This window comes from Oreochromis niloticus, linkage group LG4, assembly GCF_001858045.2.
Source record: "Oreochromis niloticus isolate F11D_XX linkage group LG4, O_niloticus_UMD_NMBU, whole genome shotgun sequence".
NCBI classification, from domain to species: Eukaryota; Metazoa; Chordata; class Actinopteri; order Cichliformes; family Cichlidae; genus Oreochromis; species Oreochromis niloticus.
Window position 1 is genome coordinate 21,283,838 of NC_031969.2, and position 144,179 is coordinate 21,428,016.

The 144,179-nt window shown below is 41.8% G+C and overlaps 5 protein-coding genes and 2 long non-coding RNA genes across 8 annotated transcripts in view; 3 read left to right on the plus strand and 4 right to left on the minus strand.

Moving 5' to 3' along the window:
• Positions 1-11,656: 11,656 nt before the first annotated feature.
• LOC100710065 (transmembrane protein 235) lies at positions 11,657-17,954 on the minus strand. Of its 2 annotated transcripts, XM_013274336.3 has the most exons (5): positions 17,581-17,954; positions 17,449-17,496; positions 16,469-16,546; positions 15,881-16,018; positions 11,657-12,950 (listed from the first exon to the last, which is right to left on the minus strand). In XM_013274336.3, exons 1-5 carry the CDS (start codon positions 17,630-17,632, stop codon positions 12,706-12,708), a joined length of 561 nt encoding a protein of 186 aa, XP_013129790.1. In that variant the 5' UTR covers positions 17,633-17,954; the 3' UTR covers positions 11,657-12,705. The 2 variants fall into 2 exon arrangements, with proteins under 2 accessions (XP_013129790.1, XP_013129789.1); XM_013274335.3 differs by having other exon boundaries at positions 17,449-17,949.
• Positions 17,955-18,124: 170 nt separating this feature from the next.
• On the plus strand, positions 18,125-25,230 carry LOC102082794 (uncharacterized). Its single transcript, XR_266552.4, has 3 exons — positions 18,125-18,244; positions 20,677-20,772; positions 21,778-25,230. It is a non-coding gene; the product is annotated as an uncharacterized LOC102082794 (long non-coding RNA).
• A 92-nt stretch (positions 25,231-25,322) lies between these two features.
• Positions 25,323-31,287, minus strand: fscn2a (fascin actin-bundling protein 2a, retinal). The gene is made up of 5 exons (XM_003450030.5): positions 30,229-31,287; positions 27,693-27,849; positions 25,921-26,042; positions 25,671-25,838; positions 25,323-25,554 (listed from the first exon to the last, which is right to left on the minus strand). Exons 1-5 carry the CDS (start codon positions 31,049-31,051, stop codon positions 25,349-25,351), a joined length of 1,476 nt encoding a protein of 491 aa, XP_003450078.1. The 5' UTR covers positions 31,052-31,287; the 3' UTR covers positions 25,323-25,348.
• A 21,263-nt stretch (positions 31,288-52,550) lies between these two features.
• Positions 52,551-114,213, minus strand: bahcc1a (BAH domain and coiled-coil containing 1a). Its single transcript, XM_019357428.2, has 29 exons — positions 113,958-114,213; positions 110,650-110,973; positions 84,801-84,983; positions 78,745-78,870; positions 76,260-78,590; positions 75,280-75,394; positions 74,979-75,178; positions 74,613-74,774; positions 72,836-73,116; positions 72,189-72,534; positions 70,402-71,346; positions 68,892-69,061; positions 68,598-68,734; positions 68,282-68,395; positions 65,722-65,833; positions 65,142-65,376; positions 64,825-65,034; positions 63,397-63,570; positions 62,994-63,283; positions 62,747-62,827; positions 62,281-62,404; positions 62,050-62,164; positions 61,493-61,568; positions 58,518-58,626; positions 58,316-58,432; positions 58,057-58,218; positions 55,274-56,514; positions 54,892-55,128; positions 52,551-54,740 (listed from the first exon to the last, which is right to left on the minus strand). The coding sequence occupies exons 2-29, from the start codon at positions 110,819-110,821 to the stop codon at positions 54,531-54,533; spliced, it is 8,775 nt and encodes a 2,924-aa protein (XP_019212973.1). The 5' UTR covers positions 110,822-110,973; positions 113,958-114,213; the 3' UTR covers positions 52,551-54,530.
• LOC109201924 (uncharacterized) lies at positions 79,739-81,972 on the plus strand. Its single transcript, XR_002061848.2, has 2 exons — positions 79,739-80,993; positions 81,236-81,972. It is a non-coding gene; the product is annotated as an uncharacterized LOC109201924 (long non-coding RNA).
• A 21,600-nt stretch (positions 114,214-135,813) lies between the features above and the next one.
• On the minus strand, positions 135,814-140,303 carry LOC102083140 (protein FAM104A). The gene is made up of 3 exons (XM_005454938.4): positions 139,727-140,303; positions 139,170-139,287; positions 135,814-138,094 (listed from the first exon to the last, which is right to left on the minus strand). The coding sequence occupies exons 1-3, from the start codon at positions 139,741-139,743 to the stop codon at positions 137,882-137,884; spliced, it is 348 nt and encodes a 115-aa protein (XP_005454995.1). The 5' UTR covers positions 139,744-140,303; the 3' UTR covers positions 135,814-137,881.
• Positions 140,304-141,078: 775 nt separating this feature from the next.
• hid1a (HID1 domain containing a) overlaps positions 141,079-144,179 on the plus strand; it is a 10,174-nt gene continuing 7,073 nt past the window's right edge. Inside the window, exons 1-4 of the mRNA XM_005454940.4 lie at positions 141,079-141,273; positions 142,008-142,157; positions 143,015-143,185; positions 143,509-143,625. Of these exons, the coding sequence (XP_005454997.1) occupies positions 141,208-141,273; positions 142,008-142,157; positions 143,015-143,185; positions 143,509-143,625 (504 nt within the window). The 5' untranslated portion in view covers positions 141,079-141,207. The remainder of the gene's footprint in view (positions 141,274-142,007; positions 142,158-143,014; positions 143,186-143,508; positions 143,626-144,179) is intronic.

The window sequence follows — 144,179 nt, forward strand, 5'->3', positions numbered from 1 at the left end:
GAGAGCGGAAAAAAGAAAGTAATGTCAGTAGAGTGAAATAAAGAGCACACATGTAGTAAGAGCTGGTGGGAAAATGATTGCTTTAACACCTGGCTGCTGCCCTTGAACAAAAACTGTGATCACATTCAAATTCCAGGGTGTGGTGTTACATTTAAAGATGACTGGCAGAGACAGAGGAAAGGAGGAGAGAGAAAGGTTTCCATAGAAGTCTGGTGTGTATGGAGGGCCATAGGGCTGGCACCACACCAGTGAGCTCATGATGGTCCATCCCATTTTGGCTTGCCTTTTGCTTCATCTTTGAAAACAGTACAGCAAGCTTGAGAGAGAGCTGTAATGGCTCTTTTGTGGAATTACAGTGGGACAGTCTGGTCAAAGGAACAGGCAGATTGAAAGGCATGTTTTGCAGAATGTTATTGCAGAAGCATTTCTATGGGAACAAACATGCATCTCAGCTGAGCCGCAGTGAACTCAGCAGACAGAGAAGTGGACAGATGTTATAGATGAGTGGACAGAAATAAGTTCTTGGAAACACTGCACCATTGTTTGTTTATTTATCATAAAGTAGGTGACTCAGAGCAGTTTGCAGAGGGAGACGCTGTTCTCTCTGCACACAGCAAAGAGACCATAATGTGGGCCTTTGTTCAGCCACAACACGAAGAGACAAAAAATGGGTCAAAAAGACATTCCAAGAAACACTAAACAAAGGATTATATTTTCTCTTACAAGACACAGGAATTAACATCATGCAAATGAAAACCCCCAGTACGCTTTTTTCCTTTCTCCAAGGAAGCTCGGGTAAAATAGACCAGGATTAACCCCAACCTTGAAGCCAACAATTTCCAATTCAAAACAGACCCATTTCCCTGTAATTCTCCAAAAAAAGCAGGAAGAGAAAATTTATGTAGGGTCATTTGAGTGCACTAAACATTTATTGCACTTGTTACTGCCATTACACTGCTGGATCAGGTGAACCTGAACTCATCGGTCTAGTACGGTGATGTTTTTTCTGAATGTGCATGCAAAATGCAAGGAAGTTGTTCATGCAAAGGAGTCGGGTTAAAAATGATAAGAAGTGTTTGCATAGATTTCAGCGGAGGAAGCTTTTTCCAAAGTGCTGATACCAGACTCTGCACAGAAGTTTTACTGTAATGGAGTAGAATAGCAGGAAACACTGCCAGGGCACACACCCTGCTGGGCCTTACTGGAAGCATGGTGCTATTTGAATAACATGACAAGCGTGACACCGTATGCCAGCCAGGAGTAATTGTGTCATTGGTATGCATGCAAACAATAGCTCGTAACAGATTCCCTTGCAGCTTGTACAGCCTGTGCTAGAACAGAGTAGTACATTGCAACACGTGGAAAGTTTGACTTAAGGCGTTCAGTATGAAAAGAAGGCGGTCATGTGTGAATGTGGTACATCCACCCACCAAGTATGAAGGAGCTTATTGATATGTGACAAAATTATAAACCTTGCATAAAGCATCGCAAAGAAAGAAAAGTGCAAAAAGACTTAATTTTTATAATGCAATTTCACAAAATTATAAGAAATGTAATAAAATCATTGAAGTAAAGCAATAAATAAATAAAGTCTGTATTGCTGCTGAATTTGTAAGAGTATAATGAAGGTGTGTTTGACTCTGCTTTTGTGTGTGCAGTGTCTGTACACTGTAACAAGCACAGAGAATGGGGAAATGCTGACACCTAGTGTATAATAGGATGCTCTCCAGCAGTGTGACTGCTGCAGACAGTTTATGGGACCATCTGGATGATTAACTACTCGCCTACAGGCTCGGTGCATGCATAATGAGTTTGTGATAAAGCTTGAGCAAACTTGTGCTCATCACATGGAAGCAACAAGAGCACATCTATTACTACTATTGGGCTCTTTTTTGTTTCTGTGTTTATGAGCAATCGGTCCATTTAAAGACATTTATTTTTTCATTATTGGTATTATTGTTATTGTCTAATGTGCCCCTTCCGATCTGAAGGGGACACAGCTACACATTTAAGCCTTGTTAATCATTAGTTTGTTGGCCAAGCATTGTGATACTCCTATTCCTTAGTTATGGCGCAGTAGGCTCAGGCTGCTGTTGGGCTTCCCATGATGCACTGACCACTTCTTCTCCACCCCCTCTGTGCTTATCCACCACTATGTCACGTTATTAAACTGGACCTTGTCTTGACTATATTGTATGATTTGTCCTTGTTTCCTAGTGCTAAACTTTTTCATCTCCTCTTTTCTTTTAATCCCTCAAATGGTCGTAGCAAATTGATGCCCCTCCCCGAACTTGATTCACCCGGCAGTTTCTTCCTGTTTAACAGGAGATTTTCCTTCCCACTGTTGCCGAGAGCTTGCTTGGTGTTTCTTTTAATGTTGTATTTTCTTTACTTTACAATGTAAAATGCCTCGAGGTAACTGCTCTTGGGAATTGCTGCTATATAAGTAAAATAAAAGGCGACAAACCAGGAGAAAAGTATTTTCCAAGTCATCAGTTCAGCTCAGCTCTCTGAATTTAAACCTATTTCCGCTCATTGTTTTGGTTCCGCAACCTTTGACTTTGCTGCTTTAATTCAGTTTCACCCTGGTTTAACTGTACTGCAAATACAGCAGAGGGACCTGGAACAGCACAAACAAAGAGGAGACTTGAAGCAATGATTACCTGAATACTCCAGGTGGACCTCATGGACAGGATGTGCAAGTAGTTGACTGTCTACAAGATGCTGTTTGTCAGTTTCACAGTATATTTTTACCTTGCCGTGTTTCCAGGGAGAATAGCTGTTGTGTTTATAGAAATTAGAGCTGCTAACATTTTTCAGTATTATTAATATTAATATTATTAATATGTGGTCATTAGTGCATTTGACAAAGGATAGATTTTCTTATGATTGACTTGTATTTGTGCTAAAACTCTTTTCTGCTTTTTCAGTCTGGCCAAAAGCTATAATCTTCTATTCAGATTTGCTTTTATCTCTAACCTTTTGGTTGCCTTGCACAGCTTTCTCTGTCACACAGTGGGATTTAATTACAGCATCTACTGGAGTGATTGCTGCTTATTCCAGTGTGTATGTGGGCGTGTGTGTGTCTGTTTGTGTGTTTGCTTATTTCATTTATTTATTTATTTATTTAGTTACTTGCACAGACCAGAGCATTGTACATTTATATAAGCAGTGAAAAAAAATGTGGTCAGGAATCAGGTGGTGTCTAGAATCAAATTAAAGACCGCATGTATCATAGTTTATTGGGTTACCATGTCTCTGGCAGGCATGGCGCCATTACAGTGGCTGCAGCTACCCTGCATGATTTTCTAGTCAGCCATGAACATGCTGCCTGGCTCTTGCTGACAATTTACTTTTTGCCCATTTTGCATTATATGTTGGCTTCATTTAACCTTATTAGCCTCCAATGGACTGTTGTTGTTGGCAGTGTAGAATGGCAGCTCCATTGAAGGAAGCTGCACTCCGGAGATAAGGCTGTATTCGGCTTTGACAGGAACGATTTGTCTTTGTCCACTGAAATAAATACTGTACGTTGGGAAATGCTGGGGAGATAGTGGTAAAGGCTGAAGAAAAATAAAGTCATTTGTGCCATGTTCTCCTTATTCCCTCTTAACTCTATTTTTCTCGGGTTGAAGCTAATGGTACTGAGCAGCTTTTTAAGTGGGCACACACTATCCTACAACTCCCAGCAATCATTGTATATCAGAAATCATACTTTTAGAGTCTTCATCAGACAACTGCCAGTCTTATTACATGAGATTCAGGTCTCTGATTGCGGACCGTGACTTGATGTACCGTTTAACCCTGATTCTGCTGTTCAACCATCTTTTATAAAGCATTTGATGACTTTTCAAGGCATTTGAAGAAAACAATGCTATTAAATCAATTATATACACTGTCCTCTGTTATAATGTCATTTAACATGATGTGAAATGAGGGGTACACACTATACAACAAATATGGAATAGGTTCAGAGCTGTTATTTTAATGAATCATGGCATGATGTTTGCTGAAATATTTCAGTCATCTCTTATTAACTTTGTACATTAACACTGTAATTAAGGTTAATCTTTCACTATAATATTCTGTCTTACATTCTTCTTCTTCTTCTAGATCCACTAAAAATACAATCATGTGAAAAGATTTTCATCAAGTGTGAGCACCTTTATGAAAGCAGAAGCTTACTGGTGCATTAAGATGTGTGTTAATACAATGCCACAATCTTCCCAGGAGTGGATGTCTCAGCAAATGTTTATGCTCTACAGGCCTCAGTTAGCATGTTAAATGTTAGCGTTCATGACAGTACAAACAGAAGAACAGGGATTATTTGGAAGAATTGTCAGGAGAAAGCCTCTACTTTAGAAAAACCATAGCAGCACATCGTAGATTTGGATCTACAAGTTGCATCTGAACAAACAACAAGAGGCGATGTTTCAAAATAAGGCACAGCACCGCATCTGGTGAAAGTCAAAAGTTAGGCCTACCCTAAAGCCAAGCCTGCTTTATTGCAATCAGGATCAGCGCTTACAGAAATGCAGTGGTCCAGTCAAGGTCCAGGCTTTAATCCAAATGAAATGCTGGGGTGGGGCTTTAAGAGAGCTGTGCATAAACAAATCCACATAAGCCTCTGAAGCAACATCATAAAGAAGAGTGGGCCAAATTCCTCCACCGTGATGTGAGACACTGATAAAGTTGTGCAGAAAGCAATTACTTCAATTTCCTGCTGTTAAAAGTGGGTCTACAAGTGAAGCATGGGGTACGCTTAGTTTTGTTCATGACTGTAAATGTGTATGTTGCATGTAGAAAATATACAAAGATAAAGTATATTTGTTTGATTTCACTGTTGATAGTAATTTCAGTTTTGATTATGCCACACAGTATAAGATAAATGCAAAACTTTTATGTAGAGATACACTCCCACGTTTAATAGAATGGGTGTTACATGAAATAAAATAGATTGATCTTCACATCACACAGCTTGTATTTAAGAATTTTATTTCAAGCGCAGTAAGGTAATATACCCATACTGACCATTATGATGCAGTGAACAGTTTAAATGTAGTGACAAAATACTGGAACAAGGAATCTTTGGGGCAAGGCTACAGTTTTAAAGCCTACCTCGTGTTATGTGATTTTTATTGCTGGAGTTTTTAGTGCATAAATTGAAAAAAGTCTCAGTCTTTATGACTATAGTTTGCATCAACTTGAGTCCCCAAACCAGTTTTTCAGTAGTAGCAGTTCATCTTTTCTTTCATTTTTACTCTCTTTGTGCCAATGTGCCTTTATCCTAATCCCTCAAGTTTTATCACTTACCTGAGTAGAAGACTTTTTCTTTTTCTTTGCTAGGGAACAAATGAAAATGAGATCCATGTTTTTTTCAGTTTCTAAAATTATCCTATTACTTTTGGCGCTGACTGAACAAGGGACAGGTCTAATTAACTTTTCAAGTGGTTCCCTGGTAAGAGAAAACATTCCTCCAGGGATTGAGTCCCTCCTCGGTTTATGAGTCCACTCAATCCTGAGACATCTGCTACATACACCCACCCTCAGTAGCAGCATTAGAATGAAGCAATGCAATGTGGTGAAGGTGTCCAAGCAAGTTACAGATTTAAATTGCGGCCACAGCAGATGGAGAAGAAAGATGAGGTGAATCAAAATGTGAAGAAAGAAGTGTTGGTGAATTAATCAGCCGGACCCTTTGCTGACCTGCAAACAGAATGCATAAAAAATATGAGGAAATGAGCAGAATCTGCAGCATGATTGATTTCAGCCTGGTTTCCCGGCCGCATTATCAGGTACACCTGTGCAGCTCAGTGCATTTAGGACGTAAACACCGAAAAGACGACCTGCTGAAGTTCAAACTGAGCATCACAATGGAGAAAAAAGGGGGATTTAAGTGATTTTGGATGTGGCGTGGTTGTTCATGGCAACAGAGTTTTTCATAAAAGGTTTGATTTACTCTGATTTTCCTGCAGACAGTCTCTAAGATTTACAGAGAATAGTCCGAGAAAGAGAAAACGAGCAGCAGCTTTCTTGGTGAAAATGTCTTGTTGATGTCAGAAGTCAGAAGAGAAAGGCCAGGCTTTTTTGAGCTGAGTGGAAGACAAAGAACCACTTGTTACAATCAAGGTATGCAAAGCATTTCTGAATGCACAACACATCAAACTAGTAAGCAACTATAGGCTATAGCAGCACCACCAGACCATACCAGCTGTCAACTAAGAACAGGAAACTAAGGGGAAGTCATTAAAACTAGACAATAGCAAATTGGAAAAAACGTTGCCTGCCTGGACTCAGATGAGTCTTGATTTGTGCTTCGACCAGTGCTTTGTATCAATTTCTCTACATTTCTTTCAGAATTAGAATCAGAATACTTTATTAATCCCTAAGGAAATTATATTTAAACACCACAGCCTACCTGAGTATTGTTGCTCACCATGTCCATCCCTCTTTTTTGCCACAATGCACCCATCTTCTGATGTGCTCCCAGCAGGATAACAGATCATGTCAAAAAGCTCAAATCATCTAAAAATTGTGTTTCACTACTATAAAAGCACCTCCACAGTCATCAGATCTTAAAACAATAGAGCACCTGGGATGTGGTGAAATGGGAGCTTCACATCATATATGTGCGAGCTGGTTCTAGCAGGGTGTACCAAAGTGGCTGGTGTGTGTTGTATTATATAGCATAGCATACAACTAAGAGTAACAGTGCATTCCTAAGATTTGAAGGCTGGGCAGTGCCTCTCACTTGTCTCCTCTTCAGGGGTCTGTTATTTTCCTTTAAAATGCACCAAATCAGACCTGTGCTGGGGGCCTTTCGCTTAACAGCTTGAGGCTGTATATCAAAGAAAGGTCTTTGTTTGGGCACATAAAACATTTTTCTCCCACTTGTAATTACAGGGGACCCCTGAATGTGATCGATTGTGGTGGCTCAATATCTTTACTCCATGTGAAATGAAAAATAAATAAATAAACACGGTCGTAGCTGCATAATGCCCTTCTTTTCCACCACAGCGGTAGTTTTTAATAGTATGTTATTTTATATTCTCTTTTCTTTGTTTAATGTGTTGACACTTAACAACAGCTGGCAAACCATGGAGGAACATTTACTAATAAAAACACTCTCCTCCAGTCTTGCACATGTCACAGAAATGGCTTGATACATTTTAAATCTTCCACAGCTGGTTAATTGGACCTTTTTTCACTGTGCGGTTCTTGAATTTGCTTCGTTTCAAGGGCACTCCAGCAGTACGACAATACGACTCTGTGTTATACCCAGTGAGTAAGACTGTTGCTGTCCTTGACTCGTGACGTATTAGCTTTTTTGTAACATTAGAGTGGGTGGAAGATTCATTATAATGATAGACTACAGAAAGAAAGCAATGACTAGAGGCACAACACACTAGTTTCATACAGTGTGGGAAATCGATGGATGAAACTGTTTAATTTATGTCTCACAGCTCCTGTCCCTTGTGTGCCACCTGGTCTCCTATCTTCCTTTGAATTACTCCTTTCTTTAAAATACATAACACGTTACTGTTATGGTTGGATTACGTTATGTCTGAGTTATCGTGCTATATTTGGGAAATATGTACTACATTATGGAAACTTCACTGTTCACAGCAACAGTAAAACAAAACAGAAAATAAGGTGTCTTAGTAAGGTGCTGGGCTACCACCTGTTCCCAGATCTGTCTGTGTTGTGTTGACTAACACCTCAGTCGAAAACCTTCCATAGGTGTCAATTTAGGCTGAGATTTGGTGGCTGTTTGTGAGGGCTGTAGCACATGATTCACATAATTTCATAATCCTCCAATCATTCAGTGATCCCTGGTGCCCTATGGACAGGTATTGTTAGATAAACCACTCTCATCTGTCTAGAAGAGCCTCATTGTGAGATAAAGCTGATTATTCAGTACAATTTTGTGCCGATAGGCAGTGACCCTTACTTCTAATTGGATATGTGGACTGAAACCATCCCGGTAAAATACGTCCTGCATAAATAAGCCCCTGGATCCCCTGAGTAGTGGGTTCTGTTTCCTGTAATTTCTAAATAGTTGGAACTACGTCATATTAGTCAGAAACTTTTGCCAGACTGTGCAGGCATAAACAAAAACACAAGCCTGATTAAACTTGGAAACATGGGTGGAACAGAACTTCAATGACAAGACAAATGTTTACAAAGACACGCCAAATCAATCTCACACGAGGACTTCTTTCACGAGATCAATTTACTGATTGATAGAATATTTGAAAGTTTTAGAGAACAGCTTCGCTTTTGATCAAAGAAAGCATTTCTGTTAGAAAAAATGGATTCTTAAAACTCAATGCCTAAAGGTTGTCTAAGACAAAATTATTGCACTCTGTCTAGGACAAGGCCGCAACCCGAAGAGTAATGGATTCGCACCAGCTTTGGCGTTCTTCTGCCAGTGCGGATTGAATTATTATGTTCCATAAAAGTTTAATGGAATTTCAGCAGGCCTAATATATAAAAGAGGGTTGCAAGACTGAGCCACTGTGCTTTGGTCTCCCTTTTATAGCTTTCTGCTCTCTGTATCATCTGAAACTGGTCCAGTAGCTGCTAAACAAACAGCTGAGTGGACACAATGTTTCATGGTTTGGGTTTTGATTGACTCGCCGACGCACATGACATGATGTTGCAAATCACATTTAGGCAAACGCAAGCACACCTTTTAATACTTAAGCATCTATCTTTGTCATGAGCACCCTTAGCGAAGCCTTCTGCCCTCCTTTACCCATTAGAGTGCTGAGCTGTATAATTTAGAGGTGTGTTTAATGCAGGTCCATATCCTGGGGTTGAAAATTCCACTTACAAAACTATTAGCCAAAATTGCATTTCACGTTATGGCCATCACTTTTTTTCCTTGTGTCACAGTTTATGAAAGCAACCAGTGGAAGATCCTTATTATCAGGTACCCTATAGTTATGTTGAAGGTAGGCTGCTAAAAGCTCAGGATGTGCAGTATAATGAATAGCCTTTAGAGTGTTCTTTCAGATAATTCAGGTTAGTGTATGCATTCCATTTTTTTTTACTGTAAACACATTTTCTATTTGAAAAAAATGAAGCTTTTTAACCTGTATGGTTTATATTTCTTTGCAATGTATCAATACTGGAAACGTGTCTATAAAAAAAAAAATAGCAGAGCAGCAGAAGGTCCTTAAGGTCCTCACCAGGACCAATATCTGCTTCAGGAGGAGCACCTACAGAGCACCAGAGCCCTGCAAAACAAGCTTCAGCAGGGCACTGGTGTGAATGTCTCTGACCGGTCGATCAAAAACTGACTTCACTACCAGAATTTGCAGGTCCATCACTGGCACCCTATCCTTTCACAGATGAGAGCAGGTTCGTCCTGAGGACATGTGACAGACGTGAATGGGTCCGAAGAAGCTGTGGAGAACATTGTGATCTTCTCCATGATACATAACTTCAATAAGGAAGATCTGTAGTCACACATCTGTCTGCTTCCAAGGTGTTGGCGGCTAATCTAAGCTTTATATCACTTCCACTTTCCTGTTTCGAGCTGATTGTGACATCACTGGTCTAGTCCAATCAGCTTTCTGGTGGCCTCCTTCGGGCCAATCAGCCTTCATGCTTTGTACTTTAAATCTCACTGTGCATCTGTAATTCTTCCTTGCAGATGCCTTTGTGCAACCCACCTCCTCCCCATCACCACCTCTCCCGTCACTCGGGCTCAATTCAAGTCTCCATCTTCATCTCCACCAACAGCGTCTAGACTCCGGGGGGTCTCCGGGGGGTGATGGGCTCTTGGACTCTAACTGCAAACTGAATTCTGTAAATCAATAAACCATTTCAATTCCTTCTAATGATCTCTTCTTATTGAACTGCCTGTAGCATTGTTCAGCGTGACCGGTTTGGTGGTGGATCAGTGATGGTCTGGCGAGGCACCTTGACCTCCATTAGGTACCAGAATGAAATCCTTAAACGCATTATCAGACCCTGAGTTGGTGCAGTGGGTCCTCAGTTCTTCCTGGCCTCATGTGGCAGTTCCTTAAGGATGAAGGAATTGATACCATCGACTGGCCTCCACGCTCACCTGAACTAAATCCAATATAACACCTTTGGACATTATGTTTCAGTCCATCCGACGCTGCCAGGTTTCACCTCAAACAGTCCAGGAGCTCAGTGATGCCCTGGTCCAGATTTTGGAGGAGACCACCCCTCCCCCAGGGCACCATCCGTTGTCTCATTAGGACTCATTGTCCGGCCACACAAACTACTGAGTACCATTTTGAGTTGTGGGCTTGGTGCATCTATTTTTTCCACTTTGATTTTCGGGATGTCTTTGAATTTAGCCCTGTATAGGTTGAGAATTATCATTTTACATCAAAGTCTGTGATATCCTTTTGTTGCTAACACAGTACTCATGGGTCCAGATGAGACATATCAGTATTGATAACCAGAATGATTTTTTTTGTCTAGTGAGATCTGATGTGTTTGCAAAATCTTTTCTTTCTTTTTTGAGCAGTGTATTGTTACTGCTGTTCCAGCAATTATCAAAGTAGATGTTAGTAAAGCACTAACTATCCTGAGTCTGTGTTATATAATCATAACCAATTACACAGAGATTTGACTCTGCAAGGATGCTTTGCATATGAATGAATGCATCTTTTATGGACAGCAGCGTTGCAGCATATTGTTCAGGCATCTCTGAATTCCTCTGAGGCCATCTCCATATCCAGTAGTTTTTTTTTTCTCTCCCCACACTCTTCCTTTTCTGTCTGGGGGCTTCATTTATATTCACAGACTCCACCAAAAGAAAGCACATGCCCACATTCTAGTAACTTCAAGAAGTAAAAGGAAGTAAAATGCATGAGGTTTTGAACTTTTTTGAGAGGGTGTCCTGAGCTAGGATGGACAGCACTAATTATATATACAAATATTTGGCATATATAGATTTTTATTGTGCTTTTTTGAAGGTACACTAACAGAAAAGTCAAGATTTTAAAGCTCACCTATAATCATCATCGCCTTTATGCCACCTGACATGCCGACAATAGTTTTGATTACACCGCATTTCTTTCGTTTGAAATAACCCAATGTGAAAGAGTCTGACAAAGCAAAGTCCAGCAAACAGTCTTGCTGGTTCTGGTTAAGCATGAGCACCCTTTTGAAACAGGCCATATTTCATTCAGGATGGAAGTTTGTTTTCCAAGATCATCTTCCGTTTCCTTGGCTCCACCAACTCCTGACAGATGACATACTCAGGCTGAGGGGTGCTCTTCATCCCTGCTCCAGATGAAGCCATAAGGAGCCTCTCCTGTGTTACTCAGCTTACAGACAGTTTTCTTTGGCCCTACTGGTGTTCAGTTGTGGTTTACTCCGCACAAGAAAGTGATCAAATTTCCTCACAACAACAGATGCTGCTTTAAATAATCAAACTGTCACATAAATCATCACATATTTGTGAAATTTTATTCAAATCACAGGTAATATTCTCCTTTTTAATTCTGTTTGCAGGTTATGTGAAACATCAATCTGGCTTTTCTTCCACAGCTGCTCAGTTATGAAAACATAAGGTCTGTTATGAATGCTTTTTTTTTTTTTTTTTTTTTTTTTTTTTTTTTTTTTTAAAGACAAAAAAAAGACGACAACAAAGTCTTACAGCAAATGCTTAATGTTGTGTTTTTCACAGTGTTCACTTTATTTGAATTACAGAGAAAAGTCTTTCCAGAACAGACAGAATCTCACAATATTGAGTCATTGGCGACAGTAAAGCAGGCAGCGACACATGCACATATTCTTTACTGCTGAAAAGAACTTGCAGTTGCCCCAGGAGTGCACTTATCTTTAACCTCATTTCCATGATTAATGTAAGGACTGGTGGGTTAGCTACAGAAGTGTTTAAGACAGACGCACAAACTAACATTTAGATGTTGCTTTAGTCAAACTCTCAGCACCAAATGACTTGACGTCTACATCATTTCTTTGGAGGTTTCAAAAAGCTGTGCAATGCAAATTTCCCCTGGCATTTGGAAAAACTGTGTAGCAGTAATTCTATTATGAAGTATTAGAAATGATAGAAACTACAGTCTGATACTGTCTAGTCTCCCGGGTGGCTTTTTAAAAGCCTGGTGGTTTACTTTTGCAGAATCAGCAGCGTTTCCACTTGAATGAAGTACTTGACACTACTGATGCACACATGCTTAAATACACTAAACCATATTCGAGTCCTCTCAAGTCTTATCGAGCATGCATCAAACCAATTAAACCATAAAATATAACTGGTCCTTTGCTTAAAGCTTTAGCTTACCAAATTATACAGCACCGAGCCTGAAACATGTGAACACATTTAAAAAAATAAATAAGAAAATAAAACTGCCAATCTTTACAGTAACTACTCGGAAGAGTAAGCTTAGTTTTCATGTCTGGGTTTGATTTACTCTACAACGTCACGGTCTACAAGGACGGTATGGAAAGAAAATGTTACCAAGAGGATAACAAGGCCTCACAGCTAGCCTCTGAAAACAATGATGAAGCAGATGTTCAACAGCATCTGTGTCTACAGTTGCAGTTTTGTAAAGCCAGCTTGCAGAACGGTTTACATTCCTGGCCCCTGGCCTGTGTGACCAACTGTTTTAGTCAACTAAATAAATAAATAAAAACAAGTCGATAAAAATTGAAGCTTTCTTTAGTTTCACTCAGAAACCAGAATGTGCCACTCTATAACATGGCAATGGCTACACCAGAGTCATAATGTCCCTTCATTTGTGTTATTCTGGCAGCCAGCATGAGCAGCAGGCCTGTTGCCACCTCCAGGCTGTAGGAGAGCCAGGCTGTGGCTAATGACCAGCCAAACGACACGTTCACATAGACGAGATTCTCTGGGGCCACAGTTCGCTGGAACTCCTCCATGGCCTGATTGGAGTATTTGATGTAGACGCTAACCCCAGACAAGGTGAAAAGACCTGATGAAGCACAGACAGACAGCTCATCAACTCAAAGGCCTTATTAGACTTTAACACATTCCCTTTTTAGCTGCAACAGAGAAACGGATCTATCAGTGGGAAAGAAAATTACAAAGCGCTTGAGCACTATGATCACCTTTATGCATCACACTTAATCGGCTTTTACAGTTAGGTCATTACAGTAATGACACATTGATGAGCAAATAATACTTCCCCCAACGCATCCTTTGCTCAGTAGACTGTTTAAGATAATATGGACATAAACGTGTTCACGTGTACCAATTTAAAGCGCCGGCCAATTCAAATCAGTCTCAGGAAACGTGCCCACAAAGGCGGCTCCAAATTTAATCTGGCGTTAAGTGTGCTTCTAATATTTTTTTGATTTCTTGTTTTCCCAAACGGACAGATGAAATGTCTCACATAACAATTGCCACAGAGGCGAGCCGACAGGAATAACATCATTAAATGTCAACCTCAAAACACCTCAAAATATTGAGCCATTAAATAAGCAATTCAGGTCGACCTTTAGTCAGACTCAGAGGGAGGGAAAACCAGTCTGAGCAGTCGTCAACTGCAATTAAATCTGTTAATTACTGATGATTTAAATGCAGAAACCCCCCCCCCAAAACAAATAAAAAGTCACAGCTGTGGTCTTCCTTTGCATGTACTGTGGTTAATTTGCACATCAGCAAAAAGAAAGTGTACATTTCCCAAGTACAGTACATTATCTGTGCACCACTTTATGTGAGACTCATGCTGTTACACCGCTGATCCCACACTAGGAATTTACTAAACATCTGTTGAGCTTACTTGACAAAGCAATACTAATTAAAATACCACCATGTGAATGGAGTGAATGCATTTTTTTTTTTTTAAACCTTGAGCTGAGTATCTAAAGAAGAGCATTATTTCATACTGTCTGAGATAGAAATGTCAGCTTTCCTATAGCTCATATTTATAGCAGGTTGCCCCCCTCTGAAAAATCCAAAGAGATTCATCAGTGCTGCAGTATGCAGCGCGAGTGGGATTACGAAGACCTTTACCAAAATATCAAACTTAAAATACGTTGTTACTGCTAATGCACCGAATAAGGGGAGAAAGCACAATGACACACAGACATCCATTATACCCGCTTTCTTTTCCTTTTATATGATCAGTGGTTTTGAAAGTGGCAGAGCTTAGTGCTTGCTGGTCTCCTGGAGTACACACGTGGACAGGACATTCGATAGAAAGCATTAAATTATCTCTGTTTCTATGTGACATTGGAGGTTGAGCATGTCAGCAGCGATGGCACACTGTATAATAAGTCCTATGTCTGTCACAGATTTGCGCATTTACCCTCAATTTCAACCAAATAGAGATTCAATCTCATTCCACTTGAGTTCAGACCTAATCAAATGGATTCTTTGATGGATATTTATGGCAGCTGCTCAACAGCTGAACCCTTCACTAGAGGGGGGAAAAATTACATTTGTGTTACAGTATTGATGACAAAAGCAGGCCCTTCCACCGCCATTTAAGGAAGGAGGGGGGGGGAAAGCAGATTAAGTGTGATTTGTGCATGATTATGACACATTTGCACTTAGATTTTTAGGAGAGCGTTTCTGATTTGACTCTTAATAAGAGCAACTTTCTGCGTAATAGAATTTATCGCAACCAATTTCTGCAAAAAAGGACAGATGGAAAATGACGTCAGAAAGTGCCCACTGGTAATTCCAGGAGGAAGTCTGACTGCATCTTTCAATCAATGACAAGCTCTTCGGTAAATTTGAGCCACTTCATTGTGATCAACAATCAGCCTCCATGCTGCAATCAATTACGCCAGTCTCCATGCTGAGAATGTTTGGTGGTATGGTTTCTAAAATTATGTTCATGCTCACCAGGAACCAGCTTGCAATTCTGATTAATTTAATGCAAATGTGACTGGGAAACACTGAAGCTGTTTTCACACATCACCCCCCCCCACCTTTACAAACCGTGTTAGGAGAATCAAGTCGGTACGCCGCCCAAAGTTATAATTAATGCTCTTGCAACTGGGAGTTGTAGAGATGTGCTGTCTGGATAGAGCGGACAAGAAACAGGACTCACTAGCTATCAATCCACCAAACAATTACCCGTGCTATTCTCGCGTGGGTTCAATTCGACATCCCAGACTTTACTGTCAGGGATGTCGAGTTAAAGAGCATTTAGCACCCGATTAAGTTGGGTTGGACATACAACTAGTTTTATTCCCAGCAAACACTTCAGCATGGTAGAGCTCGGTGAAAATGTTCTTTTAACACGTGGCGCCCCACATGATGCCGTCATACCACCTCTCACCATGCCATTATGTCTGCATCTGAATGGAGATAGTCACGCTGTTTATCGTTTATTCACAAAATCTAAGGAACAGACCGAAAGGAGAGACAGAAGTGCTGCTCACAGCAGTCCAAAAGTGCTCTGCGCCTCGGATCCTTATTTTCACCATTAAATCCCCATCTTCACCACTCTAATAACAGTCTGTGCGAAAAGATCATTACCTAACTCAACTCAATTAAGCTGAATGGGATTTTTAATGTCCGCACAGAGATATTTAATACGTAGCTGCCGATTCGTCTTCTTCGAGATAAAATATTTACATAACTATAATCACCGTTTTCTCATTGGCCATCGGCCAGCTCAAGCACACTGTTTATGTCTATAAAGGCTGAAATTAGATACTACTAGAGCCTCTACTCACAACTAAATCAGATGTGATAGAGAACAGCTGAAAGCACGCTTCTCAGGGTCTCTTGGATGCACGCGCAACGTACCTGTAAGACCACGATGTGTCGCCCACGTGCGTTTTCACGTTTGCTGTGCGTCTTGCACGCCGACATAAACAAGCAAGAGCACACGCTGTGAATCCGGGCTCAGAAAAAGAAAACAAAGGCGATTCTGTGGGGACTTACTGCAGAGGAGAAAGTAGGATGCTGACGCAGCCAGCAACTTTGGACTGGAGGCCAATGAGCTGACAAGTCCAAAGATCCAGCCAAACACCAGGAGGACGAGGCTGAGGGGCAACAAAATGACCACTACTTTGTGCAAGCCTGCAAACACACAAATTTGAAAAAAATAAATATATTTTTTAAAATCAGCGATTTTCAAATTGACTCCCATCATCCAAGGTCCTGCTGATTTTTTGTTCCCATTGTTAGTACTGAAATCAACTAGCAGAGACTCCATTGAGTGCTTCTCCCACAGTGGACAGTTTATTACTGCATTTTATTTGTCAACGTTGCAAGCAGGAAGTGTTCCTGAAAACCCTAACAAAACTGATCTTATCTAGTAAGATCAGTAACAAAAGCACACTTGGGGGGGAACAACCCCCAATATCGTCATGTTTATTTGCAGGATGTGATTAATTGCATAGCATATCTTGCAAATACAGATGTTTTGGGCTTCCAATCAGACCTCTAATCCTTACTGCCAAGAACATACTCCTGTGTGGCTACCATTACCATTTTAAAATGCATCACTTGATCAAGGAACCCACTCACCGACAAGGTGCCTTTCTGCCTCTGTCAGGTTGGACATATTTGCTGTGAAAGAGGGGGTGACTGAACTCCAGTTTGCTCCTGAAAATGTCAAATGAAAAGGTTACACATGACAGGACCAGTGGCAGAGCCCTGGGACTTTGCAAAATTGCTCTTAGGTGTGAAACAATGTGGTTTTAAGTGTGGGAATAGTAGACAATATTAGAAAATAAATAACAGTTTCCCTTTTTGCTAGGGAATCTCCAGGTGAGCACTGCCTGATTAGTTTCATGTTGGATCATTACTTGGCATTTATTGCATGAACTGTGGGTGCCGCCCGCAACAAATAGAACACATCCGGGACCTCAAGCTGGAAGCACATTATATTGCAGCTGTGCCAAAACCATCCTTCACAAGCTCTCCTCCGTCTCCTGTGTGTTCTCCTGCAGGTGGCTGCAGAAACTGGTATGTGTGGGGTAAAAGTTGCGACTGTTAAAAGCCATTTTCCTACCCAAACTGTATTCCACAATTAGAACATTTCTGGCTTCACTTTCACTGCATGAAAATTGAATTTCAGTGGATTCAGGGTAATGTTGCTAGAATTTGAGTAGTCCGTCATTTAGAATATCCCCATGCTTCTCATTTCCAATATAAAGGCACTGGGACATCAGCTTCTCCGTGCATCAAGTTCACCTAAGATTGGAGTGATGAGGATTAAATGAGGGACTGCTGTTGATCCATTAGCCATTAAAGGCAATGTTAAACCTCTGCAGCACTGCATGTAACCAACTAGAGTCAAATTAAGGGATTCTATTCGTGTACCTATTTGAAATCTGCACAAATTAGAATGAGTCTTTATAATCTTTTGAGGAAGCTTCTCAAAATTACCTCTGTGTGATGCAGGGCAAAAGTTATGCGAATATGATGGCTGATTTTTTAACAAGTCGCACAAGCTGTAAAGACCCCAATAACGGCTCATCAAAGATGAAGTTAAACTGACATACCTTCAATAATTCTCCACAGTCCTGAATGGGAACTCAGGTCATCTGAACCTGTGTAGTTGGGTTTGTTCACATCGATTATGTACCAATAATCAGTCCCAATCGCTACGGCGAGGAGGCAAAAACTGAGCAAACCTGTAAGCCCAGCCGATAGAACCACCGGTCCGTACTTCATCGTGCAGCCCATATAGAGCACAGTTTCTCGTCAACGGGAAGATTTTTTTCCCTTTCTTTATTGTTCTAAAATGGGATCTTCAACGATACTCCAAGATTTCAGATGCGTAAAAGCTCTCCAGCTAAATCCTTCTCCGCAAAGTGCCGGCTCCCCATCCAAAAATATAGTTCTAGAGCAAAATAAACAAATTAATAAAAGAGATCCGACTCGGCAATGTCAAACAAAAAATGCAAAGCGAGACAAATTAGACGAGAAAATATTTTTTTTGTCAGTGCCATCGCAAAACACTGTGCAGGTAGGGATCCCGGGCGTGTGCATGGTGGCTATAAGTGCTCCACGATCAATTTAAATGGTCAAAATGCGGGAATACAACAACGCACTTCCGGTGACGATCTTCAAAATAAAACTACATCCGGGGAACGTCGATCGGTAACATTTTGCAATTATATTTTAATTAATATAGATGCCTGTAATATAATAAAGACAGGACAAAATACTAATATTAATAGAAATTAACGATTTAATAAACAAATAAAGTCTAAGTTTGAATAGGTGGAGCAACTTTATAGATGTCGTGAAAAAAAACACGTGACACACACGTGAGTTTAAGTAGGAAAGCCGAAGGTAGGTAATTAAGCTTTTTTTCAGTGAGACAAAAAATGAATTAATGTAACGTCTTCACAACTTCTTGAAATTATACAAAGTAAGCACTGCTGTAAAACAAAATTATGTAAACATGCGTATTCCACACTTCAAAGTTTGAACTCACTGCAGCGAGAGGGTTTGGACAACGCATTTCACCCCATTCTTCCTTGTAAAACTGCTCTGGAGCTGTCAGCTTGCACTGGGGATAGTGAATAAAAGGCAATTTTCAAGTCCTGCCACTGTTCTTAATTGGAGTGAGGTTTGGACTCCGACTTGGCCACTGCAGGATGTTTTGAGGCAATTCCTGTGTAGCTTTATTGCTTTATGTTGGGCTATCTCACCGGGAAATTCTCTTGTTGTCTGCTGGTTTTCCCCCATTTTCCACCACAAAACAAAAGAAAATCAGACCTCTTTGCTCTTGCTTTTCGGGCTCATTGCACACCCACGGCTGCATTCTCATGTCATCCAAATAGTGGTGTAACATATACACTTTCTAATGACCCCGGTCGAATGTAATTGCACACTTCAGGGTAATAGTGTTTCATGGTTAATAAGTGATCCAAGCAAACTGCTTATTTTTTTTTAAATTAATCTACTGTCTAATTAAGAAGACTGAAATGTAAAGTCTGCTCTTATGCGCTTAAGGGAGGATGTGGAAGGCATTTTTTGAAAGGCACTTTTGTAACAAGGACTTTCATCCTATTAATCCTAAGATTATTAGTCATATTGAATACTCCATTGTCTTTAGTTAGAACAACTAAGGAAAGGTAGAAGTCTTCACATGCCATGTTTTTTCTCAATTTTGGAAATTGGTATAAAATCTTTAGTTTATGCATTTACACCCAGGAAAGATAGATTTGTGTGGGCTGGGAAATAAATCTTAATCAGTGCAGTTTTCAAAGACATCGAACCTTGTCCGGCCACTTTGTAGTTTAACTGGCTTTCAGCTGTGTCTCCCTGAATGCACCCGCTCCAACACGTAGGGGAGTCAGAAGGGTACATCTCAATAAAAAAAAAAACACCATGCAGTGAAACAGAATTAATTTTACTTATGCGTTTAGCCCAGAGCGCACAGACAAATTCCTGCATGAGCCACAAATAAATATCAATGTCAGCGTCTTTATTAAAAAACTAATACATCAAGCGTGTTGAAGGCAGCTGAGCTCTCTGCGACACGCCGCGTCTATCTTTGAAAGATTTTCCACTCATCATGATTATTATTGAGTGGGTGGTTTTTAATTAGAGAAATATTGTCAGTTCTGTTATAGGATGGGTGTTTGTTGGAGAACACTTTTCTAATGAGCTAATTTGTCTTAAATATATACGTTTTTAAAAAAAAAGTGAAATTCCATTTAATTGACATTCCAACTAGTTTGTGTTTAACCTGATTTATTGACTTTTGTTCCCTTCGTCTTTTAACTATTGTGTTTATTTGCTGCACCACTTCTTTGCACAATGTCAGAGTCTTTACTGGGTGAAAAAAAAAAAAAAAGGTCATCCATGCTTGTAGCCTAGCCTTACTCCAGAACTGATCAATAAGTCAACTCTGATCCCTGGCATCTCTTAAAACTTCCAAGTCCAGGCACGCTGCACGCACTGTACAAGCAGGGTTGCTCTGCACATGCTGTGTACTGGGTTGGAGATATTTTGCTAAAGTGCTTTACAAATGCATTTCCAAACAAACAGAACAAAGAGACCTTGTGTGCACCTGAAAACCTGAGATAACTTTTTTAGTTCTTTTCCTGAGAATAATGCAAATGCCATCCTGGGTGAAAAGCAGGAATGAAATGTCATGATGTGTCAGAGTTCCTGAGGCTCAGTAATTATGCAATCATTTGAAGGAGTCTTGAGCAGCGGTTGACACAGTCGCGCACAGGTTGGCCTCTTATTCTGGAGACTTGTCAGTTATTTGCTCAAAACCTCTGCAAGAACTTATTACAAGAAGCTATTAAGAGTTTTAATTTGAAAAAAAGAAGCTTTTCTTGTTTTAAAATGAACAAACATCCACCGACAGAATATTCTGGGTGAAACTCTTCATGCTTCATTTAAGTAGTACAACACCACTACTAAACGACTGAAGTATTTTCACCTAGAAGAACAAAAATTGCTCTCTGTCTTTCAAGCCCAAATAGAGTGCAGAGTAAGAGCAAATCATGTTTTCACTTTTATAACAACCATTTCAAATATTCTTTATGCTCTTTTCCTGATGTACTCCATTCCATTTCACAACTGTGGACAACTGTGTTTCATTTTTGACTTGTGGGAATTGTTCTTAGCTTTGATTTTGGTATGCATGCCTTGGTATATAAGCTTTGATACAGCCTAACAGAAAATCACAGATGCCCAGTCGAATGATTTTGGGCTGCTGTCGTGCATATTTTAAGCCTACTATTGCTAATCTGTCTTTACAGATTCATAAAAACAGCATTTGTGAAATTGACTAAACCGCATGTAATGGACTGTAAAGACTGCGAGGGCAGTGTAATGTAGCAACAGAGCTTCAAAAGGTAAGCAGACAAATTCACACCTCCTTGTTTTTAATAAGAGAAGCACCTCTTTCTCCCGTCCAGTTTCTTCTCTCTTCACAAAGAAACCAATATGCCCTCTGCTTCTTTCTCTGCCTCTACCTTAGATCTTCTCTCTGCGTCTCTTGTTGTTCTGAGAACTGACTCTGCCAGGCCTTTCTGTGTTTACCACTCTCAATTTAAGGTTGTTGTCACTCTTGTCCTTCTCAGTTCTTCAAGTTGTTTTCAGTTTCTGGTTAAATAGTATTGATTTTGGTTTTAATGACATTTTTATTTACTTAAATGAATATCCAATAGTTTATGTGTTTGTTTTTTGTCTTCGCCTTAAATTTGCTCGGTCTAGTTTTTGTAGGGTCTGTGCTAAAACTGTCTTTTATTTAGCTCGTCTCTGTCAGCCTTTCAGCTTAAGGTCACAGGGCTCCTTTCCACCTTTTCCTCTTTGAAGCTTTTCCATTGATTGGAGTTGGGCTTGCTCGCTTTAAGATGTTTATGTCTTTGTTTTATGGCTTTATGTCAAAAGTGAAATCGGTCCATTCATAATGAAGGATAAACTGTCTTTTGCTGCATGGTGGATTATTATTTGAAATAACAATTTTAACATAAACCAGTGACACACTCCAGGGCCTGATCAACCCTGGCAGGGCCTCCTTGGATGAGGGTGTCTAGTGACGAATGGCCGAAACACCCGATGAATCCAAGGTCCACTACTGACGATGTGTCCCAAATTTCAATACAATAATTTAGATCAGATCTCTAATTCCTAAACCTAACCAAGGAAAAATGGCAGATTAGCTTGGGTAAAAGAATGAAAGTTGAGGCACACAACGATGTGTGCTGCTGGTAAAGTTTCTGGGCTGCTTTTCCTCATAACAGCCATCCCCCAAGCTTTTCTCCATTTAAAGCAATGCATTGTCAGGGATTGTAACATCTAGTCCTTTTACTGAATCTGTGTGTCTGAATTTGTAACCCTCATATTTAAACCCTCAGCACCGGTCATCTCTGACCTCTTCCCCTCCAAGATGACATCCAATTCAAAGAAACCAAAAGACACTGAGCTGCACAGTGTGTCTACCCTAAAGCCACTGTGTGTATTTGCGTGTTGTGCGTGTTCTCCTGGAAAGCTGCTGCCAATCCAAGGAATTAGCTGAACTTCCTTTAAACTTCATTTGCATAAAGGCTTAGAGAGTCTCGACCATCTGCTTAAAACAACCACTTTGTTTTCTTGTCTAAGGTGTATACTTTTGAGATACCATCTAGCAGATCTAATTAAAAAAAGAAGAAAGCCAAGCGTGTGATAATCTAGCACAAATAAATTTACTGTAGTGTTGCCGTTTCTTTCCTCCAGAACACCGACCCGCATCTAGAACAAACAAAACTGTTGTGAAAGCCTTTCTTTTAGTTTCAGTGTTGCTTAAAATTTTGCTTGCAAATGCTTTCAGAGATCTTTGGCACTTTCACTGATATGTCAGACACAGTGCACAGTTAATATGCTTTGTAGAGATGTGGCTGTATGTGTGTTTGCCTTTGTGTGTTTCTCGGTGCCATTTCTGCCTGTGCAATTTTCTCCCTCGAGACAGACCAGGAGAGAACTGAAATTCTCAGGTAAAAATTATTTTGCTGTGGACCATAAATATTTGAAATCACTAAGGGATGACAGAAGGATGGCAACTAGTAACCTGAAAATGTGGCTGTGGCGAAAACACGCCTTTTTCTTGAGAATGATCTGCAAATGCCAGCTGAACCCACTCTAAAACTCGTGTTTCTTAAAATGGTTAATGAAGGTCATGCCAGTTGCAGAGTGCTGGTTTACTACCAGGTGTTTGTGCTTGTGCAGCAGGATATGGTATTTTCACTGATTATTGCTGCATAGAAAGAACTAAGTGAGGAACACAGTGCCATCCAGTGTGGTGAATGGGAAAATCCTCTTATTAGAAAAATGACTTATTACGGCAGGATCAAGGAGATATTGCACGTAAATTAAATATAGCAATTAGCAAACTTAATACGACTTTATTTAAACTGTAATGCTTTTCATTTGAAAGTAATGTTTGCTGATATTATTTAGCCCCAACAATCAGACACAGGCAGCTGGCATCACTGCAACATCTGGGCTCCCAGATGTAACAAAATATTGACAGTGCCAGCGGCGCTGGTTATCCCTCTACTTCATGCTATTGGAAGCAGATCTGAAATCATCACTGATGGTAAGTGTTAAACTGAAGTAATTTCATGTTTTAATCACAGCTCACCACACTTCTTTGTTGGAGTTCCCCGCACAATGAATTAGTAGTCATAAAAGTCAGATGGCATAATGTTGGCTTCTGATACATTACAATGATGTGGCAGATTTTTACGGTTAGGATTAGGACTCAGGAGCTCTACGCCAACCGATGATCAGCTCACAAAAATTTCACACACGTCCTCTAAGCCTGACCCACAGCTGTAAATCTCAAAGACAACAGTGATATTGTTAAGTTTTTATTGTCAACATTTGTCAAAAATCATCATCATAAAGCAAAGATCATAAAATGATGTCTATATATACATATATTAGATACATTCTAAAATATGGCCAGAGGTTCTCTATTGAGCTGTTACAGATTGTATAGGTAACCAAACTTTTTCTAACTAAAACTAATCCAGATTGCACACAACACAAAACCACTGGTTTAGACATTCTGCTGAAACTATGGTAGATTTTATTACCTTCTGGGAAATATCCAACAAAAATCTACAGATTTAATTGTTTACATTTTTGGGTTGTCCTCTTTAGTGCACAACAGCATCTGTTCTAATTAACTCTGGGCAGCTTGTACCCTTAGCGATTTGTTGTAATCATTTTAGTGAGTCCTGTGAGAGATTTTAGTCATAATATGAAGAGTTTCCAAAAAGAAAAGGATTTTGCTGCTAAGGGTCAACTTCAAGCCAATTATTAGTGCTTCATAAGCAGCACTGGGTAGGTAGGTCTGAGGAAGATTCTACTGATTTATGAAACTTACTAACTTGCTGTTGTATCCAAAGTTAATTAAGAAGATCAGTAAGTTTCAGTGGGAAGTTGCTGGCCTTTCTATACACAACAACTGGAAGCAAAGGTGGAACAACATGTTTTCCAACAACTATAAAGTTTTCTGAAGGAGTTTGCAGGAGCTGGGTCTAACCAGCAACCACTAGGCAAGCAAAGTGCATGCACCTTTACTCTAGATGATTAAATATTCTCTTCTAAGTTTGAGCAAACGGATGGAAAACAAGCATCCTGGAAATCAATCTTTGCAGTGTTTTTCAAAAACATCTGTTGTCAAAATCCATTATATTTTCTTATGTGACTACCCGCATCTCAACATGAAAACAGGACATAACTGGATATAGAGTGCAGTGTAGATTAAGGCCCCTAGGCAGATCACCAGAGAAGCACTTCTGAGTTTACATCAGTTACATTAGAAAGATCCATCCAATACTTTAAATCTCCTCCGACTTAGGTTTCTTACCATCCCCTGCTGTGAATAAATCATAAATCATTTTTCTGCCGACATTCTTTATTTCTAAAGATGTCTGAACTTCTTTGTGTACCACGTATTGTATATGTCTCAATGTTTGCAGTGAGCCTGGTTTTGGTGTTCTTTGCATTTACATTCTCAGCCAGCCCACTTATTTTAAGGTATTTCATGTTTTTTTTTTTTAATAAAATCAATAAATGTTTCATTAAGACAAATGAAAGCGATACTGGTACCAACTATGTGCTGTCTTTAAAGTCAGTGGTGCGTCACCTTTCCTTAGAATGACTCAATGAACGGACTATTCTTGTTGAATGTGTTAAAGTCAGAGCCTAACTCACCAAATCATTTAAAAGCTCTACGCAAATGCTGAGAGGTTTTACATGTCAGACTTTAATAAACATGGACAATGCTAGCTGTATAGCCCTGACCAAACCAAATGTGTTTCTGTACATAGGTAAATGTTTTTGACATTTACCTACATTTACCTATGTATATGACATTGTTTTTGACACTGACTTGTCATTATCTATGTTTTTTTTAAAACTCTTGTTAATTTCGTTCTTTATTCTGGACAGATCTGCCGATATTTTGATCACCAAAGTGTTCTATCTATTAACAAACTCTCTGGGTAGGCTAAGCAACCCAGTAACAGCAAACAGTGAGAGGTGCTTACATGCTTGGCAGTAACACCCTGTGTTGTGACCGGTTGGTATGGCTGCCCTCAAAAATATATGGTTGCATATTGAACAAAGCCTGACTGAAAGAACCGTGACAGCATCTCTTGTCTCCCCATTTGTGAAATTACAAAAAAATGACACATTTTTCACACAGCATGTGTCGTTTGATGTTGGCATTTTTGAAAGACAAAACATCAAAGAAACATCTCTTTCTAAAGTGTTCACTTCTTCCCAATTTCAAAAGGAAAAAATCAAGCAAAAAAAAAAAATAGGAAAACAAAAAAAGGCAGGAAAATATTTTCCAGTCAGTCTGCTTCATATGACCTGGTAAAAGCAGATCCTGCCCTTGCGTTATAGGCCATCACTGAAGACCCACATTGAAGGGAATCAGTACTCCCAGAGAGAAGATGCATCGACAGATTTGCCATCACACATAAGTGTGCCTCCCTGGTCTCCACGAAGGTACTTGTCATTGGAGCCCTTGATGGCGACACGTCCATGTTCCAGGAACTCAAGGAAAAAGTTCTCTGACTTTTCTCCATCTGAGCACACCAGGCCACTGCTAGAGACATACCAGAACTTTCCGTTCACACCTACAGAAGAATATACATCCATTATTGATTCTTTTAATAATATAATTAATAGCTGTTACATGGCAACAAAATGCAACTGTACTCATTAAAATGTAATATGTTGTGCACACACTGACTTTTTATATTGTAGGCGCCGTCGTTGAAAATCAGTGTGAAGATGTCATAGACGGATCGATTCGCATCTAGAGTGTTGGAGTTCTTGTGGTGACACACAAAGCCATTTTCTCCACGAAGGATCAGCATAGGGCGGTTGATGAGTTTCATCAGGAACAACTCATCATCAGCTGAAACGAAGGATAAATACGTGGTGGGAATTTCAAACAGACACACTGCTGACTCTCCGGCGGCTTGCTTAAAGGCACCTACCCACTGTATCGCTGACTGCTGAAAGCTGCCCGTTCTTCTTTGTACACACGTACTTTCCATTGCTTGCTTTGAGTGCTACCCTTTGTCCCCTCCATTCAATATCAAACATTGTGTTGACCTCACTGGGTAAAAGACATAGACAGGCAGAAGGAGAATCAGATGTGAGATATAGACTTGCCAGGATTTCGACATTGATTACCTATGAAATGCATTTTGAAAACCACAAGAAGTTCTGAAATGACACACTGGAGTGTTTCTGGTGTTTCTACAACTGGAGGCAAATCTTTGGGGAAGTTAAGTTTCACCGTTAACTGTGATTTTCTTGTGCTTAGATTTAAGGACAAAAACCACTTGCTCAGAATTTATAAAAGGCAACAGTTTGGATTGATGATACCGATAATAACAACTGCACTAACAACCAAACCAGTGGGAGGATAACCTATGTCTCCAACGTTACAATTGTGAACAACCCTAATCTAATTAAAATAACAACTCGTCAGGAATTGTACAAATTTTAGAGTTAAATACAATTCTTAAACACACAAAGTGCACACTTGAGAACTCTTGAATTTAGTAACTTGGAGACAACACTTTAGCTGTGACTTGCACAGCAACTGTGTTTCTATATCCTTTTTTCCTCCACTCAACCCCAGCCGGTTACAACAGATGGCTGCCCCTCCCTGAGCCTGCTGGAACCACTTTCTTGTTAAAAGGGAGTTTTTCCTTCCCACATTCCTTCGTCTTGAGGAAGTTATTGTACTGATTTGTCTCTATATAAATAAAATTGAATTGAATTGAATCAATAGCACTTTTTGGATGATACCTACATATCAACGCTTCAATTTCAGTAATTCAGGGTTTTTTTGATCGAATACCCATCTTCAGGCTTTGTCACTATTTCTCACTTGAGTTTAGTTATTTTGTTGTTGTTATCACCAAACACTTTTCTAATCTTCAGATCATGAACTTGTTATCCTGACATTCTCTTGTAAAATTCCTTGATACAGTTTTGAATTTATTGTTCACACATTGATTGCATGACACTGAAGCAGGAAAACAGCCCCAGGCTATGATGTTTTGCTGTTTGGGTGTAGTGTTGTTTTTTGTCTTCCCAATTATTGGGGATTTGTGACAAAAAATTAAACTTTTGTCTCCCCCCACAGAACATTGTCCCAAGTGTTATAGTATGTCTTTTTGGGCTGAATAATCAGTTTCTTTTTCACTCTGTCTAGAATGTTCTTTGTGTGATTTTTAGCAGAGTAGTAACAGAGTAGTGCAAGTCCTGAATTTTCTCTATTTGTGGACAGTTTGTCTTATTCTGGACTGGAAAACATTTTCAGTCCAGAATATGTTTGTAGCATTGTATGTTGTAACATTTTCTAGTTTTCTGTATCTCTGTAATGCTTCTTTTAAGGTGCTGTAAAACAGATTTTGCCATACTTCACACCATACTACCCAAAAAGAACAGATTGTCATTAATCAGACTTCGTATGTTCTAAAATTATTGAGAGGGGTATATATCAAGTCACATGTTCCATCTTATGTATAGACTAGTGTGTTAAACTTGAAGCGATAGCACCTCACAGTGGCCTCTTGCGGTACAGAATGATTTAATTAGATGAAACCGTGTAGTTAGCATGCTAACTTCAGTAGATATGTCTGCAGCACACAGTGCAAAGACGAGTCTAGCATAACATGGAAACTGTTCATTATTTCTTCACGTTAGTATACAGGTTACACATAGCTCCTGGACAGCTTTAATAGCTACTTACACCTCTGTGGCAGTGGATTGGATCTCTCCATGAGTCACTAATGTCCAGTAGGATCCGCCATTGGTTCTGAACATAGACTTTTTGCTTTCCTTATCTATCTCCATCTGAAAGGTCTCCATGTCTGTCTCCACGTCCTGATTGGCTGAAATACTCACTCCTAGTAATAAAGGGAGGAAGAGATAACATTGATAAGATAACATTATTATCATTTTTTTTATTGGTTTATATGGTTTACTGGTCGGAATGCCCTTTGCTTTTTATTGAATGATAGATACTCAAGCTATAGCATTGCCAAACAGATTGTCTGTGCATAATGGTAATCTACCATCGTTTTAGTTGCTCCGAAGGCTTGCACTGGAGTCATGCACTGAATCCAGTGCATGCTACCATGTGCTTCAAGACTCCAGCTAGCTCTAGTCTGTTATTTATCAGCTCTGCTAACCAAGGTATGTGTAATAACAGGACAAGTGGAATAATATGTGCTAAAATGAATATTACATTTGCATTTACCCTATTCTAAATGTTACACTCACAAAAAGTCTCAAGTATGAATCATTTGTGCCTGGTAGTCTTTTTGATGGCAAAATCAAGAAATTGTCTTTAGGTTGGTTTTGAGTAATAGGTACACTGCAGAATTTTTAAGATTTGCATTTGTTGAATTTCTAAGGTAAGTTGCATGCTTTTGCCTTTCTTCCCTACCAGTGAACCATATAATCCATCTATCAGTCTTTCAGACCCTAAAGTCTCAATACGGTTTGACTAAGAAATCAGTTTCCCGGCACTGCAGCTGTTCAGCCAATAACCAGCATTTGCTTTCTTAAACAAATTTCATGACCTCATCTCACGTGACATGTTTTTCTCCTGTTCTCTAACCACAGTCGCCTCACTTGCAGTGAGTCTATTGTTTCAGCCCTTAATCCGCATGTCACATAAACTCTGGTGGTAACACAGACACATATAACTGAACTGTGTCTGCTGTAGTTCAAATTAGATGCCACAGAAATATCCTTTAACCTTTCTCTTAATCCCGTTACAACCCTAATCCCCCTCAGTCACCCCTCCACCCTTCCTGTTCATTCGCTTGCTGTAATTCCCTGAGTGGCGAAATGCAAATCTGCACGGCAGGGTCCAGTAAGCAGCTTTCAGAGCCTTGTTCCTTAAAGAAACGTGGAGCTGCCACAAGGCAAAACAGTACTGGCGAAAATAAGTCTTAACCTTCTGTTATGTAGATGAACTGTCAGGTTGCTGAAATATTTCCCTCATAGTAATCTTTTTTAATGCAGAATATTATTCTTGCATAAGCATAATAATGTCTGCAGCCCAACATTAGTCTGAGAATCCCCTTCCCACTTTTGCACTATAGAGGTAATTTAACAATAACAGAGTTGTCCTACAGTAATACTTGTTTGAATTATTGTTTTAATTGACTCCTAAAGCTTGAGAAAAACTTGAAGAAGAAAAAAAACGATCTTCTCCTTGTCCTCCCTCATCTGCACAATATTACTGGGCAGAGCAGATCACATCAACCAGCCTGAAAAAAGATCATGTGCCTGAGCTGTCTGCTAAGGCCTGGCTATAGCTGCTAACACCTCACTGTCACGGTACTTAACTATAGATCCACATAATTTGGAGAACTTCACTCAGTGGTTAAAGGTAAAGAGCCTGTAGCTGTAAGGCTTAAAGTCCATTGATGGTAATTGACACCACTGGGGCAAAGATCTCTCCTGGAGTCATTTGCACACTACTTAATCTTCAATGGACACAGTGGAAATGACAAAGCCCATTACTGCAACTGCCTTCACAGTTGCCATCAACCATTCCAACATCCAGGCAAAAGTGGCAGAGCTTTATTTTCCTAACTGGTAAAAGATAACTCATTGCTTTTTTTCTGGTTACTACAATATAGCTATAAAGATGTATTTTCATAAACCTAGACCAAGTGAAGTTCGTTATCATAGACAGAGGCAATGTTCTACTCAGAAGACATGCCATGACCTCAATTGTGCTGGTTTGAACTGTTTTGCTTTGGCTGAACTCTCAAATAACCCCAGTAGCTACACCTAGAAAACAATCGACGTAGCCATCATAGCTCAGTTCTTGAATTACTTTGCAAAGTCCCTGTTGATTTAAAGAGAAGCATAATGCTGCAAAGAGACTACTTATCAGAAATCAAATGTACTTGGAAAAATTATTATTGCATATAATCAGAAATAGAAGTTGTTCTTTCCTTTGGCGTGTACTTATTCTAGCTGTTTATCTCACATGTTTATGCTCTTTTTGGTGTCTGCTTGTTACAATTAATGCATGAATGTTTACCTAAAGATTATATGTGTTTGCAAATGCTTAAATCTAATTGTTTACCCTCTCAGACTGTCGCTCATTAAAGTTATCCCCTCTTTAATGATCTTGAACCTGATACTCAGTTAAGAATATTATACTGCAAGTATAGACTTCTGTTCGTCATTTAGAAAAGCAGAGCTGTAACGACACTGCGAACATACTTTTTTGTATTAACACTGCATTGGATCCAAATTACCTTGCTTGACTGAGACAAATCTTTTATTTGCAGCTTGAAAAACTACTTGTGGATGACTCTCTTCCAGATCGAACAGCTCGTCTTTTCCAGGCTTGGAGCATCGGCCTGACCGCAACGTTCCTGTGGGTCCCACCGGGGCCAGGTATTTCCCGTCACAGTCCTTAAAGGCCAGCTTGCCAGATTTTAGCTCTAGAGTGAAGCTAGTTGCATTGGTATTCTCCTTCACAAGTTTGCCGTCGTTGCTGAGGAAACGGCTGTCACAGGTCTTCAGGCTGTACTTGCCATCGAGGTATACCAAGGTGACGAGGGAGTCCACTCCCCAGGGAATGTTGCTGTCCACAGATATCTCTCCATCTGAAGCAGAGAGATGAGCATAGCGCTTACGTGCCACACTGAGAAGGCTGGCCTGTGGATGTAAAGCCAAATGGACGGCCCACAGCTCTTGTTCCCCAATGATTTGGGCAAAGCAGGACAAATAGTCTGCCGAGCCTCCAAAGTAACGCTGGAAAGGTTCTGATTGCAGAGCCCAGCGTCCGTCAGCTTGGGGTACGATAAGAAATCGGCATTCAGGATCACGCTTCTCTGCCCCACATATGATCTTACCATCTTTATCAGAGGCCAGATAGCGTCCCAGGTGGCTGCGGAGGAAGACTACTTGCCCATCTTGCTCATCCTGCTCTAAGGTCCAGATCTGTTTCTTCTTCATGCTAGTAGCCGAGGCGTTTACCTTGAATCCAAAAGCCTCAGCCGTCAGGTAGCGGTTCTCATAGTTGATGAGGCCAAACTGCAGCTTCAAAGCTTTGTTAATTCCGTTTGTAGACATGCTTGGACAGGCCACACGTTACAGATTGCGTGTAGAGAAGGTTAGGACAGACAGAGTAATGGGAAATGAAGAAACTCAGGCATGAGACTGAGCAGTAACAAGTAAAATACTTGATTTCTCTTCTCTTCTGTCTCTCAAGCTGTGAAGTAGCTCCACTTATCTCCCTTGATGGAAGTCCTTGCTTCTCTTGTCACTTTCTCTGTTTCCCCAGAGGGCTTGCTCAGGCACTTGCTCTTGGTTCCCTAATGAGTTAGGATTAAAATCAGCAGGACACAGCACCTCAATCCAACAAGCTGCTGACGTCACAAACCAGTGCACCAACCACAAGCCACCCCTCCTCCCTATTCTCCTCCAGCATGTTGTCTGCGCAGCTTCATTCCCCCTCTCTTCTGTATCTCCTGTTCTGCCATCTCCTCCTTCTTTTCCTTCTTGTCTTGCTTCCCTGTAACTCACATTGACACACTCATTTGTCAGCCTGACTCCTATTGGTTCTTACCTCTCCTTGTTTAGGTCCATATACTAGTAGCCACGCTATCCAGTGCAAGGATTATCCTAGCGTTGATCTGCTGGCGAACCTCAGTCTAATTGCAAAATGTCCAGAGAGTAAAGGTGCTTTTGGATGTTCCCCACTGCTTTTCCTTCTCCTTTGAGTCCCCTTACAAATAGATTTTTTCAATGATTAAGCAGGTTTTAAAAGTGCAACTTTTGTATTCACCTTTTTAAAAACACTACTTATCTATGAGGAGCATTCTCCTCATGAAGCGTCTCTTTTCCATTGCAATGGACCAGCATTTATGTGTATGGCTGACTAATTTAGAAACACAATCCCAATTCCTAGAGAACTATAATGAAAGTAAAGTTGTGAATGTTATCTTTATGACAACAATTTGCTACACACAGGTCCCTAGAGACTTTCTTGGAACCTTTGTTTCCTTTACAAATTCAAATATCTGAGTCAAAGTCTGTAAGCTCACCCAAGAGGGATTTGAATAGCACACATTTGAATGCACATTTGCCTTTTTCTTCACTCTGATATTGGCTGCGTTTTAACCTTCTTCTTTCTGATCCTGCCGAACCCTTCCCTGTTATTCCGCCAGACAATTAATAATAGAGGACGCAGCTCAATACACTAGCACGCACTGTGACCTTTGTAACAGTGCGTGCTAATATCTACTTTAGTAAGAGCATTACCACCCTCTTTCACCGGTTCTTAAGGATGTTGTGGGTAATACCAAAAAGAGCTGTAATATTGCAAATCCACAAAACTATGTGATTAGGATTGTTTAGCAAAGCAAAATTCTTAGGGTATTATTTCGACTTAATAACCTTTAATGGCAATTGCTCTCATCTATTATTAAGAGTGATTAGCATGGTGATCCCAGACCACCTTAGGGAGTTACCAGTATAATGTTAATCTAGGACAAAGGTTGGCAATAACCCAAACCTAGACAGAAACTACACCTAGAGAGCAAACAAATATGCTACTGTGATTCCAGTAATAATTTTTTATTGCTGGAGCTAAATTCTCGGCAATTAAATTAGTGTCACACAGGGTTACAGTAATTGAATCACTAAGAAGATGAGTGGTAGGAATGATCCTGAGTGCAACTCTATGAAAACATTCTCAGAAACAGAGTGTAAAAAAATCTACATATTATCCATATGTAAATCATACTGTCTTCTCCCCCTCTCTGCCTTTTTACTCTCCCTTCCAGTGTAGGCATTTTGGAAAAAATATATAAATTATGTAGAATTTATGAAAGGTTCTCTTTAAAACATGTAGGTTTACAGTCATGTGAAAATGATTGATTTACAGGGCTCTATGCAGTCCTGTCAAAACTAACCTTATTTCTTTTATAAGAATTAAAAGGGAAATAGCAGTCATGTGTTGAGAATCAAACGTCTTGGTTAACTGATCATCAACAAGTGTAACCATCTATATAAAAGCAAAGGTTTTGGTAGTTCGCTCCTTTGGACCGTTCAGTGTGTGTTAACACAGTGACACAATCTTCCCAGGAGTGGATGTCTCAGCAGATACATCCCAAGGTCAGACCGTGTAACGCTTAAAGAAGAAGAATAAAAATCTCAGTTAGCGTGTTAAATGTTTAAGTTCATGACAGTACAATTAAAGAAAGACTGAACAAGTTTATTTGGCTTATTTATTAGAGCTGTCAGGAGAAATCCCTCTATAAAGAACATGGCAGCATGGCTTAGGTTTGCAAAATTGCACCTGAGCAAACCACAAAGCCTCTGAACAAAGTGCCATGGACAGATGTGACCAAAGTGAGGATATTTAGTTATAATGCACAGCACAAACAGCTCATACCAACTGTCAAGCGGTGATGATTTGGGTTTGTTTTACAGCCACATGAACGAGGCACCTTGCAGTCATCTGTACACCAAAATATTGCAGACTCTAATGTGAGACCACTTGTCCAACAGTTAAAGCTTGGCCAAAACGGGGTCATGCCACAAGACGATGACCCAAACACAGCAGGAAATTGATAACAGAATGACTGAAAAACAAAACAATCAAGGTCTTGCATTGGCCTCAAAGTCCAGGCCTCAACCTGCCTTAAATGCTGCACTGGGACCTTAAAAGACCTGTGAAAAAAACCAGTGTCCACAAATTTTAATAAACTGAAGCAGTATTGTAACAAAGAGTGGGACAGAATTTCTCCACAACGACGTGAGAGACTGGCAGAGTCATACAGAGGCTGCATTTGAGTATTTGGGGTGTACACTTGCACATTGCCAATGGTATGCTAAGACCAGACGGTCTACAGCTAACCATGTTAGAGTCATGTCAAATGCATGGATTCTGAGCCACTCCATGCTCACTGCATGCTCACATGGTCATTGTCAAAAGGTATGTACACCCAAAAACAAAGCCTTTCTTATTGTCTGTCTTTGATTGTGATCAGGATCACAATTTCCAAATAAACTAGTGATTGAGACTTCAAACTTATCAGGAACTTGCTTTTCCGTAGACAACTGGACTTATTTTTACCTCCTGGTGGCTGTTAGAAGGAAGGCTATGCTTTCACTTTTGAGACCTGATGATACGCCTATCTGTTGAAAGGACATTATTCCCTGTGGATTAACAAAGGAGTAGATATTACTGGTTGCTGATAATTAAGTATTTTAATTATCTGATGAGTTTTCTGGAAAAGTCCTATCTCTAAACACACACACACACACACACACACACACACACACCCAGAAGACTTCAGACTTGACAAAATATTGACTGCTCTGCTCTCAGTTGCCTTGAACTGTGCAGTCACACATTCACACTCAGTCTATCCCCATATTCACACACATGTATTCACTGTACATAATTTTTCATGTGTTTTCACCCTCTGGTCACTGGGTGGCAGCATAACCTCACCCAGCACATAGTTGTTTACTTTTTAATAATAGATTACATATTAATAGCATCAGAGGAGATGCAATTGCAGACTTTATTTTAAAGGAGAGACACAGACAAAGCACAAATTTCTCATGTCAAAATCCGTTTATTGGTCGTGGAGTAAAGATGCTAGAAAGTGAAAACAGCTGTTTAATGTATTCAGTGACTCTGCAGTAGCTTTACATTTAGGAAAATCCCCACAGTCACATCGCTTGAGTAAATGTCTTTTAAATTAATGGGTTTTTTTTGTTTGTTAGTTTGTTTTTAATTTACATTGTACTTGTCATTGTTTTTTTTTTCTTTTCGTTAAGTTAACAGACACCACAATGTAGCCTCTTGTGTGTCTTTCATTGATGTTTAATATTTTTGCTGTAATGTGCTTCTTGAAAACAGTTACATAACAATTTATTGTACTTTGTTGTAGTTCTACATCTTTAGAGTATTGTGTTTTTGTTTTATGAAACAAATGATTATGAAATTGAAATTGTAAGCTCAAATTTGTCAGACTTCATAAAAGGCCGGCGAGAGTCAAGAGCTGAAAATGATCAAAAACCTACAAACTCTCTGTGCAGCACACCGGTTTGTTGATATTGATTTTATTTATTAATATCAACCTGCATTGTCCCATCATTTGTATGATGATATGATATTAAATGTAAATGAATGCAGTAACAAAACAAACTCAGTCTGGCTATTAGGAAAAAATATTTTAACACTAAACCTTTGATTTTGGATAATCTGAAAAATTCTGTAAATTTTGCAATTTTTACGCTGCAAGTATGGTTGAAAAATATGCTTAAAAATTGGTTTATTATCTTCACACACTGGCTAGAGAAGTTCAATCGATCGATACCCAGTAGATGGCAGTGTTGGCTAGATTTTTCCCACGCCTTCCAAATTTGGATTCTAGTGCTCACTTGGTTATACTGTGAAATAGAAATGAGTCGCTTGGCTGGTTGAACACAAAGCAAAAGCTGAATTAATTCATGGCAAAGTGCCTCAAATTGATTTTAGGTATAAGAAGTGATGAACTGAGGTTTTTAAGCTGTCCGCTCCTGTTTCCGCTTGCACACAAGAATCCAGAAAAGCAGCGTGTTATGAAGCAATGCTGTCAGTGATGTGCCGTGAGTCTCTGATGATAGGAATAATGTTTAACTAATGAGGACAGTCTGTCTCCTGCCCTTCAGATGCCCCTACCCCCTGGCAAGTCGTGGTTGCCTGGTATTCAAGGAAACTTATGAGCCATAACTGTACATCATTTAAATTGTGGTGGTGTGGTGGACATCCCAAATAAGAGACAAAAATGTCTCTTTCAGTTGTCTTTGACTTCTTTCCCTTTACCGTAACATGTGTTCGAATTTGCAATTAAACACTAGTGAGAAAGAAATATTAATCAAACAAGGGGGTAAATGAAAGCAGCTGGCTAGTGCAAACATCCACAAATATACATATATGCAGCTCACACACATCAAATGAGGAGCTGAGGTCTGGCCCTGGGGCATGAACATGGATTAATGTGGCCGGCATGATTATTTAATTTATAACTGTCCTGGACCTTTTCAAATAAGACCATTTTTCAGGTTGCCATCCATTAGCACCTTAAGACTGCATCTATTAGCCTGCCAAGCACTCAGAGCTCCATTTAAAGGGCCAGAACCCTGCCTGTTTAGCTTGCACTGCAAAGCGCTTTGAGTCAAGCAAATTTAGACATGTCATATCCCAAAGCACTAAAGTGCAAAATGTTTCAAATTATCCGAAAAACTACACTTTGGATGTTAAGACAGGATATAACTTTAAAGGGAAATGTCACGAGGAAGGTTCTTTCACCAATTCATCTGAATCAGTTGGTGATCGTCAAATCTATCGCTGGTAATTTCCTTTATAGTGTGGTCGTTGAAGTGGCTGAGAGTTCATAAAATCATAACTGTATAACTTGTAGCCCCACTTTTTATGTCCTATTTACAAGCAGTCAAAAATGTCCTTTCTTTGTTCTCTCGCGCTCCCTTTGGACCCTCCTCCGGCCTTCTGTAAAACCAGCAGAGGAAAATGGTCCACGAGACATGCAGTAAAAGTAAAATGTAAAATGGCTGCCTTGGCTGGGATTCTCCTTTCTCAGCAGCTTGGTACTCACTGACCCCATTAATCCATTCATTCATCTACAGGAAGATCCTTCCAAAGGCCGTTACGGCTCACCCTGCTGCGTTTGCCCAGCCCAAACCAGCCCTGTCATGGTCTTCTCACTCACACTCCTGCCTGCTGGTCCTAGATCAATGTAATTGGGACTGCCTTTTAAATTTAATACGAACACTCATATAAATGAGACTTGAATTTAAAGCCTTTTACTACTTAGCTGTAATTCCGCACTTGTTTTGAAAGCTGTCATTTTCTTTTAGGGTGACACCTCCCCATCCCCCAAACACATGCACCCAATCTCCTACCCCCTTACAGCAAATCTCAAAGTAGACGCCTAAAGACAGAGAAGCGGCCTATAGCTTTAAGAATAGGTGGTAAAATGAAACCTTGAGCTTACTTTACTGTCAGCGTGTACCATCATTGGCAAAGATGGCTCATCTTTCAGCCAGAGCAGCCTGTAAATAGGTAAACAATAAATGAAGTTTCTGATTAATTAAACTGTTGGACTTTGTTCAGCTGTGCGCAGACTTGGCTCTCGCTGCGACGCAGGCTGGGTGCGCTTTAAGGGACAGGAGTGGGCTCGTGTTAATGTTATCCTTGGCTCACTGGCTTTGACATCAGGTCGAATATGAGGCCACAGCTGCTGCCATTCTGACAATTCAATGTGTCTTTCATAGAAAGTGAGCGATCGTGTGAATTAGAAAGGCAGGTATGCGTGTCTGTCTGTAAAAACATGCTTGTGTGTGTGAATCAGTCTAGGTGGATGTGAGCTTGCATGCGTAGTGAATCCTGTTCATTTTGCTTGTGTGCATTTTTTGTTTATGCCTGCATATGCATGCTCATGCATACGCTGTAATTTATGTGCAAACACATATGTTTCAGCGTCCCCACATGCTGGTCGGTTCACTCGCAGGTTTATAAACAAGCGCTGCCTTTCACAAGACCCAGACATACATTGTACTTGTCATTTTCCCTCATTTAATTTTTTTTTTTTTACTGCATTCTCGCATGCATAGACTGTAAAAGAGAGGGTTTTATACACGAGTGAATGCCATGACTTGGCGATACCGTGCGCTATACCCCTCCTGTGCTGATTTGAAAGCTTTAGTTAGTCCTACATTAAGCAGGTCAGAGGAGCCCGTTTGTTTAGATTCCCAGCAAATCTGTTGGTGGGAAGGAAAGCTATGTCTAAAACATATCAGATCAAACCTTATGTATCCTCACTGGTGTGCAAAGGAATCCATATTGTGCATACAAATTACAGGTGTAGATTTAAAAAAGCAAAATGCTGCAATGGCTAGTCATGGTGACATGTGACTTGAGTACTGGCCCTAGTAGCCAGTCAAACTGGCTAAAATATAGCAGTTTAGGTCAGCAGTGGGAATAGATGTGACAACGTGGGAGGAGAGAGGGTGATAAAGAAAGGAGAGAGAGCCTTTATTATGTAGCGTGAACTCAGCCAAGCTGTATATCCAACGTCTGTCTCCGTAAGCCCTGAGCACTTGCTATGTGTTCATCTACACACAGCGATGCCATTTGTCCCTAGCAGACACACACGCAAACACACACGTTCCCCCTCAAACAGACTTCCGTAGCTTGTCTGACAAATTGAGCACATTTGTTCACTGGAGAAATTTTCATTGAGCAACTGGGTCTTCTCTGTGTCTCCTGTTGTTTCTCATTCAGAGGTTTCCTCCCCTCTTTCTCAGTCTGCGGGTAGATTGTTTACAGCAGGAAGTGCCTGGCATCCTCTCACTTGGCATTGGGAGACAGCGACTTGGCTGCTGCTGGTAACCCAACATCATTCACAGCCCCAAAGCCTGCTTCAGTGTAATTCATGTGCTTTTGGGAGACATCCTTACCGGAATAGAGAGCATTTTTGTTGATTATTCCGTCTGTTTTTGATTACATCCTGGCCTTCCTCTGACAGCTACTGGACAATTTAGCTATCATTCCTAGAAGGGTTAATGGCTGAAGGCTTATGTTGTGGTTCAAAACAGTAGGTTGGCACAGATTTTCACTTGTTACAGCGATGCGGTTTGTGTGTGAACATGTTAGTTTGTGTGGCAGTACACATGTGTATCTAGCTAAGCTAGCAACATGGCTTAAGAATGGGAATGTCAGCTAGTCAGTCCACTGATTTCCACCAAATTTTCCAATGTTTTGTAAAGACATTAAGTCTGTTGATCCCTGGACTTAAGGTGCATTTGGCTTTAACTTTAAATTTGCTTTTTGACAATTTCACAAACAAAGAGTTCTAGCAGTGAATCTGCTGAAATCCAGCTTGGAGGGAACCAAGAAAACATTCTACTTCGTGATATGAGGTCTCTACTACAAAGAAGGCTTTGGACTTATCTAGGTTAACCCTGGGTTTTCTGTACTATGAAGGTGCTTCACTTCTTACCCAAGTGTATCAACCTGATGACTTCTGCTGGAATCCTAACTTGCTTCAGATTAGAGATCAACAGGGATGAAATGACCGCCTGCTGACCAATCAATTCTCCAGAAAATAGTGTAACCATTGCTGGAAGAGCCTTCAGGCATCTTTGCGCAGATTGTTGGAGGGTCTAAAGGATAAAAAGAATAAAAACTATAACATTCTGAGTCAGACTTAAGTATTAATGTAACAGTGTTGCTATTCGCCCAGATGTGTTAATGGAATACTCCATTCTAATTCATCTGATTTTCATGTGTCTTAATGATAGAACTGTGATATTAATGAGTCTGTTAACTTACACTGTTGGCTTTTTTGCTGGCTTTCCTTCCCACTGTTAAATAAGCAATACCTACTACATTAACTGTATAAATATAGTAGCTCTTTTCCAGTCTTACTGACACAAAATCTTTAAAGCACACACATATTCATGCTGGCTTTCAACAGCAGAACTACTGTACAGAGCTTTTCCTCTCTCAGGGCTGATTTATTTAAATGGACAAAAACGTAGTTTTTCCTTCTCTAATATGTGTGTAACCTTTTTATAATTTTCTGATATTTCGTTTTTTATCTTCCTTTGTAAAATCAAACCCTCTGCTGCCAGTAGACTTATCTAAGTGTGCGATTGGTCATTGCTGCAAATGCTGTGCAGAGGAAACCCCGAGTTAACTTGCAGAGTTGATAGCTCCATGTGATTGCTTAACCTGATTGTGGATGTTAGGATGAGTGAATCCAGGTAATGAAAAGATACCCAGGGTATGCTGAACTTGCTTTGTAGTACAAGGCCATGGTCTTTCCCTCTCGGCTACAAAACATGATGTAAAGTAGTTTGGCTCAGATTTTGAGAGCAGTGTGGCACAAAAGCAAAATTTCCCTTCATGTTTCTTCTTTTTTTAATTTTGTGAAAAAAAACAAAAACCCGCTGCATAATTGATGTGCAGAAATTCTACTTCAGTGTATTGCACAATCAATTAACCTGGCAGTACAGATCACGTGTTTCACGTGGTCTCCGAAGAGTCGCAGTGATGCTCAGTACTATATGTTAGCAGTTTTTATATTAACAAATATTTGCTCAAATATCAGTAAATTATTTGCCAATAGATATAATACAATAAAAAAAAAACTAAAAAATTTTTTTTTTATTTAAATTGACAAACTTCTTTTTGCACTTGTGATGTCATTGCTTTAAAATATGAGAAGGTGTGTGGACAGTTAAGTCTCCCCTGTGAGGCAGTTATAAGTCTTACTTGCCAACAACTTAGCCATTGACTCTAATGCTTGAAACGTCTTTGAATTTGTACTTTTAAAGGATTGCTAGTAAGAAAAGAAGTAATTAAACCACACATTGACAAGTTTTACAATCCCAACAACTCCATCAGTTCCAATATGGTGACACAATTTCTCTCTAGCAAGTCATGTCACATCTGTTTCTGCATTTTTAAAACAAAATAATCAGGGTAATGTTTTGAGCCGGACTCACCAGCAGCATTTGGTTCTATTAGAATTTGTAGCTTGTTGAGAAACACTGAGGTAAACGTACATTGTTTAGATGTTTAGATTTTGTATGAGCAGATCTAAGATCTGTCGGCTGGAGGGAGGGAAAAAAAACAAATAAGCCCCCCCCCAAAAAAAGAAAAAGCTGGAAGCTGCTTAATAATTTGTATACTAACTTAAAATTTACGATTGTGCCGCTTGTGACATTTGCATTTTAAGTTCATTCTTAGAGAGCTAAAAAGCATTACTTCAGGCTCTTGGCTATAAGTCACCAGATGTTTAGTCCATCTCATGACTGTTTGACAAGCCCAGTCCCTGTTGTTTATCCAGCTGTGATATTAAACACTATAAAAGAGAGGATATTGGTGTCTTGGAGGTGTAAACAGAATTTGTGCCGTTTGACCCTTGAGATGGATGTGCATGCTCTGAATAGCGCGAGCTTCTGCGTAAGTCCTTTAGCTGCTCTCTGTCGGAGCTGTGTGCGCTGGGTAAGCTTGAATTTCCTTGAGTGTGGACCACCTGTAAGCAAGCACCACCACCGTATCTGTTTTGTTTAGTTTTTTCTGTGCATTTATATGTTCATAAACCATCGAGCACGCCCAAACTGGTAGCACAAGTCTAACCCATGTGTTGTTTTAACTTTTCAGAAGCAATAGGCTACTAACAGTGAGAGGTTAGCAGTCTCTTATTAGGGAGCTTTTAGACGGTGTAATTATATTCCTAAAGCGTTTTCTGCTAGTGCATTCTTATGTCAGTGCAAGAGTGTACATGCAACTTTCCCAGGGGGGGCTACCTGATCCAACTACATTATCCACCGCACATCAAAGGGTTAAGAGCTGTCTGCCTCTATAGTCATTAAGCCCTCTCTTAGCCACAGTAAATCAACGCTGTGCCAGCAACAGCTGCGCTGATCACCTATTAAAACTTCCATAATGTGCGGTGTGTACAGAGTGGGGCCTGTAAGCTGACACTGGCCAACAGACTCAAGATAAAGGCCATATTGAACCTCTGATCTGCTTCGCATCTCGATGGCAAACGAAGTAAAGCTGGGTGGGGATGACAGAAAAAGCTTTGTTATTAAAGCTCCAGTTGGCAGAAAAATAAAGGGCGTAGTCTGAAAAGAGACTGACAGACCTCCACCTGGATTCAGATCCTACTTTTACAAGTTACAGTGCTCCGTTTAACCGATTGTGCCACTGCAACTTACTTCCTAGGGGGATTTTTTTGCTCATTATTCAATACACCTGATATGCTCTTAAAGGATCATGTGATTGGCCAAAGTCTCCCAACAGGGGTTTGGATTCTCTAAGGCCTGAAAGCAGAGCCCAGAGGAGGTACAGGAGTCTAGTTCCCTCTCAACTAAATTGAAATATGCTGAAAGGTTTTTGTGGCGTTTTTGTCCAGTGCTTTATGACCTCTTAGAGCCTGTAACTATACAGGAGAAGAAATGGATATGTCATATATTATAAATGGATTTATATCTTAAGGGACCAGACTATAAGATGATAAAGGACTTTGAGCCCTATATCCAAAGCTGTAGATTTCCCAGGCCAGAAAAATAGTGCTTTGTTTGTTTTTTTAATGTAGTAGCACTGGAGGAAATCTTTATATTTGATTTTTCAATTAAGAATCCTGCATTAAAATAATTTTATGAAGTAAAAATATGCAAATGTTAGGTAAGGTTTCTTTGAGTTTCCTTGGTTCAACGCAGAGGGTGATCTTCAAAGAATGCTCTCAAATGACTGCCTAGGTATGGCAGATATGACACATGCTAGCTTTAGCTGGTACAGTTTACTCAGATGCTCTGACCTCTGGTAGCTAGTGGCGCTTCTTCTATTTTGGTTGTTTATTAGTAGTTGGTAAACAGCTTGTCGGTGCATTACTGCCTCCTTCTGCTTCCTTCTTTAAGTATTTGAATTCTACCAGTGAGCGGTTTATTACACAAAAAAGAAAAATCTGTGTTTCACACCAATAAAATCATCCTCATTTTTATGACTTAATGACTACTTAAATGTTATAATCACCCGTCCACAGCATTACGCTTAACAGTTGGTCTGAGGCGTTTGTGCTGTGTTTGGTTTTCGCCAAACATGGTACTGTGCACTGTTGCCAATTATCTCCTGTTCGGTCTTTGTTCTACATCATGTAGCACTTAACATGCTAACTTAGGCCTAATTGAGGTTACGTCCACACGTACTCCGGTATTTTTGTAAATGGAGATTTTCCATTTTAATTTAAAAAAAAAAATCCCGTCCACATGTAGACGCAAAAATGAAGTCAAGCGCTGTCAAGAACATGCCAAAGTAACAGGTGGCGATATAATCCTAACCGTGTAGAAATGTTGGCCAATCAGAAGTCTAGAAGCCTGGGAGGGAAAGAGTAAACAAAGATCCCTCCATTTAGCAGTCTTTCTAAATGGAGGGAAAGTAACTGCGTGTGTATATATGTAAGTATGTAAAAACTGCAGATATCAAGATTAACAGCAACAGTATTTTGTCTATATTTGCCATTGTAGAAATTCATCTCATGTAAACAAAATGCACAGCGTGACGTCAGAAAAGGCGCACGCCTTTGATGTTTTTGAACATCTCCACCCTGGAAGGTGTTTTTAAAAATCTCAGTACTCAAAACGCAGTTTACGTGTGGACGAAAGGCCCAAACGCATAGAAAAAGCTGTACGTGTGGATGTAACCGGAGTCTGAAATCAAGCTGATGGTTTTTTGTTTGCTTGTTTGATTTTTGCAGTTTCTCTGAGCAATGCTTGGTTTGACATTCGGATGAATTTGCTGGGACGTCCATTCCTGGGAAAATTGGCAGCTGTCTTGAATGTTTTCCACTTGCAAATAATCTTCCTTACTATAGAATAATGGACTTGAAACTGTTTGGAAATGGCCTCATAACCCTTCGCAGACTGATGGGCAGTAAGAATTGCTTCTTTTACATCATTGCTCTGGCTTTCCTTCTTGACAGCGTGTTAACACACATGATTGCTCCAAGCCAGCAACTGCCAAAACTTCTACTTTTATAGAGGTGCTTATTCGCTGAGTTCATCATAAAGTTTTAATTAATAAAGCACTTAGACCTGAAAAGGTCAAATCAATATAAATAAGTAAATATTTCCCTGTTAGATGGTGTAGAACAAAAGTAGAAAGTGACGTGGAGAAAAGACTGAAAGTGCAAGTACCTCACGAGTGTACGTAGTTATATTTCACCACTGTTTATATGATCAGAGCTACCCACATCCATATAGAGTGGCTCTTACAAAACACGCACAAAGAAAAAAAAAACTAATTTTCTTTTAATGATCAATGCAAAATATATAAAGAAAATAATCTCAACATTGAAGCAAACTCACAGCTGTTCTCCGCAGTTATTAAAACCAGCCCCACTTGCAGAAGACTTGAAGATAGGCTAGCTTTTTTTTTTGTCACTGATTTTAATGAGGGAATTGTGTGGAAATCAATAGTGAGAGTAGCTTACCGAACTACTGTCAGTCTGTACAGAAGCACACACTCAGGAGGGCTGTCTCCATGGAGACACAAACAGGGCATGAGACTACCCTCAGGTGAATTCTCTGTGTGGCTCCACCAGCTGAATTGGTCCATTTAGGTTTCATTTTCTTTCTTGTCCACATCTTTCTTTTTCTCCCTTTCTTTCACTTTCACTCCCACCGTTCAGCCGCGGACCCTAACCCGACTTCACTGTCGTCTTCTTTCATTCACCCACTTTCTGTGTCTCTCCCACTGACATGCAGCGTGGCTAAAATTCAAGAAAAAAATAAAGGTAAAATTGGGTCTTTATACATAACAACTGTCTCAGGCCATTCAGGTGATAGATTCTGATTTGCCCCTGCCAAGGTTGCAGAGATGTTTGTCAGCTGATCTCATAGTGCGGCCCATGCATGCTGTGCTCTTCTCTCTTTTCTTTCGTGACAGAATTTCTTTTCACCTTTTTTTTGTTCTTACCTCTCTTGACACATTTTTTTTTTTTTCCTGATTTTCATTCCTCACTCACACATATGCATACTGATTGTTTTTGCCCTTCATTAAACAGACCATATATGGTTATGTCTCTGTTTCCTCCATCGCAAGGTACATTTAGTGCTTAGGGTTTGTTTCGAATTTAGCACATCAACCCCGCTGGATTTGTTTGAAGAAAATGAGAGATGTCTCCAAAATGTCTGATCAAAGCCTGGCTTAGTTGCCCAGGGGCTTCAACTCATGTTGAGAAGATGTCCAAGTGCCAGTCATGGAGCTTATGAGTGCGTAGTATCTAAGCAGATTGTATATTTTTAAAGTGCTAGATATAAACGAGGAGGAGAGAAGAGCAGAGCCATCCAGTGAAGGACGTGGATGTGTTTAAGGGCTCTGGCAACCGGCACTGGAGGCCTGGCAGCTGGGCAGAATTCTTTTCTATCCTGCTATGACAGGCATTTTTATACATACACACAGGCATGCATGCAAGGCTCTCTTTCTCTTTAATATGCTCACTCACCACTTGTGCTATTATACACACTGATATCCCTTTTCATCGTAGTAGAGGCTATTATCGAGCTAGACTAGGTGGGAGAAAGGGGAGTGTGTGTTCAGCAGCTTAAACTGCTGCACCCATGTGTCATCGTCACCCTGAGAAGTCTGTGGTGAATGTGGAGGAGGGTAACAGTTGCCGTGACCACCTGCATCCCAGTATAGGGGAGATTTTCCTCTCTGTTTTGCCTTCTTTCCTATTTCGTCTCCTTTTTTTTAATTTTACCCCCAGAAAACATAAACGCAACATGAGAAGGCGAGATCAACACACCCACTGCCTTACATGTGATGGCATATACTATATAGACTAGGCAAGCTCATATTCCCCTGGACCTGGGCAGATGCTATTGTATTGTGATGAATGGAGTGTCTCCTGTCGCTGTAGCCACGGGGCACTGCAGCGGTCCACTGGGAGCCTGTGGGTGCTTGGTGGCCTTTCTCCTAGGTTTCCTGTCTCCTGATTCAGCACCAGCTGTGCACATCAGCAGGAAAACGAACATGCGAAGGGTAAAAATAATTCACTTGAGATTCCTGTTATAATGACCCTAAGGCAGTCAGATAGACAATGGTCTTCCTTTTTACCTGATAGCAAGCCAGGCAAAGTGTTCAGAGGGAAGGATTATTGTCCACTATATGGGTGAATGGTCACTATAGATGTGGATCATGTATGAATATGCTATATTTAGGTTACCTGAAGAAAATGTGCCAAAATTATGAAAATGCAGAGGAGGTATCTTATCATAATGTCGCGCTATTAAAAACCCCTGTTTCACTTTGGAGGTGCCTGTGCCAGTTTATTCTAGATCATCTGGATATGATTTCTGCTTGTTTGAACCACCGCAGAACTGCATCCATACGGAGACACTTAATCAAGAGCTGAACTTGGCAAATTTGTCTTGCGGTTTGAAGACAATCTCTGACAGTTGCCCCGCCTGACTCTATGCCCAGAAGCCACTCTGGCATTGAGGGAGACTGAGCTTTATGGCAACAATGGCGGGCGTGCCAGCGGAGCCAGGCAGTCATCATGGTAGCGACCAGGGTGGGCTGTCAAAGAGAGCTGTGTGGCAGCACTGTGCGGTTGAAGCGCCTGCTCTCTCCATAATGGAACAGCTGTTTGGAGCGTGGTGCGCCAGGGCGCTGGAGCACAGAGTAAATAGAGGAGAAGAGCAAAGTAAACAGAGGAGGGATGGTGGGAGCTGCTTCTCTGCTACCGTGAAAGAGGGTAAACACCCAAGAGAACTAGATGGAGGGGTTGTCATCACAGGAATGCACAAACACCACTACACAAGAAGGTGTGGAAAAAGAGGAGGCGTGTATTGTGAAAGAAGTAAACCATAATGCTCTATTCTGGCCTCAGGTCCCATACCATTTCTGACCTGTATGTTTTCATTTTGATGGAAAGGATTAATTATAAGAGTTTAAGGCAAGACTCATACACTCACCAACCACTTATTTAGGTACACCATGACCATTTGCCTTAAAACTGCTTCATTTCTTCATGGCACAGATTCAGCGACGTGCTGGAAACATTCCTGGTTCATATTGACATGATAGCATCACACAGTTGCTGCAGATTTGTCGGCTGCACATCTGTGATATGAATCTCCTGTTCCACCGCATCCCAAAGGTGCGCTATTGGATTGAGCTCTGATGACTGTGAAGGGCATTTGAGTACAGTGAACTAATTGTCATGTTCAAGAAATCAATTTTAGATCATTTGAGCTTTGCAATATGGCACACTATCCTGCTGGAAGCAGCTGTCAAAAAGAATGGATACGGGCAGCAACAATACTCTGGTAGGCATCTGGTGTGGTCTTCTGCTGTTGTAGCCCATCTGCTTCACGGTTTGATGTATCTGTGTTCAGAGATGCTCTTCTGCATACCTTGGTTGTAACAAGTGTTTATTTGACTTACTGTTGCCTTCCTAACATCTCAAAGTAATTTGTTCATTCACTCCAAACCTCTGGCATTTTTACCCAGACGACTGCCGCTCACTGGATATTTTCTCATTTTAGGACCATTCTTTGTAAATCCAAAAGAGGGTTACGTGGGAAAATCTCAGCAGATCAGCAGTTTCGGAAATACTCGGACCGCCCCATCTGGCACCAACAACCATGTCATCTTCAAAGTCATTTAAATCACCTTTCATCCCCGTTCTGAGGGTCGGTTTGAACTTCAGCAGGTCGTCTTGATCATGTCTGCATACCTAAATGCATTGAGTTGCTGGTCTGTGATTGGATGATTAAAGAGCAGTCCACACCCATCCTCCCAAATCAGAAATCTAAACACTAACAACCTGTGGGCTGAATATGCAGCTCATTAAACGTATATCTCATTTCCCTCTTAAGGTGGTCAAAGGCCTTCCTTTGTTATTTATGGGATATAGAGCTTTTCCAGCTGTCCTGCATTTGCAAGTAGGATAGCACAAGAAGGCGCCTGGCCCCTTTTTTCATGACAGGCTGTAATTTTTCCTGCTATTGTTAGGTCAGCAGAGCACTGCGGACAGTGAGAGAACAACTGCGGCTCTTGGCACAGTATTGTTTCATAATGTGACAAAAGGGACACTCTAAGGCAATCTGTACATGTGCGAGAGCTGATTCTGGTGTGGAGGTTGACTTAGGGGTGACAAGTGACCGCTGCTGTAGTTCCTGTGACTATGCAGGGGAGCTCGGCCGAAAGCAGAATTACTGACATATTTTTGTTCTTCCTTTTTTCCATAGCTCGGTCATGTGCAAAAAAACGGAGTCAGAAAAAGATTTGGTATTTTATATTCAGACACACATTTAAAAACCGCAACAATTGCTGCCACGCTGGGTAACTGCACTATGATTGAGCAGTTTGAAACACATGATGGTGTTTCGTACCATGTAGTTAAGCATTTGCTTTTTTTCTTAACCCCGTGAGACAGCCATCATATACTTATACGAATCCCCCTTTCCTGAGCTTTGTTCTCTTTTCATTACCATCGTTCACTTAGTTATGAACACACAAATGTATGCTGCAGAAGAAAAGAAAAGGAAGAGAGAGATGAATGTGAGATAAAACACAAATCAGAAACGAAAAGAGGGGGAGACCCTGGGAATGAGTCACGCAGTTATTTTGTCTCTACCATGTAAACATGTTGGTAATATTACAGCAGAGTTTGTACACAACATATTTGGTGAGGAGCAACAGTAATCCCATGTAATACTGTGAAAAGCTCTTTTAGCATAGCTGATACAGAATCTTTACAAGCCACTAATAATGAGCAACAGAGAAATGGATTAGGGGTGGCGAGGCTGGAACGGAGCCACAGGAGGCAATACACAGCACAGTTAGTGAGTTTACTGCATGTTGGCATACAGACAGGTGACAAAATAAAGGAAAACTCTGAACTCTTGACCCTTCCAGGAGGAGCCACTGGATCTCCTCCAGGATATCTACTTGCATTTTGCATGGTTGCATGACCTGGATTGAGTCCATTTGCCCCTTTTTTAGATGAAAGGAAATCAATACAAAGGTGTTCTTTGTGATCACCTTTATCCCATGATGAAATATTTCTATGCTCGTGGGAGGGGGTCTTTTCAAGGATGACAAATTCCCCACGTGTAGGGAGAGAGAGGTCACTGAGTAGTTTGATGGATTGGGAAACTATGTGAATCACGTTCTTTGGCCTTCACATGCAATCACTGAACAACAACTGAGCGAAAAGCTTTAGACGATATGGGGTTCTTCCCTCCTGTAGACTTTTATAAAAGACTTTTATAATCAATGCTAAGGTGCTCTGAAGGTGTTGTGATAGCACTTAGTGACTTAGTCGCTTATTTGGACACTTTTTACTGCCCTTTTCTTTAGTTTGTCACTCGTCTGTATATGCTAATGCCTTTATTCCAGCATATCCCTTTGAAGAACTATGGGTATTTGCTAAAAGCATTCAGATCCCCATATTTAAACTTTATCTGTTAACATATTAACAGTTTCTTTACGATTAGACACCAAAACACTCGTTTTATTGAGCATTTACATTTTTATATATCCAGCACCCTGCAACATGTTTTTTTCCCTCATATCCATGAGTCATTTGATATCAAAGATGTTTTTCATTTCTCACGCTGTGGCTGGACTTTTGCTTCTCACCATTGACGAATGTGATTTATGGTAATTCCCCAGTACAATATGGTCGAGGTTTTTCCGCGATGGCTGTAGCTGCTCCGTAACCGATTTGCTCTAGAAGAATGATCAGGGTGTCGTTTAAAAATAAGCAGTGAGAGCCCGAGTGATCTGTTTGCCCTGCTCTCTTCTCCCGGCACCTCGTTAAGACCCGAGACCTCACCTCAACCCTTCTCTCGCATACGCGCACACAAAACCAGGCTGTCTGTCCCCTGTTCAACCTCGTCACAGTCAGAGGCCAGACAGGGTCAAGCAGAAGGCGAGACATTTATGAGGTGTAGATATTTGTGCAGGAAAGCATTCCTCCTGTTGACACTGAGCAACATGGTCTGGATGCTCACCAAGCTGAACCAGACAGGCACTGAAATGTAAGGCAGGCAGACCAGTCTGAGTGAGATCTCACACTGGGGTTGGGGTGCAGCTGAAGAGTTGAGGCAGTCTTTGAGGAATGCGGTCTGATGTACCAAAGTGTTTTAGTGATATTTATCTTCCTCATAGAAACAAGTTGTTTAGTTGGCTTAATTCAGAGAGTATAATTTGTCAAAAGTATTTTAATTAAACCCAAAATTATCCTATTAGATTTCTAATGAGTCTTATGTGTACTGAGAAGTAATGAAGCAAAACTATCTCAAAACATAATAATGACCTTAACACTCGCGCACACCCACTCTTAACCCACTGCTTGAGTTGAGTCCTGCTGACGCAGGAAAGGCAACGGCTTGGACACGGGGCAGTGGCCATAGTCAACACAAAAGGTTGTGGTGGTAAATAGAACTGTTTGTGTTCACTGGGACGCTGTTGGAGATGACTGATGTACCCATTAGTCCCTGCCCGGGCATTAGGGGGCGGGGCTGCGGCGCCCAGGCTCCATGCAGGACAAAAAGACCCCTGGGCCTGCAGAGAAAGGTCACTGACCCATATTGTGTCTCCTTCAGGCCTCGTCAGTGGTTGTTTCCCTGTTTCAGGTTACAGAAATTGGCTTTGTCAACGCCGATAAGCATATATGCAAATGGACAGATGCTGTAGGTTACGGATCGTGTGGGTGGACAGAGGAATGTACCTGCTGCTTCAGGCATTGGATGAGCATGGGTCTATATTGCTGCAGGCATTTCATGCTCTATTTAAAATTCATGATACTAGACGGTGTTTTGAGATCAAATCTTGTGAAAAAAAAAAGGTGTTTTAAACTTATTTTATATGCAACGTGCTTTGTGTTCCACTAGAGAGCACTCTACTTTACTTATATCCTTTATTTGACGTCCTATATGAAAAATGTTTGCAGAAATCTGTTTATTTTGATTGAAAACAGGCAAATATGAATATGAATTGTACATTTCTGTTATTTGTCTTATGTTGAGAATCTATATTACTGAATTATATAGAAACATCACAGGGCTTGTACAGAATTTACACATATAGACATTTTCATGTGATTAGCACTCTAGGCTTTATGGATCTTTTGGGAGGAGAGTGGAGAAAATTCTAGTTTTATTCACCTTTCGGGGTGATCGTATGTCTGTCTGCCACCCCCACCAAACAAACACCGCCAAAGAACCGTTTCATTTTTAAAAGAAAATAGACAAATATACTCTATCTTGAATCACAGAAATTCAAATTCACATCTATCTCTGAATCAGTCAACATCATATTTACAGAGCTTGGCAGCTAAACCCACTAGGCTTTATTTGATGCTGTGACAGATCTGTCTCTATTTACTAAGGAACACAAAGCTCACATAAACTTAGTTCAGCCAGAGACACTTACATCAAAGGATTTATTGGAACAAATAAAAGAATTTGGCAGAAAAGGGGGCTTTGTGCTTGATGGTGCTTTGCAAATGAATCCAAGTAGCCTCAGTATTCTAAGGGGAGCATGTTAAAGCTCCCTAAGGGGTATAAAGAAAAGAGCCAAGCACAGACATGTAAATGGTGCATGTGATATACATAATGTGCAACATGACAAGAGGTCCCTCCAACATCTAGAAGTGGTGGAGGCTGGGGAATTTGTAGTTAGAAGGTAGATAAGTAGAAATAAGTCATGTGAGTTGAGTAAAAAGTAAACAGTGTAATGTGCAACAAGCACGAGCTTGCCGTGACGATTGCGTGCTGACTTCACGAATCTATGTTTTGGTGACTGTTAAGTTCAAACGATACAGAGTGTGCAGTGCTTTGCCTGAACTAGTTACTCCATTTGCATTAACAGCCTTATTTTTTTATTATTTCTTTTTCTGACTTCAATTTTGTGTCCATTTGACACATTCAGAAGACCATAATCATTTTTGTCTTAGTAACAGTGTGAAGCAGAATTATATCACTCTGTCTTGCTGATATTCAGTGCTTGATACCACCCAGTGTAAGGTTTGTGTGACAGCTGCCCTAAATTAACAGTATTGGTAATTACCAGAGACATTTTTATGTTTCTGTAATCACTGTTAATTCACTATCTCTTTAATCAAAATGATAATTTTAATCATAAAATGTAATTGCTGTTTTCTGTGAATTTTCAAATGTAATTTTTTACAAAAAAAGCATGTTATTTTTAAAATATATTTTTTAATAAAGCTGCCAAGTCACAGTTAATGTACTTGCATTCCTGAACAGAAAAAGGTAGTTTTAGTGACTGAGTGTTATCCTTGATTAATGAATTTCTGACTTGTCAGAGAAGTCCAGTGTGCCGGCTCAAATTTGGGTATAAACACATGAATTTGGTTATTATTTGCCTAATAAAATGCCTAATAAATAACTATATAAATTTGTTTTTTAACCAGTTTTTTGACAGATTTTTTTATCCTTTCTTGTTTTTATGACTGGTGGTTTAATACATTTGTTAATGACGCTGCCAGATTTATAGTGTGCACGCATGGAGAGTGCAGTTTTATATTTCTGTTTAAATAAAATAAATAAATGTGTTTATTTTTGCTTCACAAAATTAACTCAAAACTAATATATATTAACAAAAGAACAGGGTTAAACGTACTCTATACGGACAAAAGTACTGGGCCACGGACACATTACACCTACAGGAGCCGCTCAGCCATGGGAGCTCATGCCCTGAAGCTCTGGGAGCACAGTTTTCGTGCTGATGTTAATGTAATCAGAGATTTGGAAATATCTAGGGGCAAGAAATTTCACAAACTGACTTGTTACAACAGTGGCATCCTATTACAGATAAAAGCAGACTGTGTGGCCAGTTGCTTGACTTTTATTTTTGCTTGATTGAAAACAGTGAAACTTAAAGATTAAGAGGTGTGGGCAATGCTTTTGTCCATATAATGATGTAATGTTTGGTAATAGAAAATGAACAGTAAGATGAGTGGGAAACAGTCAAAATAACAGAATTAAATCACAGAGGTTTTTGGATGAGAAGAATCCAGTGTTGCTTTATTTTTTAATCTTTTTTTTTCACTAAATGGCCTCTATAAGACCAGTTTTATTTAAGAAATGCAAATGCGACATCACACCAAGAAAAAAACAATGTCACATTCTCATAAAGCGCTCTTGGCATGAACAGCAACATTGACAATAAATAAAATGTTGGCAAACAAAATAAAACTTTGTGAGCAAAAAAATACTCAGGATTGCATATCAAACAAGACAAAAATAGAGAAAATGTACTTGGCACAAATTAAATAACATAAGTAATTTCCAGATCGAGTAAACCTGCTCTATGTCCATTGCTTTGTGAATCTGATTGTCCTTCACAGTTAGCATCAAGGATGTATGTGTACTGTACAAAATAGACACAGACGGCTAATGAAACTAAAAATGGACTCATTTCAACAAATTGTCAGTACTCATCTTCTTTCCTTATCAGTACCTTGACCTTCACAGTCACACCTCCAGGTGGCATTTTGGTACATATTTATGTACTAACCAAAACTGCAGGTACGTGTGCAAGAAACCATTGTCACAATGCAAAGCCAGTAAATTTGCACATAGTGGAGGACAATTATTTTATAAGTTACCAGTGATTTCTGTGTTCAGTACAGGTGCTTGTTTTTTAAATAAAGGAAATTAAGATATTAAAGACACTTTGGTATTTTGTAGGCCATATTATGCTAAACTATGCACTGATGAGTGCATTGCACATTTAACACATTTTCATTAGAAGATCCAGTATTGTGTAACACTGATTTGTGTGGACACGATTATATTGTCGGGACACTCATCACACACAAACGTTGTGCCGTAACAGTACGCTCGTATCACATCTTAAATCACTTTTGACCCGTGGCTGCGGTTTAGTCTGATCTGCCTTTGTGATGATGACCATCAGAGAGGTAAATAAATAAAAAATAGCCAAACGAAAATGTGAAGGAACAGACAATTACGCAAAAAGCCACTTGACCTATGTGGGGGGTTTTTTCTTTTTCTTTTTAAACAGAATGACACCTTTCTCTTAGAAAGGGAGTCTTGTCCTGTTGTAGACTAAATCCTTCTGTCTTTGTCTGTGCTCTGTTTCAGTCTCTCTCAGCAGGGCATATGCAGTGCAACACTAACATCTTCAACCTTAACTTCCCGAAGCAAACGAAAAAAGAAAAAGCACACACAATGTAATGTATTCTACACCCATATAAAAATAAATCAATTGCAAACATGGAAAGATACATTTCATATATACATAATAAACTCCTATATAAAATAGCTTTTATGTACATATAGACAACAGACAACAATACAATAATTGAACTATACAATATACACCTGAACAGTTAAGACAGGTGAGAGGTACTGAAGTGTATGGCTTCATTAGGAACATTTAAAAATATTTACAGACATCAACTTTACACCCTTTACATGTTTTCAACTTCCCTGGAATGAAGAGGCTTGGGTCGAGCCCCGTGCCTCACTTTTGTTTCCATTCCCTCAGGTAAGGCTACCTTTTAAAGAATTGGTCCACATTGACTCTTGAGCCTAATGTTATTTTTACAGTCAACTACAATTTCAGCTCTCCTTTTGATAGGAGCTGGAAGCATGAGTTTTTAAAAAGGAGTTGTGAAGCTGTCAAAGGATCTTTTTAAAAGAGATTAGTTAGATGGTTGAAATGTCACTTACTGAATTTTGCTATGCTCAGAAAGACACAGACTTTCTGCTATTCTTAATGACTGGATCAACCAGCTATGCTCACGGCCTCACAAATGTTAGACACCGACAGACTCCAGTGTGTAATGTCAGTCAGTCCAGCTTTGGTGCTGACATCTTGTCTGTGGGTCCTGGAGGCAAACCCAAATAACATTAGCCATTCTGCCAGAATGAATGGTTGAAAAGGAGAAATCATGACGTTATATTCTTCCTCCGAAGAAGTTCTTCAGTAGTGTGTCCCCTTAGTGGATCAGCACATGATGGAAACACCTTCAGCAGTGACCAACTGACCAGTGGTCGGATCGTACGTCCCAGCCAGGTAGTACAGATCTGGAGAGGTACTGTTCGGCTTCTGATTGCGAGTCAGACACTCATACTCCTCTCTGCTCACCACCTGGCACTTGTGAGAGATTGTCTGGACATCATTCTCATCCTCGTGACACGACTGATAAAGGGCATGCTGGACAGAAATAAGGGATTAGTTACAGGCTGTTCATAAAGCAAAAAGTTACAAATATAGCTACGAAAACAGTATTATGAAATGTATTTGCCTGCTTCTTCATTTTTGGCATATTTGTCTGCACTGTATCCCATATATCAACACAGCTTACCTTGCCATCTCGATGCCTTTTCCCTAGCTTTGTCTCTTCAGGGTGGTAGAACCATTTGACTTTAACTACCATTCTAGAAGTCCATGATTCCCAGAAGTTCTCAATTTGACCCACATATGGGAGGTTAGGGCGTCCAGCTGAGAGGAACACAGCGCAATCTCCCACTTTCACCGTTTCTCTGCCTCGCACAATGGCCTTATAGAAAAGCTTCTTGGCCTTGCCCTTAAGTCCTCGCCTCTGTGAAAAACCAGACACTTTGACCAATCCTCTTTGATAATGACGATTATTACTGATGTTTGTTGACCTCAAGGGGCAAGTATTGTAAACTATTTGAGCTAATATTGCAAGAGAAAACCTAAACCGATTGATTGCCTATTCTCACCTGTGTAGGGCTTCCTGACCACCTCCACATTTGTCTTCCTGAAAGGAATGCGGACATCTTGGGCCTTGGAATAAATGTAGCCTCATCTGGAAGCATCCTAGGTTTCTTGACAAAATCCTTAGTTGGTTTAGACATGGAGCCTGCACATTCTTTCCTCTTCAAGGACTTGCTGTGGGAGACCTGGTTAGGGGTGGCACCTTTGGCACTGGAAACAGCCATAGCTTTGGCCACAAAGGCATGCTGGCGAGGCCTTGAAGATGTAGAGGGTTCTGATGGTTGTAGGAGCCCCCGATGGGAAGAAAGACAACTCTGCAGCATCAGTGTTGAATTATCTTCATCCTCTGAGCTGTACGAGGAATCATTTTCAGAGGAACAGAGGCTGGAACTTGAAAGAGAGCCTGAAGAGGAGGAGCTTGAAGAACCTGAAGAAGAGGAGGAGACCGAGAGACGAGAAAGGAAGCGACCAGCAGTCCTTAGTCCTCCTGAGGCTGCAGCCAGTGCAGCCCTCCTCTCTTCCTCTTCTTCTTCCTCTTCATCATCCAGATCAGAGTAGGAGCTGTGACAGTCTCTGTGAGAGCTGAAGCCCAAGTCACCATATTCCCCGAGACGCATAGAAGGAGAGGGCTTTCTTTGAGGTGTGGTCCCTTTTAGAAGAAGTTCTACTCTGGAGGCTCCCTTCTTGTTATCCTTAACCAGCAGGACTGGATGAGAGTATGCTTCTGTCCTGGGTAAGCCACTTACACTGGAAGATGCCCCTCGCAGCAGCAGAGCCTTGCTGTTCTTTGTCTTGGGGGATGTCACTCCTTCATGATCCAACTTGATGAGGAACTCTTGTCCAGACCTTTTGCTCCTTGGCATAACCAGTTCATCTTGTTTGCGCTTTTCACCATACAGCCCACTTCTGGAACCCAAAGATAAAGCCGAACCTGGTCCTGCAGACTGAGTACAGAAGGAAGAGTAACCATTTGCAATGCTTCTAAAGGAATCCACCTCAAATGAGCTGCTGCTGAAAAGGCCTTTGGTTGGGATGGAAGCCTGTGACTGGGAATGAGTCATAGAGAACAGGTCATCCTCCTTTCCTTTCAAGGTTCTCTTGGGTGCACCGTTGAACTGAAAGAGATTATCAGACGTCCTCTTTCTGGTGTTGGTCAATGAGCTCCAGCCCAGGAAAGGTGAAGGATTTTTATTGGCATTCTCAATTTGCTGCTGCTTTTGTTTTTTCCCGGAACCCTTTGGTCTCCCTAGAATGAAAGAAACATATAATATGCTTTAGCAATAAATCACAAATGAGCAAACACGGGTGTGTATTTGTACATAGTATATATTAGATATACCTTTCATACAGTAGAAACACCTTTCAATAAAATATGTCTAGAATGATACTGAAAATAACTAAATATAAACACAACAATAAGCTGTTCTAACAGCGAACCAAAGCTGAAAAATACACACTTCACAAAGTATTTTTGTCAAGGCTGTTGTATTAGATTGCATTGCAGTCTGTTTATTGAATTATTGTCAAGAACTCCTAAATTTCTTGTTAAAATCAACAGTGTTTTGTTATGAGATAAGACATGTCTTCATCTTTAACATTAGAACTGCCAAAGGGTTCATTTCGACTCCTTTGGCATTTTAAAACTCTCTTAAAATAAAACCCCATTATCTCTTATTTCATGACTTTTCCTAAAATAGATTTAATTATCACATAGTGAATTCTGGGGTGTGATGAGAGACAAAAAGAAAAAAAAAAAGATACCTAGAACCGGCAAAGAGGTCATTTTGACCTCCATAGAATCGAGGCATGCCTGGTTGCCTAGCAGCACATATTGTTTATACACATTTTGATGTGCAGGCTGCCATCATGACCCAGAGCTAGCTAGAGGAGACTGGTGGATAAATATATGTGTGCAATGGAACACGACAAAAGCAGAGCGAAGACGCAGACTAAGATTTCCAGCTGTGCAGAAATATAGCCAAGCAATGACGCAATGAAGAACTTCCAACATCCAATATTTGTTATGTTAACTTCACTGTCTGCAAATATCTACCAAAACTATGGCGGAAAAAAATGTTGTTTATTGAACAGTTTCTGATGAATAAATTGCAAATAAACGGTGCACTGTTTTGCCCAAATCCTCGTCCAGCAAGCCTTTTGGATATGATGGAAAAACCTCAGCACGGGCCACACACTCCTAGGGGTGCGACCTGGCCGGTCAGTGGCTGAAACTTGGTGTTGCTGGCAACTTTTCGATCTTTAGCTTGCGGTGGCAAAGCTGTGTGAAATGTGATCAGTTGACTTTCTGGTCAACTTCAGTTTTAGTCAGAGGTTTCATCATTTACAAACATGGCCCTCATGAGTATGAATCTATTTGCAGTGTTACTAAACTACAGTAATTCTTTATCACATCGTCAAGTTAAAAATTCATAGAAAATACAGATAAATAAACAAAATTTGTTCTTTTTTGTTTTCTTTGTGCATATGAATCAATAAGTTTTTAACTTAAATATCAAAATGAAAATTTTGGATCTTCTTTATTTTAGTATAGCTAATACTATAGGTTATCTAAAATTTGCTTTTAGCTTTTCCACAGTGATGATCGTCTAAAATGATGATATTATATAGAACTGTTAATTATCATTTTGTTTGTTGTACCTTTTCTTAGAGGATTATAAAACTCTTTCAATCTGTAATAAAATGATCTAAATCATTTATAAAACCGCTAAAACTCATAACAGCTCATGTAACACTGGAGGTTAACATGGTTTCAGGGGTTAACTCTCACCTGGTCTTCTTTTAATAACGGTCAGACTTTGGGTGGTGTTTACAGTGTTGATAGTGCTCAGTCTGTCTGAAGGTCTCTCACTGATAGGTGCCTGCTCCAGACTGGAAGTTCTCTTGGCTGCTGAACCACTGGGAACCAATAAGGAAGGAGATGGCTCTCCACCTAAAGTAGAACATTATCAGCATTTAGTTAACACAGTATGCCGCACACCCCAACAAAAAGGGTTTAATTCCATGTTACTCCAAGAGGAGGCACCCACAGTGAATTTGGTATCCTGGAGGCAGGAGGCGGATGTTGGGGAGTGAAATCTTCCCTCGATCCCCATCATCAAACTCTACCATCACTCCGCCTTGCTTCCCCTCATCAGATGAACCACCTGCAAGTGGTAAAAATTCACCCTATCAGCCGTGATAAAAACAGACGATATGCATATTCAGTTTTCTTTGTAACTGATGCCTCACCTCGGCGAACATAGCCTGGGTATAAGCAGCGGGAGCGCTCACTCCAATAAGCGCACACTCTGGTCCCTTCAGCGAGCATAGCCTCCGACTCTGGACGTATATCCAGGACCTGGAGTCAGACCAAAACATAATTAAGATTCATTACAGGTTCCACACAATGCACACACAGACATGCTTGCATACACACACTGACACACACATACAAACAGTGTGAGAGCAATGGAGCATTGTGCTTGGGCAGCCACTGTGCCACGTTTCCAAGCGGCACTTATCTCATGCCAATGTGCCAGTCAGGGCTGAAAAGAACGGAAGCCATGATGCAGTAAATCCTGACTTGCTGAGTAATACTAAAGAGGGCCTGAATAGAGGGCTTGTGATTGCAGGTTGCCAGATCCTCCCTTCAACAATGCAGGCAGCCCCAGCATCCGCCACTCACTGGGGGCTCTTTCAGGTTGCTTTCATTTACTGTTGCTATGGCAAGGGACCCTTTGACTGATGAGGTGTGGATGTGAACGTGCATGTGTGTGTGTATGCGTGTCAGGGGTTTTGGGGGGGGTATCAGGGTATTGCTGTCAGAGTCAAATGAATGGCTTTTGGACTAATCTAAAGACACCAAAGTGGAAGTATGGCATAATTAGAACCAGCTGCTATGTGATGAGTGTTTAGATAAGAGCAGTGTTGCCAGAACTACTTGGTATAAAACTGCCAGGAAAGTTAGAAAATGACACTATGAGCGGGAAAGAAATAGAAAAGAAAGTTAAAAAAGGAAAAGAAAAAGCTAAACTGATCACATTAACAAGTTGACATTGATGAGAGGAGGTAAGTGTTAAGGTAGAGAGTAGGCTAACGTGTACTAATGGGCATGCAAGATCATCTTGAGGATAACTGAAACAACATTGTGTTCTTGTATGACTATGTCTGCATTTATACCTGAATAAAAATGCAAGGACGTTACACTATGCAAAGAATACTTAAAAAGTAAGATTTATTTTTATTATTGTCTTTGAGTCCATATGAACATGTGATATGTAATTCTGAGTGAAAGGAACAGCAGTGTGGGTTAGCTGGACACCTTGTTTGTTCGGCATGGACATAAAAAAAATCAGAGACCTGTTTGTGAGCATTTCCCTTGTAAGTATTTAGGTCATGATTTCTAGAAAAAGACATAGCTACTGTCTTTTTTTCATTTTATAATGAATGTATTTATGTATTTAGTTTTGTTTATTAAGAGCCACAAGGCAATTTATGTTGTAGTTCCATTATATTAAGGAGAAAGTGGATACATATATATGTATAAAAAAAACTGGTCACCTACACCACTCACCCTAAACAATCTAAATATCAAATCAGTGATTTTGGTGTGAAGTTTGAACTTTAAAAAATAAACAAATAAATGAATAAATAATGTAAATAAATATTTAAAATCATCTTACTATAGTTAGTAAGTACATTTTATTTATATAATACATTTAAAAGTGCTTTATCGTTAAAAAAAAACTTAACTAATAACTAAATATGAAAAAGTTTTTCTGAAAAAATTCATGAAATACACAAAATATAACACACGCACAATCTCTGTCTGCGTGCGCGTTCGTTTCTTTGTCCTCCAACTCCTTCTACACAATCAGAGTTACACCAGCCAAACTTGGCACACAAGCACATCTTATGCCCCTGAAGACTCTTATTTATACTAGATATTATGATGACATCATGTTGCCTAGCAACCAGCTAGTAGCAAGTGAAAATGACCTATAAGACCTTTTGAAAGCATCTTATCGTTTTAATTTCTCATCTCATTTATATCCGCAATAGACGAATTATGCATTATATACAATAATGTCATCATGTTGCCTAGCAACCATGTAGCAATGAGTTAAAATTACCCCCTTTTTGCATCCATTCACCTAGAACACCTTTATAAAAAGCATTATGTCATTTTAAATTTTCTAGCCAAGTGCATGAACAGGCCAGACAATACTGGGCATGGGCATCCACTAGTTTTTGTAATGTAAGGTCACATTTTCTTTCAGGAGACTTGAGGTGAAAATTTATGCATGCTGCATGTATCCTTAACCACGAGGAAGTTTTGGTTGCATACAAAGTTTAAAAAACCCCACAACTTTATCCTTTAATTTTTAAAGGATTTTAAGTGAGCTATGAGCACAACAGCATTTAGGATGAAGTCACTGCAAAGTTACAGTGGCCTCTTAACAGCTGCAAACCACAATCGTGCCAGTTAAACTCTGCTCTACTTTTCAGCTCTCCTCGTCTTTGGAATATTCGTTTTGTGAAAACATAATGTCCTGTGCCCTGTTTCGCAATAATGAAGACAGTTTGAGGAGATGTGGGTACAACAGCTCTGCTTTGAGTGACCCAGTTGTTATTAGTGCAAAGAGACCAGCATGAACAAATCTGTCCCGCTATAGTAAACAGTACGAAGCTATTGTGAATACAGAGCAGGTAAAGAACCAGCCAAGGTATTGAAGCGGTTAAATAAATTAAATGGCAATATTATGATAGCTCTGTAACCCAACGTTTGCATCACAACAGGTCTTCATACACATATAATGTCTTTGTTAATTTTAGCTCTTATTTTGGCAGTAAAGGGGACGTAATGTACGCATCATGTCCTATTTAATCTCCAAACCGTGAATGGATCCTGGTTTTGGTGGGATTATCCAGCCCACACAAAGAGCTTAGTTTAACAGACATTCACAGATACTCACACACATAAACCTAAAGATCCTGCCCATCTGTTCATATTCACTTAAGTTTAGATGCTCTCAATGACCCCTGAGAGGAAACAAGGGAAGTTGAAAGAGAGAAAGCGAAATGAGCTAAAGCTAAAAGAGGCGAAAGAAAAGCTGGAAGGCAATGTGGAAAAAAGTACAAAGAAAGAATATATTGTCATGGCCAAAGATGAGACATGGCTTTCTTTTAACAAAGAGTGTTTAGGTGCAACAAGGTGAACTTACAGCTTCCTGTAGCAGTTGCTCCAATGAATAGATTCTTGGGCGGTTTCCTCTTTCACCGTCAATAACAACACTAAAGCTAGAGGGAGGCACAGCAGAGAGAAAAAAGATGAAGCTATTTTCAGATGCTTGTATTATGCTTGCCTGGCTCCCATGTCATGTGTTACTCCCACTCTACTGTTGTTATAGCATCTCTTTGCTGCCTGCACCAGAGGAGCTGTATTGATACTCAGAGCCTAGTATGGAATAATGTGGCGTTTGTTAAGTAAGAAGCATAAAATTATTAATAACTTCTATGATGAGCATATAACAATCCTTTTAATTATCAACATGGCTCTGACAGCTATAATAACCTTCTGAATATAGACGCCCTTTTTTGCCATACCTCAGCTTCTGCATGAAAATGCCACTTTGCACAAGGTTTACTTCATGTTAACATTGACCAAACGGTCAGACAAAAGTTTTTAGGATATAATTTGAAAGATAACATTCTTGAGTTAAATTAAGACTAACATTAAAAAAAATGTGTTGTGTATATTAAAAAAACAGAGTTCACTTACATGTCTGGTAGCTCCAGAGTGTGGACCCTGGCAGCATATAGAAGCTCGTCCTCCTTGGAAATCAGCACCTTCAGGCCATCGGTTAACAGCTCTTTGGTCAGGACACAGTTTGGAACTGCATAAGAAAGAGCGAACAATGTATCCTGGTTAAAATTAAAATGGTTACTTTCACCATTACAATCTGCTACTTAAAACACTATTAAAAAAAAGATATAAAATTTTATCTCAGACCTTCAGGGTTTTTGCGCGAATGGCTGCTGTGCTCCTCTTCCTCTGAGAAGCTGCTACCATCCATCTGAAAACCCTCATCAGCAGCAAAGCTCTCCAACAAACGACTCACTGCTCGTCCCTTTGGCTATACAGAACATATCAGAAGGGATGAAAGGAAGCATAAATGACTGCAAAGATGAATAAATAATAAATGTGGAAATAGTGTGATAAGATATTGTTTATAATGCTTTTCAAACTAGCAGTTAACCACAGGGGACAAAACCTGTACCATTACCTATCTGCACTCATTTTACTTGTTTTGTCCCTCCCTTATAACACATCGTCTTCTCCGCGGAGTTTACTCAGCAGGAGGCTGAGCTATGCAAAATATGCTGAATGCTTATAGTAGTTCCACAATAATGTGTTGGAAAGTAAGATATGACCAGAATTGAAAGCTTGTGTTTGTTTGCTGTTCGCCTGCTGGTACCTGTTGGTCTTTGCTCCTTTGTCCCCTGCTTCCATCTTCGCCCTGCAAAGATGAGCCCCCAATTGGCCAGCAACTTCTCCTCTGTTAAAGTGAGAGAAGAGGAATCGCAGCTTATTGCCACGGCAAGGGCACATGAAGATATAGCGAATGCAAAGTTTGTACTTCAGTTTTGTTATGTCATATCTTCAGTATATGTGGTTCAATAAAATTGGTTGATCAAAATTTCTATTGGAATTTTTTTTTTTACCTTGTTAATTGCTCCTCTCAACATGGTGCTCTTGCGGGTTGCCCGTTTCAGCCTCTCACTTGTGGTGGGGAAGGTAGCTAGTCCCATGCTCCTTCTGTAGCGGTTGCCTCTGGTCCCAAGACTGCCCCACCGAGGTTCCTTAGACCTGGGCCCACATGTTTTTCTTGCTACTTCAGGCTGCCGATCTTGGTGGTCTTGGTGATTTTTAACTGCTGTGGTCATGCCCATCCTAGAGTTGGACTTCTTCCTGATTTTGACTTCCCCCTCTGCACCAGACAGACTCTGGGATCCTGTATGGTTTGATTACAGAAGGACATTTAGACTGAGCTAACAATACAAAGGAGGACAAATGTAAAACAGATGCTTCGTTGAATTATCAATTATTTTCAAAGGGCAGTCTTACCATAAAGCTCCTGCCTTTGTTTTTTGTTCCTGGCTTTCTGGTTGGCCTCCAGTTTTACAACAGACGATGGACTAGGACCAATCATGGAGGAGCTTAAAGTGACATCTCTAGAGGGTTGGACTTTGTAATCTTGAACTTCATCAGTATCACAACTGCCTTCCTCTTCTTCATCTTCTAACAGGTTTAGGAAACAATACAACATATATTCAGTAAAGGCATGAAAAGAAAACTTAGCTTATCCAATCCATCTCCCCAAGTCATTACCAACCAGCAAAGTTCTTTAACTCACTCCCAATCAATCCACAGGCACTTCATTAGCATTAAAGTAAATAGTTTAACGGTTCATAGGAAAGATATATGAACTGCTTTGCTTCAGTGGTATTTCCTGGTGTGAACCCACATGCTACTGCGAATGTGTGTGCTAGGGAGAGTATGAGTTTTTATGTTTGTCACTGCAGTTTTTTTTTTTCCTTTGCAGTGGCTCTTTGACCTGGTATGCTGGTCTCCAGGGGTGTGCAAAACTCTCACAGCCAGGTGTCTATAGTTGTGTGTCTGTGTCCAGCCCAGACCAGCCAACAGAGCTGACCACTGAGCTGTTGAATGTAAATGCACATCTCTGCCAAGACATACATCCCAATCTTTCTTCACTCGCTCATCAAAATGGATTGGTTTTCAATTTTTTTAGAAATTAGCAAAAGGCGATATAGATTTAAAGGAGCTTTTAGATCATAGACTCAATACGTTAGCTCTACTTGTCAGATATGCATTTTTATTTTATTTGTAGAAATTTGTAGAAATGTTTCAAAAAATCCCCGTCATATTTTCATAGCTACCCATTTAGATATCTAAAGCTAACTTTCAATTTTGATATTCAATTTTATTTATATAGCAAAAATTCACAATTGGCGGTGCCTCAAGGCATTTTATATTGTAGATAAAGACCCTGTGATATTAGACAGAAACCCCAACAATCCTTCCTACTGTTGGTGACAGTAGGAAGGAAAAGCTCCCTTTTAACAGGAAGAACCCTCCAGCAGAACCAGGCTCAGGGAGGGGAAGCCATCCACTGCAACCGGTTGGGGGGTGAGGGCAAAGAGAAGAGAGCAGAGAGAGAAAGACAGGACAAAAGACACACTATGGGAGAAAAAGCCAGAGTTGAATAATTATGAATGATTAAATGCAGCAGTGGTGTATAAACACAGAGAGAGCGAAAAGAGATGAGTGAAGAAGAAATGCTCAGTGCGCCCAGCAGCCTGGGTCTATTGCAGCATATGTTTTAGGCATGTTTCAGGGTCACCTGATTCAGCCCTAACTATCAGCTTCATCAAAACAGAAAGTTTTAATCCGAATCTTAAAAGTAGAGTGTGTGTCTCCTTAATCATTAACTTGACTTAACTAGGTCTCCAGGCTCAGTATTTACTGTCCCACCTTGATCAGAGGAGTCGCTCTCTGCAGGTGAGCTTTCTTCCTCCTCCATTGCTTCGTGCCTTTGGCCACGGTGAACCTTTGTTCTGTGCTGGCTCAGAGTGGTCGATCCCTTTTTACGTCCACAGCGCACCAGTCCGGTCCAGCTCTCTTGGTGGACACTGTCCCCCACTGGCTGCTGAGAAAGTTTAAGAAATAAATCACTGCTTAACTCTAAGGGTAACTGCTGATGGGGGGAAAAAAAAAACCAAACACTCTGCACAGTAAAACTAAAAACAGGAGGAAAAAGCACAATCAGTGCAATGATTGCCACTATCTACCTGTATCACTTTGTCCCCCAGACTCTCGCCTGGAGTCTGGTTTGCCTGTGCCCTGGCTTCTGTGTCCATGCTTAAGGTTGGAGTTGCAGAGTGAAATTTCCTTGTCCCTCGAGCCTGTCCCTGAGAGATTCTTTTTAACCTGGGCCTTTTGCTTGAGCTGAACCACATCTCCAGCCAGCTTGGAGTTGAGCATGCTGTGAAGACTGCTTTTTCTGCAGCTCTGTGCTTTTACCTGCTGCAACAGAAAGACAGATGAGAGCTGGTGAAAACCAGTTACACTCCTGCTTACAGAAGCCACAAAAGCATCACAATGACATCACAATGACATCATCATGTATTCTGACAATGTGAAGAGAGCCCTTGTTTTCTCAAGAATAGAGAATAAAAAAGAAATTGGAGAAGCTCTAAAAGACAGACATTTATATGGAGAGCAGTGGATCAGGATGAACTCCTGAGGGTAGCGCCTAATTAGAAATGGGATGCAACAAAGGGATATATCAAATGCAAAGAAACAAAGAGCGGCTTCTTTTATTTCTGGCTATGTGTGGGATAGAAGGGAGTAGGACAAGGGGACCCTGACCTGTGTGCTGCTGAGTCGCTCAAAGCCTCGACTGGACAGCCTCTTCTTCCTTCGCTGGCTTTCTCCGCCCCCTCCCAGGTCGTCAGGCAAGCCAAGCCCTGCCCCCATCGATCTGCAAGGGAAAAAAAAGAAGGGAGTTGAGTCACCTCTCTCTGGGATCTAGTAACTTTCCCTTTTCTGTCTCGTGAGCCGAATGACAAAAAGGACAAAAAGAGTCCAGTGTCTGAGACACCCACTTGAAAATTAATCTCTAACAAGAAACCTGGGATTGTTTGAGGGCAATTTGGTGTCATAAGCGTTAATGCTTCTTCTAGGGAGAATGTTTGTCCCCTGTGAAGCACTACTGCACAGCTTTGAAGGATACCGTGAATGGTTAGAAGGCACTGGAATTTGAATGTGGTCATATTGTATTCAGTGAGTATCATGGCTCTCTGGTTGCTTTTTCATATCACTGTGGCACACACTTTTCCGTACGCTGAGCAGCTTTACAGGCCAACCACTCCAAATGCCTTTGAATTTCCCTCTGGAAGACTGCCGGTAGACCACACCGAAATGAGCCAGACCATGCTCAAACAAAAGATTAACTTCCTCTCTCCTAGCATGCATACAACCTCGGAAACCATTCCATTTAGAAAGTAAGCAATGACTAAATCTGACGTAGATAAGTAAAATACTGCGCATTTGTTCTGCTTCCATATTGTTGCAGAAACAGTTTTTAAAGTAAGGAACCATGTGCTGTTTTTTTTTTGCATGTTTGTTTGGATGTCATTTATCAGCAGCATGCGAATTCACAGTGCCCATGTAGGTGCTGATTGTGTGTAAATCTCATAATCAGGATCTTTCAGCATGCACCTGCAAGACACAAGAAGAATGAAAGCAATTGTCAGGCAGTGAGACTCTCTGCCCACTGACTGACAGGAGAGTGACAGAGGTGCCAGTGGAGTGTGAGTTGTCCCCGTGAGGCAGATCCCACCACGGCTTGCTTTCCGCTGCTGACAAACACAATGTGACAGAGTCCCTCCCATTTATGGTGGAGGGGGCTGGTGGAGCTGTGTGTACAGTGACTAATTAAACAGAATTGATTATCAGGGTTTGCTGGCAAGCAGGAGTTCTCTCTAGCATACAACCCCGTCCAACCCCAAATCAAAGCGACACCACAAAGGACCCCAATGCTCTACCCACAGGAATAACATAAGCGTGCACAGAAACAAACAATGCCTGCTTAAATGCTCATAAGCACACTGCTGCATCCATCTCTAACTAAACAGATGCATAGCATTTGCAAGTTGGAAGGCTTGATCACGAGGCCTGAGTGTATCTCCCACTCAAACACTACCACACACATGCACCCCTGGTGGTTAAAGCAAAGTAGGGAAAAAGATACTGAAAGGCTGGGTGGGCTATCCACTGACCCACTGACCCACTAACCCCCATCAGCACAAAAGCATCAGCGTCTTGTAGCGGCATGACTGGCAGGTGCAGGACGGCGCTTTTATAGAACCCTGCCACATAACGCAACATGGGGCTAAACAGTCCTCAGCCTGCTTGCTTGTTTCTCATGCACACATCACAAACAAAAGGGTGTACACCCTGGGAGCCTTTAAGAAAAATAAAGTGTCTCAGCTGTGATTCAATTTAAAGTACAACAAAAAGACAGACTTCAGTTTACTCATCTGTGAGACTGTAACCCCATATCTGCTCCCACTTTCCCTCCACTGCGCTTCACTTGAGGGCCCAGGCCTTATATTTGGGTGTCATTGTCACTCAGTATTAGCATCTGATCAGCACGGGCCCTATTGGGGCGGGGGGTGCAAGAGGACATGGGTGGAAGAAGAGTGGCAAGTGACATTGCAAAGGGGCAGCTGTGGACAGTTGTCCAGAAACTCAAGTGAGAAAAGAAGGATTAAGATGGACAGAGAGGGAATGCTGCTAGGTAATATTTAGTGCCCAAAGGCATTCTGAGCCTAGATGCCGGGGATAACTGAAACCTCTCACCAACCCCTCCAACACAACTTCCAAACAGGAAAGGCATTGCTGTTTTTACAATGTTGAGAATGCTGAGAACTGGATTTAAAAAAAATGTCATCAATTCATTTAAGGAAAAAGTCAAGATCCTTGTTTCTGCACTCTCTACACCTCCTTTATTTTCATTCTCCTGTTCATCTCCGCTAACTTTTCCTCTTTCTTCATATTCCTCAAACACATACATGGACATGGTCTGAAAACTCAAAATGTCAGCTTAAGTCTTATTGCCTATAGAATCAGACGTGCGCACAATTCAGCCCAGTAAAGTTAAGTTGAATGTTTTTATTTATATATATTAAGCCTGAATGAGTATTCTGTAGGACACAGCTGACACAGACTACCCCGTTACGCAATTAACACCAGTGTTGATTAGATTAGAAGAGGTTCGAGTTGACTTCCTAGAATAGTTCAGCGGTTCTCCCGTTTCCTGCTTATGCCAATGAGAGGCAGTGCCTGTATGGCAGTGATACAGAGGGGCTTATCATGCATGACTGGACTACAGCCAGCTAGCGGAGATGGGCTGACTGATACTCACTTGACTTTTCTTTGGCCCTCGGATGAGGACACTGGACCTGTGGTGAGGGTGGGTTTCCGCTTCCTCGGCCGCCCCGGTCCTCGCCGTGCTGGGCTGCGAGGTGTTTCTTCCTTCCTGCTGGCACACGCAGATGTAAACACACATGCAGCCGGCCCAGCTTTAAGACGCTACCCATATCTAAACTCAGAAGGTTTTAAAGCACTAAAAGGAATCCATTTTGAAACTATAAGTGAATGAAATACTTTTATGTTTTTACTACTTTGGAACTGACTGATTGGGAATCGGCGCAGGTAAAGGAGGACCGTGCCATACTCACTGATGATCATGCTTCCTCTGAAGTTTGGCAAGCTCCTTCTGCTTCTCTTTATACCGACGTTGTAGCTCAGCCAATTTCACACGCATTGCAAGCTCTGGACCATCCATTGTTTCCATGCTAACTTTGGCTGGGCACACCTGAACAACACGCATAATTAGTGGTTATGTAACATGTAACAAAAGCAATCAAGGAACATTTTAAGTACAACTCCATTAGTTACTATTTGTTTGAAACGTCGTTAGAATTCTGGGAACATTTTGAAGCGTCAAGAAGGGCACACTTTTATAGCCTTACTGGTTCATTGCGAGGTGTCCAGGTGCATTTCCTTCGTAAATTGAGGATCCTGCGGGCTGGAAATTGTCGCTCAGAACTCGCACTGCTGCTTTCCTCGGAGCCCAGCTCCAGCGCACGGGCCGTGGCCAGGGTAGCAAGGCTTTGGAGGTCAAACATGAGCAGTTCCTCCTCTGTTTACAGAAGGGGGGAGAAAAAGGGTTCATATTGCATCTATACATTTTTGATTCAGATGCCACAGTGGACGGAGCTTGTTTACTTAACATTTGTGAAAGGAAACTCATGTCAAAGTGAGAGAGAAAGATGGGTCTTTTTGTTTTTGTTTTGTTTTCTGCAGAAATTTGAGCAGATTAGGACAGTATGAGAAATCAGCAGCATATCTTTTCAGAGGTCACATTATTTTGGACTCACCATATGCTGATATCTCACAGACCATCTGGACTGAGCTTTTCCTATGTAGCCTATCTGCTTATGACACTGAGTAGTCTATCTGCCATTAATGGTCTGAGCCACAAGCTGAATAGCAGAGATTGTAGCCTAGTCACAAGGAAAATGACATTTTGTTTATAAAGGTAACACAGTCTTACATCTTCACATGAATAAATAAAAATATACTGAATCGTCTTACTAACTATAGTTGTGACTCTAAATCGACATGTGCAACTTGCCTAAGCTGTCAACAGTATCGCATATCGAAGACATCACTGACTCTGGAATCAGATGATACCCTTTTTATAGAACCATCTTTTGGGAGCAGTTAAAAGCATTAGGATGCTGTGGTAAACACAAAACATCCTTTTGCGTGAATAAAAAAAACGCATGGTACTTTGAAAAACAAGGAAGCTTTTAAAGCCACTTAAAAACAATGGGGTCTAATTAGCCAGGCAATGCTCCAGGGTGCTGAAAACAATGACTGCTTTTGTGATTACACACCAACTTTTAGTATAAAGTGTTATGTTAGTGAGAGAATGAAACAAACTGGTGTGTCTCCTTTAAGTTTAAGTCTGTGTATTTGCAGTTGTGCGTGTTTGGGTGCGCGCACACGAGTGTATCAAACAGCTGCAGGATGGAGAGACACAGACGGTTCCCTGAGGAGAGCTCGAAGGGAGAGAGAGTGAGTGAGAGAGGAAGGTGTACACCCTTCACTAGTAGTTCAGCCCTGTCCTCCTGCTTTTTCTCCCTCTCCTGAGGCCCTGCATCATTAGAACAGCCTTTTAGGAAATAAAAGTGGCTTTAACATGCCAAAGAAGAGCAACGGCAAGCAAGCATGTAGACAGCCTCTCTGGGGATGTGTTAGAATTCACAAGAGGCTCATGAGACCGGCAGGAAGAGAGGACTATCTGGGAGGGAGCACAGAGCGATGGAGGCTAGGCCTGAGGGGGGAGTGGGAGTTTGTCTCAATGGACATAGAGGAAAAGGAGAATAAACTATGAAAAAAGTGCATTCTGTTGATGTGAGTGTTGCTGTGTGAATGTGAATGTGTTAGAGTCATGGAGGAGTCACTGTTTCTCACCCTGGCTTTTTCCACAAGTGCGCTTTTGCTGCTGCAGCTCCAGATCCGCTAGTTCACTCAGAAGCTCGATACCCTGGTGTGGGTTGCATTGTGATGGGGCAACCGATGGTGTACTATATGGGAACAAGGGAAATGGAGGCACATCTGTGCAGAACGCAGCAGCAATTAGCAGCTCCAGACTCCAGTAGCAGGGCACAACAGGTTTTGGGGCCACAGCAAAAGATTCCTCGCTTGGGCTAGGGGCAGAAGCTGAGGCTGGGGAAAGACACACAGAATCCACTGAGGCGTCATTAGGGGTCGTCTTGTTGTCGTGCTGCTGCTCACTGTCCTCTGCGCACTCATTAGGTGGGGACTGTGACTCAGGAGAAGCAGGATCAAGCTCGATGATGGTGGGCAGCTCTGGCTCTTGCTCTCCAGGCATGCTGACCTTTTGAGCATACTCCACCTGAATCTCCCCACCCGTCACCTCATCATCATCCTCTTCTTCCAAGGTAATGACAGCGTCTTGCCTATCAGGTTCTTCTGTTGAAATGGAAACTGGGCAGGAAGGAGCCTCACACACAGTACTCTCAACAGGTGGACAAACCAGCACCTCTTCTGCAATTTGTCCCTGCTCCTCTGCTTGCTCCTCCTCTCTGTGGGCATAGTTAGCTTCTGTCACGGCTGTTATTTCCACCTCATCCCTCTGCTCCAGAACTCCATCAACCACTCTGTTCTCCTCTTCATGCGCCACTTCCTTGAGTGGGAGTGGGTCTGGAAGGGGTCTGACTACCACTTGACAGTCTAACTCCTCCCCTAGGCTGGCCAGAGACTGGGGAGCATGCTCAGCAGGCTCCACTTGGACTGCGTCCAGGTCAGCTGGCTCAGCCAGCTGAACACCCTGAGGTGACGGTCCGCTCCTGTAGTCCATGGCAATAGCAGGGTATGTGTATCCAGGAGGCAAGTCTATAGATGAAAAGAATATTTATTAATTTAATATTTAACAATTGTCTATTTATTCCAAATCATTTTGATAAACCATCCTCCCAAAAAACCCACATATTATAATTCCTTAATAGAAGGCACTGTTTTTGTGATGGGGATGTGTTACAGATTACCAATCATGCCCATGATAAACGAAACTCTCTTGCTAACTAGGTTCCATGGAGTGAAAAAGCAGGGCAAGGAAATGAAATAGCACTTTCCCTTGATCCCCCAACCTTAGGAAGTTACCACAAGTAACTGTGTGTGTACGTGTTATTTAAAGTGGACAAGACCTTTAGTTTATCAGAGAAACTGACACAATTCCTCTGGCTTGTGGGAGCTGTTAGCCAGACATTAATAATGATGAAGATAGTGTCAGGCGTGTGGGGGTGGAGGAGATGTAAAGGCCGCTACTGAGGTATTTCTCAATCATTACCAAGGTAACAGTTCTGGAAAGTCCCAGCACAGCCGGCAGCCATTTTCTTCACCGTTTATTCAATCAGAGAGTTTGCCAAAACAACTACCCACACATATTACCACAACACCAGCAGAAAAAAAAATGGGGTCACTGAACAGTGACAACTCCAGTTATCAATCAGTATGATACACAAGATTTGACTATATGTTAGAACTGTTTTCTGCTCTATTTCTGGTTTTCTACATGACTCTGTGATTACCTGATTAGTGTCAGTATGTTATCTCACAGGCGCTAATTTGATGATATTGCTCGTACTAAAACCGCTGCGCACGCTGCTTCAAAGACAGTTTGAAAACTTTTACGCACAGTTTTTGCATTTTTTTTCTAGACACTTCTTTGCACTTACCAGGCTCCAGAGACCCTGGGTATTCCTGTGGAGGCTGTCCCTCTCCCGTCTTGTCTTGGGATTCAGGAACCTTTAGCATTTGAGGTGGAGCAGGGCTAATGGCAGGTGAATGAGGTACTGCTGCAACAGGGCTAGGAGCGGGGCAGGGTGTTGAAGGAGTGCTTTTGGGATGTTGTCGCAGTGAAGGGGACTGACAACAAGGGGACAGGTGAGTGGTGCAGGTCCCGGGGGGTGAGGTGTTCCTCTGCGGTGGGTTGTAAGAGTACGCTTTGGCAGGTTTAGATGTTCTTGGCTCTGAAATGAGTTCTTCCAGTTCAACTGAGGGCTCGTCTGCTCTCTTCTGTATCTGTGGCATTAATACAAAATTATTGCATATCTAAATTTAGTGAACAAGTGATTTTATGCATTAACCAAATAGTACATTTATTGCAATCTGGTTTACAGCCAAAGCTACTTGCTTTTCTATATTCAAGAATACAGTTTTTTTTTCCCCCCTGTAGGAAAGTCTGCATATCCTTCAAAGAATATTATGCAAATTGAAAATAGACTCAAAAGTCACGGGATCCATGACTCGCTTACTCTTCCCGAGTATTGCCTGCACTTTTGCATGTATTAATCTCCCTTGCGTATTTTGACTCTACAATCACCTGTGCATTGTGAGCGGGTTGGTGCTGCATGTTCATGGCATGTGCAGCCCTGTGCTGCTGTGGCTGCTGCTGCTGCTGCTGCTGAGGTTGAGACTGCAGTTGTGATTGCTGCGACTGGTGACTCTGGTGCTGATGCTGAAGCTGTTGATGCTGCTGGAGAGCATACAGCTCCTGTTGCCGTAGAAACTGGGATCGGGAGTACACAGCAGGATGTTGCATGTGGGAGGGTGGGCCCCGGGCGCCGTACACAGGGGGCCACAGCCCTGGCTGCTCCATCACATCTAATGAGGAAAAAAAAAAAAAAAAGGAGAAATGTGATGGAGGGGGCTACCTTAGAACAGAAACACATGCATACACTTACACACACACTCTACATCACTTTTCTTTGGGCTCATACGCATCGACAGTAGGCACGACTCACTAGAATACATTAGCAAACAGAGAACAGTTGTGTTCTCCATATTTATCATTATGTGCCTCCCACACAACTATTTCAAAACACTGAAACCATTATGGATCATTTAAAAAATCATTGTATTCACATTTTATAGCAACAACATGTATCCTGCAAGGAAAAAAATAAAAAAAGATTTTTGACTTCACAGAACAACATCTCCCCAGGCAGAAACAATCCCACACTCTCCTCCGCTCTGAACAGAAAGCTGCCTCTTAAGAACTGCTTTGAGAATTTTGGAATGCTGGAAAAAGACCGTTATGACAATGATGAAATGTGAGCAGAATATAATGGTCATAGGTTGATTAGAGGTCAAAATGCTGTGCTGGAAATGCATGTTTTTCTCGTCAGAGCATTCGTCGTGGCCTTTATGCCAAAAAGTCCCACCTTCCCGGCCAAACCACAGTAGGGGTTCTGCAAAAGGGCCCAGCAGTAAGCCTGGTTCCCATGTGTGTGGGTGTACAACCTGTCTCATTATGTGGATTTAAGGACACGCACAACTCCATATGGGTGATCTACAATGACAGAGGTGCCTTTTGGAAAGTACTAAGACCACACTTTATAGAACTACATAATGGGCGTCTTCATAATATCTGTATTAGCACTGTGCTACACACTCCGCATTAGCGGTTTTATTATCCAGATGAATTTGATCTTTCAACTCCTTTTGCAAGACACACTAAGAATTTCGCCACATAAAATCGGATATGAAAATATTTCCTGTGGGAAAGTTTCTGTGGATGCACTTCCCTTCTCAGCTGAAACTCCTGTGGCGCGCAGAAGGAAACATATCGTCAAAGACTGGGAGCCAATTAAATTTCACAGTCTGTTCACTGAATACGCATCTACAATGACTCTGGTGAAGTGATTTTCACCTCATTCACTTCCTCTTCCTCTGCTGTGGTATTGTACGGGCAAAATAGCTTTGTATGAGCATCCTGAACTACTGAGAGTGCCACTGTTGCTGGGCCAAGCAGTTGGCATGTAGCAATTATCATAAGATTGCAAACTTATCTTAGTCCAAAGTAATATTAACAGTGAAATAACTCGCTTTAGTTTCACAGAACATAAGCTGAATTTGGTGCATTTCTGCTGCTTGTGTTGTATTTATTTGGATTCCCATTAGCATCGGCCTTAGCAATTAGCTTCTCTTCCTGTGAGTCCTCATTCATCCATACACTCACAGTTAACATTCACAAAAACATAAGCAAAAGCAAGCTTTTCTTATTTTTACTCTTTTTTTTTTATACAGATACTGTACCGGTGGAGTTTGCCTGTGCTTGGCAGATCGATTAGATTAACATATAAAATGCCATGGCTTACCCAGGTGATGGGTCGCAGGATGGGTGGGAGGCTCGGAGGGCAAGACCACCAGTTGGGCAGAGGGGTCTTGAGGGAGAGGCAGGACTGGCTGCAGAGGGCCTGGCATGGCTGCAGAGAAAGCTGGTGGCAAATTCTGGTGTAGGGTTGTATGACCTATACCTGCTTTATAAAGAAATTAAATTACAGAATTCCATATAAACAAAAGACCTTTAAATATATGTATCAGCTGATCAAATCAAATCTAAACATCTTTGTTTTGGCCTTTTTTCAATAAACAAAGAAAGCTGGACTATATGTCTTTATAACACATTAATAAACATAAACATAACCATAACAATAAAATCCTGCCATCGGAAAGCGTCTTACCATAAGAATGTCCCGTCATCCAGAGAGATGGGCTTCCAGTTCTTGGCATCCAATGATGGTGAGCAGAATGTGCAGCAGGATCTCCCAACTGGCCAGACTGGAGGGACGTCCCGCCTGGGACCATGAGATGAGAGGCAAGGTCTCCGTGACAGCTGCTGGAAGGGTGGATCCTTGCAAATTCCACCCTTTCTTTGTTATCCCTGACATCAGAATTAGATAAAGATAAAGAAATACAAATAAGAATGTTTCCGTAAAGATTTTAATTTATTAAGTACCGAACAACACCTTTAAAAATACATACCTGATATATGCATCCCTCTCCCTGTCCAAGCAAGTGAGACTTATTTGTTCCTCACTCAGCCTCTTCCTGTCTTCCTCAGTGGTGGGATCTGACAGATACATGGAGCGGGGCTGCCCTGTGAGGCAAACATCAACTTTCACCATTGTGGTTCACAGTGAGAACAAAATCCCAAGTCTCTCGCCACTTGTCAGAACTGTGCCGCAAGTTGCAAATGAATATATTTTGAGTATTAAATGATTTCGTATTGGCAGAATTCATGCTAAAACAATGAACTGCACAGCATTGACATATTGCTGTCTTATTTGAAAGAAAAAGAACTTGCTTCATAATATAATAACACATTCAGATATTTATGAAATAAAATTGAAAGTTGATGTAGGTCAATTTTGTCCAAAGTTTTTTTTTTTAAATATTGTATTTTTTTGTATATCTATTTATTTCCATTTACATACTGTTGTTCTCAGAGCCAGGCTTAGAAATCTTATATTAATTACTTTTTATCTTGGCAACTCTAAATGGACTCATCTGTAATCTGTAAACATCATGGCTGATGCCTGTTTACCTCACTAATGTTTGGTTAAGGGCAACTAGAAAGTTAAATAGGAGAAAGCCAAGTTAAAATCAGTAACGCATTGTTTGGGACTGCTGCAGAGGAAATTTATATTTAAACCCATAAGTATTAAACTCCATTCATAGAATTAGCTATGCCTACATTATCCTGTAATGGATCACGGGGACTGGAGCGTATCCCTGATGGCAGTGAGTGTGAGAATTATACCATTCTGGACTTCTATTGCATTCAGCAAAGGGTATCACCACAAAATCAATATTTTTCTGGCTTTTTATCCACTTAAAAATGTGCTTTTTCCTGTTTGTTTATTTTCTATATGGCTTTTTCTCTCTTTGCAGCAATATTGTTGGCAAGTCATAGATAAAGAAATATAAGGCCTTCTCACGAGCCAGTGACCTGGATTGCTTACCTTTCACAGACGGATGGACCCTGCCCTGTCGGCTGTTCGGATGATTTTCAGCTGAACGACAAGGTGGTTCCCTCTGTCTGGCCACCGCCACTGCTATTCCCACTGGCGGCTGCCGCACCTCACTTTCGCCATGACCTGGCTCCCCCATGTCCCTGCTCCGCCCGTTATAATCAGGACGCTCACTGTCATTAGCCGTACCCTTCCTGGAAGGCAGAGTCTGTTTGTTGCCCTGCAGGGCACAGCTCCCCCCAGATGGACCTGATTTTAGATTTCCTAACCCCCCAAATGGATTCTTTTGGGAGACGAGCAGTGGTTGTTGCTGGTTGCTGTACTTTAGTAAGCTTTTCATTGCACTGCTCTCTCCCTGAGTTGGACCCTGGGGATCAGGTTGCTGCTGTGGTTGCTGCTGTTGCTGGCTGAGGGGAGGTGCCGTGGGGGGCTGTGGAGGAGGAAGGCTTATTCCCGGCTGCTGCTGCTGCTGTTGCTGCTGCTGCTGCTGCTGAGAGTGTTGCCCACCAGTGCTCCCCAACTCCATATATGACTTCCTCTGCTCCTCCTCAGGTTGTGACATGTGGTGAGGAGGCCTCATATTCCAGGGTGGCACTGGGGGCTGCTGGTGGTGGTGCTGCTGCCCACTGCTGTTGCTGTAACCATAAGGAGACATGTCCATCTTTCTTTTTAGCTCCTGACTATTCCCCTGGTTCAACTCAGAGGATGTCTCTGGGCCAGGTCGGCCATGCTGCTGGTGGCGAATCCTGGCTACCTTTTGGCCATCTCTCTGTAAAGAGCAGCTACCTCCGGGACCACTGTGCTGTGTTCCACTGTGCTGCCCCATGTTTTTACTTCCAAGTGGGGAAGAGTTGGGCGGGGGTCCTGGGTGGGAACAGTCTCGATAAGGAGAAGTGTTTACAGAATGAGGGACCGAGTGCCCTGCCTTGGGTCCCTGGGGCAGCGAGGGTCTGAACACATCCATTTCCACACCACTGTTGATACACTCAGCACTCCGCGATCGCACTACTTGATGCTGCTGTTGAGAATGTGGTGGTTGTTGCTGGGGAGGTGGAGGAAGCTGTGAGGACTGAAGGTGTTGATGGTGGGATTGCATCCAATCTGGAGCCTTCTCTGTCTTTCTGTATGGGTGCTGCTGTTGCTGCTGCTGTTGCTGTTGTTGTTGTTGTTGTTGTTGTTGTTGTTGTTGTTGTTTTCTGTGCCAATTACTGTGGTGCCCACCACCACCATTCTTTTCTATTGTCTTGTCCTTGGCATTGCTGCCTCCTCCTCCGCTACCCACACCCTGGCAGTCAGGGTTATTAAGCTGGAATGGCCCATTAGATTTATCGCCTACGTCTGCCACAGATGGCACAAATGTAGGCCCTGTGACTTTAGGTTCTCGCCCCACATTGACTGGCCCCCTCTCATGCGAGGCAGGGTTGGCTAGAGGAGCAGGTGGCGGCGGGCAGAAAAACTCTGGATGGTGGTGTGTGTGGTGGGAATGATGTGGGTGGCTGGGGTGGAGCTGAAGACAATGGAAGCCCCCTGGATGTGGATGTGTATGGGGGTGAGCATGAGGATGTGGATGGGCCCCTCCAGTAGCAGAACTCATGTGTAGGGGTGGGGGTACGGAGTAGGGCAGAGAGTGATGAAGTGGTGCCTGACCCCTTTCCAAACAGTCTGAAGGTTGTTCACTGATCCTCATTTCCCCACTTACCCCCTCTTTGGTGCAGCGGCCACTGCCACTAGTCCCCAAATGTCTGTTCTGGCTGCTCCCCCCACCGCCCATAGCCCGAAGGGTTGTGTCCTCACCGCCACAGCTGGACATGGACACCTTAGCCCCTGCTCCAGTTCCTGGATCTCCATTTTGCATCTTGCCATTGTGCAAACAGGCACTGAGGGGCTTGCTCATACTTTGAGGGTGCTCTTTGCTGTACATCGTGAGCGACGCCTTATGCCTCTCCAGGGCCCGGCTGTTTACCTCCTCCAGGGGCAGTGGGTGCTGAGGATAGTGCGGGTGCTGCTGATGAGTGTGAGAATGGTGGTGGTGTGTTGGCTGGGGTGGCTGGTGAGTGTGGTGCTGCTGCTGTTGCTGCTGCTGCTGTCTTTCCTTAGCCTCTTGTTTCCCGCTGGATCTCTCCTTGTCCTTGACATTTACCACTCCTCTTTCCACAGACCCCTCTTTAAGACCCTTATGTATGCCTGTGCCTACCCCTTGATCTCTGTCTCTGCTGCAGGACCCCTGAGTGTGTCCTGAACCTGCCCGAGACATTGGTGGCAGACTATGATTGGCTGAGATGAGAGGTGGCTGGGATGGGAGACCTCGAAGGTAGAAGTTCTCTGTAAAATAGAAAAAAGGAGACAAATTAGTCACAAAAAGAAAAAAAAAAGCATGCTCTCAGTATTGCACAGACAACACCACCAGGCTATACCGCTTAGATTTGAATTAAATATTATTTCCGTGTGATTAAATTTTAATAGTCTCACGTCCCACCTTTTTGTGTGTCATAGAAACGGTGTTGCCCATAGAGAACTCCACTGTTGGCATGGTGATCCAAGTGGCTCATAGGAAGGAACGTGTGGGCCAGACTCCCTGAGAATCGAGGATACCCTGGACCTGCTAAGATAGCAGAGAGGGAGAGAGTTGATAAGAAAGGATAACAACCACAGAGATGCAGTTATCCAGTGTAATCCTTCAGGTCCAATGCAGCTGGTGGTGTTCATACGCAAATAAGTGCTGGCTGTGCCTCACATGTTTGCCTTTCCTGCTGGAGTTTAGAATGAAAACAATAACAGACAAGCCTGGGGATTTCTGTAATATATGAAATTTGTCTTTGAAACATATGGTGCTTTCTTTAACTCACTCTTAGAAGTGGCAGCCGCACCTTTAACCATCTGAATGGGGTGATAAGGATGGATTTGAAGCTTGTGTTTGCAATGAACAGAGAGCTGGGCGGCTAACCTTTACTGACCTACATCAGAGGTAAGAGGTCATCGGGATGTTGGGCCTGTAAGCTAGTACACCTGGGCTTATTACATCAAGCCCATCTGGAGGACGTTTACGCCACAACCAAACAAAAAGCTCATTTTGCAATGGGACATTGGAAAACACAAAGGACTTTGAGTGTAGAGGAGAGAAAAGATGGACTGAGATGAAAGCCCATCGCAATATCAATACGAAAAAAAAAGCATCTCTATGACAACCCACTTTCTCTGCATTTGAGTAGCTATAGCATCTAAACACATCAATGTGAATTAAATTAGCCTATCTATGCTACCGTGTAATTAATCATTTCACCCAACAGACGGAATAAAATTGAGGTACTATAAAGGACACACAAAAAATGTCCAATAATGCGATGATGTTGCTTAATGACAGCAGCGCTATAGTGTAATTTTAGTTCAAGACTTTAAAAAAAGCATGATTAAATCCAAGTCATCAGTCTACATACAAGTTACAGAAATAACTAAGGAAAATAAAAGGACCATATATATATATATGTGTATATATAGTGAAAAAAGACAAAAAAGACAGGGACACACTTATTTTGTGTTTCTTTTTTAATTCATAGGACAGACAGGTCTATCAGCCCACTGTCATAAAGTAAAATTTAAGTGATTAATTTCTCTTCAGTTCCACTATTAGACCCGTCTGTCGCTGTAGCTTTACTTTCCAGTGCAGCTCATGGATGGCGTAAAAAGGATATGGGCCGAAAGAGAGGAAAAAATTTTGGAAAACGTGTGACCTGATCCCAGAAAGCGCAGATGCACTTTATTCGGCCATGTGTTTTTGTACACACATGGTTTTTACAGCAGCTATGAGTGTTGAATGTCTCACTTTCTGCCGGTGGAACAATGGGGCCCGGTCCTATGAGCCAGCTCTGGGGAGGGAGGAGTGTTGTGTTGGGCTTAATGACCTCTTCTCAGTGCGGCCTCTGCATCCTCCCATCTTAATTAATGAAATACGCAGAGGGGGCAAACAGCCCTGCAATAACACAGGAGGTGCTGCTTTCTGAGGAGGGCAAAGGCGTGATAATTACATACCCTCACTTTTCCCTTTTCCCGTTTTTCACCTATGTTTCTACCTCGTTTTTTTCCTTCCCATCCCCCCCTCTTTTGTCTCTGTCTCCTCCTTTGCTGTCATGATTAATAAGCACGCACAATTATGCCAATTCATTTACAGCTGGGGGGGAGGGGGGAGCTTTGTTTAAGCAAGTCATTTTTTCCTTTGATTTCAGGAGAGGGAAAAGCACAGAGTTGTTTGCCAGTCTTTATCCGAGCTGGGAGAGGGTCTTTTTTTTTTTCTGCGGCAGCATGTTGTTTGTGAGCGTGACGATTGATGGCGTAATCCCTTTTCACAGTGTGGTCTGGCTGTGCCCGATAATGCCAGCCTGCTCAGTTTCAGCATGCTCTCCACTGGGGCGGCAAGAGGGGGACTGCTGGGCACGGTGGAGCTCATTCAGCCATTAATCTGGCCAGGACAAGGGAAGCTGCTACTTCTGCTGCCGCTGCCGCTGCTGCTGCAGGCGACGTGAGCAGGGTCTTAGTGCAGTCTGCTGACTGCACAGCAACCTCGCTCTCCTTCGCTCCCTCCGCACACTCACACATAAACACGCCAGCATCAGCAAGTGAATGGCAGAGGGGAGTTCACAGCGCATGCCCTCCTTTCCAGCGGCAGAGCAGGGGTGAGAGGCAGAACAAACAGAGCTGCATCCCAAGGAGGGATTTCTAGAAGTTCTGAAGGTATTTCTCGCAACATGGTGGGTAGAGAGAAGCAGGCCAACAGGGAGGACAAAGAAGGGGGTTAGATATAGAACAGCACCTAGAGGCAGAGGAGAATTATTCCTGCTGCTTTAGAGGCAGTTTCTCACTAGCACAATACCAGTCCTCTTACACCTTCTCTGAAGACATTCAGTTACTGATAAGGCTTTCACCACTTTTGATTGAAGAAAAAATAACATAAATGAAAATTCTATTTTCTCCAGGGAGGTGGCTGTAACGCATCAGAGACGGAGAGATAGAAGGACGGAGAGAAAGAGAGCACGCCACAGGAAGACCGAGAGGAGAGGAGGAGCAGCCTGAGCTGCCTGTCAGGTCCGCTAATTGAGAAAAAAGTGACAGAACCATCAAGACACAGAAAGGGAGGAGAAGAGGAGAGGAGACGAGAGATGTTTGGCGGAGGAGGGGCAGTGCTATGGTGGATCTCTTCAGGTTTGACTAATTGAAAGGAAGGGATGCAGACTGGCACAGGAGAGAGAGAGAGAGAGGGAGAGAGAGAATGAAAGAAGCAGGAGTAAGGAAGAGGAGAGGCGGGGGGTGCAGCTTAAATCCTACAAAAGGAAAAGCAAGCAACTGTTCACAGAAGGAAAGATGGACAACTGAAGATAGGCTTGGAAAGGCGTATCAAACAGAAGTGGATTAGACAGGTGTGTGCAGGCAACTCTGTGTGTGTGTGTGTGCATGCGTGTGTTTATATGTGTGGACAAAGATATGAGACTGCGATTATTTTTGGCATAACTTAAGAAGTCATTTGGACTGTGGCCAGCTGGCCTCAGGACTGCGAGGAGTCGGCAGGTTTTCTTTTTATTCTTTACCCACTCCCCACCCTTTTTTCCCTCTGTTGGTCATTTTTATTTGTATTCTTTTTTATTTTTCCACTCAGTCGATTCAGTGGAGTTTATTCAAACAGTTCCAAACATGAAAATAAATCTTTCAAAAGCTCGGTGGGCCTAATTTATTTTAACAGGTGTTGTGAAAATATTTTACATTTACTGAAACATTCACTACACTGCATCTGCCCCTGTTTTTGCGTCCCCCCCACCGACCCACCCTTCTTCTTGCATCCGTAGCCGTATACTAAGACTCCGTCTCTGTGACAGTGAGCTCACAGCTCAGCTCAGCTCAGCAAAGGAAAAAAACAGACAATTCCTTGTGGTAACATACAATGGCTGCTGCTGTAGCTGGCAAGAAGAGATTCTGAAACAAAAACTTCCTTTAATCTCTGTTAACTCCTCTGACGTCATGAAAGCCACTAATGGTTTGGGTCTTGTTGCTGTGACCTTATAGAAATATCCTAGAATTTGTTAGACTGGCTGTACACTTTCCTTTTCCCAAAACAATAAATCTTTAACCAAAAGTCAACACAAGACTTTGCCAAAGTTATCCTTACCAGCCAGTGTCATTTAAAGGAGACTAAACTGACAGGAGAGCACGTCCAGACTACCGCCCATGCCAGGGCAGCTGAAGCTGAAAGACCTTTTTTTCCCCCTTAGTTTAGCCAACCTGAGAAACTGAGGTTGAAAGTTTGCGGTGGAATATTTTTTTACTTTAGTAGCCAACGTAGGGGCGTTTCCATGGATATGTTTAGGGTAAAGCAAATGCAGAAGGTTAAAATATTGTAATTTTTCTAACAGCCTGCATAATCAGTAAAAGAAGTGTAATGGTGGTACATCAGGGCACTGAAACCTTGGAAGAATGCTGCGTTTCTGAACATTTTCGCTGTTTTCTCCGGGCTTAATGGAGCAAAAATAATATCCATCTTACATTTTATGTGGCTTTTCTTTATCACCAACTCATTTCAAATGCCCGCAAAACTTATTATATTGAAAAGAGGAATTAATTCTTAATTGACTCACCAAATAGGAGTAATAAAAAATAAATGTGATTAGCCTGCTCCATATAGCCACAGTCCATTGTTTATCCGCACTAAGTGACTAGTTAGCAAGCAAAGGAGATAATTGTTCTCATCTGCTTGTTACGTGATAGATTTCAGGCTTTTAATCTGTAGAAAAATGTGTCAGAGGAATAGCGGAAACAAAGACGTTCCGCGCAATGACAGGTATATGCCAGAAACGTGCGAATCGTAAAATCATTTTCGAATACAAATTTGAACTGCTTTGCTTAGAGATGCACGCAAGCAGCCACTTTAAAAACAGAGAAAAAGAAGAAAAGGAAAAAAATAAAAACACAGCACATCTTTGAGGTTACAAGCGAAACACTAATGCACCGACACAAGCACAAGTCAATGCCTGCTCTGATGCTGGTGGGGTTCTGCTGACACCCGGAGAGAGAAGGCGAGAGTCTGGGTAATTGTGCCGCTCATTTTGATGACTTGCTTTTTATGCAAAACAGGAAAAAGACAATATGCAATTATCTTGAGGAGGGAACAGCTGAATGTGGTTGATGAACAGTCTGGATTCAATCATGCTCTTAGTGCGTTATATGCAATTAAACTGCAATAGAGATAATGGCCTCCATTGCCAACTGAGTAATAATCCCAGTCATAATCACCTCCATTACTTTTATTAGGCTTGGCATTATCTTCATCACTCTTAATATTATTTTACTTTTCCACAAGAAGAAAGTGTTTGACAGTGAAACCTAGAAAGTATAAGATAAAGGAAACACTGATGCTTACAAAATGAGTTTGGAGGGAAATGTCTGAGATTGGGCTGACGCTGGAGCTAATATCTTGAAGGAGTCTAGAGTTTAATCTGGTGCAGCATCTGTCCACTGAGTCAGCGGCCTGGTGCCCGGGGCATCAGAGTAAGGAAGTTGCTGGGAGATATCATATGGCTTAACAATCTTCATGACTATACAGCATCTCAGCTGTAATCCACTTAATCAGCCCTGGACACATAACGTGCAGGTGGGGTGCCGCTGATGAGTGACCACAGAGTTCAAAAAAAAAAGAAAAGAAACACTTCCCACTGGTTTCCCCTCCCCACCGATAACATCTGGGCTATTCTTAGATAATAAATAGATTATAACCAGGGGGCTGAAATAACAAGAGTCCATCCAAGATTGTGACTCACCAGGTAATTTTAGGTGGCCAGCACAGTGTGTAATTAGCAAGATGTAAATCTGAAGGTGAAGACACAGAAAAGCTGACCTTACATTAATATATTAATAAGATTATTTGTCTTGTGTTTATCTGTCACCCTGGGTGTAATTAATTCCTGAAACCCAACTACATTAATCCCTCTGCTTTATTCTTATCTGACTTCCTGGCTGTATCGAGACAGAATATGAGGTGTTGAAGTTGGTTTGTGAGTGTATGTGCGTGTGTGTCGAGTAAGGGTTTAGTAATTCTGATTGGTGGGAGCCTACTTTTTAAGATTATGATGGAGACACCGGCTGAAAGCTCTGCAATCACTGCAACTTTTTTTTTTTTTTTACTGGCACACAGTCGCATGTGCTGCTTCAGAGGGCCCTGAGTGACATTCCTGCTGACATGAATCGAATACCACAAGATTCCGTGGATGAACTTTTAACCCTGTGTCCGTATCCAGAAAACCGTGGCTCAGTGCTCTATCCCAGACATGCTGGGTATGGGCCTATTTTAGTGCATAAATAAAAGGGTTGGAGCCTGGACGATTACAAGCCGTACTTTGGTGCAAACCTAACGCGACACAAAAATATACAATATCAGAGTAACAATACACCGTGCAAAGCTGCCTCCAATATTGCCAGGACATAAATATCACCTCATCCAGACGGTGCGGTCAGATGAGGAGCTGTGTTTGTGTGTACATGTGTGATTTGAGGTACCTTCATGCGAATGGGGAAACCAGATTTGCGAGGCGCTCGAGTGGGGTCCGCCACGGAAGGAGGGCGAAGAGGGCGAGGAGGGCGGCCGGGAGGGATGAGGCGGGTGGGAAGGAGGGGAACCCAGACTACTGGCCAGAAAGGTCCCCATGAAGGAGGCAGAAGAATTGCCCATCAATCCACTGCCTGCATTCCCACAGGAACAAAAGGTAAGGAGAGAGAAAAATGGTTAGAATTGGGAGTGTGTGTACACTGGGACAGTGAGTGTGACTAAAAATTAAAAGGAAAAACAAAAAGAAAAGCTTTGCATCTCAGTGTGAGGCCCACTCATATATACATATTTTTTTTCTCTTTTTTTGGTAGAATCATTAAGCCAGGCAAATGTGATCGCTGCTCTCGGGAGAGGCTGAATGAGTGAGAGAGCGTATGTGTGTGACAGAGAGAAAGTGTGAGACTCTCCTCCCCCTCACTGTCAGCAGAGTCCTCTTCCCTCGTCTTCTCTCCCCTCACACCACCTCTCCCCATGGGCAGACAGAGGTCTCATCTCACAGCTGAGTACACACTTTCTCAGGCTCTCTCCCTCTCGCTCTCACACACTTTTGCTCCTGCTCCCCAGTGTCCCTTTCTCAATTTCTCTCCCTCCCTCCATTATCTTGTGCTCTCCATCTCTCACTTTCATGCCCTCAATCTCTTTTATTGCTTTGCTCCATTTCACCTCCTCTCTGTCTGGTTTTCTTTCAGTCTTGCTTTTTCTCTGCGTGACGCTGACAATCCCGTGCTCTTCTTTCTTCTCTGGTTCCATTTCGGTGTTTCACTCCTTTTTCCTTCCTCCTGCTTTGTTACAAAAGCCGTCTTCACTCTTCTCGTCCCCTCCTCTGTCCCATTTTGATGTGCAGAAATACACCATGCCTCTTCCAAATCCTCATTGTCTCTTCCTTCCCTCCCTCTTTCCCTTGTTTCTAGCTTTGCTTTGCTTTGTTCTTTACCATAATAATGGCACCAGCAGAGCAATCTGTCCCTGGCTGGCTGAACTGTGTGTTTAACAAGACTATGATGAGTAATTGACCATTTGTAGCATCGCCCGTATGACTGGGGGCTGATTGTCTATTATGCATTGCTGGGCAAGCTGGAGAAAACACACTGATTAACCACTGCTTAAATTGCATTCCCATTACGCGCCCGCCAGTGCACTTGAGTGAGGGGCCCGGGTGCCCGGCTCTTTGCGCATTCATTTCCCCCAAGTCACACCACCGTGAAGTCTCATGCATATGTATGAAGTTGCCTGTATGAGAGCACACATGCAGATACATGCTCAGACACACATTAGTGTATCGTATATCGCGCACACCAAAACACGGGGAGAGCGACACAGTAGAAATTCATTATCAGCCTCTTATGACAAGCTGATCTCCCAAGGAATGCTGAGTGATTTGATTTTCTTGGAGCATGAATCAGTCCAAACATGCATCGATCCTTTTTTTTTTTCTTTCTGGGAGTGTGAGAACAATTGTGTGGGAGCCTTAATCAGCCAGCCAGTGAGTGAGCACATCCTCTGGGCAGACAGCAGGGATAAACCCATCAGTCTGCTTCTCGCTCTTGCACCGAATAGCCTATGGCTCATAGGCCAGAGCACAGAAGCATGCAGAGGGGTGCGCGCACAAACACACGCACACACATATAGGCATGAACACACATTTTTCACAACACGTACAAAAGCACCTCTGTCACACTTGGTACCACCGCCCCAGACAGGTGGAAATCCCCCACGATCCCCAACCTTACAGCGCTCTGCCTCGAAAAACTACCTTACAACCAATCCTGCGTGTGTGTGTGTGTACATGTGTGTGTTTGTGCGCATGTGGATGCAGCGACACACCAGAGACTCTTGGAGGTCTCTGAAATTTGATCACAGAAACAAATGAAGCCAAAGTGTGTTGTGACTCATTTCTCTTTTTGCTGCAGATTATCTGGATTATCAGGTTATCTTAGTCTAAGCCAGTAAAATTAGGGCTGGAGATTTTTATTTAGATCCACTTCTAATAACAAAACATTGGAACAAAATAATGAGACTACATCCCCTAAATCACATGGTAGCAAAAATCTTCTATTTAATCAGATTTCAATTGTCTATAGCAACATTTCACATGTTGATGGGAGACACTGTCAAGTAGCCTGGTCACATGCTACACTATCCATGCTGTTCTCCTTTTGCTCTGTATCAGTCCCCATTCCCCTCTGTCCCCTCCACTGCCACCTCCTATCACTTGGTCCCTGTGGAGGGCTCCTGGCACGGCTCTGCGGAGTGCAGAGTGGGTGTCGGGGCCAGTGGAGGTGGGGGTGGGTGGGTGGGTGGATTATGGCCAGCATGCTCACCAGGCACACATCCAACCTTCATCATCCAGACACGTCGGGCTCCTGTATGTCACCGCCCTCCGTGCTGCACACTCATTGCCCCCCCCTCCCCTCTTCTGCCTGTCGCCCCCAGGAACCCCAGCTTTCCTCAGTGCCTCCGGCTCACATAAATCAGCTAATCCTCCTGCATTATTAACAGCCTTGCCTCAGAGTGAGAGAGGGAGAAAGGGTGAGAGAGACATAGAGTGACAGAGAGAGGCTGCAAAGCCCCTCTTAACACAGTGAGGAGAGAGCCTCTGCCAGAAAGACAAGGAAAGGAGAAGGACAATACATAAAAAGGGGATGTGTAGATGTCGGGCAAGGAGATCTTTGAAGTTTAAGCCTGTGTTCAGGGAGAAAGGGATTGAATGAACCTCAGAAGGGTCTTGGATCAAATCAAACCACAAGCCCTTCCCACAGCGCAACCAAATCAGACCTTCCAGTGGTCCAGTTTGGCCGTGGCATCTTCACTTGGTGAAGGACTGAGCACCGCTCTGATGTGAACTGTAGCAGGTGAGAGTTGGCAGACTCCTCAACCTGTCAATCACACTAAATGACCTCTCCCTCAGTGTTATATTTGCCTCCTACTGAAAGTATGCTGTACATGACGCCACACAAATTCCTGCTTTTTTTTCTCAAATTTTCATACTCTTGTTTAGAAAACACAAACTCCACTCACACTGTGTTAATACGATGCCCTCCCTGAACCCATTTAAATCCTAATGAATCAGAGGTGTAGGTGAGAAAGCACACAGGTTATAAAAGTGGGCTGGTCTTTCACCTTTCTTTCACTTTAGATGCCAACTAAAGCAGTGCAGAACAAGTGGAATAAAAGTCTGAGCCATGACGGCACCACTGCTCGACTTACTATTACAGTTTTAGTGGTGTAATAAATAGTGACTTAGCCGTTGCTCCACCGCCTCCTTGTAAAAGTTATGTTTTCTGCGCCTGTGTGTTTTCTCTAAACTGTGTTTATTTATTTCTCCAGTTCCTAAGTGGTGCCAGCAGTGCAGTTGTATGCGCTCTTAAGAAAATCGGGTCATGTGCATCCTAATCGGCACCGATCCCTGACAGAGATGAAGATTAATCCTATTAGGGAACTAAAGGAGAAGGGGACACCGGGATAAGGGGAAACCCACCTCCCTTCCTGACATCTCAACATCACATCCCAACACTCGAACTCACACAGTTGTGTTCACATAGATCCAGAGAGACAGACACAAATACCGCAGAACCTCCGGAGGTGGAGGTGTTAACTAGTGCTACTGTTTTGCTCCGGCGTTGGTGTGCAAGGGTGAAGGAGCCCAGTTTGCGTGCAACAACAAAAATATACATGCATGCACACACAATAATGTGGGCCCAGGCATGGGCCCCTGAGGGCGGCACGGAGTGAGCAGCAGGCAGGGAGGCGTAGCTAGGAGAACGGAGGCCCAGTTGTCATGGGAACGAAAGAGAAACAGCGCTCGAGGCAAGGAGGCTGAATACGAGCCATTACAACAGCAGTGGGCAGATGCAGTTGGTCAGCATGCTGCTCAGCAAGAACAGCCAGTCTACCTTGAAACCCCACCTAGGTCACAGTTGCAATCAAACACACTCGTCCAGTGAATTTAAACAGGTTTCAGTTGTCAAGCTGAGGGGAGGGATGTGATGTCATCATACGACTCGGGGTAATTTGGGGCCTTAACGAGGCATAATACAATCTCATCTGCATGTGGACCACAAAGTGATGGGGTAAAAGGAAAAAAAAAATAGCTAGGAAGACAACAAGCGCCCACCCACAACATCTTGTTCTTTTCAACGCTGGGAATCAGATCAAAAATTTCTCCCGAAGAGGCAGACGCCCATCCACATGCGCTTGTGTTTATGAGCATGTGACGGAGCACATGTGGATCTACAACTACGCCTTTAAGAAGAAGAAGAAGAAGTACATTTATTTCACCTTGGATCATATTTCTCTGTCTGCTCTTGAAAAACAAGCCAAGGCAGTCTAAAGCCCTCCGTCTTATTCACAGACCGCAGCCCGAAGGGACGGATGGACGTGTCGTCTAGACAAAGAAGCCAGACGCACAATGAGAAGTGAGAGTGATGGTGACAAGAGGAGAAGAGAGACGGAAAGAAAATTGCAGGTGTGACTGCATCAACCTGCTCTCCACAGCTCAGTGATCACCAAGTGCCACAGAGTGGAGGCAAGAAGCAGAAGAAGAAATGCCAGAGAATAAAAACACACAGACACACGACCAGTTTATAAGAGCTCGTATCAGAGAGTCTGTGAGCAGTTTAGGTCGCTCAGTGAACGGTCAGTGCCATGTGGCAGCCAGGTTCCTCAACACACCCTGAATAATCATAGCCCACGTACTCTCTCTCACTCTCTCAGTCATGTCCTCTGACAGAAAATACGCACTCCCCTTCTTGTCTTAAATGAATGAAATTAACATCAGATTGGTGATTCAAGGGAAAATAAATATAAACGTACTTCTTCCAGGAGCTGCTAGTTACTGGCACTGCTTTAACACAGAAAGAAAACGCGACTGAACATATACTGGTAAGCTAGGTTTTATTTTATATCAGACATTTAAGATTTTCTGTGTTTAGCTGTAAATTATAGCAGCTTGTTTCTTTAGCACTTGTTTACGTAAGAACCCACAATGAAAGTAGGAAACAGCAAGGAAGAAACAGACATTTGAAGAGTTACTTACCAAGTAAAAACATACTGAGCAGGATGCTCGTTGGTAAGCGAACTTCACTCCCACTTCAGTGTCTTTTTCATCAGAGTTTCCTACTAATGTAGTTCCATGTTCTGCCCAGGAATTCAGACGCCCAAGAAGAAGCCAGCCAGACTTTCCACACACACACATTCACTCAAACACAGGACTTAGTTTTTGACCCTCCAGTAACACAGACTGGATTGGGCAACTGTACACATCAGCAGCCCCAGACAGACTGCACTGCTACCCTGGAGGGCCGCTGACTAACCCAGCACCTACTTCCTCACAATAAAACACAGAAGGAATTTCAAATGGCTACTAAAGTGGGGGGATTTCCTTCAAACAGTCAAAGTCATCTTGAAAACATTAGTGCAACTGGTAGCCAAATTCCTCCTCACTTCAGAAACAACTGTAGCAAGTTTTTTTTCCCTTCTTCTTCTTAACTTGCCCCCTGCTTTACAAACTCCCACCCCCCTGACTTTTTTCTTTTCGTGTTGATGTGAGGCTTGATGGTGGGACTGGGGGAGTGGGCTACTGCAGTAGGATCAGAAGTATACTGAAGTGAGGGAGAGAAAGAGTGAGAGAGCGAGCAGGCAGTCCAGTCCTGGACCTGGGCCCAGTGCAGGGGTGGGGGAAAGTGCCAGCAGCGGACGCCTCCAACACTCTCCACACTGCGTGCCTGTGGAGTGAGTTTAGTGGATGTGGTCAGTGTGGGGGTGGGAGAAAGAGAACCAGTTATAAGAATGGATGGCGGAAGAGAGTGAAAGCCTCGTTACTACATCCAACATCCAGAGGAGGGGAAAGGGGTGAGAGTTTAGAGTAGATAAGATACCGAGGAACTGTGAGAAACTTTCAAAGTGAAATCAGCAGAGAGCGTGTGGGAGTATGTGTGTGCGCATGTGTGTGTTTATGAACATATGTGATCCTTTGTGTGCGCGATTGTGCATCCGTATGGTGGTCGTCTCGCTCAAGTTGACAGCCTGTGTTTGCTGAGTGGCTTCGTGGTCAGCCACTCTCTCACTACTGAAGTGATGACAGGGTAAAAGGGATTCTGGGAATTCTTTGCATGAGTACAATGCAAATAAAATTGGCCTGGGGAGGTCAGCTGAAGAACCCCTGCCACTTCACCCAGCTGTTTATACAATATAGAAGTCGACATGATATAGATAAGAGATTCTAATCCTAAACAAATTAGACCAACTGGCTCACTCAAGTTTGGCAGGCAGCCCGAAAATAACAATGGAGCCACACATGCCACGCTAAAGAGAAAACGGGAGCAAATGTGCACACATGCCACCAGTGTCTCTCGTTATCTATTCTACTCCTCGAACCTTTTCACTGTTTATACAGCAGTTTGCAAAACTGCAAAAGCCAGCATCACATGTGTCTAGGTACCTGGCCAGGCTGCCATTTCAAGGAGTACAGCACGTCAGGTTTATCACAATTAATCATTCATGAAGCTCTTTTTCAGAAAGGTTTATTTTTATCAAAAAGGAGCTTCCTCTTCATTTCCATAGCTGCTGTGCCAACAGTGGTGTGAGGGGCAGGAGGGGGCCAACAGAAAGAGATAGCAATGTCTGATAGAGTTCCCGCTGAAGAGGTGTGTTATGGGCAAAGTAAATAAAGAAGACAGACTGAAATTTCATGGCTATTTTCTGGGGAGCGGGCCAGGAAGTGTTGTTTAAGAGACAATCAGACCTCTGACTGTCAAAGTGAGATTGTGCTAAGCGGTGAAGATTGCAGGTGAGAGCCACAGCGGAGTAAAAAACTGGGGTAAGAGTGGGGCGATGAAGGGTAAAGTGCAGCGCTAAGGTTTAATGCTACTCACTGTTTAATGCTATTAAAATATTAATGGCCTCAGGCAAAGGTTTGGGCTCGTCACTTAGACCCTTGTTTAAGCGCGCTTGCTGTGAGCCATGTGAAAGTGCAGTTGTTTGCTGAGTCACTGGCCTCATCTGTGGAGAACAAGAAGACATTCCAGGCCCGGGACACGGAAGGTGGGAGGACAGATTCGAAACAGCAACAGCACCAGGCCAGGCCAAATGAGCTCAAGGCCCATTACCTTCCTTTTATACTCACCCACACATGCACACTCTCTTTACCTAGTCCCACAACAGAGATTTAAGAGAACATACAAGAAAACCACAACACGAAATCACTGCATTCTGCTTTTGCTCATTTCTGTCCTTTCTGTGAGAACTTAAGTGTTCATGATGTAACAGGAAGTGCAAATTACTCAAGCAGTTTTCTCATTACGAAGTGTTTTCTCTCAAAGCACATAGTTATTTCCGTCAGCATTTTAGTTTATTAAACTTCCCTCCACGCTTTACTAAACCTATTCCTTTTTTTCCCCTCTTGGCTAAGTGGATAAAATGCAAGTGTTTCTTATGGAACGGGCATAAAAGGCATCAGATTTAGTTAGAAGTACTTTGCTGCTTGTAACTTATACAGGACAGCGACATCATCGTCGTGGAGGGACCATTTGATATGTGTCCAGACCAAACTGGTGACTGTGCTTGTTAACTGACCCATTGTTCCACGAGGGTCGTTTGTTGCATTCCCGAGGCATGAAATTGCGATTCCCATAGTGGGGCTCGTTCTCTCATCCACACATTCCCGCTAACATCCACATTTTTATTTTGCCTTCTCTCATTCTCTTCCCTTCTCTAGTTGATCCTGTCTTTATGATATACGCACACAGCAGCAGCACACCCAAACACAAAAAGAGCCGCCCACAGCTGCGTCAGGCCATCTCTCTAACAATCCAATCTGTTTTCTTTCCCATGATGTTTCCCATTGGCACAGGGAGGAGAAAATCAGATTTACTCCCCCACAGGGCCCATGCAGTTGCACTGATATGGAAAATGATTTCAGTGCTGCTTGAGCCCATAAACATTATTTTGGTCTCCCCTGTTAATGACACATTTCTTCCCAGCATTGTGGATCTCACAGAGGAAGAGATGAGATTCAGGGGGCGAACAAGGGAGGAGGAGGAAGAGAGGAAGAGGGGAGGAATCCTCCAGGGCCTCGCATACAGCAAGGGAGTCCTTCACCCCTCAAACTGCTTTCTGACATCCAAGACTTTTTTCACCCTCTTCCTCATTCACACACGCACACACTCAGAAATACAAACAGCTAATCATCCGACCAATCATTCAGGAGCTTGAATTGCATGGGTCATTAAATACCACCACTCCCCCAATCCCAAAAAACAAACAGACAGAAAAAATAATAATTCCCTGTTAGAAAGCAGAGCAGAGTCAAAGAAGGCTTTCTCACCTCTCTTTATATCGAGCTGTCAGCCTGATTCCAAACACACCATGTTTGGCTCCGGGGCTCAAAGCAGCCTTACTACAATTGTGTCATACAGCCCACATATCTTTTTATTGGTGGTAGCAGCCAATATAGCAGCCCCTCTTCTCCTCCTTTAATGCGGGGATAAAATTTATACTTTTAGCGGTGTGTTACAAACACTTTCTGCCCGAGGCATATTGTCAACGACAGGAGCACGCCGTAGCCTCGAGTCCTAAACGCAAGTCATTTAATATGATGGTGTTAAAAAGAGACTCCAACAGGCCAATAGTGAGGCACTAAACCTCCCATTTGGCATCCATTAAAGCCCATCTGCAGGAACAAATACAAGCCGGATGAGCAGGAAACAGCCACGTTAGCTATGACTAAAAATTATCCTTCATTTGTGAATATTCACTCACAGGTCTCTAAAAACTCTAGATCCAAAAATGGGATTTTCATGGTCCTCCTGTTCCACTGGAAAGATCAGATGGAATGCTCTGAATCTGGTTTGTTTTACAGCTGATGACTGATCCTTCTAAATCCATTGGTTTTATGTTCTGGCCATGGGGATGGATGGGTGACTAACGGCAGCTTGCGTGCCATGTTTCAGCCGACGCAGGCAAAGCTCAGCCAGCCAGGTCACGGACACAGACATGCCTCGTAGTGGGGAAAAAAGACAGATTAAAACAAGGATTCAGCACTATTCTCTAATTAGTACCCTGTTAACTTTTGAACTTAATTGGTTAATTGAGATGTGGTTAGACCGGGCAGGTTTCCCCTCCCTTAGGGTGACCATACGGCTCCAGTATTTCAGCCTGGCAGTGCCTGGCACAGGAGGTGGCTGTGTCTCTCTCGCTCTCCCTCTCCTTCTCTTTTTGAGCATCCCACCGCTCCACTGACGAGGAGTAATGATGCCGCACAGGAGGCAGTAAAACTGTGTTTTGCGAGTGTGTTTTAGCAGAGATTGTACCCATGCACTGCACATATGCTCATGCCACATCAAAGCGGTGCTTTGACTACCCAGTCCTGGGTGGTCTAATCCTCTCTTCTCTCAACCAGCAGTGCTAGGTAGATAGACTTTGGAAAAATGTATTGTGGATGTTGGTGGATGTTACCTCACCACAGGCGAGGGTTCTGTCAAATTCAGAAGTTAGTTTGCTTTGGAGGAGACAGGGGCAACGTGCTGAGGGAGAATAAAAGTGCGCTGCAATGCATACACAGATAAACGCAGGCACACTCACGCTTGGGCGTCGCATTGCTCGAGTCTCCCCATCTCCTTTGGTTGATGCATAATGATAACCACAAAACCACATAAATCTGCAAGCAGCTCAATTCATTGGGGCAAATTTTGCCTGCTGTCTTCCCTTTTTCACTTTCATCCCTTCTTCTCCCTTTGCTCCTTCGAGCCCCATCACTCATTCCCCTTCTCAGTTTTCCTTTTCCGTCCTCACACCCTCTCCATCATCCCACATCACTCTCCCTCCATCCCCCTGCTGCTCAGTTCCATATTTCTGTCCTCCCTCATCACCTCGGTCTCTTCCCTCAGTTGGCGTCAGCCACATGCTTCAAAATGGAAACACTTTCTCTTCATTTTCTGTTTTTTTTCTCTTTCAAATCACTTTTCCTCCCACTCTCTTGTCCCATTTGCGCTCCGTTTCTCTGCTCTTGTTCGTCCATCAGTGTTCACATGGTCCGAAAATGCAATGAACATCTTGTTTTATGGGGTTAGCCCCTCCCTATATCAGAGTCGCCCATAAATCAACATCCAAGCATTCAAACGGCAACGAGGACTCGTCGCAATGTCCTGTTCTCCCTAGTCTTCCCATCTTCTCTCCCTCCCTCCGTCTGTAGCCTGGCACCTCATTTAGGTCATGCAGAGCAGTCCTGGACATCAGGGGCCTGGTTGGAGACACTACGTTGCTGCTGTCCTCCAAGTTCTCTTGGATTGTCCTGTAATATGATAAAGTCTGATGTCTGTGAGAGAAACAGAAGGCAGCTCCCTGCTCTGGCTTCTCTCTTTCTGATGTAGCCTGTCAGAGGCACAGAGCAGAACAGTGCAGATAACAGAGCCGGGAACCGCTGCACCAGCCAGTCCAAGGTCTTTCTGCAGCCCTGAATGTAATTTGCTGTTGGTTCACAGGGGGAACAAAGGAGAAATGTTTAATTCTTGTAGCGTTCGGCAAAGACAAATGCAAGCAGTTTTGTTCTGATAACCTACAGACAAGGGGAAGCGAGACACCTGGGTAGCCAAGGCCAAACATTATACAGTATCACCTTGTAAAGAACACAGTGTATAATCCCACATGCATCACCTTGACTTCTCTTGTTACCAAACATCTTAGCCATAATGACAAGACTCTTCTCGGCTCATGGAGATAACCACTTCCTCTCCCACTTTATCCATCTGCACTTTCAAATGCACACGAGTTTAGCCAAATCACACAGCCAAACTGGCCTTTAAAGATGAGTTATATCTCGCGATAACTCTTGACACCGGTCATCTATGGAATGCTGCTGCTGCTGTCTGCTCAACATCTGCAGCCACAAAGGCAGAGATGAGTAAAATTAGGAGCATTTCCTGTCATCCGTACAAAAGAACGGGGCTCATCATTGCACAAACATCAGCAGATGAAGTGTAACACAGAGCAAGGCAGCAGCAAAAACAAAAAACCCCACAAATTCAAATGCCTCTTGTCTCCCCTCCTATCCCCTGACCTGCCATGACCTACCTTAGCCTCCTCTGCTCTCCAGCTGGTTATCTTGACGGGCTTTAACGACTCATTGTGGAAGAGGCAAAAATACAAGGTCAAACCACAGAGGAGGAAGGGGGATTTTTTTTTTTCTAGATCAGCTGCTCATTCCTGTCTGTGTGGATGGTTGAACAGCTACCACTGCAGTCTTCCATTACCTTTACAGTGATCGCATTTAGTATGTTGGAGGGGCAGTATGGGCCATCATGTGTTATCCTCCCCTCTGTATTTGTCTGTGGGTCATATATATATATATATATATATATATATATATATATATATATATATATATATATATATATATATATATATATATATATATATATATATATATATATATATATATATATATATATATATATATATATATATATATATATATAAAATAGCAGAGAGGAAGGGAACAGACCTTGTGGGCTTACAACAGGCTTGCAGCATCTGATCGAAGCCAACAGATGTGTTGCAGCTGCTTGTTTGGTTTGCCTTAGCAGATCCTTCCAATCACACACACTTACTGACAAGTCACACAAAAACACCACTAAATACTGAAAAGTTAGAAGGCCGCAAGTTAAAAAAAAAAGATGTTTTCCAACTGGCCATGCCTAATAGTTCTATACTAGCAGTGTTTTAGGTTTCAAATAAAAACTCAGTATCCCTGAGTAACTATTAAATTGACTTTGAACAGTACACCTATTCTTATTTTTCTTTAATTTATGCTTAATGTTGGTGGCCATAAAATATATCAGCACCTATGCTGGGTCAGAAAGCCAAAATTTATATGAAAGGTCTGAACTCGTGCAATGATTTGGTGAACGTGTGAAACAAAGAAAGCAAGTCACAGCTGTGGGGTTGACCGGAGAACACGAGGGAAAAGTGATGCAGGGAAACCTCGGCTGGGCGTCTGCATGCTCACAGGAGAGCAACAGCTTTCAGCAGGTTATCATAACGCCAGTGTGAGCCAAGCTCCGTCTAGATCTGGCAGAGGCCATAATGGAGATGAGGGGTGGTGTGTGGAGGGGAAGCGGCGAGGAAGCAGACTAAAGAAGAGTTATTAGGGTGCTGTGAGGCAATGAGGGGAAGAAGGTCTCCTGAAATGTTTTGACACAGAGATCGCAAATGTGACACAGGTGCTTAAACACAGATTTTGAAAATCAAAACACGGACATCTTTCTTTTTGCGTCATTTTTTTCTTTCTGCTTTTTTTTTTTTTTTGACACAACTATTAGTTGTCGCTTCACCTTAAACCGCTCATTCACTGATGCTTAATGGCAAAGCGTGTTTTATGACTGTCAGACTGATTCGTTACCAAGCTGAGCAATAACAGCAGAGTCCAGGTTCTTTACGCAGACTGCCAGCACCCTAAACACCCCATTATTTTAATGGGTTAACATGAAAACCAGACAGTCTAGCAGAACGAATAACCTGTGCTGGGACCGCAGCTTTATCCATTGTTTTGTGCTGTATGTATTACCACATGCACCGCATTCCCTCGCAGCCACTGTGTGAGTATGGATTTGTGTTTTGGAGAGTGTGGTTTCTAGCCCTTACTGTATTTGATCTGGCATACCTTTCTATTGTGGCGATGGGCTTTGCTCTCCTCAGATAAGAGAGCAGTTATGTCAACACTGGGTGCTGTGAAGGAGCCGGCTGGTCGTGTTGACATTCTACAACATTGCTTATTTACTCTGACCACAGAGTTCAGTCATCATCTAGTTACTAATACGCTAATAACCAGAACCCTCCTGAGGGTGGAGCCCCCTACTGGCACTGCCTGGTACTGGCTATCTGCCTGGCAGGTGGGTAAAGAGGAGTAGAATGGGGGTAACAAATGGCTTTGAAAAACCCTGAGTTTAAAGCAGGCAGCTAGCAGACTGAAAAAAAGCTTGACAAATGCTTCTCACAACACACACAACCCCTTACAGACTCAGGCAGCATGAGTCTGCATATTGAGCTGTGCTGAGCCGCCCTATCAGTAAAGAGCCAGTGGAGCAATCCATGCATAATTAGAGTAGGGGGAGGGGGTTAATTGACTTCTTTGAGAAAGATCCTGATTTCTATCAGCCAGTCCCATAATCATGTGAGTCAGGGCTCTCATTAAGCCCCCTCCCTCATTTATCTCTCTTCTCTTCCTTTCTTCCCGCCTAACCCTTTGGTCTCTTATACCCCCCCCACCCCCTATGTTTGTAAAAGAAAAGAAAAGAAAGAAAAGAAAAGAAAAAAGGTGAACCCCCATCCGCTCCTGCTTTGTCCTCACCAGGCCAGGAAAGGGTGAGCTAGATTTATAGCTAGCACCTGAGTGAGTAAGGTCCACATAAACACATGATAAATGTACACTCACATGCACACCAACACTAAAAGCTCCAGACTGCAGTTGACCCGACTGCGACCTCAGTGTGGTAATGTGCTCACCGGCAGATATTAGCAGCAAAAACCAGTTACATTCAGCCCCGTGGCCAGCAGTGTTCTCCATATAAAGTTGCACAAAAGATGCAAACACATTTTTTTCATTTATTAGTGTCAACAATGATGCTCAAACCACAATGCAGCGGGAACAGCACCATAACAAGTGTTTTGAATTATTTACAAGCAGAAAGTATACACTGCATAACGACATGCATGCTTGCCACAAACACAATACGTTACGCTGGCATGTCAACACCTATGAATATTTACTTGAAGCATATCCGATACGACAAGGCTTTTATTCAACACGGTTTTAAACCAATCGCAAAAAAGGACTACGGCTTCCTTCTGGCTGCTGTCCTTTTCGCTTCCCTTTCTCCCTTATTCTCTCTTATTCTATTGCCGCTTTGTGGAAACAGTGAAAGATCTGGAGAAAAACTGAATTCCACTGAGACGGAGTGAGAAAAAAAAAGATGACATGGAAAAAAAAGAGACGAAAAGTGGCAAATGAGAGATTTCCTTCACAAGTCCATAAATCACAAGATGTGGGCAGGGTCAGTATAAGGTCTGCCTTAAACAATTTTTTTTTAAAAAAACAAACTTTTCCCCCCCTTTTTAAAGAAAAAAAATCCTTTCACAAGTAGCTCTAATCACCATTCTCCCTTTGCATGTTCACAAATACAAACCTACACAAACATATGTGCATAATCAAAAGAACACAAACTTTCTCCCTTCCTCTTCGCACAATCTCCCAGATGGTGTATGTGGTGGAATGGCACTGCTCCCCACCAATCTGGTTGTGGCACAGCGGCCTGGCTGACTGGCTCAGAACCGTGCCTCATAAAAATCTCTTACAGTTACGTGCAGAGCGCCCTTCAAACAAAAGCAAGTCCAAGCAAGCGTGCTGTAATGAATCCTGCTCATTCTCAAATAAAAACATACAGGGTGGTAGACCCTGAAGTGCAGCTGCTCCTACAGGTAAGAGACATGGACCAATGTGGGGAAATATGCCCTTTGGTGAACTTGGTTCATAGCATGCAGTGCAGGGCTACACACTTGGTGAGAAGCTGGAAAAGCAGAGAGGCATAGATACCCTACTGGGATTAGGTATCTGTTGAACTGGTAAGGAGGAGGTGGAGTAAGCAATGGGAGCAACTGTCAGCAGCCTTTTTAGCGTTAGCGCTTGCGTGAGTTAATGTGGACTGCTGCTGGATTCGAGACTTAAAAGCACCGCCGTTACACTCGACAGACGTGAGCTGGGTAAAGCAAGGTGACGAAACGGCTGGTTTGGAGCGCCGTGAAGGCTCAGCCGGTGCTTGAGAAACTTGAGCCCTGTGCAGGATGGTCCCAGAGACTGATGGAGATCCAAAAGGACTTAGGATCTGCTTTCATTCTGAGTGTTCGCCATCTGCCTAGCTCGAAAGAGAACCCATGGAGCTGGGGAAAACTGACAACTGACAGATGAGACACTGAGCGCAAAAAAAGTGTGTGTATGTGTGTCGTGCATGTGTACGAGTGCAGTCAGCATGTCAGTATTGATCCTCAAAGCAGCTCCACTTTCTGAAATAAGATCTGTCAAACAGGGATGCACGCATTTAGTCACACACACACACACACACACAATAGAGTTAATACACTGTGGACCTCATAGCTTAAAGAAAATTTGCTCTCTAAAATAACAGACATCTGCACAACCCTCACATGTTCCACTCTTCCCAACAATCCTCTGCTTCCCACACAGCTGCCTACTTTACCGCTATACACGTGGTATTTATCCATCCAGTTTCCATGTGTACAGATTATTCTAGTCTCGCAATACCCCGTTACCAAGGATGACCAATTCGCTCCTCATGCCTCACTGCTTAGCCGACACGTTACTGATCTTGTGCATGAATTAATAAACTCAAACTCATCCCATTTTGTTTCCTAACAACCACACACGAATAAACATACGCACGACACATTTATGATTGGTAGTCATCAGTGGACTGTTGTTGGGGTTGCATTTGGGGTCCCTGCTGTATGAAAATGCCTCCTGAAGATCTGTCATGTGATCCCATGAGTAATCCTTGAAACACACCAGTCTATGTAAGAGCCATGACTAAACCAGTAAGTAATCAGCACAGATACACACTAGAAAATTCCTGTGACTCTGTTGAATGTTTTCTCTGACCTCCAGAGCTCCGAGAAACCACAATGATGTCTGTATTTTTTCTGCCTAGATAAAAAACAGACAACACAGGCCTAAGGCTCTGAAGAAGAAACAGCAGATATTTCCCATAACTGTCAGGCCATATGCAAGGAATATGATGTGATTTTAAGCACTTTACTGCTGAGCTTCTTGCAGAAGGGAAAGAAGCCTTCACACCTGAATAAAAACACACACACACGCAAAATCCTAATTATAATTCAAATTATGAGGTGAAAAATAAGCACAGCTTCTTAAAAGTCCTACCTGATTACTTCAGCAACAGGCTTACAATGTATAAATCCATCTGTGTGCTATTATTCAGACATACCCGCTAATCAGCAATGTAATTGAAGCAGGTGGATTTATCAACCAGCAGCCCCATAAAGAACTGGAGAAGAGAGAGATGGATGGAATATAAAATGCCCAGGGATGAGGTAGAATTAGGCACCTGCATCAGCCCCCTGTCCACCCCCACATGCTGCCCTCTCAGCTGCCTGCCACTCTGTTTCCTCTCTCACTCCTTTCATACAATCTCTACACCACACGGCTCCTTTGATTGCCGTTTCCCATGGGCATACACAGACACACACACAAATACAACAGAGGCATACACACAAAAACTCAAAACACACTAAAACACACTTCTTCTGTACTGTTCAGAGACAGTTGTGCCAGCTGAGTTTTGATTTGGAAAGAAAAGTTGCTTCTACTACAAATAATGACAGGCTCTCAAGAAACAAGCAGAGCACAGCTATCAAACAGAAAACACACACGCACGCACAAGTATGCAAAAACTTGCGGAAAAACATGCAAAAAGCACACAAAAAAACACTCCTTAAAAGCAAGTTTAATCAGAGATACACACAGGCAGCCACCCACACATACCAAACACACACACACAAGTGTGTTCACACACCCTCCCATTATGCTGTATAACCAAAAGGCATCGAGCCATTTCAGCAGCTTTCTGAGAGCCAGCCAAGTAAGAGGTCTGTCAGTGCATTAGCCAGCATGTAATCATAGCCCAACCTCACTGCAATTAGAACTGGTTCTAATTCTTCACTGGAATCGCTGCCTTCTCCCACCACTAATAGTTTACTTTACTGCAACAGCTGACAGACCCAACCCTGCCTCCCTGCTACAACACACACACATCCACAGCTGCAGCTCGTCCGTCAGCATGCCAGATCAAAGTGGATCCTGGGAACAGTCCCCTGCCATGTCCCACTTGTGCCACATGAATCCCATGAGTCTTTAGGCTGTGACACAGTTCACCTTTGTGGTGAAACTCCGTGAGTAAAGGCCTCTTCTTTGCTTTTGCTCGCTGCCTTACAAAAAAAACCAATCTCCTTACACAAATGTGAATGAGAAATGACAGTGAAACCACGGAACAACTGCAAGAATAAAACACGTAAGTGTTCCTAAAGGCTGTCTATATAAGAAGCAAGCATGTAAGGCGTGGGTGGCAAGAGAGTACTGGGGAAACTTAGCTAATGAAGACTGAGGAAGAGGGAGCACTCCCTATACCGATGGCATTGCCATTAGCCTGTGAGCGGGTGCACTTGGGTGTCACTTCAAAGCATTCCCCACTATTAATCAGAGGCTATCCAGCCCTCCGGCAACGACCCTGCTAGCTGTGCCGCTAACTACCCCCCTAAACATAAGCACAATGGAGCTATCATTACGGTCGTTACGCTACACCTCGGCCAGACAGAGCACCTTTATCTCGGCATATATGTTACACACTCGCAGCCAATTAATTTACCTGCCACGTCTGAGAATAAAGGAAAAGGAGTGGGTGGTGGCAGTTTGGTGTATGCAAGCAAGCATTTCCATTATGTAGAAGTTTATGTATAAGGGTGGGGGATGGGAAGAACCTGTCTCAAGTTGCATCCCACAGGCTGTGCATTCAGCCTCTTTTCTTTTTCTTCCTCTTTTTTTTGTAATGAAAACACCTGCAAGAGGCTGCAACCTGCCTGCCCCCCCACACTCCAAAAAGAGGCACATCCCTGGCCTGATCTGGCTCTCACCTGGCATCCCCAGGCAGGAAGCCCAGCGCCTCCCCCACTCCAGCCCCACCGGCAAACTGCAGCCACTCAGCTGGGTGTCAGCCACCAAGCTTGAGGATTAACTACAGCGCTGGCCCCGTCTCTTTAATACTAGATACATTTTATACAACGTTAATCCCCAACATCAACTCTTACTTCGTTTTGTTTGGACTGTTTTGGATGGACGGCGCTCTCCACTGGGTCAAAGTAAAAGCCTACAGGGCACGGGTGCAGAATTTATTCTCTTTTACTGGGGTTAATGTCAAGGCTAATGGATAGGGGGGAAAAGAAAAGAAAGAAAAAACAGAAAACAGCGATTGCTTTGTTTTGCTGTTGCTTGTTTCTCATAAATTTGCACATTCATGTTACATGAGGATGAGAGGGCTTACAATACAAGACACTCTCCCCCTCCCTGTCCTGTTGTACTGTACTGAGACACTGCAGACTGTAGCAGTGCTGAGGGGATGAGATAACCGCTCACCATTGTGAGAAAAGGCTGTCAAGGCTTTGTTTTTTTCCCTCTTTCTTCTCTCTCTCTCTCTCTCTCTCTCTCTCTCTCTCTCTCTCTCACACACCCTCCTTTTATTCCTACTCCCCAACTGTCTTTCTCCCTCCCTCCCTCCTTCTCTCTCTCACTCTAGAATATGAAAAAGCTGGAGTAGTGGTTGCAGAAATAGCCCTGTTTCTATAATTAGATGTAAACAGATGAACCAGACTCTCAAGCTTGCTCTGTCCCACTGGCCCCATGGCCTCCTGGGAAGGAAGATGTGTGAGTCTGCGTGACGTGCTTATGCTGTGTGTGTGTGTGTGCACACGCAAGTGTCTACATGCTGTTTTTTATGCGTATGTATTTGTAATGCACCAGCAAGTGTATGACAGCATTTGACAAGTGTGCATCTAAACTTGCCGTCGCATCCCTCTCTCTGTCCGTTTTTTCTTTTCTTTTTTTTTGAGGAAACAAAGTAACCTTAACTCGCTAACACCAGAGGGGAGGTCAGTGGGCACGCATGGCAAGAGGAAGAACTTTACTGCAAAGCAGCGACAGCAGACAGCAGACGTACGCACATCTGTTGCTGCAAAGCCAGTCATTTACCCCGGATCCACGGGATGCATACTGTATCAGAGAGAGAGGAGGCAGTGTAGCCTAGTGGTCACATCAGGCAGAGGGGGCAGGGGGAAAAACATGCAGAAAGAGGTAGAGGGCAAAAAAACAATCCATTCTGAGGAACTGGTGGTGGGGGGTGAATATGAAAAGGGTGGGGGGAAATGGAGGATGTGGGGAAGCTTCAGGGAGGAGCAGAAAGGGTATGACATGGATCATCAAAGAACAAACGTGTAGGCATGAGAGAATTTATGGTGCAAAACAAGTGATTTGAACAGAAAGCAAAAGGGGAAGAAGAAGTTTGGGGGATTTTTTTCTGATCAGTGTCAGGCAGAGCTCAGGATATTCATGCAAGAGAGAGAGACCAAGACAGAGGGTGGAAAAAACAGAGCGAGAGAGACAGAAAGTGCAACAAGTCCCTTTTGGATTGAGGACTTGGCATCTGGTTGGATATTCCCAAGAGACTTATTAAAATGGAATTCCTGATGCTAATCTTTGTTTTCTCACAAAAGGGCTGACACACTCTTCAGAGGCATACGGCATGTATATTTAATGGCAATTTTCTTTTTTGCATATACTAAGTGGAACATCTTATTGTCTGGTACTGTACATCACAAACACCTGCTTCTCTTCACTGGCAGACTTCGAATCGTGGGTAAAGTTTATCTACCAGTTTGCCACACGCTAAGATTTATAGATTACAGTCATTTGAGTAAGGGAAGCTCAGAATCCAGAAAAAAGAAAGTGAAAAAAATAAAGACAAACTCTAGAGAAAAAACCATAGCAGTTGCTGAATTGTATCGTTGTTTCAAAATAAATTCCAGACATTACAACATGTTAGTGCTGAAGCAGAAAGTGAAGCCTGCACAGCTACCCCGAAAAACTGTCATTTTCAAAACTCCTAATTTGTGCGGAGAAAGAACACGCCATTAGAGCAGCATTCTGTTTCCTGTGAATGCAGCACAAACTGGGACTGCTACACATGCCGCACCAAGTGGCATTAAATTCTGCCAGAGAACTAACATCAGATCCAGCAGGGACAGACTCAGACGTTAGAGGGTTAACAATGCACCTGTCTAGGCCTCACAGCCAGCCACGGGGTGCCTCAGCTCTAGTGGGGTGGGGTGGGGTGGTTTGTCTGGAGAACACTACCCCAAGACACACAAACCCACCCACCAACCCAAACATAACCACACACACATTCATAACACTCGTGTCTTTGCAGTATTGTCACTGACCGCAAATCTGCTAACAACAAAAGGGCCCCCCTATTTTTTGTTTTTTTTTTGGTTCTTTTCACTGAACGATTACAATAATAAAATTGAAATAAAAAAAACAGTAATCTGGATTTTCTGCTTGAGCCGTTAATAATGTCTAACAGCTGTCACATGCAATACGGCCATGCGCTGAGGTGGGCCTGGGGCTGCCTGATGAGAAGCAGCCTGATACTAGAAGAGAGAGGGAGGGAGTATGAGGGGGGGGGCAGAGAGAGATCTGAATCACAAACAAAATAGCAGCGGTTGGCTTTGGGCTAACGTATCAGTCTATTTAAGCAGGCAACAACGCTTTTATTTTTATTATTTTTTGCGTGCATGCATATGTGCGTGCCTGTTCATCATGGCTTCGTTGGATTCTTCAATTAACTTTTCACTTCCTCACATTGAGTGTAAAAATACATGAGAGGGTTTTGAAATCCAATGCCCTGAAATCCAATACAGGAAGGTATTACCCTGGTAGTCACCGTCACCCATGGGACTCCTTTGTGTTTGTCTTGTGTACACGCCCCAAGCTCAAGGCAAGGGTTCTGTGGCATCATGCCACATGGTGTGGTTTGGGTAGCGGACTGAGTGAAGAGGCTGTATCTGAGGCAACATGGCCACCAGTTAACCAAAATCCTCTTGCAAAGCCAAATCCTTTTTTTTCTTTACCCAAAGCGTTCGATTTGTGTGAACAGTTTTGCTGATAAGCAACAAAATTTATAATAATAGCCACTGAGTGTAATAAATTTAGATGCTGAAATCCATTTTTTCATGATCACTTAAATCATTAGTAAAAAAAAAAAATTCTTGTCTCTTTTTTAATGATAGAGATACACCTAAAATCTTGTTACTCTTGTAAGCAAAGGTATTTGCAAATATGTAAGGGGCTTACCCTTTCACAGACAGTTGACTGCCCTTGCCAGTCAGTTGGATTTCCAGGGGGGGAGCAGTGTCAGGGGAAGGTGACAGATGGCAGCTGCACAGGGCAAGGTGCTATTTCAGCCAGGTGTAGGATGCCAAGCAACACCTCCACTATTCAGGGGGACTCCACTGACAGCATGTCTGAACTGTGTCATATCACAACAATCCACAAACGAGCCCAACAACAGGCCATGGTTCTCACTCTGTTTTGCAGAGCCGTAGCGTAAAGCCAAATAGAACTTGGCCTAAGACCCATGCTCTGTCACTGCACATCAACTATAGTGGCCCCTGTGTACAAGTAGCCTTTTAATACAATGCTCACTATATTCAAAATTTATGTTCGCTCAGATGTCACTATAGCCCAAAAGGTTTAGAGTTCCAGAGAAAAGACTAGGGGCAGGATGAGTGAGGCTGGATGCTGTGCTGCTAAATAATTACACTGGCCATGAAACACACTCCAGCCGCTGCTCTTGTCTGGGGTCAACAAGGAAGGGGAGTGGGCAAAGGCAAACAGGAGCTGGGTACAAACCCGGTGAGTGTTCAAAACACTAGAACTACAAGGCCAAGAAGAAGAAACCTCTTTTCCCACAAACAACCTTCACTCACTCGCTGAAGTTTATTGTTTTAAAGACCCTGGTTGTAACCAGCCCCTTGCTAACTCCACCAAACACCTGTGTTTGTCTTTGAAGCCTCTTCCCAGCATCCACAGACCCATGGGACAGTCCAGCAATGAGACGTTCAATAAAAGTCCCAGTAAAGTTATTTATTCTCCTTTGGAAAAAAAAAAATGGGAGAAGCCAGACAGCATGGCTAACCTTTGAAGGGGGGCGCTGCTCAGATATCCAACTAGGACATAAAAACCAAGGGAATGACAGGGACATCCTACCAGAAAACAATAAAGGGGGTGGAAGGGGCTGTTTTTTATCTTTAACAGCAGCTGTAAAACACACACAAAGCTGTGGTCTACAACAATGGCCCAGAGGCAAGGGAGGGTGGCTAAAACAGAAGTGGCAGGAAGACCACTACTTCCCAGACACAAGAGTCTTCCTGCTGGAAAGAAAGGAGACTGAAAAATGGAAGGGAAAAAGAGACAGAGGACAGCTTATGGAAAGGGAGGCCGGGCAGATGCAAAGGAAGAGGAGACTAAGTGAGATGGCATAAATATGACCTTTGATTACATGGGATGTTTAGAGCAGAGCTCAGCCATGGACAGGCTGTGAACCCCCCCGCTGCTTTCACACAGCCACACCTCAGTCAGAGCACACTGATCAGAACAATATGGCTGAAAGATGAGCCCACAGCCATAAATGCCAGCAGTAAAGACAGCTCCACTGTGTCTCCTGCTCTGACACTATCCAACATCTGAATCTTGGCCTCACAGCCAAGCGAAGACCGTCTCCAACTCTGCACCGGAGCCAGAAGAAGATAAAATTACTATTTCAAAGTCCTTGTAAATGAACTGGCCAAATTAAACCGCATTAGAGGAGTTTACAGGTCTGTGTCGAACTGTATCAGCAAGTACAGGCAGAGAGAAGTTGCTCCAATGTCAGATTCCCAGAACACAGTGCAAGTGTAAACTATAAATCGACCACCTGACATGCATTACAAATGACTGGCTTGTAGTAGGTGAAGATGGACAGAGGCAAATGCAAACTGACAGAATCTCTACTGGCTCTAAGTAACATGGTTCAGTGGACAAGAGGGTAGAAGTGTGCGTTCACCGGCGTGCGGAAAAACAAAAAAAAAAACAAAGGAAATTTTTCCCAGAAAAAAAAATCAAAATTCCAAAACCCTGTTAGGAACAATGCCAGAGGAGAATGCTGCAACTGCCATCGCTCTTTTTTAGCAGCAATGGGTGAAGGGAGCGCTCGCAATAAATACCTCCGCAACGTCAGAGGAACCCTTTCAAGGAGCCACATCAGAAACCCGCCTTTGAATGCATTTTTACATCAACCCTGAAATATTCATGCTCTTTGTAAAGTATTCATGTGAACCAGTGTGCAAGTTAGTCCCCAGGGGTAAAGTGAAGAGAAACTGAACACACTCCGCAAACAACACGCTCAGTTGTGCTAATGTTGCCAGCATACAGGACACTTGAAGGGACACTAATGACCTGCCCTGTCAAGATGAACAAACTGGAACCAGTTTGGTTTGACACCCTACAAGCATCCAACCAATCTTACATAGTAAGATTTGATTTAACGTTTTGGGGAAACTGGAAAAAAAAATCTATATGAAAGTAATTAAATTGCAAAATAATATTGTTCTTTCTAAAAAATTTTCAGAATAACTACAAATCTTTTTTTCTTTTTCCTTTTACAACATGAGTTTACATTTAAATTGTGTTTTAATGAATTTTCTATCCAGGTGCTGGTATTAAAAGCTAGTTCTGCCACCAAATATTAGTTTTTTTAAATGTCTAAAAAAATGCAACATGCAGTCTTGACAGAAATAATCCAATATTTTTACAAGCTGCTATTATATATATATTTAAATTTAAATTATGCTTCATGTCTCATCCACATATCTGCATCATGGCATGCCTGACATTTACAAATATTATTGAAACAATAAATCAAATGCTGGACGTCAGCAGAGCGCAATAACAAAGTCATCCTAGTGGAGCCAAGAGAAGATTTGGAAATTATGTCAAATTATTTTTATGTTAATTCAATCAAACACTTGAAATGTAAAGAATAAAATCATTTTGCAGATCACGAGGATATTAGATCGCGCCGCTGTCACGCCCATGCGCTACTGACAAGACTGAGGAGAACAATAAACCACCTGTGTTGCTCATTGAACAGTGATGACATTTGGAAGGTAGGTCTCCGTGTGTGTAGCACAATACTACGAAAGGTACACCAAATATGGTTGGGGGCAGGGGGTGGGGGGGGGTGCACCTGTGCTCTGTAGCCAGCACTGAGCCTTCGTGCTCTCAAGCAAAACATCTGTAAGAATGAATGGTAAGAAAAGAAAAAAATCAAAATGAAAGACATATGGATGCAGGCACTGTGTGTGTGTGTGTGTGTGTGTGTGTGTGTGTGTGTGTGTGTGTGTGTGTCTGTGTGCGTGTCTGTGTTTGTGTGTCACTACTGCCAAAAGCACACATGAATGATGAGAGATGAATTGTGAACAGCACCCATGAATTCTCCTGAATGACTAATTATGCCTCATGTTTAGTAGGATTTTTGCAAATGAATGCAGAATTTGGTTAGGATCTGGTTAACTTACTACAACCCTGCCTGTAGCAGAACACTTTATTAAAAAATCCCAAACTTAAATAAACAGACAAGTATATAAAATAACACAATTCAGAATTAAAAAAAAAATTAATAATAATTATCATCAGGGATGACATGTATGCTGAATTTTCACCACCTACACTGAGCGGGTTGTTACACTCTTAGCAGCTTGGGCATATAAAATAACTTTAAAGGGTTTAAATATTTAAATATGCCTTTTTGCTTGCCAGTAACCCAAGACTGCTCAGCTGCATCATAAACATGTGTTTTTAGGGGTTGCATTTACATATTTTCAAAGAAGATTCTTTCAAAAGTGGAGTTGTTTGATGCAATCAATACGCCTCTGTTTTGACTTATCTTATTTAAATCTCTTTTGTTTTACATGGGTGGACAAAATTAAAAGGGCCAACACACATTTTGTGATCCAGTACATTAAAACAGCTGTGCAATATAATTATATTATCCTTTTTTTCCCCCTGTCTGAACTGAATTCTTGCCATTATATATTTAATTAAATCCAGAGTAATGTGTGAAGGGAATAAAAAAAACTGAATGTGGGCACAAAAAGTGATCACAAATCAATTAAATGTGTAAAAAGAAGCACTTCCAAGGTTTTGTGGGGTGGAGGGACTGTGCATCATTTTCTTTTATTGTCCTTTCTTAAAAACAAAACAAAACATATCAGCTGTTGGAGTTAATTCTGCAGGGTTGTAAATTTTGGACTCTTCTGTGCAGACATAAATGTGCATACTTCCGTTTGTAAAACGTTCACATTTGGGTTCACATGAAACCCAAGTCACTTGCTAAACCTGATGCATTCACTGTGAACACATTTGCACCCCGACACTTCAAAGCCCAATATAGAAGGAGGATTAGTATTGCTTTCCTTCCTATAACCTTCATACGCCATAACCCATGCAGACCTGCTCATCCATCCATCCATCCATCCATTCCGTGCTTATGGCTCTGGGTATGGCCAAGGGTTTTGGTTAAGCGATGGCATCATTGTGACACTTTACAATTTAACGTGAAGTGACAAAATCTCATTTCAAATTCAGCTCGCGAGCCAGCAGGAAATCAGTGTCGTTGTGCTCTGTCCAGCTTCCTACGTGCAAACTAAAACAGCTCTTAAACACATGGCATTTACCCATCTTATCAAGTGACTATTTGTTTAACAAAGATGTCGTCATTACCTTTGAGATAAATGTTGATTCAGCTTAATCACAATTCCTGGTTTAAGGCCTTGTGTAAATCAAATCTCTCTTGATTTATTAGCTGATATTTGCATAGCGGATTCCTGTAAACAGTCACACCTGAGCAGCCCATAATTTATAACAGAAAAACCCCCTCTATTATTCTCTTTTGTGCAAAAATAATCAGCTTGGTACGACTCCATATACATGCCCGACACCGTCTTGTATTCGGGCTGATAAATGCACAGCTGGCTTTATGGCACAACAAAATGAGAAAGAAAGAAAAAAGAAAAAACAGTATTGCTGCGTGGGAGACACACACACACACACACATTATACGTTTGACTAACCTGAGTGGGGAGCCATTGGTATGTGTGAGGGGTAGTATTTCCCCGGCGGGAAGTGGCCGGCATGCTGCACAGAGCTGTGGCCCGAGGGAGCGATCCGAGAGGCGGCTCGGTGCACCAAGGCGCCCCGCTCTGAAAGGAGGTGCGCCGGAGCAGCGAAATCCCGTCCTTCCATTCCGAAGAATGTTTAGTAATCCGAAATCCGGATAGGGCAGGTCAGGAAAATCAAATGCAACCCATATAATAATCCTTTCCCTCGTATCTATGTGTTGCATTCAGTCGATCGCAGGCTTCTCCAGCCAAAAACGTAGCCCCCGATCATCTTTTCTGTCAGTGGAGAAATTCAGAGACATGTTCAGTATATGAAAAAATGGAAAGCTCATATAAGATAAGCCTAACACGATGCAAAACATTACTGCAGTCTAGTACTATAAAATAAATGGGAGAAAACACATCATTAGTACCGCTTCATTTATTTCTGCTCAAATATCCTTCCTGTCACACTAAGGATATATTTTTAAAATATTGCTAATAAAAAAATAAACCTTACGACTTAAAACTGACTACAGAAAATAAGCCATCGCGGATACAAACGGCCACCGAGGCGCCCGAAAGCCCACTGAGCCGGGTTCAGCTTCGGCTCTATTGATCAGCCTGGGATACAGGCCTAAATATGGAGGGGAGTACTTCAGATTCCACAGACACGTCGAGCAGGCTGACACATTTTTAGGTTTCTATATGTTCAGTTTTGTATGCAAACCATTACAATGCTCAGATTACGCCGAGCCTAAACATTTTATTCAACATCCACGTCAGCAGTCACCAGATGTCACCCTCTCTAAAAGCACAATGACATGCAATATAATGATTTTGATCAACTGTGATTTCTGCGGCAATCTGACAATCCCCCCTAACCCCCCTTTGTAGTTTTGATAGGGAGAGGAAACGTGTCGTCCTGTTTCGGAGGGTTAAAAATGATGGAAGCCTACTCAGCCTATCTCAAGGTGAACAACGCTGCCTGCTTTCTCTAGCTCGTCCTATTGTCTCGGGTTGATGCATGGCGTTTTTTTGTGCCTCTGTAATCTCCATCCACCTCTCATTACGCATCGCACAGTTTTGCTCTATAACGATATTAAGTGGCATAAATCGCGAATATATCATGCAGCATTTTCAAGCTACAAAAATCCCAGTTCTTAATAAATATGACAATAAAATAAACTATTTGAAGAGGAAGTCTGAGCTGTCAGTTCGCAGAGTTTCGACACAAATCGTAAGAATTGTATTTAAAATATTATAGTAATAATAATAAATAATAATATACTTAAAATACAGGCTTATAACAGAGATGCATCAGCTCCTGAAAGGCATGGACCCCCCCCCCCCCTCTCTCTTTCTCCCTCTCTCTCTGAGTGTGTGTGTGAGCGAGTGTGTGCACGTGCGCGCGTCTGCGCGTGAGTATATGTGTGTGCGCATGTGAATAACTGCACTCTCACTGTCTTCGTCTGCCTTGACCTATTTCAGGTCAGGTAATCAAATGGAGTAGTAAATACATTACAAGCTACATCCTCTGCCATGCCGCAAAAATAGAAATATTTAGTCTGGATGGGAAAGTGGCCCATTCTCAAAATTAAAATAAACTGTATTTTACTGTAAAAAAAAAAATAAAAAAAATAAAAAAAAAAATATATATATATTACGATTTTTAACAGGTCTCCCAAAAGGGGAAGCTTATATTGTGCTTCAGTACTGGCTGCTGGGGGGCGGGGGGATTCAAAAACAACTCTAGTAATTTCCAAAATATAAATAAAAGATTCATTTTATATTATGGATTCTCCATCTGAGGTCATTAATAGCTTTTACAAATGGATTGCCAAGATAATAATCTATATCTGTTTCATAAATGTAATAACTAAAATAAAATGTAATTAAATTAAAACTATTTTTTACAACGTCCAATAGAGAGCAGGCATATTATCATTTAAGCTGTTTCATTCTCAGCACCATTATCTCCCCATGTTGCCAGTTACAGCCTCCAATCCAATGCCACACCAACAACAATAAAATCGCTCCATACGCAGGTCCTTGGGAAAAAAATCGTATTGACCGAGCCTTCCTGAGGTAATGTGTGAGCTTGCATGTGAATCCTCAACGCGAAAACGTGAAATAAGCCCTGCTATAGCATTCATGATAGCAGAAGATTGCGTTCTTGGGCTGCAAAGCGATCCAAGGTGAATGGCCGCCCGTCAGGAGGACTGCCTTTGTTTCCACACTGAGAAAGTGCTTTGCAGTCGGCCATTACCTTCCCCTCGCCATGCTGTTACGTTCAGCCTTTCCTGTATGCCAACAGATCTGTAAGAATAACACTACTGATCATTTACAAGCTTTCTAAATATTCCAAAATTATACGCTCGGGCATGTAATTACTGCCGTGTAATCGCATGTGGTTATTTGTTGTTGTTGTTGTTTATTTTAGCCTAAAATTTGCGAAATCGTGCATCAAACAATCGTTCGAATAACAGGAGAAAAAAAAATCAAAGGATCGACGACCATAATGCAATTGATTAAGAAAATGTCAATTACATTTGTAAGATCGAGTCGACGGCAGGAAAGCAGATAGTTAATCAAATCACGCGGTATAGGTCGGATAGTGCATCGAGACAAGCGGCCCTCCGCGACTGAGCTGGCCGGCAAGGAGTGCACTTCGGCCGGGGTGTGTGAAGACATTCCTCCCGACCTCTTTGTATGCAAATTTTCCGCTAGGAATTTATACGACTGGCAGGAATTTATACGACACCAATAGGTAAAGCACAGTATTCTAAACTATTAATCAAACGATATTATTTTTTATTTTATTATTATTATTTAAATACCCGAAATTAAAATTAATCAAAAATAATTTAACTAAAATATAAAAACACATAAAATACAATACAGCTAAGCTTCTTGATAATAAAAAAGAGCCGTAAGGTCGTTGATCAGTAGTCTTTTTATAATAAGTGCATAATAATAATAATAATAATAATAATAATAATAATAATAATAATAACAGGAGCTTGATTATGTCATGTAAATGTAAATGTAGGGTATAAAATTACAATTTATTCCTCGGAGGATACAGCTCATCCTGTTTTGTTATTTTAGAAATTATAACAAGGCATTCTATAATGCACAGCATGCCACATACAGCCTGGCATTTTTTTTTTTTTAATCTACATTTTTACTACACCATCTGTCATTTTACAACGAGGAAACAGGCCCTGGTATGTTTTATTAAAAATAAAGAAAATCAGGTATATAAAATTACTACTTACTGGTATGTTAAATCCTTGCATAACCATAAATTATAAAATCACAAAATTCAAGGAGGAAAGGTGCAAGGCCAAGTGCGACGCCCATTTAAAATCAAAATCTGAAATAAACCATGTGGCTAGAGTGTAATCCTACAGTAGACTATTTCCATCTGAGGCTGTGCAGTAGCCTGCTGGTTCACTCTATGGAAGCAGTGGGACCGGGGCTTCCGGCCTGGCTGGATTGCGGCTCGGATCTCCGAGCAGCGGTTTCTCTCCCGGTGCAACTGCGTACCTCGCGTCTCGAGGGCAGGGTAAACACACCCTCCCATTGGTCGGATACCTGCATGTTAATGAGCTCGTGCCGCCCGCCCGCGGACAGGGTGGTTTCCGATTGGCTGGCAGCAGAGACCAATGGTGTGGTGACTGGCAGTGATAAAAGGAGTGAAAAGCGCCAGATTTAAAAGCACGGGATGCACAAATCGCTACAATAGAGCGCAGTGCACCACGAGCACAGCTTGTACTCTATCGCAGATAAAACTAAGAGAACGGCTTCATGATGGTATAAAATCAAGAATTAAACGGCACATATTACATTCATGTGCAGTTAATTATTTATAGCAGTGCACCAAAGAATTCTAAGCAAGAGACACTAATAAAAAAAAGAGTTGTTTTAACCATTTACCAAGATTTTTGCCACAAATGAGCAATAATCCACATAAAAGCATAAACACTTAAAATATACACACACGCACACAGATGTGTATGTGTGTGCGTGTGTGTGTGTGTGTGTGTGTGTAAACAAGAGAGAGAGAGAGAGAGAAAAGAAAAAAACAGAATACACTGTAGAGCATGGATGTCAATCTCATTTTACTTTTTGGGCCATATAAATCCCACTTTGATGTGAATTGGGCTGGGCCAGTGAAAATGAAGGATACACGTGTTCATTGCTCAGACTGTCTTGTAATTATACATTTAGAACACAAAGCTTTCATTCATTCACAGAAAACGTCCTTGTACTTTGGTGTAGTGTGGATGGCAGTAGGGGGTGGGGGTCTTAATCAATAGGAAAAGCTGTAAAACCTATAAAAATACAGTTAAACGTTCCAAATCTTCGCACAACTTTCTAAAGCTGTACAGTGGGCCGAATTGGAGTCTTTGCAGAGCTAAATCTGATCCCCAGGCCTTATGTTTGACACCCCCTATTGAAGATGTTAAATTAAATTTTTTTTAATTTTTTTTTATTACTTATTTAAAGCTAAACAAGGGATCTTTGCCTGCAAACCATCTGAGCAGTCTCTCCATCGCTAAAATATAGTGTTTAAATAATCACACAACAGCAAATTAGCAATAAAAAGTACAGTTTTTAATCACAAATGCAGTTTTGAAAACAACTCATTGCAACACCAAGTACAAGCAGACTATTTATAGATTATAGATTAATAGCCCATATCTTTTAAAATGTTGTTAGCAATTCAAGGCGTTCATCCATGGACACACATATAAACACGTGTATTTCTACTTTTCCCCTTCTTTACAGCCATTACAGCATTTCTGACCAATGCTTGCAAGACCAATTTATCTAAACTCCACGCGGAATCATGGAGATAAGATAGAGATTCCCCAATTTTATCCACGCAGTGCTATTACTATGGATTGGTTACTGCATTATTTTAAATGTTTACAAATGAAGCCCCCCATTGTATGCTTGCTTCTGATTGGCTGGCACTAGGCCAGAGCATTGTCAGTCACAGAATGTAAACAAGACTCTGATTGGCTGTTGGCCAGTCCGCATTGGGCTGTCCGGGAGGAAAAAAAAGGCAATAACTGGCCCTGCAGTTTCAAGGCGTCCCAGGTTAGATGATGAAAGGGGGGATAAGAAGAAACGGTTTCAAGGCGCCCCAAAGGCGGACCCCTATTGGCCCTGAAGCCATATGAGTCAAGCGTGAATCAAAGGGAATACTGCAGAGAGGGGGAAATTATATGTTGGATATTTAAAATAATGGAGGTTAGTTTTCGTGTAAATGCCGACTAGCGATGCCGGGGCTTTATGAAAAGTAATGAAAACAAGTGAAACGAGCCTCGAAGCGATTCGGGTTATAGGCTGCACGTGAGGGCGCTGGAAAAGGGGGGCAAAAAAAAAGAAAAAAAGAAAAAGAAAACCCCCAAAAACAAACAAACAGAAAAAAGCTCCGGTTGTGGATCACCCCGCCGAGGTCCGCTTTAATGGAGAAGAAAACCTGCATGGAGTCTTTCAGCGCTTTAAAGTGTGGCTGCATGAGGTTTGTCGTAGTCCGGTCAGCGTGCTCCTGCTGCTGCTGCTGATGATATAAAAATGGGGGGGAAAAATCCAGCGTGATTTGTTTGCAGGAAATTTACTTGGAGTTAATCGGATGATCGCGTCGCATGCTGTTTGTCTGGCTTTCGGTAAATTCAGATCGGGGTGTAAAATACAAGAGCGAGGCGAGATAGCGGATGGATATGTGGAGAGGCTGGAGAGACGATCGTGAATGTGGTGCAGCCAAAATATTTGACTTTTTTTTTTAAACGACGGTCCTGCATGTCCCTTGTTACTATTCCAGCAATAGTTTGTTGACTCAAGGATTTACTGAAAATACTCTTGATCCTGTCTGCCTCGCTGCAAATGTGGGTTGAAATATTACTGAATTTATTTATTTATTTTTTAATGTAGTATTTATTGTGAGAATAATAAAGAAGCGAACTGCCCTAGTTTATTTTTTTTCTTATTTGGCAATGTATGGATGATGACTAATAACTGTAATTATTAATTTATTTATTGGAATTTTTTTTAGTGTGTGTGTGTGTGTGTGTGTGTTAAAAAGGTAGACCTAAGGGAATTTAAGGCAAAAATAAAGGTTTATGGTAAATTATGTGTGTGCGCTTGCGTGTGTGTGTTAGACATCCATCTAAGAATCTTTTATTTTTAAATGGATAGCCAAAAAAAAAAAGAAAAAGAAAAGAAAAAGCGAGTAATTTATATTTTTTTGAGCAAAAAGAAAAGAAGGAAAATCTCAGGCTGGTTTGGTGTCACCTCACTTCAGAGAGCCTGTATTCCTCAGCCCTCTATTGCTAAAAATCATAATATGCCCTACGTTAAGATGAACTTGGCTAATGCATTTTCCCCCCTTTCTTTCTTCTTTCGAGTCCGCTCAGTTTTGTGTGCACTGCCCTGTGTGAGATTTCACAAACGCTCGGCCACATTGCTTGAATACTAACTTGTATTTTAGCAGAAGGTGCTGGAATTTCATCTCATCATGAGCCCTTCTCAAGTGAGTGCGTGCAATGCGAAATATTCAAAAGGGTGCTTAGTTGCACACAGGAGCACACACGCTAATACGCGCGTGTGCACGCACGCCCACACACAACAGGCAGAGTGATAATTAATGCGGAGTGAGAGATTTCTGCAGAAAAGAGAGAGAGAGAGAGAGACCGTTTTTACGACGGGGATTGTCCTTGATCAATGAAGCATTAATGATTGACAGTCTGTAGCCTCCCACCCACATCTATACACGGATAAAGGGCCCTTGGATATTAGGGAAAGGGGAAAAAATGCCCATACGATTTTATTTCCACAATAAAATACCCAGAAATATTACAAGCAGACGTACATCCGGGGTATTTTGAGCGTTATATGGAATCCACGTTTAGAGAATATCTGTAACAGGTAAATTTGGCGAAGGGGAAAAAAAAGAAAGAAAGAAAACTTTACATGATTCAGAGATTAAAAGTCATCTAGGCGATGTTAATCCAATTTTTCTTACAATTTAGACACATATTCCAAAATCGTGGTGTATTGAGTTTAACCTAAAACAATGAGATTCATCCCTGAATGAATTTATTACTGGGGGTCGCTTTCATGTTTCTAGTTTGGCCAAGTTAAGCTTTCAAACGGCATGTAGCCTGAAATAATACAGAGATGGTTGACAACAAATGACCTATGACCTATGAGTGTGTGTGTGGGGCCGTGTGTGTATCTGCATACTTGTGTGCTTGTAAGGTGCTAGTGCTAATAACTGTGAATTGTAGTGGCATATGGCAATACCAGAAGCCTACTAGGACTGGACTCTATTTAAAGCCGCCCCCTATGTGGCCCTGTCTTCACTTCAAGGAGAGAACTCTGGTTTGACCACACTAATAAAAAATATAGATGTTATTCTTGCAAAAAAATAAAAGGACACCCTCATTTCCATCATATTACCTGTGAGTGTAAACAAAAGCTTACTGAAGGTGTCTACAGCCAATGCACAGAATGTACACCCACCCACATCCACGCAGACACACACTTATCCATCAGCTGTAGACTAAATGTCTGTGTTTGGCAAAGAAGTATATTTTGACTGCTTTAAAATATAATAAGTACAAATTTTAAAATGAAACTTTTCAGTCAAATTATCACAGAGCTAAAAGTCTCAAGGTTTTAAATGATGCATGTCAATTGTTTGTTTAAATGCAAGATCTAATCTTTTTCTCTCCAAGTTAGCGCTCTGTTGCATTTGCCCTTCTTTACCTTTAGGTTCGCTGAGCCTCATGTCATATTTTAAAACCCTCATTACCTCAGTGAGGATTACAGTGGAGCAGCGATTGTTTCCCCTGTAGCCCCGCAGGCCCACAATAGAAATGATAATATGTGAAAAGTGCATAACCAGTTGTTAGTAAAATTCCATGCTTCCGCGGTAACATGAAGGAAATGCACTCAAAGGCTAAGTGAGTGTTCGTGCTCATGTGTGTGCTGGAAAAAAAAACATACCGAATTGTTGCAAGTAATGAATTCAACTGACAGGATGCTCTTTTGGTCATGTGAGCAAAATGGCTGTTGTTACCAAAAAGCTCTTGTCTGGGAAAAGAAAAGAGGGTTTGTGTGTTGGGTGACTGATTTCCACCCCAGCTGCAGGTTGGACAACATTGCATAAGCGTCACATGACCAAACTGGGCAACGATCACGACAATCAGTTCGGGGGGTCCCAGACGAGCCTGGTGTCTCCCCAGACCCAGGTCTGTCTGTGGCAAATCAGCTCAGCTATTTGGGTTTCCTCTTTCATTCAGGAGCACACACAGACACACACAACTCACTGTGTATTCCCTCCCCCTCACAACATCATGAATCCTTGTTAGGACTGGTTTGTTAGGATATTTTGATTTCAATTGCCAGTTTCAATACTGCAGGAGTTCTGCTGACAGTGAAATAGTTCAAATGAAGAATTCTTTCCCTGCTTGCTTTGTAATGTCAGAGAGAAATTATGTGGCAAAGCCTGCTTTAAGATGACTGCTAAAATCCTTTGCACGAGTTTTAAAATGATAAGAACCTAGATTATCTTGAAAATTCACTATAAAGAAAGGAGAGCAAAACACTTATGAGCGACATTTATGATGAGTCCAGCTTTGGAAAGGAAAAAAAATGTATGTCATAATATGATCAAGGTACCAGATAATAATTAGCAAAAGCTGTAAACGTGTTTGAACAGCAGATGCAAGGTACAGACGAGCCTCAAATAAATAATTAAAAAACATACATTTTTATTGCTCATGAAAATAGTAAAACAGCTCTGCTTCTGCAATGCTGTATTGTGACTTTACTGCAACACATGTAGCAGAGATTGCAGAGCAAAGCAAAAAAATGAAACCAGAGCATAACACTAAACCGCTGCTGAATCAAGAAGATGCTGAGACTGAGCCACCAGTTACTGATGAATGATCAATAGGGATTCAGTGACTCAAGCCTCGCGGCACAGCAGGCTGCGGGCCTGACTAAAACTATGTGGCTTTTAGTTAAAGGCACTGAAGTCAGGACATGTTAAAATGCCATGACTTCCGATAACAAGCAGAACAATTGGAGTAAAACTAAGCATTCCTTCACAGCTATCTGATGCGGTGCATTGATTGTAAAGCAATAACAAGAATATAATAATAGTGGCCGGGTGTCTGCCTTTGATTTATTTTCCTTCTAAGCATCTCTCCTTCTTGTCCTGTGTCTCTGTGTCTCTTTGCAGGCTACTATAAATCCAGCTTAGCCATCATTCCAACAAATGAGTTTATATGACATGTATATATTTTTGTGTGACGCATCCAATTAAAAATGTCCTCTGCAAGGCCTAAACCAGTTTTCCTGAATGCTATTGTGGTCTCCTATAGCAGATGGCCCTTCTGTCATATTAATTTCAAATCCCAATGGCCAACTGGGGTTCCAACATAAAAGTGAGCAGCTGTATTTCAGGGTCCTGGCTAATACATGTCTTGAAAGATATGAGGGCCTTCTTTATGGATCTTCAAATATGCAGTTATGATTTCCTATTGCTCACCTGACAAGCCTGCAACGTCTGCCAAAGATAAAAGTTTAACAACGCCAGATCCACCACAGCAACGCTGGAGCAGAGAAAAGCAGAAACGGCATCAGACACTGTCAGTTCAATAAGCAACATCTCCTCTAATATCACCAATAACCCTTCATTTTTAAGAAAGAGAAAGTTTGAATCTGGATTTATGAGCTGCCTAACCAGCAGAGTCACACAAAGCAAGACACAAAGAGAAAAATTACCTTTTTTTTGATGATGTCACTACAAGCTTTGTACAAATGGCATCTTTTTTAAAAAGTTCGTGCTTTCACATTTTCCTGACCTGAGCATGTGCTAGAAAATCATTATCTATCTAAATAATTTTCCTGTATATACTCAGCTGGGTTTAAATGTAAACCTTTTAGCATTATCATTTGTCTCTCTGTCCTTATTATTAAATGGTCATGATTTTCAAAGTCAAGCCATGCTATTTCATGTTTCTGTTTGTGCGATTGTGCATCAAGTGTACCTCTGATATGCATTTATTGCAAAAGATAGGGGTTAATATTGTTGTTCAGCTGAATATGACCAGGAAGCTATGTTCTTCATCCTCAAGAGGACATGACACATGGCCTAGGCCAGAGAATAGAATAATGTGTGGCAGAGTGAATGGCTGCACATGCTCATTAGTGTCATTAATCACTAGGGACAGAGATGCCTAATGATAGAGGGAGGAGGGACTTCACAGAGAGAGGGGAGAAAAGGATGTGACAGAGATGGAGGATTCCTCAAGAATATTAACATTTGGAAAATATAAGAAGATTTCACATTCATTTAAATGTATCTATTTTGAGCACTCCTGGGTCTGGCAACATCGCAGGGATTTCTTGAAACAAAAAGAACGATGTAATTAATACCAGGCTTAATTGTCACTCCAAATTGTCATATAATTCTCACTCAGAGTGTGAGAGCAAAGTGGGCTGTGCCTGTTCCCTTGTGAGGGGGGAAAAAAAAGATCTCTTTTGGGATCAAATGGGTGTGTGACATTTTCTCACAAACGTTTGATTGTGAACTGATGGATTTCTCTTATGGGGGTTCTGCTCAGCGCTTAGGCCTCCGTTACCCTGCGTCATATACGGCTAATGGGAATAACTGAGCCTTGAACCACATCTCAGGGTGGAGAGTGTCGAGTGGAGCTGCTGGCTCCTCTGTAGCCTGCGCGGTGAGAGGAAGAGGCCGTGAGCTTGTCCATCCCTCTGCTGCAGCAGAGGCTCCGGGGATAGTTGTACACGGTGAGGGCAGACTGTTTGATCAGCACATATTTTTAATTGGCTCGAGGCACCCTGGAGTGTCAGCATTGCTATGGAGTAGACTCCTACTGCACCTTTTCTAATTAAAATCATTATAAATTCCAGGCGCATCATAAAGGATTAAATGAGACTTGTGTGTGTGTGTGTGTGTGTGCAAGTGTATGTTTTATCTAGTAGTGTGTCTCTGCATAGGCGCGTTGTCTCCTTGATAGCTAACATGTATAGCTTAATTGTTTTCTTCTTAGTAATAGTAAATGAGAGAGGGCTGGCTGTAATTCTGGTCCACTAATCAAATTACAAGAAAGGGTTTCTCTCAATGTATTCACAATGAAATGCTGTGATGGAGTATGTGTCAAAAAAAAGCCTTACTAGAGTGTTTACCTGCAGTTTTTGTATCTTTTACTGAATATTCACATATGTCCTGCTGTGCATAGCAGACTTAACAGGAGCATTTTGTCTTATAAGAAATAATTGATGTCAGACAAATTGCGCAATTCCACAGAGAATCATTTCTGAAAGGCTTGGGAAACAAATGAGTTCAAGAAAACTTCAGTGGATGTTTTATTCCCCTGCTCATTTTGATGGGAACAACATACCTTGCCTGTCTTAATCTACAGATGATGATGATATTGTATTAAAGCCCAGCTGCTATACTGCGCTTTAGGGGGAAAAAAGAAGGAGTGGCTTCAGTCCGCTTGACAAAGGAGGCTTAAATCTCTTAAATATCTAGCACTGCCACTTTGCCCTGAGGGAGCATAGGAACAAGGGAGTGTTTCTTTGGTCTGATATTGGAAGCTAGAGTTCATGGGAGCAAAATGCAAGCAAAGACTATAGAAGGATTTGAGGGGCTGGCTCTTTTCAACAAAATACGCGCCTAAAGCCTTAACATACACCCTGAGATAAACTTCAAAATCACATGACAGAGAAAACTACTGTCATTCATTTTGTAATAACCATGCCTGACCAACATTTACGATGAATATCTCAGTCATGAACAGTTAGAAAAACCTCTGTGGCATTCAGCGACAATATGCAAGTGTTCGACAGAAGCTTTATGGAGAAGAGTTATGAAGATTTGGATTGATAATGGCTCTTTTGGAACACACAGTGGATCTTTTCACATCAACAACCATAAAAATACAGAAACTTCTACAACTGTTAATGGATGGCATTTTCCAGCAATGAATGACTGTACTATAGGTATGTAGACGCAACAATGGATGACATGCAGACAGTCAAAGTCCACTTAAGTCTTCTTTTTGGGGAAGCGACTGCTAAAATGGTGGGAACCGCATGTGTTTGGGTGACTATATTGAAGAAGGATGAATGTATAACAAGTATTTAGTGATTTTCTTAAGCTCCCTTTATGCAGTCACAGTTTGCAGAAAATACATTTTCTCAGTGTGGCTCATGACCAACAGACTAAATTTAGATAAACGTGTTTGTGAGGATTCAACTTTGTAGAGAGAATATGAAAAAAAAGAAATGCAAAACGTCTTTTTGAGGCCTATTTTTGTGCAACTGGGTTTCTATTGATGCAAGGAGGACGGACAACTGAGAGACACGGCAGATGCAAGAAAGTGAAAAATGGATCGGAAAGACGACTGAGGGGTGGGGTGTCTCTTCAAACATTGCCGCTTCCTGTTCGGAAAAGTCCATTCATCATTTTCACGTCTTCATGTCGTGGCTTACTTTAGCAATAGCCAGAAGTGTGGCAACGATGACACCCAGGATTGATGAGGTGCAGGTGGGGGTGGCTAGCAGGGGTTTGGGGTTGAGATGGTCAAACCAGATGCGGCAGGAGGTGGGGCTGGATGGACAGAGCAGGACCCGATGAAGGTCATGATGTTACCCATTGCTCCAATAACCGTATCTGTTTGCAGAACTACATGGATGTAGGCCATGCACAGCAGCCGTGCTATGAATTCTGATGTGTATGGAAAAAGACACACAAACGCTACTTTCCACTCATATGTTTCCCTTCAGCATGCAGGGATACTTTAGCCATGATGTGTGCAATACATCAGCATTACAAACAAAAAAATTATAGTCATTAAATTAAAAGAACAGCATTAGGAAATTATCTTGATGAAAATAATGACACTACTCTTAACGTTTGCATGCTGCATGCAGTACACAAAGCTACTGCTGGCAACTGGTGATACACAAACAACCTCTTATTTTCCCCCACAAGTAAAAAGAAATCTTAATTATGTTTTGAATGAGAGACAGCATCAGTGTGCTTGTGTTTGGATAGATTGACTTCTTGATAGCTAATATATATATACTTTTTTCCCCAGTAATAATAGCTGTAATCCTGCTCCTGGTATTACAGACGTTTATACTTGGAGGAGGGTGGGGTGGTCAAATGCAGATCTTTCACTCAGGAGATGAGGCCAATGCTGGTTTCACAACATTAGCCACATTTTAGAGACTGAACTGTTTTTGTTATGGTTACCAGTATGATTTATTTCCTGAAAGAAAGTAAAAAAAAATATATAGTAAATAATATAATTATATATAACTATATATGCTCTCTCTGAAAAAAAGGAAGATTTGGGAGAAAATGTAGTCATCCATCCCAAAAGGTTGATTGTGTTCATCTGGACGTAGCGTTTTCAGTGGGAGAAACATTTCGTCACTCATCCAAGTGACTTCTTCATTCTCAGCTGACTGCAGGTTTCCCCAACCTTATAAACAGTACATTTGCACAAAAACTGAACCTAGCCAAGTAAATGAACAATGGGCTGTGAGGTCAGTTGTTCATCCATGATATTCATCCATCTTCATCTGTCTATCCAGTTTAGGGTCATGGGGGAGGCTGGAGCCTATCCCAACTACCAAGATAGGCTATGTCCTGATACAGTGAGAATCACAAATTAACCAGACTGGATTTCAACCCAAGACCTTCTAGCCATGAGGCAACAGTGCTAACCACTGCACCACCGTGCTGCCTGGGAGAGAGAAAATATGCTTCACACATAATTTCTTAAGACTGCAGTTCTATATGGCAGCAAGGCACGACTGTTAAATCTCCTTGATGACTACAACGGTACACAGGTTAGCATGTGTAAAATGAAACATGTTTTTTTAATGTCTGGTCTTTAGGTTTAGCTTCTCTTCTAACTCTTCCTGAGATGAATTTAACGTTTTAACTTCTGACAGCTGGGATAAGCTCCAGCACACCCTCCCCGCGACCATGAATTGGATTAGTGGAAAAAAGTAGATGGATGGAACTTTTGACTAACTACATTAAACATTTTTATGACCCATCCCTAAAACCAAGTGCACCCAGTGACAACACCAGCATGCCCCCAAATCTTTTTTTAAACTAGTTTAAACACTCTAAAATGAAGGGAAAATAGAAAGAGGAGCCTAACAAAGGCATTTCGTAGAATCCTACACCTTAGCTGCAAATGGTTTGACCTCTTTTGAGTTCTATTTGTCTTTAGATGCCTAAAGTTGCTTTAAAAACTCAAACCTGTTGATTGTTAAGTGGCATTAAAGGCTACAGCAAAGGTTTTTAATTATCCTTCAAACTACTGTAATATTTCAACTACCCCCTGAGGGCTTGTACATCTAAGATTGCATCCATATTCTATCCAACATCAAACCAGAAAAGATCTGCCCGTACTTTAAGGATGAAAGATTCTTGGGTCTACAGAAGCAGTGATACATGAGTGGGTATTGCCAGACTCCCCCTTGTGGCAAAATAACACAACTGTAAAAGACTACAGTCTGGCAGACAGGCAGGGACACTCAAAATTGTAAAGAGGCAACAGGACTCAAACTGAATTTAATTAGAGCCAAGGGTGATATCAAAATGTGTCCTCTCTTCCTTCACTCTCCATCTTTCACTCCGCAGCGTACCCCTGCTGGCACTTGGCGGACTCCAAAGAGTGTGGTTCTCCCAACTCAGTAGCTGATCAAAACCAGGTGGGAAGGCCTCCATGTGCTTTCCATTTGTGCAGGATGTAAATGGATTCAATTAGATCCAAATGCACAACCTGTCAGCCAGGGGGAAGTGGCAGACTTTCAAAGGCCATTAGATTATGGACAGGATTTGGAATAAAAACTTCACTGGCCAGGATTGCGCCATTAAATTGGTTGATGTGAAACTACTGAAGTGATTTGAGCTCGCATGCTGACTGTGCACTGTTCATGTAGGTGCAAATTCTGTCACATACACCCATTCCTAAATTATCATTAGAAGAAGCCCCCACCCCACAAGTTCTTTTTCCATCTCCCTCTGTCGCTCCCCCCTCGCTCATGCACAACCTCTCACGCATGCGAGTGCAAACACACAAAGGGTATATGCATAAAGCAGTAATATGTTTTCAGACATATTGCCAGTGGCCTCACAATCTTGCCTGCATAACAAACAGGAGCTCTCACAGCTTTAAAGTCAAATGGCTCCATCAGTCATGGCTGTTAAGAAGCCCAGCCATAAAAATTAAAGACTTCCAGCAAACTGACCAACTGTAACACGTTTCCTTTGTTTTGATTGGCTGCAATGAAATGATGTCTACTGCACACATTCGCTAACACTCAACAGTCTGTTTAAAGGTGCAAAATATTGTAAAACATGGCGGATGGTATGTTCTAAAAAAAAAGCAATAACATAAGATTGGGAAGCTTTACAGAAAGGAATATTACGAGAGATGCAGATGCGTTAACTACAAACCAGCTTCACTTATCATGCATTGGAGTGGGGGAGGGGCAGTCAAAAACAAAGGATCCGCCAACCCGATAGAGGCAAAACATACTGTGGGAGAGACCGTTCAGCTGATGACCTATGATTTTAATGAAGAGAGAGCCTTTACTTCACTCGTCTGATACAGGAGTGAATCAATGAGACATTTCTAAGCCATTATTATCAATCACCATTGCTTAAGACAACCTAGTGAGCTCATTAGATAAAATGAACACCAGATTGATTGCAGAATGTGGCAAGTAAAAAGTAAGATGTAGAGTAGTGGGAGGTGATGGAAGAGAAAGGAAATGGGTCTCATGGATCTCTCCAGAAAAAAGATCTGGGGAGTGAAATTAAACGAGTAAGAGACAGGTCATGTGTCTTGAACTGTGTTTGAGTTTCCACATTTTTATTCAGATCTAATTATTTGCATCTTTTCAGTCTAGTTTAAAAACTGCACAGAACTTATGTGTTTTTATTTTGTTTGGGCTTTTTATTTTTTGGAGATGCAGAGTTAGCTCCAATGGCAAGATGTCATCAAACGGCGGTGACGAAATGACCACAAACCCTCGCTGCTTTAGAGATTATCTTGTGTCTCCCACACACATCTAGCTGTTTGTGTTCCACGCAGTTAATTACGAGTCACCAGCCACTTTGATAATATGTGGACATATTATTAAAGTGGGGGAGGAAAATGAAAAGGAAGGGAAAGAAGTGAGGGGGACAGAAATGAGAAAAATAAAAGAACAAAAGGAAGAAAAATCAGCGAAGTCACACGACGAAGAAAACAAAGAGGAGGAAACAATGCGTGTGAGAGTGTAAAGTATGTGATTTGAGCAGACATTTGTTCCCCTTGGGTGAGCGTAATAGACTGCTCTGTCTGAATAGGGGGAAAGTACGAGAGCCCCGCTGGTGTAGGATTTTGGCTGTTGTGTTGCTGCAGTGGATTGAAAAGTGAATATATGTAAAGGAGGGTCAGTGTGAAAGCAGCAGAATCCCACTCTGTCTCCACCTAGGATGGAACAGATGTGCCCACAACTCCAGCTGTTGCCAGATGTGACTATAGAACCATCTGCATGAGCTGTTACCGTGTGTGTGTGTGTTAAAAAAAGAAGAAGAAGGGGGGAAAAAGGCATGCACAGAAAGCTGCAGCTTATATGAGTCAAAGTGAGTAATGTCACTATTTTTGATGATTTGATCCTGACAATTTCTCTCTCCAATTATTCCCTCTAAGAATTATGGATGATCCTGATAGCCTCGAGGTGCACGTGGGCTGTTTTATGGGAGAGAAAAACAGCTAAATGTTTAATTACTGGAACATAGTTTGAAGTGTGTATATAAAAAAAAAAACAGATCATAAACTGTAGCTGTACAAACACAGTTTGATCTCCCCCATGTGACTGCTTCTATTCATCAGTTCAGCCATACTGACGCACGTACAACGTTCATAAAAGGCATGTTTCTTTCTATTTTAGTGCAATGGTACATGCACATCTTTTTTTTTTAACTATTGTACTGAAGTGTAAAAACAATACTTCAACTCCTCTTAGGGCCCCATAACATCATCCACTCGTTTAGCTGGAAATATCGAAGAAAAAAAGAAATTGATGTGACTGAAAAGCCAAAAAGGAGATCAAAGACATAAAAAGCGGAAAGTCATCTTTTGTATGATCGTAGAATATAAAACCTGATGAGACATATAAAGCCATAAAGTGTTATGAGACCCCGGGAGATGGCAGATTAAAAAGTGCAAGGGCAATTTCCACCAATAAAGTTGGAGACAGCGGCTGCTCCACCGCTGTGCTCTGCTCCACCAGGCAAAGAGAATGGTCTGAATAGATTTCAGCAACCTTCATAAAGCCAGGACTAAATCCACTTCACAAACGGGAACAGAGAGCAAGCCAATCAATTAATGCCCCCCCAACAATAACGAACACAGACAGGTAGAAATGCTTTCAGAGCCGGTGCATGTTTGATGCTCGCTGGGTTCCAACGTCATGTGGCATTGAGCAGGAAAGTCAGGGTCTACTCTCTGCATGCGCATGGCTTCGTTCTTTGTGTGTGTACACGGGTCTGTGTTCTAATGTATCCCTGTGTGTATGTCTGTGTTGAAAAGCTCACTATTGAATGAGTACATTCAACAGAGCGCTGTGCTCTTTAAATGCCAATGAAAATAAAGAAAGGGAAATTGTAGGCACTCTGAAGCAACAGGGAAAAAACCAACAGAGCGAGACAGAGAAAGCAAAACCTTACCGCGCCAAGAGAGACTTCACAAGGTTTAGCAGCCCTCCACTCAAATATATAGGGGCCATAAATCCTCTACTTAATGTCCTTTGGGCTCGACTTTTTATGGGCAGTGACAGCGACAGTGAGTGACTTCTTTTTTTTTTTATGTTAATCAACACAGCAAATTTCAACAGCCCTGTCTGGACAAACTCCAGCTTGTACTCTCTGAAAAACTCCAATTCCAGTAATGAAAGTCGACATTACGTTCTGTTGCACTACACAAGACATTCAGAGGGATGTAAAATATTATGTTTCCACTGAAGTTTCGAGGGAGTAAATCATTAAATAGAAACCGGACAGCTCAGTGCATGATACTGCGCTGTTTTAAAGACCACACTTGAAGAAATAAAGGTATTATGTTTCTTTCTGGCATTCTTGGTAGATCCTATTCGAGTCCTAGGAATTAAATTTACTGCGACAATACACGTGCAACCTTACAGAAGAAGTTGCACTTAAGTATCAGCTGTAAAATTTACTACTCAGGAATCAAAAGTAATAGTCATCTTTATGAAGAATGGCCCCTTCCGGAGCGCTAAATTATTAATGCACAAAGCTGTAGGGAGGATTTTAATGTAGTTGTGCAAACTATTTCAAACAGTCTTAGGCAGTCTGAACACCTATTATCATTTCAGGAAATGTGGGATTGTCAGAAAGAAGGGTGCTGTTCACACACAGAACCCAACATTTTGTGAAATGTGCTTCTTCTTCTTTCTTTCTTTTTTTTTTGGGGTGTAGTATTAAATGTGAAAAATCAATATTGTCACATTTGTGTGAAAAATATGAAGCTAGACCTAACAACTTTGCACAGGATGAAGATTCAAAGCAGGGTCAAATAGATAATCTGGCTGTGTTTAAAAGGAACTGAGTACACTTACTAGTACTATAGATTAACTTATTTTTGTTTGATCTATAGCAAAGTGAATATGTCAATATTTTTTTAATCTCCCGCTGTTAAAAAAACAGTAAAATTGATGATATTTTTAACTGAATGGAATATTGAGCATAGAATACAATAATATTGTGAATGGCTGAGAGGTCCAGCTAAGAAAATCAAACATGCTGAGGCAATACTTCATAGACAGCTGGGCCTAGTCAGTGCCACTTGTCACACAAGTGTCCATCCCTCTAAAAGTGCACAACTTCAAGCCTTAATACAATGTAAACAGCCGAGTTTGTTGTAAAGTTGGGCATTTTAACATGGGAGTCTGTGGAGATTAATCACAGACTCTGTAACAGATGGACACAGCCACTGTGATGTCACCCACTGGTTTTAGATTACCCTTTTAAAGCCTTAGCACCAAGATATCGGCTAATGTTAGCTAGCTGTACTCATAATCTGCATGGGTGCAAGGCAAATACATTCAGATCAGTTAATGAGTGCTTACATGCTAACAAAATACTAGAATTTCACTCACCACAACTGAAGATTGAACAGGTTGTAGACAATTATGCACCATCATTCACAGTGACATTTAGGCGTTTCAGCAATCATGTGCAGTGCCAAAAAATACTTTGTCCATGGACACACTCACTGCTTTCTTTGGTGAAAGAACACACAGCAAGCTATATTATGTATCAGATCATTCAATTAAAAATGCTCCAAAAGCCAGGTAGAGCTTAAACTCACAGTGGACAATTCAGTGGATTTTAGGCCTACAGCAGAGAGCAGTTAGCTAGAGTAGGTATGTTAGAACAGCTATCAATCAAGGGACCATCCCCTTTAGTCCACAAATCAAAACATTCTTCAACTGTACAGCTGTTGTGATGGAGGAAACTACCCATGTAGGCTAAGAACATATATTATACTTCTTCATGCTGTTAAAGCAACTAGTGAGAGTCAAGTGGCCATTAGAGGAACTGCAGTTTGGCTTGGCTTGGCTTTTCAGTCCTGAAATCACAGCAAGATTTAGAAATCTGAAATCAAGTCAGCTAGGGGAAAAAGTGCATTTCAAACTAAAATGCCTGAATTACTTTGTATGCTAGCACAGACTGTGTATAAAAGACTGACACAGCCACCATCCTGCAACCCATTTGTTTTGGATTCCACATTGGGTTCCTGCAGCCAGAATTGACCATACTAGCTTGACTGTACATGCTTTGTTACATCCAAAAACTTTATGGACATAACAAAGCATTTGAGTTATAAAATGAGTTACAACTTCACCATATTTCAGTTGCTGCTCGAGAGCAACTCACCTTTGGTGTAGAGTGTCAGTGTGTTGTATAACTCCCATCATCCACATCCACCCATACATCCGACCCTCCATTGCCTGAAGTGAGTATCCTTTACAACCACCATTCCGATCTCTGAATATCCACTTTATTTAAACGTCTCACCTCTGGTTTGTAATGTAAGCTTTTTGTTTCAAATCTAGATTTGATTTTTGATTTTTTTTAAGTTACAAGTTTGTTTTTCCCACATTGGATTCACAGCCAAATGAGGCAGTGGATGGTTTAGAGACTCCTTTAAAGGCACGATATTTTCCCTGAAATTTCACTGGAATAAAGTCAAACATTGCAGAAATCGCCAAGAATAGCGTCAGAGAGTTGAGCAAAAATGCACTTTACTATGTGTTAACTCTACCCATCCTCTTTTAGTATGATTCAGTTAACTCAAAGACTTATGACATGAGTCTTATACTCTGAAAAACCTTTCTTCATTCTTATGGATGTAATTAAAAACTTTAAACATTCTCATACATGTGTATATTTTTTTGTGGGAACCCTTCCTTGTTTAATGGTTACTCATGTTTTTACACCCCCTCACCTTGTAACCAGTCCAGCATAGACAATCATGCCCCATCATTCACAATAACATTGAGGTGTTTCAACAATCATGAGCGTGCCCAAACAATGCTCTGTCCAAAGATTACTCGCTCTGTTTTCTTTGGGGAGTCAGTTTGTTTTTCTGTTTTGTCCATATATCCATGACTCCATATACGCAAGCCCTGTGATGTCAGCCTTTTTTATCCATGTTTGTGGTTGCTCAGCGTCGGTCTTGATGGCTCATCAAGTTGTCATGGCCTTGCAGCTTTTACAGCATTCCTTTCTTTATGTCCAAGAGGCTTTTTTTTTTTTTTTTTTAGTGCACACTAACTCTTCTGTAAAATAAACCCATGAATAGACCAAAAGCTTTGAGGTGCACTCAAGGCCAGGTACGCTGTGTTGATATTGGAGGAGTACTGTTTTCCCTCAGAGAGTGATGCCACTTTGGACCTGGCCTTCCTTTTCGGGGACCGGTGGGAGGTCAAAGTCTTTGAAAGTCTTTGCTGTGGGTTTTTTGTGTGTGTGAAAACAAAGGTCCTTGTGCTACATAGAAGAAAGCTGCATGGGATTGAAAAAAGAGCAAGAAGAGGAAAGTTTGGTCACTGTGGCCTTGGTTGCACACTCGGGAGAAGAGTGATCATCAGTGGCGAAAGGAGGTGGAGGGAGCGATGGTGACTGAGTGATTAACGGCCCACGAGATGTGATAGATGTCTTTAATAACGTCGGGCTGTTTTCTTAGTGTCCTCGAGGATTTGTTGTTATTAAGAAGCAGGTCTTATTATGATGACCACCTCTCTCGTCGTCTCCCACATCACGCTAGGCTTCGGTCCAGACAGTCAAAATAAACACTAGTCAAAAGCCCCGCCGCCCCGTACTTGCGCTGATGTGGCACTTGTTGATGGTGCCAGCATGTCTCAGTCCTGACCGAGGCATATGTGGTCTCACATCAGCAGTGAGGAAAAAACACAGAACATCGTATCACCTGTTGAATCAGCTGGAACCTGCAATCTGGGATCTAGCATCACTGTATGACAAGGTAACTACCACAATGATGTTTAGGTAAGTGGTGTATAATGGTTTTCATAGGCATTTCCATTACTGGAAGGAGAAGAAGATAAAGGATCTCATTAGGAAATGCATGTTTGACCATGGGAGCCATAAGAAGTTGTGCTCATCACCGCTGGAAAACAAAATGAGAACATTTTATTGTACTTCCATTTCTTCTCCAAATAAAAATCACAAACACTCTCTCCTTTAGTGTGTCTAAGTAGCTTCAAGCTCTATCACAGACATAGAGTTGGTGAAGGCCCATGTTTTATTAATTTGCAGATGAGCTCAGCTATTGATGGTGTTGGCCGCCCATGGGTTCAATTAGGATAATACAGGGAGAGGGGCAGATTATGGGCGGCTATTTAAGTGAGGGTATATCTCTTCCTGACAGTTATAGTCCAAATGCAACAAATTGCCCTTTGGTGGCTGCGAGCGGCGCCATATCGGTCCTCTGGTGATGAAACATGCCAGTGTGGCAGGTCAGCCGTGTTGAGACGACACCAGGCTGCGTGAGCCGCGTAGCTTGTCCTCTCTGAACTAACAACGCAGGCCTGAGTGCAGCCCATTTCCATTCAGTTAATAGGGTCCATTTAGAAAACAGCAGTCTATATGGTGGTGTGCTGAGTGCATGTTCTACCCAGCCAACCCTAAACAGTCCCACTTAGCATGACACTCTCTAAACTATTGCACTTATTCTCTGCAGAGCTCTCTGGGTTGAAAGCCTGCAAGTTTTGACAGCTCAACAGAGCAAAACGCAACCACGTAAACATCACATTTTACAAATACAAGACAGCGTGGGTGAATATTCTCCTAAGCATCCATAAAAGGAGGAACAGCTGCAGCGTGCATGTGACACACAGAACTCTTTCCTGGGATGAACGTTTATAGTGTCCGATTGGGGCCCAGACTCGGCTGTGCGATGAAAAGCTTAAACTGTACATTGCCCGTGGAATGTATTGTGTGAAATTGAATAGGGAGGCCATAAAGTGGACTGGAGACAGTGACCCAAGCATGCGGAGCTGGTTATCTTCCTTGTCTGGTCAGTCCGGTCAAAGCTTTAAAAGAGCTCTATAGAAAGAGGCCGGACTGTGATTTCTTTTGCTCGGGAAAATGACGACTGTGTCTCAGCTGCATTGGAGCTGCATGTTTAGGCTACAGTCACTGAGATAATCCAGCCCTACCGTCCACACCCGGACAGCAGCATTTAGGAAAGAGTGAGCACTCACAGGAGCAGTGCAGGTCAGCTCATAAAGGAGAAGGAAGAAGATCCTTAGTTTTTGTTTTTACTTAAGAGCAAGTCGTTTTAGCCTGAGTGCTGTGCTTTAGTAGCCATACATTCTGTATTTTAACGACCTCTATCCTCAGATGACTTTCCCTGCTGCTGTGTTGTTTTTTTCAGATATTGCAATATTTTTACTCTGGCAGTAAAAATATTGATCAATGCCAAGCGTATAAAGAGAAAATACTCAACATTTCACAATCACCTGAAAATATATTCATCTTGATTCCTGACCTGTAAAGTACTTTATCATCCCGACCACTAATCCTTCCCTCTCCTTGTTTGCCTGTCCTGGCTTTCCTTGTTCCCAGCCCCAGCCAGGCAGGGGCAATAGGGCACTGCTAATGTGCTCGGTGGGTCATTAATCCTTAGGATGGCCGTGGGGGCAGCAGAGCAGGCGAGCTTTGTTGTTTGATATCGGGCGAAATGGTGATGGGAGGCAAAGCAGATGTTTGTGTTGGCTGGAGAAGGAAAACACCATACTTGATGCCAACCCAATCACCATTTCATGCCAGGCAACAGCTGCCCAAATACATTTCAGCCAGAATCTGGCAAACAGAGTCAAAGGTGACCACAGCAGCTTAACACAGACTTTTTCTGTCTTTTCTCATGTTCTTTCAGTCCTTACACTTATACGTATAAATATATATACAGCTGAATGCCCCTTACTTGAGGGACTGCCCTGTGAACATTATTTAGAACAATGTTGGTTAGATCATTCCGGGAGCTTCAGTATCTGCAAATCTTGAAACTGAAGGTGAACCAGACACTGATGAATGTAAAACATGCACAGGTTTCTCTGTTTGCCTGCACTGTTGTGTGTAACTGGTGTTCACCGTGCATTCACCTTTAAAGCGAGATGGGAATCAGCCGAAAGGACACACAGAAAAGGAGCCATAGACTAACCCAGATTTTTTAGCTGGCCATGGTAAAAATATAACAATGTATGCGCATACATAGACCGCAGAACAAGGACAGTGCATTTAACTCTCTCCTGCCTCTCCACTCAACTGATGGGAGCCATTCATCATCGCCCACCTTCATATCTGTGTGCTGAAAGGAAAGGACTCTGTGTGTATGTGTGTGTGTTTCTATGTAACAACAGATTAAAGATAAATATCTTCTATGTAGCTCACATGTCTTGATCCTGCTGTGGAGTTGTTTACTGTTTATGAGTTTCAGACTCCAAGAAACACCGTTGTCTAGCTAACAGAGTGTGCTGCCCTCTGCTGCTCAGTTTGAGAACATCTGTGCTTAGAACATCTGCCGCTTCCACAGCACACAGACTGGGATGCACACTCAAGCCTACTGGGGTTGTTTGAATGGCAGGTTGGTGCAGGAGCAGCCTTTGGGCTTTCCCAACACTTCAATGACACTTAATGTTAAACAGGATCATAAAAGTTAGATTAATTCATAATTAAATAAATAATTTCACACTTGGTTAAAATAAAAACAGCCCTTGGCCAATTTTAGCTGTTGTACCTTTTACAGTTTATTACTTTATATCATCATCTTAAAGAGAACCTACTGATGTCTTGCTTGATCTTCATTTTTAGATGCAATATTTCTTTAATAGGTGTCTTTCCCCCCCTCATACATATTGGGAAAAGAAATTAAATCCTACAAGAGGATATTCAGATATACTTCAGATGATGATGCTTAGATGAAAGGCTGTATGATGCTGTATGTTAGTTAAGTCATGCACCTGCAGAAAGAGGTATGTTTGCACAATGCGGGAACATCTCTAACCCATTTGTCATCTCTAATTTAGCAGAGGTGGAGTGGGTGAATCAAAGGAGGCAAGTAATGAGCACCCACAGTAGCCAGTAAGGTAACCGTGGTTACATGTGGTGCATTAATGTATGTAATCTATTACTGTGTCTGTGACAAGGACACATAGCATGCTAATTAAAGAAACCTTTCATTGTGCTTCCCTTAGACACAGGTCATGTCTCATTAAAGATGGTCTCAGTGCATGGGGAGCCATTCATTACTGGAGGAAAAAAATAAAAAGTGGATAGATGGGATACCTGTATGCATAGACTTTACACAATGAGCAAACCTGACAGCATGAATAGCCAATAGAAAACATTCCTTCTCGTACTGAAAATTAAGAGTTGATATATTAACAACAAACCAAAAGACATCATTACTTTGGAAACCATAAAACATTTGGTGACCAAGAGCAAAAAAAGAAAGACAACTGTTGAAAAAACAATAAATTTTATTTATGAAATGAGGGGATATTCACAAAAGAATCAGTGCCACATTAATATCATGTACATTACTAAATATAATATAGAAAAAATATAAAATTGAACAAAAATAAACCACATCTTCAAAAGGCTTTCATTTCTGCCATGACAGTTAAAAAAAAAATTAAAATTAAAATAAAACAAAAACCACGGCTGAGTTTACTCCTGGGACAATGATTCAAATAAATCAATCCCAACAGGATGTTAGAAACCCACCTGGATGTTTGGTGCAGAGGGACACTCATGCAGCAATATCTGAATGGTAGTTCACAGGCAGAAAAACTATCTGCTCTTTAGTGGCTCCAGTAATAATTGCAGTACAAGCCTTTTTTTTTTCTTCTTTTTTTTAAACCTAAAAGGCTGCACTGCAACTCTGTCTGGACAGAAACAACTAGCTGTCCCTCAAATGCACCATCCCCCTGTACAATAAAGGAAAGAAAAAAAACAACTGAGAAAGTAAGACATCTGGAAGGCTGTAGAGCTAATGGGTGTTATTACTGTTTGGATTTCTCTTTGTGGTCACGAGATAAAAGGTAACTCATACTGGATCACTTTTCCATGGTCACAAAACACTAAAATTATCTTTACTTCGCCTGAGCTCAACTCACAATAATCAAAAGTACTCTTGTGTTTTTGTTAGTCAGCTTTGTCCACTCAATTTTATACCAACCAGTCTCTATTGTCATTATTATAAGAAAAAACATAATATAGACAAATAAGAGCATTCCCACTGTCCCTTTTGATTGTTATTCATTTGGAAATGGCTTCATCCAGTCGTTATTTAAAACAGTAACATTATAATTACAAGTGCACCTTATTATAGATGATTCACAGTCTGCATTAAGGGCTGAGTGATCGACCAATCTTATCAGATAACTTTCAAAAGCTTGCAATACATAGCTATATTATTTTAGGTCTAATTGCAATTACCAACCTTAGCCTAGCTCCCATGGTGGCCAGGAGGCTATTCTGGTGGTTTTCATGTCATTTCCCTGCCTCTCCAGTACATATCACGTTCCACAAATGGACTTAAACGCCATTGAATTGGAAAAAAAAAAAAAAAAAAAAAGTAAAAGCAAAAGCACTGGTCCATCTTTTTTTTTTTTTTTTTTTTTTTTTTTTTTTTTAAATTCAGTATCTTGTTATGATTAACATGAACTAACCAAAAATATGATTCAAGTGATCCACACATGGTAAATGTCAAAATCAGAAGTAAATTAAACTATGTGAAAATGAACACAAGAATGAACGCACTGAAAATATTTTACCAGTCAAACTGTTGGAAATTCTCTGTGGTGGAGTGTTATCAATCCTTCAAAATGTGACCTTCTCTGTGACCCAACTAACACGTTTGATTGAGATGCATTTACAAAACATTTAGATACCTGATTTACTAAGTAAGGGTTGAAAACATCTCGTCCTTTGCCAAGTTAACACCCATGGTTTCTACAGCCCCCCATGAAGTAGTCCCTGTCTGAATATGAAAGCAAATGAGCAGTCCAAGACAAGTGCAAATCCTCCCTGAGACTGGTCTATGTACTTACACAGACATCTGATTCAGCATTTTACAACCCCCATTACCCTACTAGAAGCCTAAAGCAGTCACACTGACCAGCCTAAAATTGTGTACGGTGCCACTTCGGCAGCTCGTTTTGTTTTCACACAACATTTAAGACAAAATACATAGATTCATCATCATCATCATCATCATCTAGTCACAATAAGGCTCCCGGAGAAGCACGTAAACCAGACTGGTCGGAAAATAAGTGGATCAAAAGAATGGTTGTTGATCACAGTTATTATTGCTAAAATGATTATCATTATGATTAATTTTAATGATGAACCATCCTCAGATACATGACCAGATGCTGGTCTCCATCCACACATCTATAGAGCTGTGACATACCACAGTTACTGGAGATGGGTGGGGAAGAGCTGTGTGAAGTGATTCAGCATGTGATACTCATACTTGTCTCAGGGCTTCAGTCCTCTGGCGGCAGACAGAGGGACGCTATGTCGTCATGTGTCTCTCAGGTGACCTCGGTTTTGAAGGCTCTGGAAGTGGGCCTCCTTCAGGATGCGGTTGATATGCAGGTAGGACACTGGGTTCGTGGGCTCCAAAGAGTTGCCCACACTAAGCGGACTGTAGGGGCCCTGAGCACACTGACTGACGCAGCTCCCAGCTGCACGTTCAGGACTGCTGATGCTGCTGCTGCTCTCACTGTTGGATGACTGAAATGCAGATATTAACATTACCATTCATAGCTTCATAAATGACTAAAAATAAAATTAAATACTACAAAGTTAAAATAACACACGTACACAGACTAATACAGGAAAACCAAGGGATATTTCAAACTAAGGAACAAACATAGTCATAGTTTTACAACAGTTTCAACTGCGCAGTGACATTATGGGTGCAAGTAAGTGCACCTATTGTTTTCTTTTATTGCAGATTTGGAAAACTGACATGTTTAAGGTCAAACCAATTTTAACATTAGACAAAGATAACCCGCTAATCTTTTTCAGGGTTTCAGGTTTCAGGCTGAGAGGCAGGGTACACCCTGGACAGGTCGCCAGTCTGTCGCAGGGCTAACACATAGACACAGACAACCAGTCGTGCCCACATTCACACTTATGGGCAATTTAGAATTTCCAATTAACCTATCCCCACTAACTGCATGTCTTTGGACTATGGGAGGAAGCCGGAGTACCCACATAAACACGGCGAGAACATGCAAACGACACTTTACTCAGTTATTCATTCACCTTTCAGTCACTTTAATTTCAAAACTGTGTAATCTGTGTACATACTGTATATTCTGTGTATTTATTATCTCACTCTTATTGCCTGTTTATGCCCTGTCCTTATCTTCAACGTCATGCTGCTCTGTTGTATGTTAATTGCCCCTTGGGGATAAATAAAGTCTTTCTGATTCTGCAACTCCACACAGAAAGACCCCGGCCTGATAAGGGAATTGAACTCAGGACCTTCTTGCGGTGAGGCTTGGTTCAAAGGATGGCACAAGCAGTTATTAGATGTACTTTTTCACATAGGGCCAGGTAGGTTTGGATAGCTTTTTCCCTTTAATAAGTGAAATCATCATTTAAAAACTGCATTTTGTATTCACACCAGTTGTCTTTGTATAATATTAAAATTTGCTTTATGATATGCAAAAAATAAGAAATGCTTATTCAGAACACTGCATTTCTATTCAGGTTTCTGTGAGTATCATGTTAACTTCCTTTATAGTTTCTAAATGAATTGAATAACAGGCTTAATGCAAGTTTCAGTTAACGCTTGTACCTCAGAGTCCCAGGCATCACGGCCAGGCTCAGGAGAGAGGGGATGTGCTCTGGTCTGCCTTTTGGCTTGGGGCACCAGGTGGCCATTCTCCTCATCACCACCACTGTGCTGCCGTTTCCTGCTCAGGTAGAAAGGCAAAATAGGTAAAGATCAATGTGGCCTCACCAGCTTATTAAAAACAAATATAAGCAAGATATGAGACCTAATTCTTCAGTTAATTGCAGAGTAGGCAAATTTAAAAGCAATGACTTATCCCTGCTACAGTGTATACATGACGATTATTATGCAAAGTCACTGCAAGCTGCCATTGTTATATTCAAGACCAGCTAGCTGGGTATATTCTCAACGGCACTTCGAAGACAACACAGACCTACCGAACTACAGTTGTTAAAGTAATACAGTTGCTGTGACCAATTACAGCTGCTGGAACCATGATTATTTTGTTAGCATATTCAACATTTTACGTGGGTCCTGCAACAAAGGCCACGGAAACGTCGAGCCAACTCTACTTCAATCACTACTCAATCTACTCAAATAGTGTTAAATTGCAAGCTCACCTGCTTTCAGTCAACATATGATAACACTTGAGCAACCTAAACGAGGAGGTTCTTTTTATTTTCTTCTGAGCAGACAGGAGGAGCCGGCTGGCTGGCGATATTTGCTGGTTAACGGAGCTCGTTTCCTGTCAGTCGACGGCCTGTTAGTTTAGCTAACTTTGCCTGATTAGCTAATTACGCTGAATAACAATGCGATACAGTTTTCCATTTCAGTGACAGTGCCAAAGACATCAGTTAGAGTGATAAACCACACAAAAATTTCGACGTAACGTTAACTGACAACAAAAAAGATCAGGCGTTGACGAGCTAGGTAGTTAACAAGCCTGTCCTAAAGCGCTTTATCATTGGTTCCAAGCTAATGCTAACGTCACCGCAAGCTAACGGGAATCCTCTTATCATATGTTAGCTAACTACAGCACGCAGTACAATTTTTACTCCCTTTCGGGACTATTGCACTCTTAAATCGAAATAAAATTACTAGGGTTCAAACTCAACCTAGCCAACGATACTTGCTACTGATAACACGCACAACCAACCGCAACTGTTGTGTTTACATGGCACTGCGCCTGCGCAAAGACCAATTATGGTGCCTTTAAAGACCATTAGGAAAAAACGAACCCTAACTCACATGGCTTTGTTTTTTTGGAGAACAAAGCATATATATATACCAGTATAGACGTGAAGGTTAATAACAAGGGCAATAGAAATAAGCAACAGAAAATAAAGCTAACTTGTGTAATGCACGCTTTTCCTTTTTCATAAGTAAAAAATATAAGCGTAAAGGTGACTCGGGACTGAAAGGAAGAACACCTAAAGGTAACGGTATTCTGGCAATTATAGCGTGAAGTTTTGTACATTCGCTTTAGAAGCAAAAGGTTGTCGGTTCGATGTCAGTCAAATGCACAAATCCCTTGCCACATGTTCCCGGATTCTGTGGTAACCGAAAGTAACGAAGCAATCAGAGAATTAAGTTCTGCACAAGAACTGACGTTAAAGAGCACATTAACCCTGAAAATGGTCTAAAAATCGTCTAATCAAGTCAACCCCATTTATACCACATTAATTTCCCCATAGGATGTCGCCATTTGCAAACACATTTATTGTCATAATGTTTGTCTTGAGGGCTGAGACTATTCAACAGAAACAAGTCAACAAAGCAATAAGCTGAAGTCTATTTCCCCATATACCTTCTTATGGATATTTTATACTGAAGAGTAGACGTGCAGATTAGGTTGCCATGTATTATACTGTATTTTCTGTTGTATGGCAGATAGAAGGCTTAAAACAAAATACCCACTCTGAAGTGAGTGGCTGGCATCTTTTCAACCCGGAAGTTGCAGTCTGTAGTGCAGCCTGCTTGCCCAGCCAGCCAATAGAGTGAAAAATTGTCTCCGCCAATGACTCAAGCGAAGGACGGAGGTGAGATTATCAGGGATTGTCATTAGCAGCGGTCCTTCTGTGTATAAAGGCAAATAACCGCAATGGGGAGCACCGACTCTAAACTGAACTTCAGGAAGGCAGTTATCCAGCTGACGACCAAAACACAGGTGGGTTATGAGTAGTATATATGTATATTCTATCCAACTAAATAAATCGTTAAAAGACAGAGCCAGTGGGCGCACCGAGGAGCATCGTCGACGAGATGAAGGGATAACGCTTGCGACGCAGGAGCAAAAGAAAAAATATATATACATATATAAATAAAAATAAACTAATCTCGGGTTGCATGCAGCCTTTTCGGGTCACGTCTGTTTATTATTTTGCAGATTATAAATATTTATCATCTGAATGTAACGCGGCAAACAGGCCTGTGTCGTATTTTTACCAAACTGGATTAAATTGTCACAGATTCTGCTTTGTCACCGTAATTTGTTTTTGTTTGTTTTTTGCTTGTTTGATTTCTCAATGCTGTACGCGTTCAGTTCAGATGATTATACATTATGGCGTACAGCAAAATCAAAGGTGATGACGTAGGTCTGGACTACGTTTGCAGATGCGGCAGGTGGACTGTGCCGTCAGTGTCACAGATACTGTTTGCGCTGCTGCTAAAACAAGCAATTGTGTTTACATTGCCATGAGCTCTGATTATGTATATAATACATGAAAGCATAAGCGTGTAGACCTTTGTATTAAGGTAAAGGAGTCAGATGCGATTTTAATGCTGTGCAGCGCAAGATCAAGGCTGTTGTAAATAAAATAAAATAAAATAAAACGTCTGGCCGACGTTAAATGCTCAGTTTTGCTTCAAAGGAAACTGAAATGTGCACATATTTTTCTCCAGCCAGTGGAAGCCACAGACGATGCCTTCTGGGATCAGTTCTGGGCAGACACCACCACCACGGTCCAGGATGTTTTTGCACTGGTGCCAGCTGCAGAGATAAGAGCTGTTCGAGAGGAGTCCCCCTCAAATTTAGCGACCCTTTGTTATAAAGTAAGCATTAAATAAACTCTCGCCGCATTTTGTGTTACATAATGGAATGCTGTTGTTTGGAAACTGTGCCTTATTTTGATTGCAGAGCCCTGCACAGGCTCTTAGATGTCTGAATAAATGAGTCACCCCCCCCTTCCTTTTCCCGTTGCTTCCCGTCTCTAGCCACCAGCTTCCGTTTTGAAGCTGCCTGTCAGAAACAAACACAGTGGGGCTGACAGCATAATTAAATGAAGAGGTGGGAATGAGAGCCCTTGAAAGCTGAGCAGGTTCAAAGGGGTTCTTGCTTATTTTTAGACGCGGTCTGCAGCGTGTTTTTGATGAAATTTAGATAATAAATCACCAAGCAAATCTTTGTTAAAAGGTCCAAAAATTGCAGATACAAAGATTAAGTATGCTTGTCTGTTTGTTGGTAAGACTGCTGGTGCTTAACATGGTGCCATGTTTCCTAACAAACAAATGAGCATGACTCTTGATAACTGCTGTTATATCTTTATGTCCCCAAACTAGTAGTTGATTGCATATTAAGATCTATGATTATGGATGGATAGCTGTTTTCCTCATGGTGACATTCTGGTTTGGAAAGATTTCATTGTTAAAATAATTATATTATTACAAAATATTTTATAAAAAACTATAGATCCTTGATGTTTAGTGAGGTGTGCTGTGTGGGTAATGCCTCGTTAATTAAATAAGATCTAGCACCAGTGTAGATGAAGCATATTCACTGCTTTTAAATTGAATTAAAACACAATATCAAACTGAATTAAATGATTAGTGTCATATATCAGTACAGAAGATGTAGGTCATGTTCCATACCGAATATAATCATCTGCTTACAATGTTTCTGGATTCTTCAGGCCGTGGAGAAGCTTGTCCAGGGAGCAGAGTCTGGTTGTCCCTCTGAGAAAGAAAAGCAGGTAGTCTTGAACTGCTGTCGCATCCTGACCCGCATCCTTCCCTACATCTTTGAGGACCAGGACTGGAGAGGATTTTTCTGGTCTACAGTGCCTGGTGCTGGGCGGGCTGGGGTGAGTGCATGGGCGTAACTTTGTGCTGAACTATTTTGCTGGTAATAACTGAAATGAGTAAAGAAAATCAACAGCCTATTTAAGCAAGATAATTCATAATTTTATTGGGGGAGTTATATTGGCTGGGTCTGATTATTGGGGGTCTGATTATTGTTTGTTTCTAAAAAAATATGATAGATAAGCCCTGTGGTTTCCAAATTGGGAATGTTTTATTCCAGTGAAGCTAAATTCCCTCATTCCAGATATAAAAGGTGTATTCTCTTACTTTTCTTTAAAAAAATGTAAATATTTTTAAAGATTCCACTTTTTCCACATTTTTTCAGACAGACGAGCTGGATGATGATGAAGGAGCTCGACCACTGGCCGAGTCGCTGCTCCTGGCTATTGCTGACCTCCTCTTCTGCCCTGACTTCACTGTGCATAGTCACAAGAGGGGCCCCGTGAGTAACAACTTTCCTTCTGACATGGTACAGTCCAGTGTCATTAATTTGTCATCCTACCTCCATCCAGCACAAGAAGTTACTGCTGACAGAATAGTGCAGCACAAACATTTATTCCTTGACCTCTAACATTGTTCCAGACGTTAGACATATTTCTTCAGGCACTGTTTCCTTCTTCCTGATCGAAGATTACCCAACTAACCTGCCACTCAAGTTTAACCGAAGCACCGAGCTATGTTCTGGTGGCTGACACTCTCTCAGCGACAAAAGGAAGAATTCTCCATGAGTATGAAAAGAACGTTGCTCAGTCTGTAACTTTGAACTCCCCATTGCTGTTCATGTAATAATTTCAATGCTAAGGTAGATGTCAGAAAGTCTGTTATGGCAACAAAAGTGAAATTATCTTTTATATAAAAAGTGACAGCAACAGCAAATTATACCTACCCACAATCTGGATGGCAATGGCAGATTATTAGAATTCATATACAAGAGATCAGGTTTCATATTCCATTTCTTGCCAAGAGTTAACAATGTTTGACAATGTCAATCTTCCC

What these genes read in the sequence shown, in the direction of transcription:
- LOC100710065 (XM_013274335.3), bottom strand. Translation starts at nt 17,632, where the DNA reads ATGGGCTGCACGATGAAGTACGGACCGGTGGTTCTATCGGCTGGGCTT. An exon ending in GGCAGAAAGGCACCTTGTCG is followed by an intron (nt 16,019 to 16,468) that starts GTGAGTGGGTTC and finishes GTGTGTTTGCAG; the next exon opens with GCTTGCACAAAGTAGTGGTC. An exon ending in ATCCTACTTTCTCCTCTGCA is followed by an intron (nt 12,951 to 15,880) that starts GTAAGTCCCCAC and finishes GTGCTTCATCAG; the next exon opens with GTCTTTTCACCTTGTCTGGG.
- fscn2a (XM_003450030.5), bottom strand. Translation starts at nt 31,051, where the DNA reads ATGTCTACAAACGGAATTAACAAAGCTTTGAAGCTGCAGTTTGGCCTC. An exon ending in ATTTGTCTCAGTCAAGCAAG is followed by an intron (nt 27,850 to 30,228) that starts GTAATTTGGATC and finishes CTTTATTACTAG; the next exon opens with GAGTGAGTATTTCAGCCAAT. An exon ending in AGCAGTCAGCGATACAGTGG is followed by an intron (nt 25,839 to 25,920) that starts GTAGGTGCCTTT and finishes CCTTCGTTTCAG; the next exon opens with CTGATGATGAGTTGTTCCTG.
- bahcc1a (XM_019357428.2), bottom strand. Translation starts at nt 110,821, where the DNA reads ATGGAAGGACGGGATTTCGCTGCTCCGGCGCACCTCCTTTCAGAGCGG. An exon ending in GGTCCATCCGTCTGTGAAAG is followed by an intron (nt 75,395 to 76,259) that starts GTAAGCAATCCA and finishes TTTGCCTCACAG; the next exon opens with GGCAGCCCCGCTCCATGTAT. An exon ending in TTCGCGCAAAAACCCTGAAG is followed by an intron (nt 62,165 to 62,280) that starts GTCTGAGATAAA and finishes TTTCTTATGCAG; the next exon opens with TTCCAAACTGTGTCCTGACC.
- LOC102083140 (XM_005454938.4), bottom strand. An exon ending in GTGATGCCTGGGACTCTGAG is followed by an intron (nt 138,095 to 139,169) that starts GTACAAGCGTTA and finishes TCTGCATTTCAG; the next exon opens with TCATCCAACAGTGAGAGCAG.